Source organism: Pelophylax lessonae (genome assembly GCF_965119305.1).
Source record: "Pelophylax lessonae genome assembly, chromosome: 3".
NCBI classification, from domain to species: domain Eukaryota; kingdom Metazoa; phylum Chordata; class Amphibia; order Anura; family Ranidae; genus Pelophylax; species Pelophylax lessonae.
The window spans coordinates 449,309,040-449,453,218 of NC_138770.1; positions in this window are offsets into that span (position 1 = coordinate 449,309,040).

Genomic DNA, 144,179 nt, shown 5'->3' on the forward strand with positions numbered 1-144,179 from the left:
CAAAAACACTTAACTTTAAAAGAGCAAATTTTCCAAGGAAAATGGCTGCTCTCCAGGATTTAGACTGGGAGGGAATATTGGCATCGATGAGCACAGAACAGAAATGGGAATCTTTCAAAAAGACTTTATACAAACTCACTGTAAAGTATATTCCCATGGGTAATAAGTTTAAAAGGCTAAAAATAAAACCTATGTAGCTCACGGCAAAAGTTAAAAAGCTATAGATAAAAAGAAAGGAGCTTTTAAAAACTATACAAATGAGGTAACACTATCATTGTTGAATTGTTACAAAGAATATAACAGAATATGTAAAAAGGAAATCAGGGACGCAAAAATCCAAAATGAACGACAGATTGCAAAAGATAGTAGGACAAACCCCAAAAAATTCTTCAAATATATTAACAGTAAAAAGGTTAGGTCTGAGCATGTAGGCCTTTTACAAAATAATCAGGAGTGGGGGACTGGGGACAAAGAGAAGGCAAATTTATTAAATACTTTCTTTAGCTCTGTATATACAAAGGAGCATGGGGGAGCACATGACCATAATGAGGACGTATTGACACAGCCCCAAATGATCCACATTGGCTCAAAAGTGATATGGTCCAGAAATATTTAGACAGAATAAGGGTGGATAAAGTGCCTGGACCAGATGGCATCCACCCACGCATCCTAAAAGAACGAAGCGCTGTAATTTCTAAACCTTTGTTTCTAATTTTTAGGGAAACGTTAAGGACTGGAATAGTTCCACTGGATTGGCGTAGGGCCAATGTGGTGCCTATATTAAAAAAGGGATCAAAGACTTTGCCAAGTAACTATAGACCTGTCAGTTTAACTTCTATAGTCGGGAATATATTGGAGAGTTTAATAAAAGAGCACATAGATGAGTTCTTGCTGGAAAAAAATATTTTAAGCAACAGACAGCATGGATTCATGAGAGACAGAAGTTGTCAAACAAACCTGATTTCTTTTTTTATGAGGAGGTAAGTAAAACCTTGGACAGAGGGGTGGCTGTGGACTTGGTATACTTGGATTTTGCAAAAGCGTTTGACACAGTTCCCCACACATGGCTAATGTGTATGGTAAAGTCTACTGGCTTGGAAAGATCAATTTGTAATTGGATAGAAAATTGGCTAAAAGATAGAATTCAGAGAGTAGTAGTTAATGATTCTTACTCTGAATGGTCTAAAGTTATCAGTGGTGTACCCCAAGGTTCAGTGTTGGGACACTTATTTTTTAATATCTTTATAAATGATATAGGGTCTGGGATTAAAAGTAGCAATTCAGTCTTTGCAGATGACACCAAGCTTTGCAGTGGAATAACTTCTTTACAGGATGTCTCCAATTTACAAGCTGACCTTAATGCACCGTTTCATTGGGCAACTATGTGGCAAATTAGGTTTAATGTTGATAAATGTAAAGTTATGCACTTGGGGGCTAAGAATATGCATGCATCATACATACTAGGTGGAGTCGAACTGGGGTAATCCATAGCAGAGAAAGATCTGGGTGTTCTGATAGATCATAAGCTTAATAATAGCCAAGCTGCTGTTTCCAAAGCAAGCAAAGTCCTTTCTTGTATTAACAGAGGCATGGACTCCAGAGAGAGAGATATCATTTTGCCCCTGTACAAATCATTAGTAAGACCTCATCTGGAATATGCAGTTCAGTTTTGGGCACCAGTTCTTAAAAGGATATGGGGGAACTGGAGAAAGTGCAGAGAAGGGCAACCAAACTGATAAGAGGCATAGAGGACCTCAGCTATGAGAAAAGATGAGAGGAACTGAATTTATTCTCTCTTGAGAAGAGGAGATTAAGGGGGGATATGATCAACATGTATAAATACATAAGGGGTCCATATAGTGAACTTGGTGTTGAGTTGTTCACTTTAAGGTCAACACAGAGGACAAGGAGGCACTCTTTGCGTCTAGAGGAACACAGATTTCGTCTCCAAATATGGAAAGGTTTCTTCACCGTAAGAGCTGTGAAAATGTGGAATAGACTCCCTGCAGAGGTGGTTCTGGCTAGCTCACTAGATTGCTTTAAAAAAAAGTCTGGATTCTTTCCTAGGTGTACATAATATAAATGGGTATTACATCAGGAATCAGGAAGGAATTTTTTTCCCCTGCTGTAGCAAATTGGATCATGCTTTGCTGGGGTTTATTTTCGCCTTCCTCTGGATCAACAACAGGTATAGGATTTTGTATATGGGATTGTATGGTTGGGTTTTCATACTGTTTTTTGTTTTCTTTGGTTGAACCAGATGGACTTGTGTCTTTTTTCAACCTGACTAACTATGTAACAAGGATTTTAACACACTTTGTTTCAGATTCCTACCTTTTGTTATTCTGAAGAAATCACTGTTTATTCATCTGTGCCTCTGTTCTGAGTGAGTATATTGGGAGTGGCTTCATAATTATCAATCAGCTGCTGCAGCTGTAGGGCTCTAATGGGGAAAGTTGCAGGATCTTCATCCCTTTAGACATTATTTCGTATTGGGAGTTTCTTAGCAAAAATGACATTTGTGTTGCAGGGGATGCCAAAAATCATGTAAATGCACTTTTATTATCTGTTCACAGGTATTTTGTATTTTTGTTTTTTTGTGTGTGTGTGTTTTCATTGCACTCCTTGCACACAATTCAACATGCATTTTTGCTGCAGAATTAGCCTTTTTTCTTTTCACGTTTGTTTGTACTTTTAGGTCACATTTAGGTCACATTCTGTTGTCTGTTGTGCACTGCTTTTTCATCATGACATATGATTTTTTTCAGCCACTTCACCATATTCACTTCACCCCAGTTCTCTGGGGCATGGCAATCGTGGTTACACCTGCAATCTTCCTAATATATTCTTTCTTTATTGGCCATTTATCACTAGACTTTATAGTTGTTGCACAATGGCACTTTTCCTTTTTCTCATTTACTATTTTTATTGCCACTTGGCCTTTTTCCCCTTCCTTTTTTTTTTTTTTTTTTCCTTCTACTTCCTTTTTTTTATATGGTGGAGGCCTATTTGGCTGTGCCTTAGTTTCAGGATCCTATTTTGACAGCCCTATTGGTTTGTGGTTATTTCTGGGGGCACCGGGAGCCTGCTTTTAGCTTGATTTTCCTCCCCTCCCCAACTCCCGGGGAGAAGATTTGTGGACCACTCAGGAAGACATTATGAGTCATCTGGACAGTTGATCATATGTATTAGGCTATCCATGGGTTATTTATGAAGATTTAGACTACCATATTAATTGTAAGCTTGGGTATGTAGGGGGATTTCTGTATCAGGTGTTTTTTTTTGTTTTTTCATTTCATTTTCCTAATTGTTGGCTTTTGTTCTTAGATTTATTTCTGTGCTTCTCCTGAGGAAGCAAGCCGTGTACCTTGCAAAACGCTTTGAGATATACAGTGCCTTGCGAAAGTATTCGGCCCCCTTGAATTTTGCGACCTTTTGCCACATTTCAGGCTTCAAACATAAAGATATAATTTTTTATGAAGAATCAACAACAAGTGGGACACAATCATGAAGTGGATCGAAATTTCTTGGATATTTCAAACTCTGTTAACAAATAAAATACAGAAAAATTGGGCGTGCAAAATTATTCAGCCCCTTTACTTTCAGTGAAGCAAACTCTCTCCAGAAGTTCAGTGAGGATCTCTGAATGATCCAATGTTGACCTAAATGACTAATGATGATACATAGAATCCACCTGTGTGTAATCAAGTTTCCGTATAAATGCACCTGCACTGTGATAGTCTCAGAGGTCCGTTTAAAGCGCAGAGAGCATCATCAAGAACAAGGAACACACCAGGCAGGTCCGAGATACTGTTGTGGAGAAGTTTAAAGCCGGATTTCCCAAGCTTTAAACATCCCAAGGAGCACTGTGCAAGCGATAATATTGAAATGGAAGGAGTATCAGACCACTGCAAATCTACGAAGACCTGGCCGTCCCTGTAAACTTTCAGCTCATACAAGGAGAAGACTGATCAGAGATGCAGCCAAGAGGCCCATGATCACTCTGGATGAACTGCAGAGATCTACAGCTGAGGTGGGAGACTCTGTCCATAGGACAACAATCAGTCGTATACTGCACAAATCTGGCCTTTATGGAAGAGTGGCAAGAAGAAAGCCATTTCTTAAAGATATCCATAAAAAGTGTTGTTTAAAGTTTGCCACAAGCCACCTGGGAGACACACCAAACATGTGGAAGAAGGTGCTCTGGTAAGATGAAATCAAAATCGAACTTTTTGGCAACAATACAAAACTTTATATTTGGCGTAAAAGCAACACAGCTCATCACCCTGAACACACCATCCCCACTGTCAAACATGGTGATGGCAGCATCATGGTTTGGCTCTGCTTTTCTTCAGCAGGGATAGGGAAGATGGTTAAAATTGATGAGAAGATGGATGGAGCCAAATGCAGGACGATTCTGGAGAAAACCTGATGGAGTCTGCAAAAGACCTGAGACTGGGACGGAGATTTGTCTTCCAACAAGACAATGATCCAAAACATAAAGCGAAATCTACAATGGAATGGTTCACAAATAAACATATCCAGGTGTTAGAATGGCCAAGTCAAAATCCAGACCTGAATACAATCGAGAATCTGTGGAAAGAACTGAAAACTGCTGTTCACAAACGCTCTCCATCCAACCTCACTGAGCTCGAGCTGTTTTGCAAGGAGGAATGGGCAAACATTTCAGTCTCCCGATGTGCAAAACTGATAGAGACATACCCCAAGCGACTTACAGCTGTAATCGCAGCAAAAGGTGGCACTACAAAGTATTAACTTAAGGGGGCTGAATAATTTTGCATGCCCAATTTTTCAGTTTTTTATTTGTTAAAAAAGTTTGAAATATCCAATAAATTTCGTTCCACTTCATGATTGTGTCCCACTTGTTGTTGATTCTTCACAAAAAATTACAGTTTTATATCTTTATGTTTGAAGCCTGAAATGTGGCAAAAGGTCGAAAAGTTCAAGGGGGCCGAATACTTTTGCAAGGCACTGTATATACAGTACAGACTGTCCAAAATTAATGAAGATATATATACAATGATATGTATCTTATTTATGTATTTTTCTATTGATGAACTTACCTGGCAATCATTTATCACGATTTGATTTTAAATGTATGTGATTTCATTCAATAAATGTATGTATTTTTAATTCATGGATTATGTCTCTTTAAAAGTCCAGTGGGCCACTGTTTTTGTTTTTGTTTGATACCAAAAAGCTGACTTGTATCTTAATGCAGACTTCTGGGAAAATCAGTGAGCCAATCACACAAGCAGGAAATTGTGTACTGACCACACCCCAGAAACACCTTCTGTGTACAGAACACATCCAGGTAGCCATATTGCATTGCATTTGACAGAAAATTACAACAGCTGCAGATTGAAAAGGAAAGGTCATTTTTAATAACATTTAATTACAATATGATTTTTGTTGCAATTGTATATGCTATATATTTTTTTTTGCAATTTTGTTTTCCCCTGAAAGTGGATTTACCCTCTAACTAAAATTCTTTCGATGAGATTCATGCCGATATACTTTTGCTTTTTGATTTTCCCTCGAAATGAACAGAGAATACAGAATGCTCTACCAAATTCTACAGTGGCAGCCTCCTCTGGTGTTTATATTCCTTGGCCTGAAACCTTCTCCGATGCTGGCCCGTTGCGCAATGACTTCCTATAGATTTCAGTGGGACCATACTCATAGAGTCTAGTGATAAATAGTGATAGACCTTTGCTCTCAGGCACGGTTAGTGCAGATTTGGGATTAAGAAGGAGCTCAAAGGTGTATGGTTAAATAAAACCCTTGCCTGATCACTTTATAAACAGCACATATGCATAGCTCCCAACTGTCCCTGATTTTGAGGGACTGTCCCTCATTCTGAACAAAGTCCCTCTGTCCCTTTTCCCTCCTCATTTGTCCCTCATTTTGGTCTGATCTATATAGTTGTATATAAAATTCTTTACTTATCTATCAAAAAGTGTCTCCCAGTGCTAAATCTTTCATCCAATTTCTACATTACTGCATTCGTAAATTCCAAAAACCAATATAAAGGAATAATAGTGGTACAAAAGTACTTGTAGATTTAACCATTCATTTTTTTTGTACAATACTCCTTTAAGAGGGCGTGGCAGGGGGGGGGGGGTGCCAGGAACATAATAGCCATAGTTCTACAGTGTCCCAGAGGCGCACCGGGGTGCGCAGATGCGGACTCGCTTGTGGCCGTTCAGCCGCGAACAAACGTTCGCCAGTGAGCATGCGTATGCGCGAAGGCGCGCACACACAACCATGCACAGATGTGCGCACACGCACGCTATAACTATTATGTTTGCCACCTAGTGGCCTATATAAGGGTAGCAGGCGCACTTGTTCTTTGCTGTTTTGTCTGCAGCTGCTCCTGTATTCCTGTACCTGAACCTGTTGTATCCTGACTGTTGACCTGGCCTGTCTCCTACCTCGCTTGATGGCTGCCTGCCCTGACCTCGGCTCGATCTTTTGACTATGCTTCTGCCTTATCCCTATCTGTTCATCTGCTACCGGATCTGGATTTGCTCACCTCACCTATATATTTATCAGTTATTGCAGCATATATATCAGATAGTTCAGTATATATATTTATCAGTTATTGCAGGATATATATCAGATCAGATAGTGCAGTAAATATATTTATTAGTTATTGCAGCATATATATCAGATAGTTCAGTATATATATATATATATATATCAGTTATTGCAGGATATATATCAAACAGTTCAGTGTCGTTTTTTTTTGCAGCATCAGGTTCTATTCTCCCCCTTCTTTGTCGCAGGTGCTTATCCTTCTGCGTCAGCAGCGATTTTTAATTTTTTTATTTTTTCCGCACCAGTACTAATAATAGGGTTAGGGGATAATTGCTGTACCCCCTCGTGAATCTCAGGCGCTATTCCTTCTGCTCCAGACTTGGGTGTTTTTTTTTTTTTGGCACACCAGCACTAATAATATTAAGGGCACAATTGCTGTACCCCCTTGTGCATCTCAGGTGCTATACCTTCTGCTCCAGACGTGGGTGTTTTTTTTGTTGGCGCACCAGCTCTAATAATATTAAGGGCATAATTGCTGCCCCCCTGTGCATCTCAGGCGCCATTCCTTATTCTCCAGAAGTGGGTATTTTTGTTGTTTGTGCACCAGCACTAATAGTATTAAGGTCACAATTGCTGTACCCCCTTGTGCATCTCAGGCGCTATTCCTTCTTCTCCAGCTGTGGGTGTTTTTGTTGTTGGCGCACCAGCACTAATAGTATTAAGGTCACAATTGCTGTAGCCAGTGGTGTATTTTGGTTTTGTGCTGCCCTAGGCAAGACTAAAATTGGGCGCCCCCCTTTTGACTCCTATGTAAATGTGCCCCACTCCTTCCTTTTTAACGGATGTGACTCCCTCCAAAATTGAAGGACTTCAAGTCCCAGCATGAACCCCTGAGATCTCATGAGGGGGGGGGGGGGTAAGAGGGGGTGGGAGAGAGAGAGGGGGGTGGGTGAGGGAGGGAGAGAGAGAGAGGGGGTTGGGTGAGGGGGGAGTTGAGAGAGAGAGAGAGAGAGAGGGGGGGGGTGGAAGAGAGAGGGGGGTTGAGAGAGAGAGCGAGGGGGTGGGTGAGGGGGGGAAAGAGAGAGGGGGGGGAGAGAGAGAGGGGGTGGGTGAGGGGGGAGGGAGAGAGAGAGGGGGGTGGGAGAGAGTTGCGGGAGAGAGAGAAAGGGTATGAGAGAGAGGGGGTGGGTGAGGGAGGGAGAGAGAGAGAGGGGGTGGGTGAGGGGGAGAGAGAGAGAGAGGGGGGTGAGGGGGGGGAGGGAGAGAGAGAAAGGGGATGAGAGAGAGGGGGGTGAGAGTGGGGGGGTGAGAGAGGAGGGGTTGAGAGAGACGAGGGTGAGAGAGAAAGAGAGAGGGGGTGTGTGAGAGAGAGAGTGAGGTGAGAGAGAAAGGAGGGGTGAGAGAGAGAGGGGGGAGAGAGAGAGAGAGAGGAGGGGGGCCTGAGAGAGAGAGAGAGGTGAGAGAGGCGACTCTAGCAACCAGTGGCCAAAAGAGTCTCCGGTGGAGGGAGGTGTCTTTTTTGCTGCCCCCCTGCAAAATGCCGCCCTAGGCCTGGGCCTTGTTGGCCTAGGCCAAAATACAGCACTGGCTGTAGCCCCTTGTACATCTCAGACGCTATTCCTTCTGCCTCAGCAAGGGTTTTCTTTTTTGGCTTAATTTTTTCTTTATTATAAAAAAATATATAAAACGGTTTATAGTGCACCAAGCAACAAAAGTATTGTACTCAAGCACCATATTCCCTTTCCACACTCTATACTAAAAAGTTATAAAATTCCCCCCCAAAAAATAAAACATAATGATAAAACATAGCTCGGTCCAATCAACCACACAAACAGCGCTAACAGATGAATGGATAAATATTAGGATCTATATTCTCAACAGGCAAAGGTGTAATGCAACACAAATGTCCATAAAGCAGTCCAAATTGGTTACGGGAAGGGTGTGAAGGAACTTGGATACACCACAATTCGACCAAACACCGGTGCTCCCCCCCTCCTCCTCTGGAACTCACCAGATGATTGGTAAAACAGGGCCTCCTCATATGTGAATTCCAATCACCATCAGGACCTCTTCACCTTCCACTAGCTTGGATCTCCTCTCATATCTTATTAGCCTTCATATGTCACTCCATTCATGATGGCATGTAAATGAAGAATGGGGGACATATAGTGTAATACCGCAAGGTTTATTGATTTAAACACACCAAAATGGCCCCACTCCCCTCCAGATGTCTACTTACAATATCAGATCTGAATGAAGGCATTCAAAAATTGGCATATATAGACGCATAATGACCATTTCTTAATTTAGCCAGGCGTCCATCTGTTCACAAGGCGACCGCGCACACATGCCCTGACGTTTCGTCACCAAGACTTCTTCCGAGAGCATGTGTGCGCGGCGCGGTCCGCCTGTGTTTGTATCCACTACGGCACATGCGCACTCGGCAGAAGAGCCGACCCCGGAAGTGAACGTACACCGTCCTCCTCCGATGCGCAACGTCACTTCCTGTGGATGAACCTCCACCCTAGAAGGACGTAACTTCCCGCTGCCCGACTTCCGCCTGGCGCAGAGAAAAGCCGACACTCGTAAATACCGCAGTGTCCGCAACGGATGTCCTCACAAACATGAGGACCGGAGCCGATGGATATCCAAAATATACGAATCCTCATGTTAATATCTAATTAATACAAACCGCATCCTTATATACTATTGAATGCCCTTCATTTTACATAAAAATGCATTCGGTCATTAATCTCGTTATTCAGCCAGTAGTCGATGTATTAAAAATATTAAACATAGCAAAAACAGTGGTAAAATCATGGTAAACAACAGGAATCAAAACATATATTAAGACAATGAACAAAGAGTGTTTCGACAGAAAGATATACTACTGTAATTGGCAATAATCTGGCATACACAAAAGTGCATACCCATGGTCACATTCTTAAAGTGCCAATAGTCTAAAATTATAAATAAATATATTTTGTTAAAATATCAATAAAAATTATCTATAAAAATTATAAATATTATAGCAGATAAAACCAAATTTATACATCAAGAAAAAACTGTATAAAAGCAATGATAATGGGATAGATGTACATATTTCGAATAAGAAATAAAATACAATAAAATAAAATAAAACCAAACCACCACATGTTAAGAATTGCTAATAAAACAATTGATATCCAAATCAATGTTTAAACCCTTGGGGTGTAAGGAATCAGTTAAATAGATCCAGTATGTTTCGCGTTTGGACACTTCGCGAACTCTGTTAGATCCTCGCCAAACTGGATCTACCTTTTCAACACCCCAAAATTTAAGGTGTGTGGGATCACTATTGTGATGATCACGAAAATGCAGAGATACATTGTGATCTTTAAAACCATTCTTTATATTAGTAATGTGTTCAGACACTCTAATGGCGATGGTACGCTTAGTTCTCCCAATATACAGCAGATTGCAAGGGCATTGTAAACAATACACCACATGTGTACTATTACACGTAATGAGGTCTTTAATCTGAAAGCATTGTCCATTAGAAGGCGACGTAAATGTAGTGAAATTTCTCAGGTGTGTATTCACCTGTCTACAAGTTTTGCATTTCCTACAGGCAAAGAAACCCACAGTGTTGTCCCAGAACATTTTTGGTTTCACCGGGGGATCCAACACTTTTTTAACCACTTGGTCTCCAAAGGTTGGTCCCCGCCTGTATATAAATGAAGGGTTCTCAGGAAGAGCACCACTCAAAACTTTGTCCATACGTAGAACAGGCCAATGCTTTTTAAAAATCTGCTCCACCTCCCGAAACTGCGCGTTATACTGGGTTAAGAAACTCCATTCGTGCTCACGTGTGGGCTGTCTCACTGTATCTCTAAGGCATTCATTTTGTGAAAGGTTCCCTATCTCCGCTATGGTGGTGTCTAGTCTATTGGCTTCATATCCCTTTTCCACAAACCTTTGTTTCAAGACTTGAGCCTGGGTTACAAAGTCCTCATCCGTGGTACAATTTCTTCTCACACGGAGAAACTGTCCCCTCGGAATGTTGGACAACCATTTGTGGTGATGACCACTATGGATGGGGAGATATCCGTTCCGGTCAGTGGGCTTAAAGTAGACCTTGGTTTCTCCGTGTGAGAAGAAATTGTAACGCGCAGTTTCGGGAGGTGGAGCAGATTTTTAAAAAGCATTGGCCTGTTCTACGTATGGACAAAGTTTTGAGTGGTGCTCTTCCTGAGAACCCTTCATTTATATACAGGCGGGGACCAACCTTTGGAGACCAAGTGGTTAAAAAAGTGTTGGATCCCCCGGTGAAACCAAAAATGTTCTGGGACAACACTGTGGGTTTCTTTGCCTGTAGGAAATGCAAAACTTGTAGACAGGTGAATACACACCTGAGAAATTTCACTACATTTACGTCGCCTTCTAATGGACAATGCTTTCAGATTAAAGACCTCATTACGTGTAATAGTACACATGTGGTGTATTGTTTACAATGCCCTTGCAATCTGCTGTATATTGGGAGAACTAAGCGTACCATCGCCATTAGAGTGTCTGAACACATTACTAATATAAAGAATGGTTTTAAAGATCACAATGTATCTCTGCATTTTCGTGATCATCACAATAGTGATCCCACACACCTTAAATTTTGGGGTGTTGAAAAGGTAGATCCAGTTTGGCGAGGATCTAACAGAGTTCGCGAAGTGTCCAAACGCGAAACATACTGGATCTATTTAACTGATTCCTTACACCCCAAGGGTTTAAACATTGATTTGGATATCAATTGTTTTATTAGCAATTCTTAACATGTGGTGGTTTGGTTTTATTTTATTTTATTGTATTTTATTTCTTATTCGAAATATGTACATCTATCCCATTATCATTGCTTTTATACAGTTTTTTCTTGATGTATAAATTTGGTTTTATCTGCTATAATATTTATAATTTTTATAGATAATTTTTATTGATATTTTAACAAAATATATTTATTTATAATTTTAGACTATTGGCACTTTAAGAATGTGACCATGGGTATGCACTTTTGTGTATGCCAGATTATTGCCAATTACAGTAGTATATCTTTCTGTCGAAACACTCTTTGTTCATTGTCTTAATATATGTTTTGATTCCTGTTGTTTACCATGATTTTACCACTGTTTTTGCTATGTTTAATATTTTTAATACATCGACTACTGGCTGAATAACGAGATTAATGACCGAATGCATTTTTATGTAAAATGAAGGGCATTCAATAGTATATAAGGATGCGGTTTGTATTAATTAGATATTAACATGAGGATTCGTATATTTTGGATATCCATCGGCTCCGGTCCTCATGTTTGTGAGGACATCCGTTGCGGACACTGCGGTATTTACGAGTGTCGGCTTTTCTCTGCGCCAGGCGGAAGTCGGGCAGCGGGAAGTTACGTCCTTCTGGGGTGGAGGTTCATCCACAGGAAGTGACGTTGCGCATCGGAGGAGGACGGTGTACGTTCACTTCCGGGGTCGGCTCTTCTGCCGAGTGCGCATGTGCCGTAGTGGATACAAACACAGGCGGACCGCGCCGCGCACACATGCTCTCGGAAGAAGTCTTGGTGACGAAACGTCAGGGCATGTGTGCGCGGTCGCCTTGTGAACAGATGGACGCCTGGCTAAATTAAGAAATGGTCATTATGCGTCTATATATGCCAATTTTTGAATGCCTTCATTCAGATCTGATATTGTAAGTAGACATCTGGAGGGGAGTGGGGCCATTTTGGTGTGTTTAAATCAATAAACCTTGCGGTATTACACTATATGTCCCCCATTCTTCATTTACATGCCATCATGAATGGAGTGACATATGAAGGCTAATAAGATATGAGAGGAGATCCAAGCTAGTGGAAGGTGAAGAGGTCCTGATGGTGATTGGAATTCACATATGAGGAGGCCCTGTTTTACCAATCATCTGGTGAGTTCCAGAGGAGGAGGGGGGGAGCACCGGTGTTTGGTCGAATTGTGGTGTATCCAAGTTCCTTCACACCCTTCCCGTAACCAATTTGGACTGCTTTATGGACATTTGTGTTGCATTACACCTTTGCCTGTTGAGAATATAGATCCTAATATTTATCCATTCATCTGTTAGCGCTGTTTGTGTGGTTGATTGGACCGAGCTATTTGGTTATTTGATTACACCTTTTTATACATTATTTCTATTAAGACAGCTGCTGAGACCTTTGGGGTCACATTTATACATCTCCCAGACTATCTTGAGTTTTGAGTCTAGCGCGGGGTGAGTGTGTGTTTGCAACCAAGTTGGTATTGCAATTATTTTACACTCCTTGTTATTATAATGATAAAACAGTTTAAAGTGCACCAAGCACAAAATTATTGCACCCAAGCATCATATTTCCATCCCACATTCTGTAATAAACAGTTATAACCCCCCCCCCCCCCCCAAAATCCACATCATGTCCAAAAGGACAACAAGGAGAGGCAGATGCTCAAAGGCCACTAAAAGAGGGCAAGCAGCCTCTGTGTCCACAGTGAAAAATGGTGGCCACGGACATGGTGCATCCTCTGCAGGCGGGGCACGCTTGTCCATTTTTTCCGGTGCTGGCCGTGTTATTAAGCCACAACATGCAGAAAAGTTGGTGGAGTGGATAACTAAGCCGTCCTCATCCTCCTCGTCCTCTGTTACACAGGCTCAGTGCTGGGACAAGGCCATCCAGCGCCCAGGGCGAAGACACCAAACTGCACCACCCCCCTCCCTCCAAGCGCAAATTCTCCCCTCTCCAAATGTCCCCTCCTAGCATAAGTCCTCCTCCCCTCCTAGCAAAAATACCCATCAAATATCCCTACTAGCACAAATCCTCTCCCCCAAACCCCCCCCCCCTAAAAGAAATTTCCCTTCTTGCACAAATCCCCCCTCCTAGGACAAATCCTCTTCCCCCCATCCCCCCAGCACAACCCCCCGAATATCCCGTCTAGTACATCCCACCATATTCCCCCTCCTAGCACAAATCCTCCCCCCAATTCTCCCCTCTAGCACAAATACCCCCAATCATCCCTACTAGCATAAATTCCCCCCATCCCCATTTCTAACAGCGCCAACATTCCCCATCCTAGCACAAATCCCCCCCCCCATCACCTCTTCTAGCACAACCCCCCCCAAATCTCCCTTCTAGCACAAATCCTCTCTCCCCCCTGTCCATCCAGCACAAATCCTCTTCCCCTTATTCCCACAGCACAAATCCCCCCTCCTAGACAGAACCCCCCCCCCCACAATCTCCACAGCACAAATCCCCCCTCCTGGTACAAACCCTCTTCCCTCCATCCCCACAGCAAAAATCCCCCCTCCTGGCACAAATTCTCCCCCCACCCCCACAGCACAAATCCCTCCTCCTGGCAAAAATCTTCTCCCCCCCCCTCCCCCCAGCACAAATCACCCCTCCTAGCACTCCCCCTCCCGAATTCCCCTGCTAGAAAAAATCTTATCCTGTCACCTCTCAAACTTCCCATCCCAGCACAAATACCCCCCCCCCCCATATTGATCCAACCTAGAAGTAATAATTTTCTCCCCACCCCTCCTAGTACAAATACTCTCATTCCCCCCTCTCACCCCCCCCCGCCCCGTGTCCCCAGTGCAGTTCTCACTTCCCTCGGCTTGGCTGCAGCTTTCCTGAAGCAGGCAGATCTCAGATACAGCGGCACATCGATCTGTGATTCTCCTCTTCTGAGGCTCCTTCCTTCCTTCTCATCTTCATATGTCAGAGCGGAGGAGGAGCCTAGGAGAAGCAGATTCCTAAAGCCTTGCACGGACAGCTAGTGGGAGAGATGCCGCTTCTGAAGAGGAAGAAGATTGCGGCTCAGGAATGCCACTGGATGTCAGATCGGGACTATACAGTGTTTGTTACTCCCTCTCCTTAAAGCAAACAATGTGTGTAGGGGGCACGTAATCAGACTCTGTATAGTCCCAATCAGACAACCAGTGGCATCCCTGAGCTGCGATCTTCTTCCCCTTCAGCAGCGGCATCTCTCCCTCCAGCTGTCCGTGCCAAAGGTTTATGAATCAGCATCTCCTAGGCTCCTCCTCCGCTCTGACATATCAAGATGAGGAGGAGCCGAAAGAGGAGAAATCCCGATCTGACAGTCCCGATCTGATGAGCGCTACAGTAACAGGAGTGTGAAGCTGGGGAGGAAAGAGAGAAAGAGAGAGAGAGAGCACAACCTGCTCTCTCCTGTCATCTAATAGTTGCAGAACACTCCTGGCAGCGCCCCCTCCACCTCCCAAGCTACAGACGCCCAGGGCAGCCATCCCTCCCGCCCACCCCTTGTACCAGCCCTGCACAGGCTCATACTAAATATGGTGCAAGTATCTGTGGCACTCATTGCTATAACATCATCCCTCTCAGTGCAGGTTTTTGAGAAGACATGAGGTATAGTAGGGGTAGAGATCCGAGATGAGGAGCAAGGTGAAGTAAGCTTTTTTATGATGTTGGTCTTTCAGGTGCTGTTGCCAATGGACTGTATGGCAGGTTATCATATGTCTTGTCAAGCATGTGGTGCCCAAGTGCTGCTTCAGACAGAGATTGCAAACAGCAACGCTGCGGTCTACTGCACATGTGTTGAAGAAAAGCCCACACCAATGGACTTTTGGGAGTCAGCGGGGAGTTAGCAGCGCCCTGCACCTGTGGAGCTCTGTGGTGTGATGCAATAGGGTGGCTGCACTTAGAGCACATCCTGCACATCCTGCCTCGTTGGAGTTGTGTCACCTCCTCCTCTCTTTCCTCCTCTATTCTCCCAGGCACCCGAGTACAGTCAGTGACTTCATTATCCTCTCCCTCCTTGTCACTAGAGCAAACTTGGCAGTATGCTGCAGCTGTGGCAACATGACTGCTAGTTTCTCATCTGTCATTGTCACCCCCTCTCTCTAGGCTCCTGTTATTCCCTTCTTCTAACCTGGGAACCAACATCTGGGCATTCAAATTGCTGCACATCTTCCAGCATCATGTAACCGACACTATGATCAAAAAATTCAGATGACTCCCTGTGCATGATGGTGAGGCTATGGAAGGAGTAGCTGTAGACAAGGAGAGTGTGGAACAGGCCAGAAAAGTCTGTGGCCATTTCTGGTGCTCATACAATGCCAGTGCTCGGCACATTCAACGGGACTTCAGCCTGCCCACCAACTGCCAAGCTCCCCTGAGCCTGTCCTTGTGCCATACTCACACATGTACTCATTGATGGCCCTCTGCAGCATTGCCAGTGTTGAGTTCCATCTGGTGGGCATGTCACAAATGAGGCAGTAGGTGGGCAGGTTGAATTCCCATTGAATGTCAGATAGCCAAGCACTGGCATTGTATGACTGCTGAAAATGGCCACAAACTTTTCTTGTCTGCTTCAGAAGATCTTGTAAGCCGGGTACCTGTTCATGAAATGCTGCACTACCAGATTCAGGACATGTGCTAAGCATGGAACATGTGTCAAGTGTCCATGTCAGAGGGCGGTGAGAAGGCTGGTGCCATTGTCGCATACAACCATTCAAGCTGCCGTGGCGTTAACCACCTCTTAGCCTGCCCCTGCAGAGCTGACAGAATTTCTGCCCCGGTGTGGTTCCTGTCTGGTTCAGAGGGCAATTCAGCAGAAGAGGACATAGAGAAGGAAGAAGAGGAGGGGGTGGAGTAGACAGATGAGGCAGAATTAGCAAACAGGAGCGCCCGCGGATGCCTCCTACCAGATTGGCGCTGTATGACAAGTACATGAGATTTGAATTTTGTATCGCATTTTTAACAGCAGGGCCCATTCCTGTGCCCAGCAAGAGTAACCATGAGGGGTTGCGGTGTTCAGGCACCACCAACACCCAAGGCCCAATTTTTCTGCACCTGTATGACAAGTACATGCGATTTAAATTCTGTATCGATTTTTTAACAGCAGGGCCCCTTTCTGCGCCCAGCAAGAGTAACTGCGAGGGGTTGTGGTGTTCAGGCACCACCAACACCCAAGGCCCAATTTTTCTGCACCTGTATGACAAGTACATGCGATTTTAATTTTGTATCGCATTTTTTAACGGCAGGGCCCCTTCCTGCGCCCAGCAAGAGTAACCGCCAGGGGTTGGGGTGTTCAGGCACCACCAACAACCAAGTCCCAATTTTTCTGCACCTGTATGACAAGTACATGCAATTTAAATTTTGTATGGAATTTTTAACAGCAGGGCCCCTTCCTGCGCCCAGCAAGAGTCATTGCGAGGGGTTGCGGTGTTCAGGCACCACCAATGCCCAAGGCCAATTTTCTGCACCTGTATGACAAGTACATGCCATTTGAATTTTGTATGGAATTTTTACCAGCCGGGCTCGTTCCTGCGCCTTATATGAATATGCCAGTTTGACTTGCTGGTATTGATCCAGATGCAACACTGTTGAGCTTGCACTGTTTGGATATAGCTAAGCAAACAGGTTTCCTTCATCTGGATATTAATATAATAATCAGTGGCGGCTGGTGCTCAAAATTTTGGGGGGGGGCGCAAACAGAAAAATGTAATAGGCATTGCTTTGCAGCAAAAAACACTGTGAAAAATTGTGTGACTTTGAGGTCACAAAAGTGTGAAAGGGGCCTTCAGTAATTAAGGTATAGTGTGCCCCCTTTCAATGCAGAGAGACCAGCGTGCCCCCTTTCAATGCAGAGAGACCAGCGTGCCCCCTTTCAATGCACAGTGACCAGCGTGCCCCCTTTCTATGCACAGTGACCAGCGTGCCCCCTTTCAATGCACATTGACCAGCGTGCCCCCTTTCAATGCACAGTGACCAGCGTGCCACCTTTCAATGCACAGTGACCAGCGTGCCCCTTTCAATGCACAGTGACAAGCGCCCCTTTCAATGCACAGTGACCAGTGTGCCCCCTTTCAATGCACAGTGACCAGCGTGCCCCTTTCAATGCAGAGAGACCAGCGTGCCCCCTTTCAATGCACAGTGATCAGCGTGCCCCCTTTCAATGCACAGTGACCAGCGTGCCCCTTTCAATGCACAGTGACCAGCGTGCCCCCTGTCAATGCACAGTGACCAGCGTGCCCCCTTCAAAACAGTGACCAGCGTGCCCCTTCAATGCAGAGACCAGCGTACATGCCCCCTTCAATGCAGTGACCAGCGTACATGCCCCCTTCAATGCAGAGACCAGCGTAAATGCCCCCTTTCAATGCAGAGACCAGCGTACATGCCCCCTTCAATGCAGTGACCAGCGTACATGCCCCCTTTCAATGCAGAGACCAGCGTACATGCCCCCTTCAATGCAGTGACCAGCATACATGCCCCCTTCAATGCAGTGACCAGCGTACATGCCCCCTTCAATGCAGAGACCAGCGTAAATTCCCCCTTTCAATGCAGAGACCAGCGTACATGCCCCCTTCAATGCAGTGACCAGCGTACATGCCCCCTTTCAATGCAGAGACCAGCGTACATGCCCCCTTCAATGCAGTGACCAGCATACATGCCCCCTTCAATGCAGAGACCAGCGTACATGCCCCCTTCAATGCAGTGACCAGCATGCATGCCCTCTTCAATGCAGAGACCAGCGTACATGCCCCCTTCAATGAAGTGACCTGCGTGCGTGCCCCCTTCAATGCATTGAACAGTGTACATACCCCCTTTCAATGCAGAGGTCAGCGTGCCTGCCCCTTAAATGCAGTGAACAGCATGCCGTGCCCCCTTCAATGCAGAGATCAGCATGCGTGCATGTCCCCTTCAAAGCAGTGTGTGGGCTGGGCCCCCCCTGAGGCATCACTTCACTTACCTCACTCAAACTGGTGCCGTCACTGCGTGCTGCTGCTGCTGACGGGAGTTGGCCCGGGACTACTGTGAGACGCAGACGAGAACACGAGACGAGTCCCTTTTCTGTCTTCTTCCTCACGCGCCGGCTCTCCTCTCTGGTCTGACAGCGCCGGCGGGCGGAAAGGTGATGACGTGACGCCGGGACGGTGAGTGACTGACGCATGCACCGCCCCCAATGCGTCACGTCACCCGGGATGTCCTCCTGTGTGATTGGTCCAGGCTGGAGTCTGAACCAATCACAACCAGGACATCACTAAAGTGGGGAGTGTCAGGGCGCATTTCTCTGCGCCCCGATGACCACCAGAAGGCCGTCAATCGGCGCCTCTGCCTGCCGCACGTGGGGTGCAAAACCCCACCCCCCCCCCATAGCCACCAGTAGGTCCGGCGCCCCTAGTGGGCTGAAAATGGTAATTTTTATTTACTTATTTATTTATTTTTCTTTGGCCACAGATTGGGGGGTAGGCGCCCCTGCGCCCCCTATAGACCGGCCGCCACTGATAATAATGTTTTTTTGTTTTACATTTTGTTTTACACTCACACAACTGTCCATATATTATAGGCCGCGGGAGGAGACAATTTGGACCATCAGGTGGGCTGGATGCTTTTCCCCCTTCTTATTTTCCATACAATAGCTTTTATTCAGAATGTGGGTATTGAGCCATGCTGATTTTATAAAACTTTGAATGTATTTTTCTATAAAGGTAAAATATTTGACATCACCCTCTTTTCTCTGCCTACAACATATAAACATACAGTATACAGCTTTGATCTTTTTAGTGAATGACTGCGCATCCTTGTATGTAGACCACATATCATACATAGTCCCCTTTATAATCAGGTGGGTAGAAGTACTTACCTCTTATCCTCTGATTGAACTGACTTTAAATGTTGGCTAAGATATACCCAACTTACTTTATTATGAGTTTTCACGTCCATTTTAGGTAAACAGCTTTTTTACCCCCTTCAGTTACGTCTTGAGATGAATGTGCCTCTGCACTCACCCTCTTGGGGGATCCATAGTGTAGTATGAATCTATATGGGATTTCAAGCACAAGTATAGTGTTTAGTTTTAATCTGTTGAGTAAAATGTGCTGTTCTAAGATTATGGAAAAGCTTGTACTGTATTACCTATGAATACCTTTTTTTTTTTTTTTTTTTGCCTGTTTGCAGATTTATTGTTCTCCCCTATCCTCCTGAGGATTATATCCTGTGAAATGTGTCGAGGAGATAATATCCCTTGGACATTTTCAACAAGATAAATCCTGTTTTTTTTCTCCGACAAGGATTGTTCAAATCTAAAAATATACTGTATGTGCATTTAAAATGTTTGTAAAATGGTATGCCCAGGTATTCCCTGAATAGGAGGAAGTTAAAAAAACTTTTAGATGTCGTTGAAAATATTTTAAAGTTATTAATAAATTTGAAGTTATTTTTTGACAATATGTGTGTAGTCTTTGGGCACCTTAAACATACATTTTCAAGTAGTACGTTGTTTTTTTCTTCAATTATTTCTCTAGTCTAAGATAGGAGGACAGATTTACCATACTGAATTGCCTTGATTTTATGATTCCCAAGATGCTCTAAAATATAAATAAAAGTATCTTATTACTGGGTGCAATTATTTTACAACCAGTTTCTTAACCTTAAGGCCCACCCCAGCTAAGCACAGGCCTGCACATGCCAGTTTGAAAGCTGAGGTCCCAGTTTGTTTTGTAGAACTGCAATAGACTTTTGTTTCAGCTCTGGCAAAAAAACATGCTTATGCTCATAATTTCCTAAATATAAGCTAGAAATGATTGTAGTGTATTTTTGTTAATGAACATGCATTTCTTTTAAGAAAACCCGAAATTATTTTTTAAATATAAATATTTTTCTTATTACCTACATGTTGACCCTAATTAGTCCTAATAAATGTATTTTAATTCCCTTCTATCTTTGTGTTTTTTATTGAATTCATGTGTTCATTTTTTTTTGTGGTGTAACTGTTAAACATGTAAAGTTTAAAAAAAAAATTAAGGTGTTAAACGTTAAAATAATTTCATTGCTCTTAGTACCAGGCACATCATTCTGATGATGACATGACAACTAGGGCAAATAAAAAAAGTGGAATTAGCACTTTATATCTATTCACCACTCCATCTGGCATACTATAATATAGGTACTTCATTTAGGCGGTGTTCCAGCCTTTTCTGTGTTTATTAAAAATCAGCAGCTACAAAAAGTGTAGCTGCTGACTTTTATTAAACACACACTCACCTGTCTCATGATCCAGTGATGCAGCCTCTCAAAGCCTCAATCCTCTCCCTCTGGTCTCGGCAGTGCTGGCATCACTAGTGTGGGCACCCGGCTGTGACAGCTTGCGGCTTCTCAGCCGGGTGCGCACTGCACATAGACGAATCGTGCTGCACATCTTGATTGGCCGGCAATCTTCTGAAACCTCTGATGTGTCCCAGAAGATTGCAGGGATGGAGGGGGAGATGAAAACTTCCGCTCAGGGCGCCACGACGCTCGAGCGGAAGTGGGTACCTTTCAAAACTAGGTACCCGCTCCCCACCATAAAAAAGAACATGCCAAATGTGGCATGTCAGGCGGTTAGGACTACTTAAAGCAGAAGTTCCACTTTTGGGTGGAATTCCGCTTTAAATCAGAACATCACCCTAAAGTGGAAGTCACACTTTACACCCCCCCCCCCCCCATCTAATTTTGGCACTTTTTATTTTGGGGGGGGCTACAGGACCAATCACAAAGCAGAGCGCGGCCTGCGCCCATGGACTGGGCAGCTGACTATTAAGCGGCAAGGAGTCACAGCCTGCTTCCCACAGTAAACACGCTGGTGCCGGGGACCCAAAGACCAGTTTAGAAGCAGTTCAGGTGATTACGATATTAAAGTGGAGTTCCACCCTAAATTTATACTTACCTCCATCTTCTCGCTCCGGGTCACCTGAAAAACAAATGGATAATCGCATTTTTTTTTTACTAACCTCGTATAGAAGAAAATATACTTACCTTACTTCCTTCTTCCTCACCTCGGCGGCCACGGCCCGTCGTCACTTCCTGGCTTTGCAATGATTCCTGGGAGCTGAACGTCATCGCTCCCAGGAATCATTGCGCCTGCATCGGCCCCGACGTCAGTTCCGGGGCGCGAGTCATTCCCTTCTAAACAGCTTCTGGGCATGCCCAGAAGCTGTGGAGGGATGACGCGCACGCACCGGAAGTGACGGCGGAGCTGGTGCAGTGCATCGTGGGACCGAAGAAGACGGAAGAGGACGCAGAAGAGGATCGCGCTGGCTTCAAGCTGCCCACACCTGAGATGGCAGCGCTCTACAATACGTTTTCAAGGTAAGTATTTCTCCTAAAAGGTAAGTGCAACCCGGGACAGATCAGAGGCTAGCCATTGTGGAATGTACTAGCCCTGACTGTCCCGGGGGTATTTTTATTAAAAAAAGTATTCCCCGGGTGGAACTCCGCTTTAAAGGTCAGCAGCTACAGTATTGCTGCTGACTTTAAATGTTTTTATGAAAAGGCTGAAGCGCTTTAAAGCATCTGCAATGCGTTTCAGACAACAATCCCTTTTCTTATGCAGTTGCATATTGTTGTCTGAAATGTGTACCAGTTATAAAAAAAATACCAGTATTTTAGTGTTTTAGTATTATATTACACCAGTTGGAGTGCTGATCAATTTATTCTGCACATACAGATGAGAATTTGTCAAAGGACAGCAATTTGGGTATGCGGGGTTGGGAGTGGAGCTGAAGCATTGTGGGTGAGCTGTTTACTGTTTGTACATTATATTTATAATAACTCCTCTTTTAATATCATCACTTGTTAGGCCCCTTTTACATGGGCGGTTGGATTTCAGCTTTTAGCTTCGGATAGAGGAACTTATTTACCGCAGCTAAATGCATCCTATGGCCCCATTCACACATTGCATTTAGCATTGTTTTAACAACATACAGTTTTGTGCCTTTAGAAAAAATAAAATTGACAATGTCCAGGAGCGATGTACTGCAGATATCTGTACATAAAACGCAGTTAATCGCAGTACAAAGAAAAAATAAGCAATAAATCGCTATAGAAAAGGCAAGAATTTACTACCGCAGCTAAACGCAGACGCGTGTAAACACAAGTAATCGCAGATAAGCGCAATGTACAAACGTGACGGATCTCTGTGCCAGAATTGTTGGAATTTCAAAATAACAAAACACGCTTTTACCAGTGGCAGAACAGCTGCCCGTGTGAAAACTATTAACTTATTTTCTATTATATAGAGTTGAAATGCATACATTGCTTTGAAGCCTAGGTGTATAAGAATAATGTGATCTTTACTGACTCCTACTACTCTGTAGTGTATGATATTACATTTATAAACACATTCATGATAAAACCACCTATATAGTATTAATATTAAAATATATGATAAGTTAGGTTACCATTAGCAACAACATGACAGATTGACATTTTCCTAAGTGTGTCAGAGAAACCTTCAGCTGCAGACTGGCCGTCACATGACACGCGCCACATGACTTCCACATGACTTCCTGGCTGCCTATAAAAGCTGAGCAAGTGCTCAGAGGAATTGCTGGTTTGTCTTTCAGCTTCCTGTTTAATCATTTACCTGCTGTGACCCGGATTGACTCTGGCCTACTCTGCTCTTCTCCTGGACCCGACCTTGGCTTGCTTTACGGACTTTGCTCTTGCTTACCTGTGTTTGACCCTCTGCCTGTGACCCGGATTTGCCTTCAGTCTCCTGTGCCTTGACCTTCTGCTTGTGACCCAGTCTTGCCTCCTGTCTCCAGTGCCTTGACCCTCAGCCTGTGACCTGGATTGTCTGCTTACCTGTGTTTGACCCTCAGCCTGCTCTGGACTTTCTACCTACTTCTTCTGCTGGATCCTGATCAGTCTCTGCTCCAGTTCTACAGGATCTCCACGCAAGCTGTACCCTGCCTGCTGGTAGATTGTGCCTCTTCGTGCCATCCACCCTCTGTCTCCAGAGGGGCGGAATGTGCTTAGTCGCAACAGCGAACCGCTCTAGGCATCTCGGCCTCGGTGAGTATCTCTATTCTGATAAGTGTGTTAGCTCAGTCAGGAAACAGTCCAGTTGCTTTGGTTTGTGTATTTTTATTTGGAACTTGGATAGGAGAAGGGAATGAGTGGGATACTCCAACTTTACACAACTATGCACAATTTGCTGGGACGACTTGAAAATGCTGAGTAACGCTGAGTAACACTAGTCACGGCTAGGCCGCTGCTTCACTTTGTCACAAGCAGTGACGTAGTATTGAGTAAACTTCTTGAGGTAATCTGTACTGTATTACTGAACAACTTCAGGGCCCTTCCTGGCACCCTCTTTGTTCTCAATCTTTAGGGTCAACTACACAGCACTCCCTTTACTAATAAACTTCCCGTGTGAGCTAGCTCCTTGATCCCCTGACTTCCCTGGAGTGGTCCCCTCTCTTAGGCAGAAATTCTGGTACTCACTATACTGTTTTTCCCAACAGTCTATGCCAGCAGCTCCATTTGTCAGTGCTCTGGATCCTCTGCAGCTCAGTTCCACACACTTGGTTCACTAGGCCGACTGCCTGAACCATCTTTGTCACACCTGCAGGAGGATAGACAGCCGTACACCTCCTCCTGGGACTCTGCTTCCCTGTCAAATGCTACCTCCGTATTTATTGCCAATCCCAGGATGCATTGCAGCAATGCCCACCCACTGGGACAGCCATAAACCCTGGTGTGCTACTGGTTAGGTTTCCTCCACTGTCCAACAAGCTCCCTTATTGGATACCAGTGAGGACACTCCCTTAGACCCAGTAAATCACACCTGGAAACATGTGACAGGCAAAACTAACAGATCAAGCTCCCCTGATAAGCAGCAGGAGCAAAAAGATGCTTTTACCTAGCACCTGTCTAGGAGGGTGCTATATTTTATTTATTTATATATATATATATATATATATATATATATATATATATATATATATTTACACAGTTTGTGAGGTTGAAAAAAGACATCAGTCTATCCAGTTCAACCTATGATGTGAGTGTGTGTTTGCTGTTAACCGTACATTGAATACTCCTGTATGTTGTGGTCTTTAAGGTGCCCATCTTGAAACTATCGATGCTCCCTGGCACTTGTGAGTTTCTTAAAAACATGTTTTTACTGAGATGTGTGACAGGGGAATACCACTAAGAGATTATTGCCCCATACCAGTGTCTTGAAGTTATGATAAGAAAACCCTATAAAAGGGTGATCTAGAAGCTGTCTTTTAGAGCATACAGGGTGGCTTTATATAGGTGTGTTCTCACGTAGCTACATAATACCTTTCAATTTACCACTCTCTGTCTGGAAGTTGATTTCATTTCAGGTATCCCTATTCAAGGTATCCCAGTAAAATGTAACTCACATTTGGTGGGCAAGTCCTACCTTCAAACACAGGCCTCTGTAATCAAGTACAATGCACATGCAAGTTATTTCTTCTACTACTCTGTAAAGACTGAGTTAGCTGGTCTGTGACCCAGGCGAGTGCAAGTTAGAACATGTCAGAAAGCGCTTGAGTGCGAATGGCTGTGAGACTCACCACCATGGTGCTATACCGTGGGCATTCCGGGAATTAAATTGTCACATTTTATTCTTAAAAGCAAAAGTCTCTGCTTTTGTTGGGGGAAAAAAAAAAAAAAAAAACATTTCCCTCTGGGTTATATATGCACATTGCAAGGATTTTAACAAACTTTGCTGCAGATTCCTACCTTTTGGTATTCTGAAGAAATCATTGTTTGTTTAATGGAAGTGCTTTCATAATTTATCACTCAGCTGAAGCAGCTGCAGGGCACTAATGAGGAAAGTTGCAGGGCCTGCATCCCTTTAGATGTGATTTCCCATTAGGAGTATCCAGGGCCGGCGCTACCTATAGGCAAGGTAGTCGCCGGCCTAAAGCGCACATCAGTCAGGGGTGCCCACCCCACGTGAGTGAAGCGGTGACAGTATGGCGGGCTCTTTTCCCTTGCTCGATCCACCAGAGATCTCAGGCAGTGGTGCTGTGACACAGGGGAGAGGCGAGCTGCAGGCTGTCAGTGTTTCCCTTGCTCGCCCCTCCCCCCCTTCTCCTATCGGCAGTGCGGGAGAAGAGAGAGCGGCTCACACAAGCTTTCTGTGCACTCCTATTCCCTCCCAATTGGCCACAGCGGAGGATCAATCAGAAGAGCCACATGCAGCATTTTGGACAGGGCTCCACCCCTCTTCACTCGGCTCCTCCCCTCCCCCTGCAAGCCCGTAGTGAGTCCGGTGTCTGGAGCTGTCCCCCGTCGTGTCCCCCTCTCTGGAGCCCGACACCAAGTAACGCAGGAGGCGACATGCAGAGCTATACACAAGGCTCCACCCTTCTTCACTCGGCTCCTCCCTCAGGAGCCTGTAGTGTGCCTGATGTCTGCAGCTGTCCCCTGCCTTGTCCCCTCTCTGGAGCCCAACACAAGTAAGTGTCCCCAGACAGGGAAGGTACTGAAATGTAAAGCAAGACTGTAGTGTGTGATCAGGATGGAGAGGTATCTGGGGGTGTGATCAGAGTAGGGGGGTAATTGGTGGGTGTGATAAGTGTGTGGGGGTATTTGGGGGTGTGATCAGAGTGGGTAATTGGGGGGTGTGATAAGTGTGTGTGGGGGGGGGGGGGTAATTGGTGGGTGTGATCAGAGTTGGGGGGTATCTGGGGGGTGATATCAGAGTGGGGGCGGGTATCTAGGGGGTGTGATCAGCATGGAGAATATCTAGGGGGGTGTGATCAGAGTGGAGATGGGTATCTGGTGGGGGAATGGGGAGAATCTAGGGGTTGTGATCAGAGGGGGGAGGGAATCTGAGCGTTTGATCAGGTTGGGGGGGGGGCATCTGAGGGTGTGTCCTCAGGATAGAGGGGTATCTGGGGGAGGGTATCAGGGCGTGTGATCAGGGTTGGGAGAATCTGAGGGTGAGTGATCAGGATGGAGTGGTATCTTGGGGATGTGATCAGTGTGTGTGTGGGGGGGGGGGGGGGGTATCTGGGCGTAAGATCAGGGTGGGGGGATATCTGGGGGTGTGATCAGGATGGAGGGGTTGGGGAGGATGGATTGGGGGTGAAGAAATGGGTGGAGAGGTGCCTCAAAAATCTTCACCCTGCCACCCCTAGGCTCCTACATATGCTGCATACGCATCATGCCCTGGGCTTGTGGCTGACTCCACCCCCAAAATGGTAGCAGTTGTTTAAAAAGATGGGGTATTCATGGGCAGGGCAAAGGGGGTGGAGTCAGGGGCGGAGCCAAGGGGGCGGAAAAAGGAGGTTTCGCCTAGGGTGTCAAAAACCCTTGCACCGGCCCAGGGAGTATCTCACCAAAAATGAAATTTTTTGTTCCAGGTGATGCCTGAAATCTGACTTGTATCTTAGTGCAGAGCTCTGGGAAAATTAATGAGCCAATCACAAAAGCAGGAAATTATGTTTCTGGGGTGTAGTCAGTACACATTCTGTGTATAGAACACCTCCAGGTAGCCATATTGCATTACATTTTCCGAAACTTACGATTGAAAACGAAAGATAATTTTTAATATCATTCAATTACAATATGACTTGTTTTACAATTGCATACACTATATTGTTTTTTTCTTTATTTTTTCCCCACGAAAGTGGGAGTTACCCTTTCAGGGTCATTCAAAGCTCTGTGATTAGATGTGCGCAGTGTATATTTTTGTACGCCTCTAAATGCAGCACTATAGGAATCCACAAAGCCAAACACACAGCTGCCTCTACAAACAAAGATGTGTGCTGCGTTTAGCAGCATACAAAAAAAAGTGGGACCCTCCTGCATCCAGGGTCACACATATCTGCAGATTTTATGTGCATCTGCTTGTAAATGCATGTAAATGTGAATACACATGTGTAAACGTGTGCAGTGTACATGCATTGAGCTAACAGAAGAATTGTACATGTCTAAATTCTATGGGCATCTAAACACGATTACTGTAGATGCTAATGTAGCACCACCCTGCAGGAGCTGCTGATTAGATTATTGGGTCTACGTCCTGCCTAACAACCCACAGAATTGGCTCGAACCTTCCCTAGGCACAACTGACCCAGAATAAGACTGGAATACCAAATGGCTACAGGAGAACACAGATTGGAATATAACACTTCAATAAATACTAATGACCTGTTACCTCTCTCCAGCTGCAGTCCTTCTGGATAACACAATGTGACCACACACAAGCTTGCTTTTAACCACTTTACCACTAGAGCATTTTGCTGTCTTACGTCTGGGCCACTTTTTGGATTCGGCGCTGTGCGACTTTAACTGACAATTGCGCGGTCATGCGAAGCTGTACCCAAACGATATTTACGTCCTTTTTTTCCCACAAACAGAGCTTTCTTTTGGTGGTATTTGATCACCTGTGCGATTTTTACTTTTTGCGCTATAAACAAAAAAAGAGCATTTATTTTGAAAAAATAACAATATTTTTAACATTTTTTTTATATGAAATTCCCCCCAAAAAAGATGTAAAAAACATTTTTTTTTTTAAATTTTTGGCCAATTTGTTTTCTGCTACCCATGTTTGGTAAAAAAAATCGCAATTAGCGTATTTTGATTGGTTTGCGCAAAAGTTATTGCGTTTACTAACTAAGGGAAAGATTTCTGTAATTTTTGGTGTTTTTTTTTTTTTTTAACGCATAATGGCGGCGATCTGCGATTTTTTTTTTTTTTTTTTTTTTTTTTTTTTTTTTTTTTTTTTTTTTTTTGCGGGACTGCGACATTGCAGCAGACAGATCGGACCCTTGACTGACATTTTTGACTCTTTTGGAGGTACCAGTGACATTACTGCAGTAATCAGTGCTATATATATGCACTGTTACTGTAAAAATGACACTGGCAGGGAAGGGGTTAAATTTATTGGAGAGGGAGGGGTTAATGTATGCCTAGTGCTTACTAACGTGTGGGGGGGGGGGGAGGTGACTGAGTGAGCCAGGGACAGATCGGATGTTCAGCTATGCTGAACACTCCGATCTGTCATTCCCTGTCACTTAGGAGATCCGCCCACTCTGTTTACACAGTCATACAGTCTTCTTATGCACAATGTAAAGGGGAAACCCCCGCTACACTAATTTTCCAGCAAGAACCTGCATTCCCTGCAGAAGCTAAGCATTTGCCGTGTGAATGAGTCTAAAAACAAGGCTGGTATTTAGGCTCCGTTCACACTTGTGTGGGCCATGAATTCTGGTTACGGGTGTGGAAAACGATGCGACCACCCGCAACCACCTGACATTTTTTTATATTGATTATGATACCTCGTGATGAATCTCACTGGAGGGTTTTCAGGGTTTTTTTTATTTTAGTAGGTCTACCTGGGAGAAAAATCTTGTAGGCCTGATCTATCAATGTCTCTGGATACACTTTTTTTCCACAAATTTATTTTTAAGAAGATTGCTTTGAGAGATGTAATCACAATCCCTGCAACAATTCTCTTTAAGGCAGCAGAATTGACCTTTGGGTATATTTTTAACCCAATATGGGTGATGACAACTGTCACAATGCAGGCAAAAATTACCTGCAGTAGGTTTTGTATAATTGCGGGCAAAGATTGAATTTCCCTCATGGCTGAATTCAAGGTCTAAGAAGGCTAGATGGTCCTGATTCCAAACAGAGGTAAAGGAGAGGCCTAGATGGTTAGAGTTGCAGTGTTTGACAAAGTTATCGATCAGGGTGGAACTCCTATCCCAAATTACTGTCACGTACCTGGGAGGAGTCTGAGTTGACGAGGTCAACCTCTCTTATATCTCCTGCCCAGATCCCACTGAAGGTGAGACAGAGGGTGTCAAGGGACAGGAGGGACACGAGTGCCTGTGGTTGTTGATGGATCAGGATAGGCTGCTTGTCCAGATCCCGGAAACTGGAACATGCAATGATGTATGGAACAGGTGCAGCAGATAGCCAGGCAAGCACTCAGGTAGCTCTGAGAGCCAAGGTTAGAGACAGAGTCAGAGTAGTAGGAAAGCCAGGGTCATCAACAGGCGGTGCAGCAGGGTACCAAATCGTAAGCAGAGCCAAAGTCGGGGATGGAGCCGGGTCAGGTTTAGCAGAGAGGCAGAAGCAGAATCCAAGTCCAAGTCCAGAACACGCCAGGTCAGCAACAGGGAAGCATACAGGTATCATCAGGTTACAGGGTACAGCTGAAGGAAACAGGATTGAACTCCCTTTAAATAGCCCCTCTGGCGCCAATCGCCGTTGTGCGTGTGCACTCACGGTTGCGCATTTGCATGAACGCCCATTAGCCATTCTTTTGGGAATAGCATGTGCGCGGCCATGCCCCACACATCTCACAGGGATTCCCTGACATTTCCCCCCCCCCCTTAAGGGCAGCCTCCGGATGCCTAACATAGTTTTTCAGGGTGTTGTTGAAGGTAGGCTCGTACCAATCGAGGAGCATGGACATTTGAAGCAGGTTCCCAGGAATTATCCTCAGGGCCATAGCCCTTCCACTTGATAAGAAGCTTTGTCCGACCACCCCTTCTTCTACAGTCCAGAATAGACTCCACCTCAAATTCTTCATTACCTTAGATCAAAAGGGGAGCAGGAACTTCAGATCCACGATCTGGGAAGGGGTTGGGAACTGCTGACTTCAGTAGGGAAACGTAGAACACGGGATGGATCTTCAGATTACCTGGTAAGATTAATTCGAATGCCACAGAATTGATCTTCTTCCTGATAGAAAATTGACCTAGGTATCTTGGGCCAAGCTTTTTTGAGGGACACTTCAATCTCAGGTTTGCTCTAGATAGCCAGACATTAAATTCAAGTTCCCTCTTCTTCTTCTATCAAAAAAATGTTTATTTCCAGCCTGTGCCTTCAAGATGGTTTCCCACAAAAGCTGACTGTTGGCATTAGGAAAATGTAGTCTTTCTTGTACAGCTGGTACAGCAGATTCCATAGGTAACTCAGGTAGGAAGGAGGGGTGATATCCATAATTGGCATAGAAAGGAGACTGCTTGGTGGCGGAATGGACGCAGTTATTATAAGCAAATTCTGCTAAAGGGAGGAGTAACTCCCAGTCATCTTGAAAAAAAAGAGAAGCACCTTTAAATATTGTTCAAGAGTTTGGTTTGTCCTCTCGGTCTGTCCGTTTGTTTGTGGGTGGTAGGCAGAAGACAAACAAAGTTCAATGTTTAATGCTTCACATAAAGCTTTCCAAAACTTGGAAGTGAACTGCACCCCACGATCAGAGACAATGCTGGCTGTTTTGATACTTGATACTGATACTACTTCTTTGATAAACGTGGAAGCAGTTTCGGAGGCAGAGGGAGTTCCTTTCAGAGGTATAAAGTGTGCCATCTTGGAAAGACGATCAACTACTACAAAGATAGTGGTAAACCCTTTAGATGGGGGAAGTTCCACAATAAAGTCCATAGAGATCATACTCCATGGTTTTTCAGGTACGGGGAGGGATTCCAACAGGCCCCAGGTTTTGGCCCAATCAGACTTGTTTCTGAGACACACAGAGCAGTATCTGACATAGTTTTTACAGTCCTTTAACCAATCTGGCCACCAAAAGGAATGGGAGACCAAATCAGAGGTTTTATGGATACCAAAGTGTCCAGCCAGAAGATGATCATGACACTTCTTAAGAATGGTGACCCTCAGTTGCTCCGGAATAAAAATTTGTTCCTTGTGGAAATAAAGTCCATCCCTCTGCTGGAGATGCAAGTTCAGAGGAGGTGGGGAGTTTGCAACTGTCCCCTTGATCTGTGACATCAAGTCTGTTTGTAAGAGTAGGAAATTCTTAGCTGGCAAGATAGTGTCAGATTCAGGAGGTGGAGCTGGTTCAGGAAACATGCGAGAAAGGGCATCAGGTTTGCAATTCTTAGAGCCCGGACGAAAAGTTATATGGAACACAAATCAAGAGAAGAAAAGTGCCCATCTTGCCTGTCGAGGTCTTAATTGTTTTGCAGTTCTTAAATATTCTAAGTTCTTATGGTCCATAAAAATAAGGATATGGTGTGCAGCCCCCTCCAGAAGGTAGCGCCATTCCTCCAGGGCAGCCTTTATGGCTAACAGTTCATGATCTCCTATGTCATAGTTCCTCTCAGAGGAGCTTAGTTTTCTGGAGAAAAAGGCAATAGGGTAGAGTAGGTGTGACGAGACCAATCTCGCCACTGGGCGTTGGAGAAGCCTGGTTGCTCGCCTCCTGCAATGGGACTATGGACCCTCTCATCAGCCCAGGCTAAACGTAAACCCCATGGCAATTTGACTGTGTTTGTGGCATCTGAGCGCTGTTTGGATATGTTGAACGCTCAGATCCAGGCTATCTGGGGATGGGTTGAATGTAGGGGTTCTGTTCAGTAGACTGGGAGTTATGCATTTTTGTGTTTCTTTAAACATGTGGCTAATGGAGCCTTGCCTCTCCTGGAAGCTAAAACGTATTCCTGTAAACTGTAAGGAACAGGAAGCCAACTCCTAATATGGGCATTACAGGAAGTTCTGAGGAGACGGGCGGTCTATTGACACTCAGAGTAATGTGTATTGAGGGCTCGTTAGGGAACCATTGTTCTGTGTCTGACTGTTGTGTACATTGACTGCCCCCTGGGGCTTCTGTCTCCTTGCATTGGTCAAAACTATCTGACCAACCCCTGTTGACTCATTTTCAAGCCCTCATTTGCATATGCTGGAGAGGACCTTAGTGAGAACTGCAAGTACTTTACAATTGACCAATGGGAAAGCGGTTGTTGGGGGAAGGATGTTCCAATTTCTGTATAAAAGTGTGCTCTGTTCTTCCAATAAATGTTGTTCCTGTTTTACCCTCATCTCGGAGCTTTGTCTCGTTATTGGGGGAATCTGCTACAGGGATTGCTATGGTCTTCCATACTCCCTTAGAGAATCACTGAGCTCTTGTAAGAGCTTATTCTGCTGCACTCTCTGGGGAAAGAGAGGTTCACCCACAGGAACCTGGAGCCTTGTCGTTGGTCCAGGGTGGGTAGGAGATGCCAAGACCCTAACCAAGCTGCGGCGGTTCGTGGAGTCTGAAGTGCTTACGGTGTCTGGTGGAGTGCTTGGAGCCCTCGGGAAGCACTAGGAGCGTCTGTCAACGGAGGTACCTGCTCAGGGGTGCCCTGTTCCGTAACAGTAGGGACTTGGCTCCTTGTCGTTGGGATAGTATAGCCCCGACTGCATTTTCAGAGGCATCCACTTCAAGTACATAGGCTAAAGCGGGATCTGGGTGTTTCAAAATGGGAGCGGAAGTAAACAGAGTCTTTAATAGTTCAAAGGCGGCTTGAGCCTCCGGAGTCCATTTGAATGGGGTAAACTGTTTGGTCAGCTGTGTGATGGGAGCTATGATGCCAGAAAAGTTCTTTATAAACTTCCTGTAAAAATTGGCGAAGCCCACAAAGCACTGTACTGCTTTCTTATCCTCGGAGGCAGGCCATTCCAGTATGGCAAATACCTTTTGCGGGTCCATAGCAATGCCATCCGCAGAGATAATGAGTCCCAGAAATTGGATGATCTGTTTTTTGAACTTACATTTCTCCGCCTTTGCGTAAAGATGGTGTTGGCGAAGTCTGTCCAGTGCCTTCTTTACATGGTTTCTGTGTAGGTCGAGAGAACTGGAAAATACAAGGATATCATTCAAGTATACGATGATAAACAAATCAAGATAGTCCCGAAATATATCATTAACAAGATGTTGGAATGTGGCTGGGGCATTACAAAGACCAAATGGCATGACCATATATTCGAAATGCCCAAAGCGCGTTCGAAACGCGGTTTTTCATTCGTCTCCTTCACGAATTCTAACTAGGTTGTAGGCACCCCTCAAATCAAAATTGGAGAACACCTGTGGTATGGTCCTTTTTCTCAACAAAGAATATGCCCGCTCCTGTGGGTGAAGTGGAAGGTCGGATGAATCCTTTTTTTAGGCTTTCGTTAATGTAGTTACGGAGAGTCTCTAATTCGAGCTCAGGGTAGATTCGGCCAAAAGGTATTTCAGCCCCTGGCAACAGTTCAATAGGGCAATCGTATGTACGACGGGGAGGAAGAGAATCGGTGCTCTTTTTATTGAAAACATCAAGGTATTCGTGGTAAATTGTGGGTACCAGTTTCAAAACTTTGGGATCCGGATGGATACCAAGGAGAGAGGTAACAGTAAGAGACTCTTCAGGAACACAGTGCGCCCGGCTGTAGGGAGAAGAGAAGGAAATCTCACCCGTAAGCCAATTGATGCTAGGGTTATGGGCATTCAGCCAGGGTATACCAAGAATGACAGGAAACATGGGTGATGTTATAACGTCCAGGCAAAGAAATTCTTGATGACCAGAGGAGGAAAAGCAGAAAATTGGAGCAGTCTCTTGTGTCACTGGACCAGACTTGATACCAGAGCCATCAGCCAGATGAACAACAAACCCTTGTTTCTTGGTACAGAGAGGTAGATTGTGCTGGGCTGCAAATGTCACATCTACAGGCCCTAGAGTCTATAATGGCAGGAACAGAGATAGTCTGTTCAGGAAGTTTCAGATGGCATAGCAAGGTGAAATGTGTTTGATTAGTCCTGGGTGGATGCATCAAAGAAATCCAGTTAGAGGGGGTTCTGCAAGGCCTCACAGGACAAGTCTGAATGTGGTGACCGGCATCGCCACAGAGGCAGAAGCAGAATCCAAGTCCAGAACACGCCAGGTCAGCAACAGGGAAGCATACAGGTATCATCAGGTCACAGGGTACAGCTGAAGATCAGTCAGCAAAGGAAACAGGATTGAACTCCCTTTAAATAACCCGTCTGGTACCAAGCGCCGTCATGCGTGCGCGCATGTGCACTCGCATTTGCGCGAAAGCCTATTAGCCATTTTTCTGGTAATAGCCTGCGCATGCGCGCGGCCATGCCCCAGACGTCTCACAGGGATTCCCTGACAATGATGTTGTCAATGTACCTGCCAAATAAAACCAGATGTTGTGCAATGGGATTATTATTCCATATGCGTTTTCTCAAAAACCAAGGGTAAGGTTGGCGTATGAGAGCGTACAATGAGCTTGGAGATAAAAATCACCCTTAAAATGGAAATAGTTGTGTGTAAGGCAGTACCTGGTAGCCACTAGAATGAATTTGGCTTGTTTTATTGTTTAGCATAGGATCCTGCAATAAGTGTTGAGTAGCGTGCATGCCTATGTCATGGAAAATAGAATTTTAAAGAGAATTGACATTTAAAAGACAGCCAAAGATAGCTGTCTTCCCACGAGTGAGGGGACAGTAATTCTAATGGATGTAATGAATCATGTATGTATGACTGAAGGGACTGAGATAGTGGTTGTAAAAAGGAATTTATATACAGTAAGGTTAGAAACTACTAGTAACACTATTCATGGAAATTACGATGGGTCTACCTGGAGGATGTAGTAGGTTTTTGTGCACTTTAGGTAGATGGTAGAAGTATGACGTATTATAGAAATCTTTGCGTAAAAAAGACACCCCTTTGGGATCAATCACCTGATCCCGAAGGGCACCTGAAATCAAAGTTTCTGCCTCTATTCTGAAAGATGGTAACTGGTCTTTGGGGAGCTTTATGTATGTCTTAGGGTCTGAGATGAGTCTCAAAGCTTCGGCAACATAATCAATTCTATCTTGGAGTACAATGCCTCCTCCTTTGTCAGTAGGTTTAATAAATAAATCAAGGTTCTGAGTGAGTTGCCTGAGGGCCTTCATTTCACCTGGTTTGAGATTATGAAATTGGTGGGTCTTGGTGTTGGTGGACTGGTGGCATAACTTTTGAAATTCAGAGAATACAACTCTATAAAAAGTGTCGATATAAGGTCCCTTGGAGCGAGTGGGATAGAACACTGATTTGGGTTTTAGATGAGTATGTACAACAGGAGGTGATGTTTAGAGGTGCTGGGTGAAGAGCAGAAGATCTGGTTCCAGATCAAACTCCTCAGAATCAAGACGTGTAGCTTATATATTGATGAGACTATCCAGAATATTTTCTAAGGTAGAATCATTATGGTCGAGGATAATCTGGGTTATGACAAAATCTGCGGAAATATCTTTTTTGGATTTTATAATATAAAATCTTTTGAGAGTAAGTGTACGAATACATTTATTAAGGTCTTTAAATAATAAAAATGAAATGGGTTGTATAGTGGGAGCAAGCGTGAGACCTCTACGTAGTAAAGAGATTTCTTCTGAGGATAATTGGTGAGAGGAGAGATTGAAACGTTTTATAGTTTCTGCAGTTTTACATTTTTTTTTTTGTTTCCTGTGTCCACTCCTAGTTAGGGGAGTAAGACCAGAGGGATGGAAAAAATAGAGGTAGGGTGGATCCAGCCTGAGGGGATACAGGACATTAAAGCAGAGTTCCAGCCTCAGAAACTTTTTTTTGATAAAAATACTGCCCAAATAGTGATCCTTAGCCCTTTAATATATCCGCCAATCCGGTAGTTAATAGTTAATATGTTTTTATTTATCAAAAAATTCTTACTTTTAAAATCCTTTGCTGAGCTTGGCCATCTTTGCTGGGATTATACAAAGCCGCAGTGTATAGATGTCTTCCCTTCTTCCTGGTTGTGTATGCAGAATGCGGTGCGATATCTCGCGCATGCGCAGTACTATGCGATCGGTTTCCATATCATCGCGTCATTTCCTTTTTGCAAATAACGCGATGAGAGAAGCGGCCGGCCGCCTACGTCACTGCTCATTGTCTTCTGGGATTGATGAGTAAGAGCTCCCAGGACGCATTGCGGGACAGGAAGTGACGGCGCGGGCCGTGGCCACACAGGGAGGAAGTGGAAGGAAAGGTGAGTATATTTTCTTCTGAAACAAGGTAAGTAAAAAAAAAAAAAATTCAGGAATATCCCATTCTTTTTCAGGTTACAATAAGGAAGCGGATGCCACAAAATGTAAAGTAATGATTTTGCGGCCGGAACTCCACTTTAAGTGCTAAAAAAAAGAAAAAAGTGGGGGGTGGTGCGGTGTGCAGTTGGAACTATGCTAGGCACACACCAATATGTTCCTATCAATACCAGTATCCACAAGGTTAGTATACAGTAAATGAGGTGTCAGTGTGTTTATAGGGCATATATAGACTTCCAAAGCAGTTGTTTTTATTAGGTTGAGCATTTAAGTTCTTCCCACTAAGAACATTGTTTGGTCTGGTCAGAAGTCTTGCTGTGAGAGTTGCAGTGAGGTCTTCCATGTCTTGGCATTCACTTTGGCAAACCACTGCCACATTGAAGGTCGGTTGGGATGTTTCCAGAACCTAGGGTTAAAAAAAACTGATGTAAACTTCATCCATTTTTTCTTTAAAAAAGGTGACTGAACTGATAAAACGAATGTGTGTGAAAAGGGCACTAGATACGTATATTAGATTACCATGCATGCAGCAAAAATTACCCAGCATTGAATTCTTCTAAGGAGAAACCCTTGCAGGGATAATTAGGGAGCTTGTCATTGTCAAATGCTAATTCTCTGGCTGTCATCCTTAACTATTGGCTTCAGAACTTTACCAGTTCTGGAGTAGGCCCCTTTCACACACGTGGACCGTTTGTCCATTTTTCATCCATCCGTTGACCGATGAAAAACAGACATCAATGCATCTCTATGAAAAAACAGATGTAAAGGGATGATCATCCATTTATATCTGCTTCCGTCAACATCCAATTTTTGAAGCGGCTCAAAGATGATTTTTTCTTCTGTTTAAAAAAGGGATTGGACGAAAAACAAATGTAAATGGACAAACAGTCCATTTTTGCATGAAAAAATGCCTCTGGGACTTGCATTGTCAAAGCCTTGTACACATGAACAGATTATCCGACTAATTTTCGTTTGTTTTTTGTTGCATGCTAGTCTCATATCGAAAGTGTAGAGGTTACTTTCATAGGAAAAATCTTGCACGACAGAATTCAACTTCAGAAGTGATGTCATGTTTTGAATTGTTTTGTTTGTGTTCTTTCGTTTCCAAGCATGTGCAGTCTCGCTCATACATACAATTTTTTTTTTTTTTTTTTTAGGATGAAAACTGTACTAATTAAATGAAAATCAGACGTTGTGTTCTTGCAGGATAAACATTTTTTAGCCTACAATTTCAGTTTTTGTCATCCGAAAATTCGTAATCAGCTGTCCAAAGCAACGATCCGAAAATCAGCGGACGAAATTTTACTTCCGATTTTCTTATCGTGTGTATGGGCCTAAGGCCCCTTTCTACACGGGCTTTCCGATCAGGTCTGCCTGTCAGTTTTTTTAGGCGGACCTGATCGGATGCTCCATTCACCTCTATGGGGCAGTGGATGTCAGCGGTGACATGTCCACTGACACCCGCTGACGGGTTGAATGGGATAGGATGAAAACGGACAGGCAGTCTGTTTTCATCCAATTTCCTCATAGAGGAGAGCGGGCATCTGACAGGTCTGTCTCAGCACAGTGAACAGAGAAGGACCTGTCATCCACCTGCTCAGCAGGGATCAGCGGATCGATCCCCTGCTGAGCAAAACAGAGTTAAAAAAAACGGACATTGACGGAAGCAGATGAAAATGAATGTTAACTGATGGTCATCCGTTGTCCTCCGTTTTTACATAGAGATACATTTATGTCTGTTTTTCATCCGTCAACGGATGGATGAAAAACTGACAATCGGACAGCATGTGTGAAAGGGGCCTTAAGGACTCTAGCTGGCAGATGTATAAACTAATGAAAAACTGATCGAAAACTGATGGGAAACTAATGTAAAACTGATATAAAAACTAATGAAAAACTTATGGCAAACTAATGCTGGCCATACACTATATGAAAAATCATTCAAACTAATTTTTGGAAAACGAACACTCGGCCGTGAGAGCCATCATGTAATGACCGATAAATCGTTCAATGGACCTAAATTAATCAGTTTTTTGTTAGTTTTTTCACATATACCTAGTGCAAACAGTTTGGATGAGAAACCCATTAACCTTTTAATTTATCGTTAGTTCGGCAGAAATTTTCCAAACTTGTCCTTCGTTTTTTTTTTTTAGGTTCAAAAATGTCACTACCGATACGTGCCCATTAACTGGCCGAAAAAATAAAAAACTGTTCAAATGACTAAATTTTGGCCAATTTATTGTATAGTGTATGGCCAGCATAAGTCCCCTTCACACAGGCTTTCCGATCTGGTCCATCTGTAAGTTTTTCAGGCGAACCTCCTGATCGGACGCTCAATGCACCTCTATCGGGCAGCGGATGTCAGCAGGGTCATATCCGCTGATACCCACTGCTTTACGATCCGATCCTGTCCGTGAAATCCAGATGGATGGTTACCCTATTTTCCATCTGTCTGGATGATCGGATCCAATAGGATCAGATGAAAATGGATAGGCCGTCCATTTTCGTCCGATCTCCCTATAGAGGAAAGCAGGAATCTAACAGGTCCATCTCAGCACAGTGAGCGGAGACAGACCTGTCATCCTCCTGCTAAGAAGGGATCGGCGGATTGATCCCTCGCTGAGCAAACCGGAGTCTGCTGGGAGGAAAGCCCGTGTGAAAGGACCCAAAGGCCCCTTTCACATGGGCTTTCTGATCAAGTCTGCCTGTCAGTTTTTCAGGTGAACCTGATCGGATGCTCTATGCACCCCTATGGAGCAGTGGATGTCAGCGCTGACATGTCCGCTGCTATCCGATCCTGCCTGTGAAATTCAGATGGACGGAAACCCTAATTTCCATCTGTCTGGAGGATCGGATAGGATCAGATAAAAATGAACAGGTGGTCAGTTTTCATCTGATCTCCCATAGAGGAGAGTGGGGATCTGACAGGTCTGTCTCTGCAAACCAAGCGGAGACATACCTGTCATCCGCCTGCTCAGTGGGGATCAGCGGATCGATCCCTGCTGAGAAAAACGGAGTCCGCCGGGCAGAAAGCCTGCGTGAAAGGACCCAAATAAAAAACTGGTGTAAAAACTGATGGGAAACTAATGAAAAACTGATAACAAACTAATGAAAAAGTGATGTAAAACTGATGGGAAACTAAAGAGAAACTGATGTAAAAACTAATGGCAAATTAATGGAAAAACTTACCATATATACTCAAGTATAAGCCGATCCGAATATAAGCTGAGGCACCTAATTTTACCACAAAAAACTGGGAAAACTTATTGACCAAAAAGGGGCTGCGGGCATGGTGCAGGAGCTGCGGACATGGTACAGGAGCTGCGGACATGGTACAGGAGATGCAGGGCTGTGGGCATGGTTCAGGCATGGCACAGGAGATGGTTCAGGCATGGCACAGGAGATGGTTCAAGCATGACACAGGAGATGGTTCAAGCATGACACAGGAGATGGTTCAAGCATGACACAGGAGATGGTACAGGCATGGCACAGATATGGCACAGATGGTACAGGCATGGCACAGATATGGTACAGGCATGGAACAGATATGGCACGGATGGTACAGGCATGGCACAGATGGTACAGGCATGGCACCTATATGACACTGATGGTACAAGAGATGCAGTGCTGCGGGCATGGTGCAGGAGTCTCACTTACCTTTACCTGCAGTGCTGGGGAGTCTCACTTACCTTTTCGCCTTACATTTAAAAATGGCGCCGCCTGGCGCCAACACATCACTGCGCGTGCGCCGTCTGCCCAGGAATAGCCAAACGTGTACGGGCTTTCCCGAGTGGTGGCGGCGCATGCACACTGACTGGGGAAAAGGTAAGTGAGAACGTGACTCGAGTATAAGCCTAAGGGGGCTTTTTCAGCATGAAAAAACATGCTGAAAAACTCGGCTTATACTCGAGTATATATGGTATGTAAAAACTGATAACAAACTAATGAAAAACGGATGAAAACTGATGGCGAAACCAATAAAAAATGATGGGAAATTATTGAAAAAACTGATAACAAACTAATAAAAAACTGATGTTTCTTTGAACGGTCCGCATGTGTGAAACTAATTTCACTCCAACCCATCTAGCTGGATGCCTGTTCCACGTATTGGTTCATAAACCCAGGCAAGTAGCATTTTCAAAAGGTAGACCTCAACAGCTTCATTGCAGAACTCCCTTAAAACAAAATATTGTTTTTTTTTCTCTTCTAGCAAACCGCATATCACTTCATTGCAAGTTAGCTATTCTCTAGCTTGGGGCAAATCTACTGCTAATTAATCACTGGAGCATCTAAAATAAAAGAAAAGCCACCCTGTGCTTCATTGTTTTCCTGGATAAAATGCAGCCTGACTGTATTCAAATAACATCCGTTTAGGTTCCTGCAAACCAGTTGAGTCATTTCTGGATTGTGGAGCTGTGGATGAGTTAAATCCCCAGGGCTGACTGTGTTACTAAATATTGCTGTGACACATTGTAGTAATCTGCACGTCTGGTAATCAATACACAGTACAAGCTGTTGGTTTTGCTGGGTCTTTAGTGGATGATGTCAGAGTGACAGGCAGCCAATCAGGGCCCAGGTTATATATAGCTCATATATAAGAGTGCTGTGTCTGTATTGTGTGTCAGTGCAGGTAGAGCTGTGCTGGGCTGCGTACGCTCCTACCTACACTGGCAGGGCAAGGCTTCAACTCTCTTTCAGGACAGGGGAAGAATGTTCTCAAACACTCAGTCACTGGTGACGTCCTCTCTTTATAGGCACTTCATAAAAAACAATAAACACAAAACAAATAATGCAACTCAGTGGATGGCGGAACAATTTGATCCCTGAGAGCTTTTACCTAATGACACACTGATATTTTTCTAATTCTTCCTTCTGTCACCATAACATTGATCAGAGCTAGGACTGGAAACAAATTCCTTTAGGTGAGTCACCTAAAGGCCAGGGGGCACGCAGGAGAATTTTACTTGGGTAACACTGCTACTGAAATTGCTAATGATTTATCACCGGTAGAAGGGATCGATTCCTGCGCGTATGGAACAAATGACTCCCCATGGAGTGTGAAACACAAACTGCACGTATTCGCACTCGAACTGGGCAGATTTGCGCATTTCTGGCCCGTTTTTCTTCCCATAGAAATGAATGAAAACTCGCCATTTACGTGGTTTTGTGCGCATTTGCACATTTTGTCATGCGTTTTTGTGTGATTTTCTGCTCAAATGAAAAAATGTAAAAAAAAAAAAATTGTAATAGTATACGAATAAATAAATGTAAAATAAATACACAAATATATCTAAAAAACATCCTAAATAAATGATAAAGTAAATTCATAATATGTAAGGCCTCTTTCACATGGCCGTTCGGTTTTTTTTTTCTCCGCTCCGGTGCTTTTTTTTTTTCACAGAGCGGAAGTGTCCGCATATCATCCCATCCATTTGCGCATGATATACGAACATAATATATGACTATGGGCATTGCGGATGTCAGCGGATGACACCGCTGACATCCGATTTTGCATCCGTTCCGTTTTTTGAACGGAACAAAAATAGGGTTCTGTTCCGTTCCAAAAAACGGAACAGAACTGAAAGGATGAAAATCGGATGTCAGTGGATGGTCATCCGCTGACATCCGCAATGCCATTGACATATCATCCGCAAAAAAATAGGATGATTTGCGGACATGTGGAACGCCCGTGTGAAAGGGCCCTAATAATACATAAATTTTAATTGACCCCTAACTCTAAAAAATATTTTAAATAAATGATTATTATTAATTATTAATATTAATTATATAATAATAAAAAACAACTAACCCTGAACAAAAAATATATTTTAATGTTATTAATAATAATAATAACACTAATATTAACAGTTTATTAATTTTTTTTTTTTGTGCGTTTAGTTAGTCAGGTCCATAAATTTCGGGACATTGACACAAATCTAATCTTTTTGGCTCTATACACCACCACAATGGATTTGAAATTATACAAACAAGATGTGCTTTAACTGCAGACTTTCAGCTTTTAATTTGAGGGTATTTACATCCAAAACAGGTGAACGGTGTAGGAATTACAACAGTTTGTATGTGTGCCTCCCACTTTTTAAGGGACCAAAAGTAATGGGACAGATTAACAATTATAAATCAAACTTTCACTATTTAATACTTGGTTGCAAATCCTTTGCAGTCAATTACAACCTGAAGTCTGGAACGCATAGACATCACCAGATGCTGGGTTTCATCCCTGGTGATGCTCTGCCAGGCCTCTTCTGCAACTGTCTTCAGTTCCTGCTTGTTCTTGAGTTGGGACATTTTCCCTTCAGTTTTGTCTTCAGCAAGTGAAATGCATACTCAATCGGATTCAGGTCAGGTGATTGACTTGGCCATTGCATAACATTCCACTTCTTTCCCTTAAACTGTTTGGTTGCTTTCGTAGTATGCTTCGGGTCATTGTCCATCTGCACTGTGAAGCGCCGTCCAATGAGTATTGAAGCATTTGTCTGAATATGAGCAGATAATATTGCCCGAAACACTTCAGAATTCATCCTGCTGCTTTTGTCAGCAGTCACAGCATCAATAAATACAAGAGAACCAGTGGCAGCCATACGTGCCCACGCGATGAAACTACCACCACCATGTTTCACTGATGAGGTGGTATGCTTTGGATCATGAACCATTCCTTTCCTTCTCCATACTCTTCTCTTCCCATCACTATGGTACAAGTTGATCTTGGTCCCATCTGTCCATAGGATGTTGTTCCAGAACTGTGAAGGCTTTTTTAGATGTTGTTTGGCAAACTCTAATCTGGCCTTTCTGTTTTTGAGACTAACCAATGGTTTACATCTTGAGGTGAAGTCTTCTCTTGATTGTTGACTTTGGCACACATACACCTACCTCCTGGACAGTGTTCTTGATCTGGCCAACTGTTGTGAAGGTTGTTTTCTTAACCAGGGTAAGAATTATTTGGTTATCCACCACAGTTGTTTTCTGTGGTCTTCCGGGTCTTTTGGTGTTGCTGAGCTCACCGGTGGTGGTGCGTTCTTTCTTTTTAAGGATGTTCCAAACTGTTGATTTGGCCGCACCTAATGTTTTTGCTATCTCTCTGATGGGTTTGTTTTGTTTTTTCAGCCTAATGATGGCTTGCTTTATTGATAGTGACAGCTCTTTGGATCTCATATTGAGAGTTGACAGCAACAAATTCCACATGTAAATAGCACACTTGAAATGAACTCTGGACCTTTTATCTGCTCCTTGTAAATGGGATAATGAGGGAATAACACACACCTGACCATGAAACAGCTGAGCAGCCAATTGTCCCATTACTTTTGGTCCCTTTAAAAAGTGGGAGGCACATTTACAAACTGTTGAAATTCCTACACCTTTCACCTGATTTGGATGTAAATACCCTCAAATTAAAGCTGAAAGTCTGCAGTTAAAGCACATCTTGTTTGTTTCATTTCAAATCCATTGTGGTGGTGTATAGAGCCAAAAAGATTAGAATTGTCGCTGTCCCAATATTTATGGACCTGACGGTATATATTATTCTATTATTATTATTATTATTATTATTGTTGTTTTTTTTTTTTTTTTTTTTTTTTTTTAGGGGTTCATTATATATTCTTTTCACATACTATTTATTTATGATTACTGATTACTTTTTATTTATTTGTGTATTTATTTTACATTTATTTATTATTCTTAGTCTTAGTAGTAATAGTAATAGTATTAACATCCTAACCCTAGCAAAAAAAAAATAATAATAATAAATAATCCTAACCTAGCCTTAATTCTAACCCCTTTGATTAACAAAAAAAAAAATATAGAATGAATAAAAAAATAAAAGCCAATGAAAAAGGTGAAAAACCTAGCAACAAATGATGCAACAGGTGATAGTTTTCTCTATTGGGTAACAAAAAAAAATGCCAAAGCTCAAAAACGCTGTATAAAAATGTGTATATCGTGCGTAAAAACGCATAAAAAAATGCTACGCTCAGGTGTGAATGCAGCTTTTGATTTTATGATCATGATCGGTTTTTTGTTGCTACACACTATGTAGCGCTACCACCACAGGAGCCGCTGGTAAATTGGGGTCCTTTGCTCTTGTCCAGCCCTATGTGAGGTCTCAACCTCACGGACACCACCAGTATACCTTTCTGTAAATCTCAACAGGCACACGAAAATTAGACTCACAATTCTATAAAAGAATAATTGACTGTATTGGCAGGTTAGGGTCATAAAATATCACAAACTATATTGGCACGCTAAAGGGGGTTATATGTGCTTCAGATTGCAGCATATGTTATGAGACCCTTCCTGCTCTCATGTATTACTGGGTATTGTAGTTGGTGTCCCTGTGATCACCATGGTTCAGATGCTCCTCCAGACTACATCTCTCAGATTGCCACAGCTAGAAAGCCAGTCACAAGCTAAAATAAACACACTTGCTTCTGGCCTCTTGTGGAAGAAAAAGTTTTGCAGCCAGTAACATTACTTCTGCTATACTACTTGGGTTCCTCACTCCATATAGAGCAATGTATTCCATATGCATAACTAATGGAAATCTCTCCAATGGGGAGAGCGGGTCTTGTTCTGGTGTGGCGCTCCCGGGACCTTCAGCTCGCCTCTCTCCAATGGGGACACAGACAGTAAGAGTAAGTCTTTTAGTACAGTGGGAAAGAGTTGTAACTTCTGCCAAGCTTATTCCTGTCCCCTCAAATTCTGTGCAGTCGCTAGAACAGGAATTGAGAGAAATCTCTTCATAGAGGACACATTCAGAAAGGGTTAGAACCTCATTTGGGTTTTTGGTTGTCTTTGTTGGGGACTTATTCTCGTCTTTTGTGCAGAGACTGGGACAGGAAGTGAGGGAAATCTCCCCAATAGGAACATATAGTAAGTAATGCAATCCCTTTTTAGTAGACCTTCCCACTGTATCTCTATTGGGAAGATTCTGGTCAATATAGCTATATACCTATACTCATATGGCATTACAGTGGTTTTAATACTGCATATACCTTTGCTATCCAAAACGAAATGTCTATACAGTGGGTACAGAAAGTATTCAGACCCCCTTAAATTTTTCACTCTTTGTTATATTGCAGCCATTTGCTAAAATCATTTAAATAAGTTCATTCTTCTTCCTCATGAATGTACACATAGCACCCCATACTGACAGAAAAACACAGAATTGTTGACATTGTTGCAGATTTATTTAAAAAGAAAAACTGAAATATCACATGGTCCTAAGTATTCAGACCCTTTGCTCAGTATTTAGTAGAAGCCCCCTTTTGATCTAATACAGCCAGGAGTCTTTTTGGGAAAGATGCAACAAGTCTTTCACACCTGGATTTGGGGATCCTCTGCCATTTCTCCTTGCAGATCCTCTCCAGTTCTGTCAGGTTGGATGGTAAACGTTGGTGGACAGCCATTTTTAGGTCTCTCCAGAGATGCTCAATTGGGTTTAAGTCAGGGCTCTGACTGAGCCATTCAAGAACAGTCACGCAGTTGTTGTGAAGCCACTCCTTCGTTATTTTAGCTGTGTGCTTAGGGTCATTGTCTTGTTGGAAGGTAAACCTTCGGCCCAGTCTGAGGTCCAGAGCACTCTGGAGAAGGTTTTTGTCCAGGATATCCCTTTACTTGGCCGCATTCATCTTTCCCTCGATTGCAACCAGTCGTCCTGTCCCTGCAGCTGAAAAACACCCCCACAGCATGATGCTGCCACCACCATGCTTCACTGTTGGGACTGTATTGGACAGGTGATGAGCAGTGCCTGGTTTTCTCCACACATACCGCTTAGAATTAAGGCCAAAAAGTTAATCAGACCAGAGAATCTTATTTCTCACCATCTTGGAGTCCTTCAGGTGTTTTTTAGCAAACTCCATGCGGGCTTTCATGTGTCTTACACTGAGGAGAGGTTTCCATCGGGCCACTCTGCCATAAAGCCCCGACTGGTGGAGGGCTGCAGTGATGGTTGACTTTCTACAACTTTCTCCCATCTCCTGACTGCATCTCTGGAGCTCAGCCACAGTGATCTTTGGGTTCTTCTTTACCTCTCTCACCAAGGCTCTTCTCACCCGATAGCTCAGTTTGGCCGGACGGCCAGCTCTAGGAAGGGTTCTGGTCTTCCCAAACGTCTTCCATTTGAGGATTATGGAGGCCACTGTGCTCTTAGGAACCTTAAGTGCAGCAGAAATCTTTTTGTAACCTTGGCCAGATCTGTGCCTTGCCACAATTCTGTCTCTGAGCTCTTCAGGCAGTTCCTTTGACCTCATGATTCTCATTTGCTCTGACATGCATTGTGATCTGGAAGGTCTTATATAGACAGGTGTGTGGCTTTCCTAATCAAGTCCAATCAGTATAATCAAACACAGCTGGACTCAAATGAATGTGTAGAACCATCTCAAGGATGATCAGAAGAAATGGAAAGCACCAGAGTTAAATATACGAGTGTCACAGCAAAGGGTCTGAATACTTAGGACCATGTGATATTTCAGTTTTTCTTTTTTAATAAATCTGCAACAATGTCAACAATTCTGTGTTTTTCTGTGAGTATGGGGTGCTATGTGTACATTCATGAGGAAGAAGAATGAACTTAAATGATTTTAGCAAATGGCTGCAATATAACAAAGAGTGAAAAATTTAAGGGGGTCTGAATACTTTCCGTACCCACTGTATGTGGCTTAGACCTTTAGCCATTAAATTGGGTTTATGTAAATATCTGAATTGCAATCCTGACTGTGGTGATATCGTTGGAATGTTTCAGATTTGCTCTGGCAGGTAAAAAGAGTTTTCCAAAAACTATGTAGTGTGTAGGTCTACCTAAATAAATATAGTTTTAATGAATTGTTTAGGCAGATACTCAATTAAATGCTACCTTGCATGCAGAGACGTAGTTTGAAGCCTGTAGGCCCCAGATGCAAAAGTAGACCCTGAAGTCTCACTTTTGAGATAGAGAAGGGGAACAAGGAAATATATTCCCCAGTTCCTATCCGGAGCCTCAGCTGCACAGAATAAATGAACAGATAGAGCTTTCCTGCTCATTCATAAACTGAAGCTTCAGTTATGAATGAACACGGTGAATCATTGGTACCAATGACTCACTGTGTTCATTCAGAAAAAGAAGGGGCCAGCACATGACATTTACTGGCCCTTTATCCCTGGCTTCCATCCTGAAACATCCCTCTGTGTGCCTGCAGCTGCTTGTGGGAAAGGAGAGGAGGGAAGCCAGCAGCGCTGCAAGGGGAGGGCAATCAGTGCGACAGTTAAAGGAACTGATCCCCTGTAGCAAGGAGGAGGGGGGGGGGGGGGTGTTGGGGCTAGTGGAAGAGAAGCTGGCTTTCAGCTGCTGCAAACTGAGTGGTATAGGGGATCAGCTCCTATTATTGCCAATCCCCCCCCCCCCCCCTGGAAAACCTTAACTGACAGGAAGGTTGCATGGAGTATAGGTGGGGTTTCCATCTCTGCCAGTGCTTGTTGTTGAATTTCTTACTGTAAAAAGTTAAAAGTAATTATACCTCATGGGAATGTTTTTTTTTTTTTCAACATATTTGAACAGACAAACATTAGATCCTCGTTCAAACAAGGCCAACAGGTAAAGGTAATATACTTGAACAAAATATACCTACAACTGATATGGTGTATTCATTCTCATGATCATAAATTAACAAAAATGCAGATTTGTCACATGGAAAAGGGAAGAACACCCCTAAATCTACCACCAATTCAAATCTATGAAATTACAGTAGAATCATGTGTTCCAGATTAGGTGCAAATTATAAGAACATCTTTAGGGGTATGCAAATAAAATCCGCCTCGTTTAAACTTCAGATATTTATGGTCTGGTGTTCTCTTCTTATGTGTGTGGTGACATTGGGGTTGATTTACTAAAGGCAAAAAGACTGTGCACTTTCCAAAGTGCAGTTGCACTCTGCAAGTGAGGTTGCTCCAGAACTTAGTAGATAAGCAGAAGCTCTGCTGACTTCCATCATCCAATCAATCCAGTTTATTTTCCTTGCATGTGATTGGGTACTCTTTGCAAAGAGAAGCTTTACCTCATTTACTAAGCTCTGGAGAAAGTGCACTTGAAGAGTGCAGTTGCACTTTGCAAAGTGTACAGTTTTTTGCCTTTAGTAAATCAACCCCATCATGTCAGGATCAAAAGAGCTGTCTAAGACCCTCAGAGAGCAGGTTGTGGATAATTATCAATCTGGCAAAAGGTTTAAAAAGCCAAATATTTCAAATCAGTAATTCCATTGTAAAACTTCATGCACACGGCCATAAAAATTGTATTGTTATTACATGTGTGTTTTCCTGCGCGATGATCTGTAAAATACTTGCGTATAGATGTATTTAAATGCGTAAAGATGCGTATGTGTACATAACTTGTTTTTATGATAATTTATTTTTCCCTTATTGTTTAGACCTTTTTACGCACATACAAACACATATATATGCCTTTATACACATAAGCAAGTAAAGCGCATGTTCTTAGACACAGATTTTTGGGTTTCTGTGTTACAGATATGAAAGCAGCTTATGTTTATGCACCTGTGCGCATGGCTCCATTGAAAACAATGCAGCTGTGTTCAGACCTGTAATTAAACGTACACATATACGTAATACAACGTATATGCATTTTTTCTTTATGGTTGTGTAAATGAAGCCTAAGGGAAAAAAAAATCTACAAAACGACAAGTCATTTCAAATGACTACTAATTTGTCTTAATAGCCCTGAAAATTTAGTCTAAGGCCCGATTCACACCTATGCAGGTTGCAGTTTGCATATCCCAGGTGCATTTTGCTTTTCAATACACGTTTTTGATCCATTGTGCTCTATGGAACCAAAAACCCAAATTCCCTGGCCCTTTCCATAAAATGCATAGATGTGAACGCGACCCATAGGACACCATGTTAAATGAACTGTAGTGTGTTTCTGCAAAACTAAAAAAGCCCTAAAAAATGCATAGGTGTGAACCAGGCCTAAGGACTTTAACGATACTAAAAAAAGTCTCTAGGAGCCCCAAAGTTTAATCATGGGATTTGCAGGTAATTCATGCAACAGTTGGTATCAAAGTGCATGCATCTATATCAGGAAAAGGTTGCATGCATGGGAGATGTTCCAGGTAAGTGACTGTCCAAAAAGAACATTAGAGCAGGACTATAGTTTGACATTGAACATATAGACAAACGTACAGGCATTCTAGAACGATGTGCTAAGGGAAGACGAATAAATATAGCATTGTTTGACCACAGTAACATTTGACATGTTTGGCAAAAACCAATGAAAGCATGTGAGGAAAAACCTTTATGCCAACTGTGAAGCTCAGTGGTGGAAACATTGTTTTTCTGCTTCAGGGCCTCTGCAGCTTGCAGTCATTGAGTCAACTGTACATCATTTCAATTCGTTCTTGATAAGAATTTAAGGCCATCTGTTGAAAAGTTGAAGTTGAACTGGACATGGATCTTTTACTATTATAATGACCTGACACACACTAGCAAATCCACCAATAATGGAAATGGTGAGCAGTTACGCAAAACTCCTAATAGAAGTGCCTGCTAAAGGGGGCAGTACCAGTATCTGAAGACAAAAGTGTACTTACAGTTTCTGCAACATTTTTTTATTCCCATTAGTTTTATTGGTAACGTACAGGTAATGCATATCAAACAAATACAAATGTCTAATGGAGAGTAAGATTTTCCATCAAGATCAACCAATGATAAAATTCAAAACAGGAAGAGGTCTGAAAGTAGGCCTTTACACCTACTTCCCCTAAAATAGAAGAAATCCCGGGCTCTGGATAACCAGTCTGGGGGTGTAAGTGAGGAAGAAGAAAAAAGAAAAGAAAAAGGGGTAAGTAAAGGGTAAGTGAAGTGTTTGGTGCAATGATTATACTACAATCTTGGACTCTAGAAGCGCCTTCAGACTCTACAAGAGCGCTATCAGGTCATTAATGCAAGGCTCCCAAATCTTTTTGAACCATTTGTATCATTGTCTGCACCATTTTTTAAATTTTCCACACCAATTTACTACACTGTTACATCTATTGACATTTTTGTCAAATAATTGTTTATTACAGTATATCTTTATCTTTAAAATAATAATCTCATTTTTGCCACTATAAAGCCCAACTGCACTTTCTGTTTAAAAATAGCTTTATACAGTTTAAATTACAGGTGCATAAAAAAGCTGTGAAGTCTTACAGCACCTTTTTTTTCTTTCATAAAGGGTTTATTGAAAAATACCAGAGAAAAGTATACAGGACTAAAATGTTTGTAGATCATATTGGTTGACATTGATAAAATAAAGACGTCATAGGTCATCGAGTACCATGGACAGAAGTAGATTGGCAGTATATCTAAATTGGCCTAACTAACACATTATCATGGGAAACCAAAAAGAGTGTACGCAAGGTGTACGCCTTCAATTATAGTATTTAGTGTAGTGGAAATATACACTTTATTACCAAAAGTATTGGGACGCTTGCCTTTGCAAACACATGAACTTTAACAGCTTAAAATTTTCTAGAAAGGATGACTACAAGGTTTAGGAGTGTGTCTATGGGAGTGTTTGACCATTCTTTTAGAAGCGCATTTGTGAGGTCAGGCACGATGTGGACGAGAAGCCAGTGGTGTATTTTGGTTTTGTGCTGCCCTAGGCAAGACTAAAATTGGGCGCCCCCCTCCCCCTCCTATTTAAATTTGCCCACCCCTTCCTGTTTAACGGATGCAACGCCCTCCAAAGTTGAATGACTACAAGTCCCAGCAAAAAACACTGAGATCTCATGAGAGGGGGGGGGGTGAGAGGGGGTGGGATAGAGAAAGGGGGGTTGGAGACCCCCTAGTCCTGCCTGTAGTCCCTCCTGTTCATGGGTAGGTGTGTGTGATGCACCTACCTCCCGCCCGTTCTTGTCTTTTGGGCCTTCGGTCAGCCTGTTGATGTCCCAGCTGGGAACGGAGAGGAGTTTTGAGAAGGAGTGTAGGCTCTTGGAGGCGCCAGGGATGCTGCACCTGCTTCTGCTTAGGACAGGGTGGCACCGTGGCAGTGAAGGTCTTCTCCCTTGCAGGCTCTCAGTTCTAGCCAGCTTCCAGGGCTGGCCAGCTGCCCGCTCGCTGTGTGAAGACACCGCAGCTCAGCCGCAGCAGCGGCTGTCGTGGTGGATTTGTGGATTTTGCTTTGTTGCTCTGCACCCCACTGTCACCGGACCGGCAGGACTCTTTGGGCCCCATGAGCACTAAGTGCGGTGGAGGAGGAGGAAGTTAAATCCTCCTCCACTTTGAATCATGGCCAGGGAGCCACGGCCGTGACTTCACTGGTTGCTAGATGCCAGCCGGCTCTAGCAAACAGTGGCCAATAGACTCTCAGGTGGAGGTGGGGGCAGCTATTTTGCTGCCCCCCTGCAAGTGCTGCCCTAGGCCAGGACCTTGATGGCCTAGGCCAAAATACAGCACTGCGAGAAGCCCTGGCTTGCATTCCTTGATCTAATTCATCACAAAGGTGTTCTAACTGGTTGAGGTTAGGGCTCTGTGCAGGCCATTCAAGTTCCTCCACCCCAAACTTGCTCTTTCATGTATTTATGAACCTTGCTTTGTGCACTGGTCCAAGTCATTTGGTGGAGGGAGGGTTATGGCGTGGGGTTGTTTTTCAGGGGTTGGACTTGGCCCCTTAGTTCCAAGGAAGGGAACTCTTAAGGCATCAGCATACCAAGACATTTTGGACAATTTCATGTTTCCAACTTTGTGGGAACATTTTGTCGATTGCCCCTTCCTGTTCTAACATGACTGCGCACCAGTGCACAAACTAGGTCCATAAAGACATTGGTGCCCCTAATGCCAATGAAGTTGACCCAATGGCAATTATTTCTAACACATGTGAGGCTTCGAATTCTGGAAGTGCACTTGCTTCTGGCTCTGCACAAACTCACACACAGGGCCAGCAGGAATATGGAGGCACTCCCAACAACTCGAAAAAAGGACACCCTAGTTTCCAAACCCCTAGTAACCACCAACGAGGTAGGGATCCCCTTGGATATTATCCCCCAGGAAATAACCGAGGAAGAGGTTCATATAAAAACGGAGGGAGAGGTTCTCCGACATATGGGAGAAATAAGCATTATAACCATCATTACTCTGGTAATTATTATCCAGACAGGTCTCCCATACACCCATATAACCCTTTCTCCCCCCCTTAGAGAGGATTCACCACGTAGAAACATGCATTCCTATCCAGAGAAGGATGCGGATAATTGACAGGTCACCATATAATTACAACCAAAACAATCCGAACCAATATAAACATTGGGGTTTTCCCATGGAAATGTAAGGACATAACTGGGGCCCCGAGCCATGAGAGGCTCCCGAGGGGAGGTGCGAATCAAGAGGAAAAAGAAAAAGAACTTCGAGGCATTTTCAATCTCAGTCACACTGAACTTACAGATGCTGAGAAATCAATCCTTGACAAAGGATTTAAGTTTGTTCCTCCTAAAAAACGTAATAAATTTGACACATTCATTGATATACATAAATATATTCGTAAATTAAATGTACAGAGGTATATTATGGCTAATCCCATAACATCCACATCGAGGATTGTGACTGGAGGCACTGTTCGTTTAGGTCTATCTAACCCATCACTATTCAATCACCTTGGCCCTATGGCCCCCTCTATTAACCATTTCCATACAGAGCAGTTACACCCCCTTCCTGCCCAGACAAATTTTCAGCTTTCAGCGTTCTCACACTTTGAATGATAATTACTCAGTCATACAATGTTGTACCATTTTTTTTTTTTCACACAAATAGAGCTTTCTTTTGGTAGTATTTAATCACCACTGGGTTTTTTATTTTTTGCGATATAAGTGAAAAAAATCGAAATTTTGAAAAAACACATTTTGTTTTAGTTTCTATTATAAAATTTTGCAAATAAGTTATTTTTTTCATAAATTTGGGCCAAAATTTATACTTCTACAAATCTTTGGTAAAAATAACCCAAATTAGTGGTTATTTAGTCTGTGTGAAAGTTATAGAGTCTACAAGTTATGGTGCCAATCATTGAAAATTGATCACACCTGATGTACCGATGGCCTATGATCCGACTATAATTATTTATTTTAAACCCTCTATACCAAAAGGAAAATTGTTGCCATAAATCCTCATTTCTTGAGGCCCTGAAATGTCAGGATAGTACAAATACCCGCCAAATGACCCCTTCTTGGAAAGCAGACATCCAGGGTATTTAGTAAGAGGCATGGGGAGTTTTTTGAAGTTGTTTTCCCACAATGCTTGGGAAAATTAAGAAATCTTTTTTTTTTTTTTTTTTTTTTACACAAAATTGTCATAACAAGTTATTTATCACACACAGTATATGCATACTTGCAATTACACCCCAAAATACGTTCTGCTACTCCTCCTGAGTATGGCGATACCACATATGTGAGACTTTTACACAGCCTGGCCACATACAGAGGCCCAACATTCAAGGAGCACCGTCAGGTGTTCTAGGAGCATAAATTACACATATAATTTTCTAACGACCTCTATCACACTTTTGAAGGCTCTGGAGCACCAGGACAAGGGAATTACCCACAAAATGACCCCATTTTGGAAAGCAAACACCCCAACATTGGGGTATATATTCTATGAGGCATAATGAGTCTTTTGAACATGTCATTTTTTTTTTCCACAAGTTTTTGGAAAATGTGGAAAGAAAATGAAAATGCATTTTCTTTTTTTTTTTTACACAAAGTTGTCAATTTATTAGATATTTCTAACACCTAGCATGTACATATCAAAAATGGCACTCCATTATGGCACTCCAAAATATTCTGCTACTCCTCCTGAGTATGGTGATACCACATATGTGGGAGTTTGTCACAACATAACCACATACATAGGCCTAACATGCAAGGAGCACCGTCAGGTGTTCTAGGAGCATAAATTACACATATCATTTCATTACAACCAATCACACTTTTGAAGGCCCTGGAACACTAGACAATGCAAACCCCCACAAAATGACCCCATTTTGGAAAGCAAACACCCCAACACATAATCTAGGAGGCATGGGCTACAGATAGGTACTCTGATGGGCTGCAGACAGGTACTCAGGTACACTGATCGGCTTCAGAAAGGGACTCGGGTACTCGGGTACTCTGATGAGCTTCAGAGAGGTACTTGGGTATTCTGATGGGCTAGAGACAGGTACTCGGGTAATCTGATGGGGTGCAGATAGGTACTCAGACACTCTGGGCTGGAGACAGGTACTCAGGTACTCTGACAGGTACTCGGGTACTCTGATGGCAGGTACTCGGGTACTCTGATGGCAGGTACTCTGATGGCGGGTACTCTGATGGCAGGTACCTGAGTACCTCTCAGCAGAGTACCCGAGTTCCTGTCATCAGAGTACCTTAATACCTGTCACCAGCCCATCAGAGTACCCGAGTACCTGTCAACAGAGTACCTGATGGGCTGGTGACAGGTACTCGGGTACTCTGATGGGCTAGTGACAGGTACCTTGATGGGCTAGTGACAGGTCCTCTTTATTGGGGGGGGAATCTGTGTGACCGGCTGTGATTGACAGCCAGTCACGTGGTAAAAAGCCAATTTCATTTTCCTCGTCCCCGGTCGCCGGGCTGCACGCCCCCTGGGGGTGCGCAGTAGCGGCGAGAGCGGGCGGACATCATATGACATCCGGCCAGATCGACGAGCCCTTCCTGCCGGCGTGATTTTACAATGGCCCGGTATGGAAGTGGTTAATGTTTTTAAAGATTTCATTTTAAAAGATCTAGAAAAAAGTTACCCACTATATATGCAAACACCCAGAAAGAACTGAGATTAACCACTTGCCGACCGCTCTCATGGAGCGTACTGCGGCGCAGTGGTTCGTTATCGTCCAGCGATGTAGGTCTACGTTGCCGGAGGCTCGCTCCCGCTGTATTCAGACACATCGGGAGTCGGGCCAGGGGAGGAGCGGCGGTGATCACCGCCGCTCTTCCCCGATCGTTGGGGATCGAGTGAGGAGATCCGCCCGCTTGTGTAAACAAAGCGGGCGGATCTCCTAAGTGACAGGCAGGGAAAGATTACAGGATTCAGCATAGCTGAACCTGCGATCTGTGCCTGTGTCACACCGTCCCCTCCCCAACACACGTCGGTAAGCACCAGGCATACATTAACCCCTTGATCACCAATAAAAGTTAACCCCTTCCCTGCCAGTGTAATTTTTACACCAACAGTGCATATTTATAGCACTAATTACTGTAATGTCACTGGTATCCCCAAAAGTGTCAAAAATGTAATTTAGGGGTCCAATCTGTCCGCCGCAGTCCCGCAAAAAAAAAAAAAAATTGCAGATCGCCGCCATTACAAGTTAAAAAAAAAACAATAAAAATGACATTTTCCCGTAGTTGGTAGCTGCGATAACTTTTGTGCAAACCAATCAAGATACGCTTATTGCGATTTTTTTTTTTTTTTTTCCCCAAAAATATGTAGCAGAAAACAAAAAAAAATGTAAAAATCAAAATTTTTAACATTTTAGGCAAATTTTTGGGGGGAATTGTATAAAAAGAATGTGAAAAATATTGTTCTGTTTTCAAAATTGTCGCTCTTTTTTTGTTTATAATGCAAAAAGTAAAAATCGCACAGGTGATCAACTACCACTAAAAGAAAGCTCTATTTGTGGGGAAAAAAAGGACATAAATTTTATTAATTTTTAATTTGGGTACAGCATTGCACGACTACGCAATCGTCCGTTAAAGTAACGCAGTGGCGAATCACAAAATATGGCCTGGTCAGGAATGGGGTAAAATCTTCCGGTCTTAAAATGGTTAAAAATATGCTCATTGAGAATTTTTTTGTCAAAGACATGTAGCTAAATACATTTTGGCCTAAATGTATAACAAAAATTGAATATATTGGATATTTTTTAACTGTCAAAGTAGAAAAATATTGTTGTTTTTCAAAATTGCCGCTTTTTTTATTAATATCACAAAAAATGAAAAGCGCAGAGGTGATCAAATACCACCAAAAGAAACAATGAAGGGGGGAGGGGTATCGCGCTTCAGGGGAGTGGTGTAAATCAATATTAAATAAATAAATTAAAAACTCTATAAATCAATATTCAATATTTTTGTGATGGTGCTTAAATTAAATAAAATCACCTAGTGTTCAGTGTATCCATGAAATATTCAATAAATCACAATAAATATGTAATACACGCTGCTTATGCATAAACCTGTAAAGTGCTTTGGAAATAAAATAAGTGTGTGTGTATATATACGATTATAAATATAGTAAGCACTAATTAATTCATGTGACAATAAAGTGCTCAGTGCTCCATCTGTACATAAGTGGGTGATGCTTTCTCAGCCTCCAGTGCTTTCAGTTCTTTTAAAGTGCTTAACGTGTCCCAAATAACACAGTAGAGAAACAAACAAAAAAGATCTTCTTAATCCAAGTGTTGAACCTCCACCCCACACCGTGTGGACAAACGGGGTACTTCTCTGCGCCTATAAAGTATTGCGCCTCTCTGTTATAAACATATATGGTAATCCTCTCCTCTCTTTCCTTGTTGTATGCTCTGGGGATGGTGGTCAGCCTTAACTGGATAAATCGGGGTATGCATCCTCCAGAGATCCCACGAATCTCAAAGGAAAGTACTCACATAGTGCAGTATTGCCATAAAATGTGTATTTTTATTAAAATAAAATCTAAACCCTTACAAACGTGGTATCTGCGCATTCAATTGCATACAGCCAATTGCGGACCTTCCGCATACAGAACGTCACTTCCGGTGCTGGCCCTATGCGTTACATCACGTTCGCCCACGTGACTTCTTCAAGACCTGAAGTCACGTGGGCGGACATGACGTAACGCGTAGGGCCAGCACCGGAAGTGACGTTCTGTATGCGGAAGTAAGGTCCGCGATTCCCTGTATGTAATTGAATGCGCAGATACCACGTTTGTTTGTAAGTGTTTCGATTTTATTTTAATAAAAATACAAATTTTATGGCAATACTGCACTATGTGAGTACTTTCCTTTGAGATTTGTGGGATCTCTGGAGGACGCATACCCCGATCTATCCAGTTAAGGCTGACCACCACCCCCTGAGCATACAACAAGGAAAAAGAGGAGAGGATTACCATATGTTTATAACAGAGAGGCGCAATACTTTATAATCTGAGGTGAGCGGTTAGCACACCCTGAGGGGTGATAGGCGCAGAGAAGCACCCCGTTTGTCCACACGGTGTAAGGTGGAGGTTCAACACTTGGATTAAGAAGATCTTTTTTGTTTGTTTTCTCTACTGTGTTGTTTGGGACACGTTAAGCACTTTAAAAGAACTGAAAGCACTGGAGGCTGAGAAAGCATCACCCACTTATGTACAGATGGAGCACTTTATTGTCACATGAATTAATTAGTGTTTACTATATTTATAATAGTGTGTATGTATATGTATATATTGTGAGGGATTAGCTCGGTAGCGGGTGTGGAGGACCCCTTTGGGGTTTCGTTACACACGGAGATAGCCGAGAAGTGGTTGCAAAAACAGTGTATGAGTTTTTTATTCTTTATATAGTATAAAAAGAAAATAATCAGCGCAAACCAAATAAATAAATATGCAATAAAGTGTACCAGGCAGCAAGCAATCAGTGCCAAACACAAAACACCTGTGAAATAAATGTATATATATATTGCTGCGCCAAGTAAGCATACAAAGTGAGGATAAAAATAAAATAAACTCAATCAGTGATTGTATACATATAAATGAACATGTAAATCCAGTGCAAACAAAGATTCAGTGTAAAAAGTCCAAATCCAGTGTTATATCAATAGCAAATAAAGTCCCAAAATCATACAGTGCTCAACCGTGATAAATCTCTTCATCCAGTAATACAAGTGATAAAGGGTGCTTGCATGCTCCACTCAAAAACATGCTCCCTGTGACTTGTGACACACTAGCAGCTCACCTCAAGGCTAGGCTCTATTACAGAGCCACAACACGCATGTATGTGATATAATCCAGTAGCCTGGTCCTCTTACAGCGATCTCCTATTCATTGCTCCAGTTACATCAGCCACGATATAAGGAATAGAAAAGAGGAGATCTAGTGCTCTCTGCTTGAAAGGGTTTATTTATATAATAAATAGGAGGTACACTCACATTTCTCGGCACTCTCAGCAGTGCAGACTAGCATTACATCAAACAGTGGTCTTTGCCTGTGTCCTTCCGGGTTCCGGCGTGATGACGCATAGGCTCCTCCCCCCGTACGCGTTACGTAATTAACTTCGTCAGCGGGGTCGAGTTTTATTCTTGCAATTTTTCTTCACACAAGTGCAAGCATCAAAACAGCATACTTCAAAATAAACATAAAATAAAATAAATCCTTGCCACTGTGGGCGGCTACCTTCTCACACACAGGAACCTACCTAAGAGTCTGTCCCCAACCTACTGTTGGGCAGACTTTGCTGATCCTACAGCAGACCATCAATAGTCCAATTATAATCTCTTCACACAGCACAATGTCCATTGAACATGTCCCTTTTCCTCTTCATATGGAACATGTCCCTTTGTTTTCTCTCCACATAGAGAACTTTCCTTTGTTTTCTTTTCACATAGAAAAACAATACATGTCCTCACCTTGAGAAGTCTTCAGTCTTAATTAATTTCCCCTTCACACGGGAAATGTCCATTGGTTTCTTTTAACATCCCGCTTGTTACCCTCCTTAGCGCACATCGCTTCAGGAGGTCTTCCCCATGCTCACACAGCTTTCAGGGGGCACAGCTCTGACTGTCCTCTTCTACCCACACGGCGTCAGGAGGCAGCAGTCCTTCTTCCATGCCCACACGGCGTCGGGAGGCACACGTCTGACTGTCCTCCTCTTCCCAGCTCACACAGCGTCAGGAGGCAGCAATCCTTAGACTTCCTTTGGACAAATTATAGAGGCCTTCATTTCCTCATTCTGAACAGCTGAATGGTTTTCAACTTCCTGCTGGCTATCTCTGCAGCCGACACCCTATAGTAATTGGTGAATTTTCTACACCAGGTGGAAATGTATCTCCTGTCTGTGACTACATCCACAGATTTACCTGACTTCCTGTCACAATAAATATATATATATATATATATATATATATATATTCTCTTATTTTATTTCCACAGCACTTGAGCACTTTATAGTTTTATGCATAAGCAGCGTGTCTTACATATTTATTGTGATTTATTGAATATTTCATGGATACACTGAACACTAGGTGATTTTATTTAATTTAAGCACCATCACAAAAATATTGAATATTGATTTATAGTGTTTTTAATTTATTTATTTAATATTGATTTACACCACTACCCTGAAGCGCGATACCCCTCCCCCCTTCATTGTATATTTGATGCTGTATGGTTTACAGAATTGGTATACGCAGCACTAAGGGGTTCCACATGCACACACCCTCCAGACAGCGCAAGACTCACACCAATACACACATTTATGCCACCAAAAGAAACTCTGTTTGTGGGAAAAAAAGGACATAAATTTAGTTTCGGTACGGCGTTGCATGACCGCGCAATTGTCAGTTAAATTCGCACAGTGCCGAATCGCAAAAAGTGGCCTTGACGTAAAGCAGGAAAATCCTCCGATCCTAAAGTGGTTATGTTTAAAACAGCTTTGTGACAGAAAAAGCCTAGTCATTGCATGGCCCACAAAGGCGGAGGAATTGTAGTATTAGATAAAATTGACTATTTAAAGAAAATATCTAGAATATTGAGTGATGGTGAGACTTACAATCAGCTGTCGTACAATCCCACCACACGTTTTATGAGGGAATTAATCAAACTGATAAGCCAAGGTTTTGACAGAGGGATAATTGTTAAAGATCCTACCTGGTACCTGTGGCCCCTAGAATCCCAGTTATGTACTACCTCCTGAAGGTGCATAAGGATCCCATTTGCCTCCCAGGACGTCCCATATTTAGTGGGATCGATTCTGTCACATCTCATATCTGACTTTATATAAATTTCTATTTACAACCCTTAGTTAAAAAGACACCCTCATATATACTGCTCTTACATCACAGTCCCCAGCATTTCCCTATAGGTCATGATTCCCTGAGTCCCTCCTTACATCAGAGTTCAGTGTCCCCCCCCTTACATAAGAGTTCTCCTTTAAAACAGATTCCCCCCCCCAGCATTCCCTCCTTACATCAGAGTCCACAGAATTCCTCTTTGCATTTAGAGTCCCCCTCTTAAATCAGATTTCACAGAGCCCCCTTTACATCAGTCTCCAGAGTTTCCCTCTTACACTGTAAGAGGGAACTCTGAAGACTCTGATGTGAGAGGAGTTCTGGGAACCCTGATTTTAGGAGGAATGTTGGGGACTCTGAAGTAAGGGGAGTTCTGGGAACCCCAATTTAAGGGGGAATGCTGGAGACTCTGATGTAAAGAGTTCTGGGAACCCTGATTTGAGGGGGAAAGCTGGGGACTCTGGTGCAAAAGGGAACTCTGTGGTCACCAAAGCTCCCCCTTGCATCAGAATTTCCAGAGACCCCCTTACACTTCCCTTCCTCAGTCCGCCACAGTCTAGGACACGACAAGTCCCACTACAGAAGGCTGCCATACCTGAGTCCCCACAGAGGGCACTGTAAATTCCAGTATAGTGCACTGCCATTCCTCCCTGAGGAATGGAAGCCTACTATGCTTGGACTTGTACTGCTCTCTGTAGGGGACTGAGGAACTACTGCCTGCTATGCTAAGACTTGTAGTACCCTCTGTGGGGACTAAGGCATGGCAGCCTGCTATTCTGGAACTTGTAGTGCCCTCTGTGAGGGACTGAGGATTCCCCAGTCCTCCACATTCTAGGGCACTATAAGTCCAAGCATAGTGGGCTGTCATTCCTCAGTCCCTCACAGCTGGGGGGGGGGGGGGGGGAAACAGCTAAAGGACAACTCCAACCAAAACTACCAATAATGTACAGAGTCCATATGCTATATTATGTCACAGCCCCGCTACCCCTCACCTTCCACCTCGGGTGCTGTCATTGTGTAGGGAGAAGGGCTGCAGCTCCACCATGTTTGGCTTTGATGTCAGATATGTAGGACTGGCTCAGCTCCACTCTCTTCCCTGGCAACTGACTCTGGCGTCACGGGGGGCCCCCTCCTTCTTCCCCAGCCACCCAGGGGCTCCCTCCTTCTTCCCCAGCCACCCAGGGGCCCCTCTCCTTTTCCTCCAGCCACCCAGGGTCCCCTCTCCTACTCCTCCAGCCACTCAGGGGCCCTCTCCCTCTTCTCCTCCAGCCACCCAGGGGCCCTATCCTTCTCTAGCCACCCAGAGTCCCTCTCCTTCTCCTCCTCCAGCCACCCAGGGTCCCTCACCAGAGTCCCTCTCCTTCTCCTCCTCCAGCCACCCAGGGTCCCTCTCCTTCTCCTCCTCCAGCCACCCAGGGTCCCTCTCCTTTTTCCCCTAGCCACCCAGGGACCCTCTCCTTTTCCACAAAAACAATAGTGTAGCGCTAAAATGGAGAAAAAAGTCCATAGCAAGTAAGGCTATAAGAAGTCCATGCAAGCAGCCCTCTGGTGCAGACAGGAATAGCACAAAGTCCTGATGTGGAGATAAAGGCTATACCAGGTGTAGAAAAAGACAGGTGCTCTTCAGTGTAAAACACACAGCCCACCATCTTGTAGAAGGGCCTCTCACCTTAGCCTGATTGAAATCAGGCAGTAAATCACCAATCTCCTCAAAGGGGACACAAAGGGGACTCATAGAAGCCTCATGAAGCCTCCGGACTCTCTCCACCATAGAACATGTATAAAACAAAATACAGGCAGCCCATATCGTGAACCTGATAAACTTCTTTATTAAGCACAAGATTAAGGTAAAAGCCTCTTACTCTGACTTGATGGATAAACATCGTTGATTGTATGTGGCTCCGGCGGGAGCAGCGAGACCAGCTCGGTCCTCGACGGAATCCGTAGTGACAGCGGGTGATGTCAGACGCTCCTCCAAGACCCCCTGCATGCGTATCGCCTCCCGTGGGTGGAGGCTTCCTCAGCGGTAATGGGGATTTCAGAACCCCATTGAAATCAATGGGACCCGAACTTCGGTAATCAAACACTAAATATGGGGGTGTGTGGCACGCTTTCAGAAGTAAAAATGAATAAATAAATAATTAAATAATTACTGTGATTAAAATGTATATGGTGAATAAATATTGTGCTGTTGTTAACCAATTCCTTATCCTCGTGATTTATAAAAATTATAATCAAATCGACATATTACATAATTCACTAAAATCTTCAAGGTATTTAAACCGAATGTTCCAAACTATAAAGTGCTTCAATCAAATCAACATATTACATAATTCAATAAGAACTTTAAACCAAATATTCCAAACTATAAAGTGCTGGGTGCTTTCAATTTTCAATGAAAGCAAAAACGTGTCAATAAATGTCTGTAAAATCAATAAAGTGCAATCTTCAGTAAGTGTTCGTTTTTTCGTTCCACCATAAATAATTATAATAATAAATCCAACTGTGTATCTTCAACTTGTATCGTAAAGTGCTTCTGTGCAATATAGGTGCTGTGCCTTATTCCTCCACCAGGTGTCACCTCTAGGTGTACAAAACTCTCACCTTATTACAGTGATTAAATCGCCTGAATATGTATGTAGAACCCCCAATTGGGTATTGGTTAGCCTGGATTTACTGTCTGTAGCTTCCTAGTCGTGGACACGGGATCCTTCTCAGGGTTCGACTCGGGGTGCTATGGTCCTCAGGGGTCCTAGTCTCCTAGCGCGACCTCAAGGCTCATTTAAACATAAAGGGCCATCATGGTGCAGTACGTTTTTTAAAACCACTTTATTATTTAAAAAATCATTGCACTTACAATTGTTCAGCTTGATATAGACGTAGTATTACTCTGGGTAGCGTTGGGAGAACTTGGCTCTGGTCCGTAACGTCACTTCCGGTTATTTGGCAGGCTCCTCCTACGCGTTACGTCACATCACGTGACTTCCTCAGGGAGTGGCCTAATAGCGGATGTGACGTTTATTTATATTCGTCGGGCCGGAAGTGTCACCTCGGCCATTTTTAAGGAGTTTATATTATAGTTCCGGCGGATGTAAACAATCCGCCATATTGCTTAATATTCCCGAACTTAATTATGCTAATTCTTTTTCCTTTTTGTTTATCCTGGAAGTGAGGTTATGGGCTATGTTTACTAAAAATAATCTCTGAACATTGCATAAAACACAACCTGAATATATAAATTGATTTAATCTTGTTGATTGTTAAATTAATTCTTAAGGCGTATACAGGAGAGATTACTTGAAATAGAAAAACCTATATATTTATTCATACTCTGAATACTGCAGCCTCTTCTTATTTCAAATATAAAAAAACTTTGCAGTGATGCTATTGGATCATTTAGAGATTTAAAATCATAGGAGAGGGGATTATAATACTCTTTTTTTATATCATTAAAATTCAGATTAAAAGACTAAGATTATTCCTTTAAAATTATTTAAAATACTTTAAAATATTTTTTTCGTGTGCTGCTTGTATTTCTTTAGGGTTTGTAGTGTGTATGTAGAACCTTCTGTTTAAAAATCACTAATAAAACAGTTCAAATCGAAGTCCACATTAAGACCATTAGGCTTGAAGGAGTCCATTTTAAAAATCCATTCCGATTCTAATCTGCTCAAGGTACGGACTTTGTGGCTCCCCCTCCAATGTCTCTTATAGGGTGTGATGCCCCAGAAGATCATTTGTGAGGGGTCTTTTTGATGATATTTAGTAAAGTGTCTCGATACAGTGTGTTTGTCGCTTCCTTTTATTATGTTTTGCACATGTTCTTTTATACGGATTCTTAACAGACGTTTGGTTCTCCCTATGTATTGTAGTCCACAACTACATTGTAGGGCGTAGACTGCTCCTTCTGTATTGCAGCATATAAAATCTCTGATTTTGTATTTTGCTCCATTGCTAGTGGATGTAAACTCTAGTATTTTTTGTTTTGGATACTTTGTTTTTGTGCACGCAAAACATCTTTTACAGGGGTAAAAACCCTTTCCAGTGAAGAACGACAAAGGTTTTTTTTTTTTTTGGGGGGTCTATGATGGTTTTGACTATTTTGTTTTTGAGAGTTGGCGCCTTTTTATATATAAATCTTGGCTTTTCTGGAATGTTGTTCTTACCAATGTTTCCTTATTATTTTCTCCACTGTTTTGTATTGCATGTTGTAATTCAAAATGATTGGCGCGTTATCAATATAGATGTTTTTCTTTTGTTTGTTCTCCAATAATCAGTGTTGCCAACCTCCCGGAGGGAAATTTACTGGCAGAACGTCCAAAATTTACGGACGGCACAAATTTTTTACTAGCATTGCAAAAATGTACATAAACAGGCTGTTTTCAGTGCTAAACCGTGCAAATATCAATACTTAAACTATAAACATGTAGATAGTGCTATTAGCAGCAATGTGTTTAGGTTAAACAAAAGTCAAAAACCATATTTCTCCATTTACATGAAGATCAGATTAATATAACCCAGCCAGGACAGAGTTCCCCCATATATCAGAGTGTGCAGGCTTTCCCTTACAGTGTAACTCTGACGTAAAGAGGAATGCTGCAGATCTTGATTTAAGGGGGGTCTCTGATTTAAGTGGGTGCTCTGGTGACCAGAACCTGCCTTATATCAGAGTCCACTGCATTCCCCTTTACATCAGAGTTCCCTTTTACATCAGGGTCCGCAGAGTTCCCCCTTTGCACTGTAAGGTGTGAATCCTGCAGACTCTGATGTAGAGAGGAATATCAGGAACTCTGATGGGGGGGGGGGGGACTCTGGTGACCAGAGACCACCTTCCACAGATTAATTACACTAAGTTAAGGGGGGGATTCCCTGCTATAAGGGGGAAACCTTTTATATCAGTTCCCCCTTACATTATTGTATTCACCCAGCCCTAGCATCAGTGACCCCCCCTTAGCCTGGCCTGGCAGCGCTGTCACTTACCTGAGGGTGGTCAGAGGCTGCGGAAATGATACAGGAGGTGGTTAGAGGCTGCGAACATGATACTGCAGGAGGTCAGACTGCGGACGTTCTACAGGAGATGGTCAGAGGCTCCGCGGACATGGTACAGTAGGTATTTAGAGGCTGCAGACACCCCCCATTCCCCCCCAACAGTAGTGTCCTAATCTGCCCCACTTCACCCTCCACATCAGTGTCCACCTCTGCCACCTTTTACATCACCCTCCCACAGCAGAGTCCTCCTCTGCCCACCTTCATATACCCTCTACAGCACTGTCCTTCTGTTCCCCCTTCAGCCCTTATAGTACTGTCCTTCTGTGCCCCCTTCAGCCCCCATAGTACTGTCCTTCTGTGCCCCCTTCAGCCCCCATAGTACTGTCCTTCTGTGCCCCCTTCAGCCCCCATAGTACTGTCCTTCTGTGCCCCCTTCAGACCCCATAGTACTGTCCTTCTGTGCCCCCTTCAGACCTCATAGTACTGTCCTTCTGTGCCCCCTTCAGACCACATAGTACTGTCCTTCTGTGTCCCCTTCAGAATCAGCCCCCACAGCACTGTCATTCCCTGTCCCCTTTAGTCCCCACAGGCACTGTCATTCCCTGTCCCCTTTAGTCCCCACAGGCACTGTCATTCCCTGTCCCCTTTAGTCCCCACAGGCACTGTCATTCCCTGTCCCCTTTAGTCCCCACAGGCACTGTCATTCCCAATTTCCCTGTCCCCTTTAGTCCCCACAGGCACTGTCATTCCCTGTCCCCTTTAGTCCCCACAGGCACTGTCCTTCCCAATTTCCCTGTCCCCTTTAGTCCCCACAGGCACTGTCATTCCCTGTCCCATTTAGTCCCCACAGGCACTGTCATTCCCTGTCCCCTTTAGTCCCCGCAGGCACTGTCATTCCCAATTTCCCTGTCCCCTTTAGTCCCTACAACAGGCACTGTCATTCCCTGTCCCCTTTAGTCCCCACAGTCACTGTCATTCCCTGTCCCCTTTAGTCCCCACAGGCACTGTCATTCCCTGTCCCCTTTAGTCCCCACAGGCACTGTCATTCCCTGTCCCCTTTAGTCCCCACAGGCACTGTCATTCCCTGTCCCCTTTAGTCCCCACAGGCACTTTCATTCCCTGTCCCCTTTAGTCCCCACAGGCACTGTCATTCCCAATTTCCCTGTCCCCTTTAGTCCACAGACACTGTCATTCCCTGTCCCATTTAGTCCCCACAGGCACTGTCATTCCCTGTCCCCTTTAGTCCCCACATGCACTGTCATTCCCAATTTCCCTGTCCCCTTTAGTCCCCATAGGCACTTTCATTCCATGTCCCCTTTAGTCCCCACAGGCACTGTCCTTCTCTGGCTCTGCCGTGTCTGCCCCCTTCTAACAAGTTCCACAGGCACTGTCATTCCCAATATCCTGCCTGTCCCCTTTAATCCCCACAGGCACTGTCCTTCTCTGGCTCTGCCGGGTCTGCCCCCTTCTCAATCTCACAAGTTCCATGAGTGTCCTCCTCTCTAGCCACAGCTACTCTCACCGTGGATAGGCTCAGGCTGGCCGCGGCGGGAACATTCTGGGCGGGCCATGGGCAGGGCACAGGCGGAGGCGGTCAGGCGGGGAGGAGGAGATGATGACGAGACTCAGAGACTGACTGATGAGAGTGTCCGGCGACGAGACCAAGGCGCACGCCGCGCATGCGCAGTCAGATTGTATCGCCGCAGCCATAGTTTTAACGGGCACTTTTTTCCTGCTACGGGCATTTACAGGCAGGAGAAAAGTGCCCCGATTTTACGGGCCGTCCGTGAATATACGGACGGTGTTGCCAATAATGCCTTTCTCTGTGTATTTTGTGCTTCTATTATCTTATTTTTCATGAAATCTTGTTCATACCCCTTATCCATAAATCTTTGGGCTAAAATATTTGCCTGTTCTTCGAAATCTCTGTCCTTTGTGCAGTTACGCTTGAGCCTTAATAGCTGTCCCTTCGGGATATTCCACAGCCAGTTTTTGTGGTGACAGCTGGTGATGGGAAGGTAGCTGTTACGGTCTACCTCCTTGAAGTGAGTTTTTGTGTATATTTTCCCATTTTCTTGTGAGATGTTAAGGTCCAAGTAGGTAATTTCTTCTTCGCTGAAGTTCCAAGTAAGCAATATTTTTATCATTCTTATTTAGTTCTTCTAGGAATTCTTCAAGTGTATTTTTTGGTCCCTTCCAGAAGATTAATCCATCATCTATAAACCGATTATATAAGATGAGTTCTGGTGGTCTGTTTTGGTAAATAGCTTCCTTTTCCCATTGGGCCATGAATATATTGGCTATACTCGGCGCAAATTTCGCGCCCATTGCGACTCCAATCTTTTGGTGATAATATGTATTGTTGTACCAAAAATATTTTTTCTTCAAACAAAAATCTAAACATTTGATCAAGAACTTTCTCTGCTTGCAAATCAATCCGGTATATTTTCTTAAGGCCCATTTTGTGGCTTCGCATGCTTCATGATGCTTGATTACTGTGTATAGTGAAGCCACATCTATGGTGGCCATTTGTACTTTTTCTTGTTGCTGGGTTTCTTCTAATATTTGCAAGATGTGCTTCGTGTCTTTAGTGAAGGCCTTTGTTTGTGGGATTATAGGCTGCAGAAATGTATCTATATATTGTCCCAGTCGCATGGTGAGTGAATCTATACAATTAACTATTGGTCTCGGAGGGGGATTCATTCCATCTTTATGCATTTTTGGTATTGAGTAAATTATAGGAGTTCTACAGGCTTCTGGTACTAGAAATCTTGCTTCTTTCTTGTTGAGTATCTCTTTTTTTAGACCTAGGTGGATTAATTGTTCCAATTCTTTTTTATGTTTATGGATGGGGTTACTTAATAGTTTAGTGTATGTTTCTCCATCGTTTAACATATTTAGCATGGTCTCTTGGTATTTCTCTTTGTCCTGAATTACTATTCCCCCCCCCCCCCCCCCTTTGTCTGCTGGTCTTAGTACTACATCTTGCCTCTCTGCTAGTTTTTTTTAGGCCTGTTTGGATAGCTTTGGACTCATCATATTTCTTTATTTTAATATTTTTCAAATCATTTAAAACCAACTCTTTAAAAACATTAATACACTTGTCATTAATCTGGGGATTAAAAACAGATTTATTTTTCAAATTACTGTGCTGAATGGCGTTGGGTTCTCCTATTTTACAGGTGGTTTTTATTGGATTGCTTAAAACATATTTTTTTGATATTTAATTTCCTAATATATTTCTGAATTCCTACATATGTCTCAAATTTATCTAAACATTTTTTTGGGGCATATTTTAGTCCCTTATCCAGAACTCCCAACTCTTCTTGTGTGAGGGTCTTCTTGCTAAGGTTAAAAATTCCTTCTCCTATCTTTCTCTTTTCCTTTTGTTTCCCCTCTCCTCCTCGGCATCCTCTCTTCTTTCTATGCTTCTTCTTTGAGGTTTTTGGTCTTCTTTCTTTTTTGGAGAGTGGTTTCTCTTGCCCTTCTCTAAAAAAGATTTCTTATGGTCGTTTTTCTTTTCTTCCTTTTTCAGATTGATGATGTCTATCATCTGTTCTTTCTTCATCTCTCAAGTCTCTTAAGGGAGCGTAATAATTGTGTGTTTCATGTGGGTAATTTCTTCGGTCTCTTTGTCCATTATGATGCGTTTCATATGGCTGTTCTCTTCTTTCTCTTTGCCCATTGTGGTGGTTTGGTCTGTTGTAATTCCAGTCTTGGGGTCTCCTGCTTGAATTTTGTGGGGTTCTATATCCATTTGGTGTTCTGTATTCTGGTCTTCTTGCGGGTTGGTGGTAATAGCCTGTGTTGTATGGAGATCTTTGTCTTACTGGTGTTCTTAGTCTTTGTGGTTTTGGTGGGTACTGATAGTAATTATATTCTCTTTGAGGCTCCCAATTTCTTGATGGGTGGGTATAATTATTCGAATACATTTGTCTGTTGTAATCATAATCACGATTATCTCTATTTCTCTCTTCATATCTGGAGTTTCTTGGCGTGTTGTAGTATGTTCTCTCTTGTTGTTGTGGGTGATGGGTTTCTTCTTTTTGTGGGTCTCGCCTTACTTCTCTGTTTCCCGACCTTGGGGTGTTGTAATAGGCTCCTTCTCTGTTTCTATTCTCAGGTGTGATTGGAGAACAAACATTCCCTTGTCTATTAATTTCAGATTTTTCTAATTCATTCAGGGCCTCTTCCATTCGGACTATTTTTTCAGGTGTTGAGAATGTAGAGATGGGATCATTAATGCCGACTTGGTTTTGCCATTTAAATACCTGATCTGCTTTATAATCATTCATATCTTTTCAAAATCGTATTTCTTTGTCTTTCTTTGTTGTGTTTCTTTATCTTTAATCTTCAGGTCATTATTCACTTGTGCTGTTAATCTAAGAAATTCCTGTGTTTCTTTAAATGGTTCCAAGAGTTTTTTTTGTTCTGCTATCAATGATTCAATTTGTCTTAGTTTCTTTTGCTTTCTTTTTAGCAAAAAATCGATTAATTCTAATCCTTTAACATTAACCGGTTGCCGACTGCGCACAGTATATTTACTGCGGCAGTCGGCCCCGGCCAGGCAGAGTGACGTAGGTCTACGTCGCTCGCCTGTCACTCCTTCTAGAGCCAATAGCGGCTCGACTCGTTCACGGAGGAGTGCGGGAGTGTGACTAGCGGACCCGATGTCCGCCGGTCACACTACGATCGCCGGTACAGCGGGAGAAAGACAGAGCGGCTTATGTAAACAAGCCGCCTGTCAGTTCTCCCTGTGTAAAAGTGAAGATCAGACAGTTCTACTATGTAGAACTGTTGATCTTTGTTTTTACACTAGTAGACCTGTCCCTGCACAGTTAGAATCAGGCCCCTAGGACACACTTAACCCCTCCCTGTCCAATACTGTTAACCCCTTCCCTGCCAGTGTCATTTTTGCAGTAACAGTGCATATATATAGCACTGATTACTGCAGTAATGTCACTGGTACCCCCAAAAGTGTCAAAAATGTCAGTCAAGGGTCCGATCTGTCCGCCGCAATGTCGCAGTACCGCAAAAAAAATCGCAGATCGCCGCCATTACTCGTTAAAAAAAAAACCACCAAAAATGACAAAAATCTTTCCCTTTGTTAGTAAACGCGATAACTTTTGCGCAAACCAATCAAAATATGCTTTTTGCAATTTTTTTTTTTTTTTTTTTTTTTTTACCAAACATAGGTAGCGTAAAACAAATTGGCCGAAAATGTTAAAAAATTTTGATTTTTACATTTTTTTTGGGGGGAATTTCATATAAAAAAAAGTGAAAAATATTGTTGTTTTTGCAAAAGTTACGCTCTTTTTTTGTTTATAGCGCGTGATCAAAAAATCGCACAGGTGATCAAATACCACCAAAAGAAAGCTCTGTTTGTGGGAAAAAAAGGACGTGAAATTCGTTTAGGTACAGCGTCGCACGACCACGCAATTGTCCGTTAAATTCACGCAGTAAAAAATCGCAAAAAACCCCCTGGTCTTTTAGCAGGAAAATCCTCCGGTGGTAAAGAATCTTTATCAATTAGTCCATCATTTATAGGTACTTCCCATCTTAATCTTCTAGGCACAATTTTATCTTTGATATATTTGTCAAAGGTGTTTATGTCCCACCAGAGACTGATCTTTTTCTCTAGATTGTGTCTCAGTTTTCTTATAAGGCTTTCCAGATCCTTTTCTTTACGATGATTATCTATGTTAAATATATCTTCAATATCTATCTCTCTCCTTTCCATAAAATCAAAGATTTTATGTTAGTAAAGTTTTAAAGTTAGTAAATTCTAAATATGGGGGTGTGTGGCGCGCTTTCAGAAGTAAAAATGAATAAATAAATAATTAAATACTCTTGGAACCATTTAAAGAAACACAGGAATTTCTTAGATTAATAGCACAAGTGAATAATGACCTGAAGATTAAAGATAAAGAAACACAACAAAGAAAGACAAAGAAATATGTAAGAGATATGAATGATTATAAAGCAGATCAGGTATTTAAATGGCAAAACCAATTCGGCATTAATGATCCCATCTCTACATTCTCAACACCTGAAAAAATAGTCTGAATGGAAGAGGCCCTGAATGAATTAGAAAAATCTGAAATTAATAGACAAGGGAATGTTTGTTCTCCAATCACACCTGAGAATAGAAACAGAGAAGGAGCCTATTACAACACCCCAAGGTCGGGAAACAGAGAAGTAAGGCGAGACCCACAAAAAGAAGAAACCCATCACCCACAACAACAAGAGAGAACATACTACAACACCCCAAGAAACTCCAGATATGAAGAGAGAAATAGAGATAATCGTGATTATGATTACAACAGACAAATGTATCCGAATAATTATACCCACCCATCAAGAAATTGGGAGCCTCAAAGAGAATATAATTACTATCAGTACCCACCAAAACCACAAAGACTAAGAACACCAGTAAGACAAAGATCTCCATACAACACAGGCTATTACCACCAACCCGCAAGAAGACCAGAATACAGAACACTAAATGGATATAGAACCCCACAAAATTCAAGCAGGAGACCCCAAGACTGGAATTACAACAGACCAAACCACCACAATGGGCAAAGAGAAAGAAGAGAACAGCCATATGAAATGCATCATAATGGACAAAGAGACCGAAGAAATTACCCACATGAAACATACAGGAGAGATAGAAGCCCCATACCTACACACAATTATTACGCTCCCTTAAGAGACTTGAGAGATGAAGAAAGAAGAGATGATAGACATCATCAATCTGAAAAAGGAAGAAAAGAAAACGACCATAAGAAATCTTTTTTAGAGAAGGGCAAGAGAAACCACTCTCCAAAAAAGAAAGAAGACCAAAAACCTCAAAGAAGAAGCATAGAAAGAAGAGAGGATGCCGAGGAGGAGAGGGGGAAAAAAAAGGAAAAGAGAAAGATAGGAGAAGGAATTTTTAACCTTAGCAAGAAGACCCTCACACAAGAAGAGTTGGGAGTTCTGGATAAGGGACTAAAATATGCCCCAAAAAAATGTTTAGATAAATTTGAGACATATGTAGGAATTCAGAAATATATTAGGAAATTAAATATCAAAAAATATGTTTTAAGCAATCCAATAAAAACCACCTGTAAAATAGGAGAACCCAACGCCATTCAGCACAGTAATTTGAAAAATAAATCTGTTTTTAATCCCCAGATTAATGACAACAAGTGTATTAATGTTTTTAAAGAGTTGGTTTTAAAATGATTTGAAAAATATTAAAATAAAGAAATATGAGTCCAAAGCTATCCAAACAGGCCTAAAAAATCTAGCAGAGAGGCAAGATGTAGTACTAAGACCAGCAGACAAAGGGGGGGGAATAGTAATTCAGGACAAATACCAAGAGACCATGCTAAATATGTTAAATGATGGAGAAACATACACTAAACTATTAAGTAACCCCATCCATAAACATAAAAAAGAATTGGAACAATTAATCCACCTAGGTCTAAAAAAAGAGATACTCAACAAGAAAGAAGCAAGATTTCTAGTACAAGAAGCCTGTAGAACTCCTATAATTTACTCAACACCAAAAATGCATAAAGATGGAATGAATCCCCCCTCCGAGACCAATAGTTAATTGTATAGATTCACTCACCATGCGACTGGGACAATATATAGATACATTTCTGCAGCCTATAATCCCACAAACAAAGGCCTTCACTAAAGACACGAAGCACATCTTGCAAATATTAGAAGAAACCCAGCAACAAGAAAAAGTACAAATGGCCACCATAGATGTGGCTTCACTATACACAGTAATCAAGCATCATGAAGCATGCGAAGCCACAAAATGGGCCTTAAGAAAATATACCGGATTGATTTGCAAGCAGAGAAAGTTCTTGATCAAATGTTTAGATTTTTGTTTGAAGAAAAATTATTTTTGGTACAACAATACATATTATCACCAAAAGATTGGAGTCGCAATGGGCGCGAAATTGGCGCCGAGTATAGCCAATATATTCATGGCCCAATGGGAAAAGGAAGCTATTTACCAAAACAGACCACCAGAACTCATCTTATATAATTGGTTTATAGATGATGGATTAATCTTCTGGAAGGGACCAAAAAATACACTTGAAGAATTCCTAGAAGAACTAAATAAGAATGATAAAAATATTGCTTACTTGGAACATCAGCGAAGAAGAAATTACCTACTTGGACCTTAACATCTCACAAGAAAATGGGAAAATATACACAAAAACTCACTTCAAGGAGGTAGACCGTAACAGCTACCTTCCCATCACCAGCTGTCACCACAAAAACTGGCTGTGGAATATCCCGAAGGGACAGCTATTAAGGCTCAAGCGTAACTGCACAAAGGACAGAGATTTCGAAGAACAGGCAAATATTTTAGCCCAAAGATTTATGGATAAGGGGTATGAACAAGATTTCATGAAAAATAAGATAATAGAAGCACAAAATACACAGAGAAAGGCATTATTGGAGAACAAACAAAAGAAAAACATCTATATTGATAACGCGCCAATCATTTTGAATTACAACATGCAATACAAAACAGTGGAGAAAATAATAAGGAAACATTGGTATATCTTAAAAATAGACAAACATCTGAAGAACAACATTCCAGAAAAGCCAAGATTTATATATAAAAAGGCGCCAACTCTCAAAAACGAAATAGTCAAAACCATCATAGACCCCCCCAAAAAAAAACCTTTGTCGTTCTTCACTGGAAAGGGTTTTTAGCCCTGTAAAAGATGTTTTGCGTGCACAAAAACAAAGTATCCAAAACAAAAAATATTAGAGTTTACATCCACTAGCAATGGAACAAAATACAAAATCAGAGATTTTATATGCTGCAATACAGAAGGAGCAGTCTACACCCTACAATGTAGTTGTGGACTACAATACATAGGGAGAACCAAACGTCTGTTAAGAATCCGTATAAAAGAACATGTGCAAAACATAATAAAAGGAAGCGACAAACACACTGTATCGAGACTAGGGTTGAGCGGACACCTAGATGTCCGTGTTCGACGGGTTCGGCCGAACTTTAAAAAAAAGTCCGGGTCCGTGTCCCGGACTTTTACCGAACTTTTCCCGGACACCGAACCCCATTGAAGTCAATGGGGACCCGAACTTTAAGGCACTAAAATGGCTCTAAAACACCAAAGGAAAGGGCTAGAGTGCTGCAAATGGCAGCAAAACGTAATTAAGAGCATGGCAAGTGTTCTTCTTCATCTCTGAAGGACGAGGCCCATATGGAGTAGGAGGGAGGTTGAGGTGGTGGTGGATGTGGCGGTGACATAGGCATGCGCACAGGGTGTGCCGGGTGTGCCTGGGCACACCCTAATCACCTAGGGCACATAGCATTGCCAGTGAGGAGATGGGAAAGATCTCCCTCGGACCTGCTCTGCTCTATTTCTCTTTGCCTACAGGTACATGGCCCAGATACACTACTCTCCCTGCTGGCAAACACATGCATGTGTATTTCAACTTTGGGGTGCACACCTTAATGCAATAGGCTGCGCACACCTATGGGCGGTGTAGGTGGAAGCGGCGGTGGAGGAGGACCAGGGCCGGATTAAGAGCATCATGGGCTTGGTGCTGAGGATTTTGAAGGGCCTTAAGGGCCGTGCCTTGCCATGCACCCAGAGGAGGAAGGGTGCAGCCATGCATGCCTAATTCAACATGGGATGCTGTCTCTGAAGCCCATAAACACATCCATGCATCGGCAACTGTCCCTCCTTGTCCGGCCTTCGCGCTGTGTGGGGAGGTTCTGAGGGTGCTGCCTGGGGAAGCGAGCATAGAAGCCAGACTTCTGTGTTTACAAGTGACAGAAGAGCGGTAACAGTGAATATGGCCAACCCGGGGCCTATATAAAAGGTAGGGGCCTGGAGCTGCAGCTCCAATAGCCCCTACGTTAATCTGGCCCTGAGGAGGAGGACGAGGTAGCCAACACTGCTTCTTTTCACAAATTTTAAATGAGGGTACACCCCAAAAGAGTGAGAAAGAGCAAAAATGGAACAATGGGTGGGTAAGGTCGGTATCCATTGCTATTCTGCATAAGGTACGGAAAAGTCCCGTGGGATCCATGCCTGGTTCATTTTAATGAACGTGAGCTTGTCCACATTGTCTCTGGACAGGCGGTTGCGCTTGTCTGTTATAACGCCCCCAGCCGTGCTAAATACCCGTTCAGATAATACACTGGCTGCAGGGCACGCCAGCACCTCCAAGGCGTAAAGGGCAAGCTCAGGCCATGTGCCCAATTTGGAGACCCAGAAGTTGAAGGGGGCAGACCCCTCATTCACTACATGTAGGCGTGTGCACACATACTGCTCCACCATGTTGGTAAAATGCTGCCTCCTGCTAAGACGTTCCATCTGAGCTGCTGGTGCTGCTGTTGTGGCGTGCTGACAAAGCTTTTCCACATTTCGGCCATGCTAACCCTGCCTTCTGAGGTGCTGGCGGTGCCCTGGTTGCGTTGGCGACCTCCTCCTCCTCCTCCTCTGCCTTGTGCTTCCACTGCGGCCCCGCTGTCAGATGGGAATGCCAGCAGCAAGGCGTCTACCAGCGTGCGCTTGTACTCGCGCATCTTGCGATCGCGCTCCAGTGAGTGAATTAAGGACGGTACGTTGTCCTTGTAACGGGGATCCAGCAGCGTGGCCACCCAGTAATCAGCACAAGTTAGAATGTGGGCAACTCGGCGGTCGTTGTGGAGACACTGCAGCATGTAATCGCTCATGTGTGCCAGGCTGCCCAGAGGCAACGAAAGGCTGTCCTCTGTGGAAGGTGTATCGTCCGTGTCCTCTGTATCCCCCCAGCCACGCACCAGTGATGGCCATGAGCTGGCCTGGGGGCCACCCTGCTGTGAACATGGTTCCATCTCCTCCTCCAGCTCCTCCTCCTCCTCCTCATCCTCCAGAACTGTGCCCCTGCTGGACAATTGTGTCCCTGGCGTTTGTGTGTGCAGGAACCCACCCTCGGAGCCCCTTGCGAATGACTGCCCTGAAAGCCTTGGAAATGTTACCTCTTCATCCTCCTCCTCCTCCTCATCCTGTGCCACATCCTCTTCCATCATCGCCCGAATTGTTTTTTCAAGGAGGCATAGAAGTGGGATAGTTAAGCTGAGAACGGCGTCATTGCCACTGGCCATGTACTCAAAACAGCGCAACAAGGCACACAGGTCTCGCATGGAGGCCCAGTTATTGGTGGTGAAGTGGTGCTGTTCCGCAGAGTGACTCACGCGTGCGTGCTGCAGCTGAAACTCCACTATGGCCTGCTGCTGCTCGCACAGTCTTTCCAGCATGTGCAAGGTGGAGTTCCACCTTGTGGGCACGTCACATATGAGGCGGTGAGCGGGAAGGCCGAAGTTACGCTGCAGCGCTGCCAGGCGAGCAGCAGCAGGGTGAGAACGCCGAAAGTGCGCACAAACGGCCCGCACTTTCTGCAGCAGCTCTGACATATCGGGGTAGTTTTTAAGGAACCTCTGCACCACCAAATTCAGCACATGCGCCAGGCAAGGGATGTGCGTCAAACCGGCTAGGCCCAGAGCTGCTATGAGATTTCGCCCGTTATCGCACACCACCAGCTGAGGCTCGCTGGCAGCAACCACTCATTTGTCTGCTGTTCCATGCTCCTCCACAACTCCTGCGCGGTGTGTGGTTTGTCCCCCAAACAGGCAAGTTGTAAAACTGCCTGCTGTCGTTTACCCCTGGCCGTGCTGAAGTTGGTGGTGAAGGTGTTACGCTGTCCGGATGAAGAGGCGGTAGAGGATGAGGAAGCGGAGTAGGAGGAGTTAGGAACAGGAGGCAAACTGAAGCGTCCTGCAATCCTCGGTGGTAGAAGGACATGCGCCAAATTGCTAGAAGGACATGCGCCAAATTGCTATCCGCCTCAGGCCCATCCGCCACTGCATTTACCCAGTGTGCCGTTAGGGAGATATAACGCCCCTGACCGTGCTTACTGGTCCACGTATCGGTAGTTAGGTGGACCTTGGCACAGAAGGCGTTGCGCAGTGCACACCTGATTTTTTCCCCCACTTGGTTGTGCAGGGAAGGGATGGCTTGCCTGGAAAAGTAGTGGCGGCTGGGCACGACGTACTGTGGGACAGCCACCGACATAAGGTTTTTAAAACTGTGCGTCTCCACCAGACTGAATGACAGCATTTCAAAGGCCAATAATTTTGAAATGCTGGCATTCAGGGCCAGGGATCGCGGGTGGGTAGGGGGGTACTTCCTCTTCCTCTCAAGTGTTTGGGAGATGGAAAGCTGAACGCTTCCATGGGACATTGTGGAGATGGTTGTTGGTGACCCAGGTGGTGGTGTTGCTGACAGATCGTCTGTTTGCGGGGTGGCAGGTGCCGGTATCACTACAGATGTGGCTGGAGCGGCCGAGACTGCAGCAGAAGAGGAAGCAGGATGAGCCAGAGACGTTTCTTGGTTTTGAAGGTGTGTACTCCACTGCAGCTCGTGCTTTGCACTTAGATGCCTGATCATGCAGGTTGTGCTCAGGTTGAGAAGGTTTATGCCTCGCTTCAAGCTCTGATTGCACAGGGTGCAAACCACTCGTGTCCTGTCATCAGCACATTTTCTAAAGAACTTCCACGCTAGAGAACTCCTTTGAGCTGACTTTGGTGCGCTCGTTCCCTTGCTGCGTTGGGCAGTAGCGGGCGTAGTGTCTAGGGCACGGCCGCTCCGCTTCTGCACCCTGCTCCCTCTTCTGCTGTGCTGGTGGCTCTGTGCGACCACCGCCTCTTCCTCCAAACTACTCAGGTCACCTGCATGACGTTCATTCCATGTGGGGTCGAGGACCTCATCGTCCTCCACATCATCTTCCACCCAGTCTTCACCCCTGCCCTCCTTGTCGGTTTCCACAATGCTGAACGCCGCAGCAGTTGGCACCTGCATTTCGTCATCATCGGAGACGTGCTGCGATGATCCTTGCATGTACTCATCTTGAGAAATAAGTGGTTGGGCATCGCTGCACTCAATCTCTTCCACCTCTGGGGCAGGGCTAGGTGGATGGCCCTGGGAAACCCTGCTGACAGAGTCATCAAAACGAAGAAGAGACTGCTGTATGGCTTGGGGCTCAGACTGCTTGCCTGATTTGCAAGGGGGTGAGGTGAAAGACGGTTGGACATCGGCTGCAGGTGCCAACTGTGACCTTTCTGCAGTAGACTGGGTGGGAGACAATGTGAAGGAACTGGAGGCACTGTCAGCAGCAAACCAATCTACTATCGCCTCCACTTGTTCTGGCCTCATCACTTCTAGGGGCGTATGATGCCCTACTAAATACTGATGCAGGTTCTGTCGCCTACTCACACTTGAGGAAGGTGTTTCACTTGTGCGTGTAGCTGGCACAGATCGACCACGTCCTCTCCTTGCAACAGGAGCTCTACCAGCAGCACCACGACCCAGGCCACGGCCCTTATTTGACGGTCTCCTCATATTTCTGTAATTTAAGATCTTGCCCTAGAAAGGTTTTTATTGAATAGCGGAATAGGAAATATGATCCAAAAAAGTGTATGTATCTCGCACGTACAAAACCACACTCGGCCCCAATTACTATTGTTTGTACCCCTAAAAGGATGGTTGAGCAGTAGGAGGAGGAGTATGGAACAGGCAGCACCCTCAAATCTTCAGAAGTATGAGATGAACCCCAAAAACTTGGAAAGGTGGATCTCACACGTACCGACACAGACTATCACGCAATTTAATTGATCCCCAAAGGATTTAATTGAATAGCGGAATAGAAAATATGATCAAAAAGAAAGTGTATGTATCTCACACGTACACCACCACACTAGGCCCCAATTACTATTGTTTGTACCCCTAAAAGGATGGTTGAGCAGTAGGAGCAGGAGTATGGAACAGGCAGCACCCTCAAATCTTCAGAAGTATGACATGAACCCCAAAAACTTGGAAAGGTGGATCTCACACGTACCGACACAGACTATCACGCAATTTAATTGATCCCCAAAGGATTTAATTGAATAGCGGAATAGAAAATATGATCAAAAAGAAAGTGTATGTATCTCACACGTACACCACCACACTAGGCCCCAATTACTATTGTTTGTACCCCTAAAAGGATGGTTGAGCAGTAGGAGGAAGAGTATGGAACAGGCAGCACCCTCAAATCTTCAGAAGTATGAGATGAACCCCAAAAACTTGGAAAGGTGGATCTCACACGTACTGACACAGACTATCACGCAATTTAATTGATCCCCAAAGGATTTAATTGAATAGCGGAATAGAAAATATGATCAAAAAGAAAGTGTATGTATCTCACATGTACACCACCACACTAGGCCCCAATTACTATTGTTTGTACCCCTAAAAGGATGGTTGAGCAGTAGGAGGAGGAGTATGGAACAGGCAGCACCCTCAAATGTTCAGAAGTATGAGATTGTGTTCACTGTACCCCACAAAGATTGTGTTCACTGCACCCCACAAAGATTGTGTTCACTGCACCTCAAAAAGGATTTTGTTCACTGCACCCCACAAAGATTGTGTTCACTGCACCCTAAAAGGATTTTGTTCACTGCACCCCAAAAAGATTGTGTTCCCTGTACCCCCCAAAGATTGTGTTCCCTGTACCCCACAAATATTGTGTTCACTGCACCCCACAAAGGATTTTGTTCACTGCACCCCAAAAAGATTGTGTTCACTGCACCCCAAAAAGGATGTTGTTCACTGCACCCCAAAAAGGATTTTGTTCACTGCACCCCAAAAAGATTGTGTTCACTGCACCCAACAAAGATTGTGTTCACTGCACCCCACAAAGGATTTTGTTCACTGCACCCCAAAAAGATTGTGTTCACTGTACCCCCCAAAGATTGTGTTCACTCCACCCCACAAAGGATTTTGTTCACTGCACCCCACAAAGATTCTGTTCACTGTACCCCACAAAGATTGTGTTCACTGCACCCCACAAAGGATTTTGTTCACTGCACCCCAAAAAGATTGTGTTCACTGCACCCCAAAAAGGATTTTGTTCACTGCACCCCAAAAAGGATGTTGTTCACTGCACCCCAAAACGGATTTTGTTCACTGCACCCCAAAAAGATTGTGTTCACTGCACCCCACAAAGATTTTGTTCACTGCACCCCAAAAAGGATGTTGTTCACTGCACCCCAAAAAGATTGTGTTCACTGCACCCCACAAAGATTGTGTTCACTGCACCCCACAAAGGATGTTGTTCACTGCACCCCAAAAAGATTTTGTTCACTGCACCCCAAAAAGGACGTTGTTCACTGCACCCCAAAAAGATTGTGTTCACTGCAGCCCAAAAAGATTGTGTTCACTGCAGCTCACACACAGAAAAATGGATGTGGATCACTGACACCTGCCTATCTCCTATCCCACACCACACAGCAATATCGATTGTAGTTTGTAGAACAGTTTCCCTAAAATTCAGCAGCAGCAGCCTCTCCCTAACAGGATTGAGAAGAGATCGTAGATCAGGATTGAGTGCAGAGTCACCCCACCCCCCACACAGCAATATCGATTGTACTTTGTAGAAGACACTGACCCTATAATTCAGCAGACTCTATCCCTAAAATGCCTACAACTCGCCCTGCCTAAACACTCCGACCTGTCCCTCAATTCTATCCGGACACAAATGGTTTTTTCCTGCCTGTCTTTCCCTAATCAGCAGCCAGCACGTTGATGTGTGCTCTGTCCCTGATCTAAGCAGCAGAATGAAGACGCTGCGGCTGCCTGGAACTTATAAAGACTTGGTCACATGCTTCAGACGGCCAATCACAGCTACTGAGACATTTGCAGGCATGGCTGGGATGGCTTAAGGCACACCAGTTAAACGATTGTTGATTGGCTGTTGAAAGCCCGCCATGAAAAGAGCGCCAAAGCATGCAAAACCCGGAAATAAAACGACCGAACACGGATTTTTACCCGAACATACAGTAAAGTGTCCGTGTCCGTGTTTGGGTACAAAAAATCCAATTATTCGGTACGAACACGAATAATACAGTCCGTGTTCGCTCAACACTAATCGAGACACTTTACTAAATATCATCAAAAAGACCCCTCACAAATGATCTTCTGGGGCATCACACCCTATAAGAGACATTGGAGGGGGAGCCACAAAGTCCGTACCTTGAGCAGATTAGAATCGGAATGGATTTTTAAAATGGACTCCTTCAAGCCTAATGGTCTTAATGTGGACTTCGATTTGAACTGTTTTATTAGTGATTTTTAAACAGAAGGTTCTACATACACACTATAAACCCTAAAGAAATACAAGCAGCACACAAAAAAATATTTTAAAGTATTTTAAATAATTTTAAAGGAATAATCTTAGTCTTTTTTAATCTGAATTTTAATGATATAAAAGAGTATTATAATCCCCTCTCCTATGATTTTAAATCTCTAAATGATCCAATAGCATCACTGCGAAGTTTTTTTATATTTGAAATAAGAAGAGGCTGCAGTATTCAGAGTATGAATAAATATATAGGTTTTTCTATTTCAAGTAATCTCTCCTGTATACGCCTTAAGAATTAATTTAACAATCAACAAGATTAAATCAATTTATATATTCAGGTTGTGTTTTATGCAATGTTCAGAGATTGTTTTTAGTAAACATAGCCCATAACCTCACTTCCGGAATAAACAAAAAGGAAAAAGAATTAGCATAATTAAGTTCGGAATATTAAGCAATATGGCGGATTGTTTACATCCGCCGGAACTATAATATAAACTCCTTAAAAATGGCCGAGGTGACACTTCCGGCCCGACGAATATAAATAAACGTCACATCCGCTATTAGGCCACTCCCTGAGGAAGTCACGTGATGTGACGTAACGCGTAGGAGTAGCCTGCCAAATAACCGGAAGTGACGTTACGGACCAGAGCCAAGTTCTCCCAACGCTACCCAGAGTAATACTACGTCTATATCAAGCTGAACAATTGTAAGTGCAATGATTTTTTTAATAAAAAAGTGGTTTTAAAAAACGTACTGCAGCATGATGGCCCTTTATGCTTAAATTAGCCTTGAGGTCGCGCTAGGAGACTAGGACCGCTGAGGACCATAGCACCCCGAGTCGAACCCTGAGAAGGATCCCGTGACCACGACTAGGAAGCTACAGACAGTAAATGCAGGCTAACCAATACCCAATTGGGGGTTCTACATACATATTCAGGCGATTTAATCACTGTAATAAGGTGAGAGTTTTGTACACCTAGAGGTGACACCTGGTGGAGGAATAAGGCACAGCACCTATATTGCACAGAAGCACTTTACGATATAAGTTGAAGATACACAGTTGGATTTATTATTATAATTATTTATGGTGGAAAGAAAAAACGAACACTTACTGAAGATTGCACTTTATTGATTTTACAGACATTTATTGACACGTTTTTGCTTTTATTGAAAATTGAAAGCACCCAGCACTTTATAGTTTGGAATATTTGGTTTAAAGTTCTTATTGAATTATGTAATATGTCGATTTGATTGAAGCACTTTATAGTTTGGAACATTCGGTTTAAATACCTTGAAGATTTTAGTGAATTATGTAATATGTTGATTTGATTATAATTTTTATAAATCACGAGGATAAGGAATTGGTTAACAACAGCACAATATTTATTCACCATATACATTTTAATCACAGTAATTATTTAATTATTTATTTATTCATTTTTACTTCTGAAAGCACGCCACACACCCCCATATTTAGAATTTACTAACTGGGTCTGGTACCAGTCTAGTGGTGCAGCAGTCGGAAGGGATCAAAATATCTCCTTTTATAGCGCAGGAACCACCTACACACATACAATCAAAAAACACCATTTTGAAGCCCTAAAACCCAATAAATGCCCCTAAAAAGTGCCTATGGTTCTGGGTCATGCCCCAGGGGCTATTAATCCCACAAAAGAAAGTTCTTAAAAATTGTCGTTTTTGATAGAGAGCCAATTTTCGAAAAAATGATTGAAAAAAAGATTTCTTTGGATTTAGTGTCTGGTGGGGGGGGGGGGGGGTCTAAAAAGTGTACCTGTGAAGTTTCAGCTCTGTAGCATGTCCAGAACCAGAAAAAAAGTTTGTTTGTATTAGAATTAATATAGAACAGGGATATGGCTCCGGTTTTGTAGCAAGCGTTTTTTGGGCATTTTTTGGGGGACTTTGGAGGCAGGCATAACATCAGAACTTCTGTGTAGGGGTATATATACATACACCCGTGTGTGTGTGTGTGTGTGTGTATGTATAATATACACATACAGGTGGGAAAATGGCAGAAACCTATGGTTGCGCTAATGAAATAATTAACACCCATATGGCTTCTCTCCTATCACACCTATATGTGTGTATGTGTATAAATACATATAAGTGTGTGTGTGTATATATACCCCTATACAGAAGTTCAGATGTTTTGCCTGCCTCCAAAGACCCAAAAAAATGCCTACGCCAAAAAAAAAAAATGCCCAGGTGTGGTGTTGCAGGCGTGTTTTTTTTTGGGCATTTTTTTGTGGGTCTTTGGAGGCAGGCAAAACATCCTAACTTCTGTATAGGGATATATATATATATATATATATATATCCCTATACAGAAGTTATATGTATATACATACACATACACATACACATACACATACACACACACACACACACACTTGTATGTATTTATACACATACACACATATAGGTGTTATAGCAGAGAAGCCATATGGGTGTTAATTATTTAATTAGCGCAACCATAGGTTTCTGCTACTTTCACACCTATATATATATATATATATATATAATGTATATGTGTGTGTGTGTAGTATATATATACACATACATGGGTGTATGTATATATAGACCTACACAGAAGTTCAGATGTCATGCCTGACTCCAAACATGTCCTCAAAAAAGCCCTATAAACGCCTGCAGCAAAAAGCAGGGAGACAGGCGAGAAGCCATATCGCTGTTCTGTAAGTGACCTAAGAGAAATTATCTTTTCTCTATAGCGGTCACCCTGATATGGAAGCTTTTTGTCACCCTGCCATAGCAGTCAGTCAGTTAACCCTACACTACACTACGGTCCCCTTACACTTTAACACTTTCCCTACAGAAACTAGATTATTAAATCTAACTATAGTGGAAAATGGCACTCTAACTACACTAGATATCCCTTTCCTCACACTAAAAATTGCTAAATGACACTTTGAAGCAGAAGTCACAGAACTGCTTCCACTCTCTTCCACGTCCCTGTATTACAATGCTAGGAATTTGGCGGGGGCTATCTTATATACTGGGGGGCGTATTCACTAATGATTGGCCTATGGACCCCCTAGTCACTTCAATCACATTCCTAGCATTCTCCTGCCCCCTCAATTGGCTTTTACTGATGGTTCTGGTCCAATCACGGGCTTTTAAAGCCCATTTCCTGTCCCATTGCATTTTGGTCGGTTCTGGTTGCCGTATTCTGAACTTTTTCAGCAAAAAGTTCGGAATTCGGCCGAACCTCGAACAGCCAATGTTCGGGTCGAACCGATGGTCGACCCCAACCGTTCAATCATTCCTAGTAATGGCCGAACATTTTGGCAATCTTCTATTCTGCACACGGGATGCCCCTTTTAGATATATACAGTGCCTTGCGAAAGTATTCGGCCCCCTTGAACTTTTCGACCTTTCGCCACATTTCAGGCTTCAAACATAAAGATATAAAACTGTAATTTTTTTTGAAGAATCAACAAGTGGGACACAATCATGAAGTGGAATGAAATTTATTGGATATTGCAAACTTTTTAACAAATAAACTGAAAATTTGGGCGTGCAAAATTATTCAGCCCCCTTAAGTTAATACTTTGTAGCGCCACCTTTTGCTGCGATTACAGCTGTAAGTTGCTTGGGGTATGTCTCTATCAGTTTTGCACATCAAGAGACTGAAATTTTTGCCCATTCCTCCTTGCAAAACAGCTCGAGCTCAGTGAGGTTGGATGGAGAGCGTTTGTGAACAGCAGTTTTCAGTTCTTTCCACAGATTCTCAATTGGATTCAGGTCTTGACTTTGACTTGGCCATTCTAACACCTGGATATGTTTATTTGAGAACCATTCCATTGTAGATTTTGCTTTATGTTTTGGATCATTGTCTTGTTGGAAGACAAATCTCTGTCCCAGTCTCTGGTCTTTTGCAGACTCCATCATGTTTTCTTCCAGAATGGGTCCTGTATTTGGCTCCATCCATCTTCCAATCAATTTTAATCATCTTCCCTGTCCCTGCTGAAGAAAAGCAGGCCCAAACCATGATGCTGCCACCACCATGTTTGACAGTGGGGATGGTGTGTTCAGGGTGATGAGCTGTGTTGCTTTTACGCCAAACATAACATTTTGCATTGTTGCCAAAAAGTTTGATTTTGGTTTCATCTGACCAAAGCACCTTCTTCCACATGTTTGATGTGTCTCCCAGGTGGCTTGTGGCAAACTTTAAATGACACTTTTTATGGATATCTTTAAGAAATGGCATTCTTCTTGCCACTCTTCCATAAAGGCCAGATTTGTGCAGTATACGACTGATTGTTGTCCTATGGACAGAGTCTCCCACCTCAGCTGTAGATCTCTGCAGTTCATCCAGAGTGATCATGGGCCTCTTGGCTGCATCTCTGATCAGTCTTCTCCTTGTATGAGCTGAAAGTTTAGAGGGACGGCCAGGTCTTCGTAGATTTGCAGTGGTCTGATACTCCTTCCATTTCAATATTATCGCTTGCACAGTGCTCCTTGGGATGTTTAAAGCTTGGGAAATCTTTTTGTATCCAAATCCGGCTTTAAACTTCTCCACAACAGTATCTCGGACCGGCCTGGTGTGTTCCTTGTTCTTCATGATGCTCTCTGGCGCTTTAAACGGACCTCTGAGACTATCACAGTGCATATGCATTTATATGGAGACTTGATTACACACAGGTGGATTCTATTTATCATCATTAGTCATTTAGGTCAACATTGGATCATTCAGAGATCCTCATTGAACTTCTGGAGAGAGTTTGCTGCACTGAAAATAAAGGGGCTGAATAATTTTGCACACCCAATTTTTCAGTTTTTTATTTGTTAAAGTTTGAAATATCCAATAAATTTCATTCCACTTCATGATTGTATCCCACTTGTTGTTGTTTCTTCACAAAAAATTACAGTTTTATATGTTTATGTTTGAAGCCTGAAATGTGGAAAAAGGTCGCAAAGTTCAAGGGGGCCGAATACTTTCGCAAGGCACTGTAGATTCTATCCCTTATTTGAACACATATGATTCATGTTATTGAGGAGTTTTACCCTTTTTTATTTACAATTTTTTTCTCCTTTATATAGAGGTTGCTTGTTTGCACATTTGTCACTTTGCACTTTATTTGGTTTTGCACAGTCACTTACATACTAAACACTGTATGTTTATATGTAGCACTATATGTCAGATTAATTCATACATTCTTTTGCATATGTTTTTAGCGCAGCACTTTTCTCTTTTCCATAAAGACATAGATAAGCGAGTTTGGGGTGGATTGGCCTGTACAGAGTCCTGACCTCAACCCGATACAACACTTTTGGGATGAATTGGAGTGGAGACTGCGAGCCAGGCCTTCTCGTTCACATCAGTGCCTGACCTCACAAATGCGCTTCTGAAAGAAGGGTCAAACATTCCCATAGACACTCCTAAACCTTGTGGACAGCCTTCCAAGAAGAGTTATAGCTGCAAAGGGTGGTCCAACTCAATATTGAACCCTATGGACTAAGACTGGGATGACATTAAATTTTATGTGTGTAAAGGCAGGCGTCTCAATACAAAAAAGCGAAGGAATAGGAAAAAAGATAGCAAGAGAGGAAAGTGAAAGGAGGAAGAGAAAAGGAAAAAAGGAGAGAGAATGAAAAAAGGGGAGTAAGGACATATTGAAAAGAAAATGTAGGCAGTTGGGTGGGGGGTTGTTGTGGGCAGGCAGCACCACAGACATTCAAATGTTTAGTAGCTATCCATAAAAATGTGGTGGTATTCAGGGTAGCCATACTTGAGGAATGTTTCATGAGTGTCAGTCAAAATTGCTATCGTATTTTCATTGTTTATATGTGTAGCAAGGTTTCCAGGCCTGTGGCCTGATGTGGGTCTGCCATTGTTACCAGTTCTCCAGCCCATGTGAGCTGCGACCCTGGGTGTGATAAATGAGACAGGGACAACTCCGGCATTTTTGTTTAGTGGTTTTATTGTAGATAATGGGATGGGAGAAGGGAATGAGTGGGATACTCCTTAGGCTCAACTAAATACACTTGGGGCTTTATCCAGGGAAAATATCTGTTAACGCTGCCTTGACGCCAGCCAACGTTAGCCAACGCTCACTGACTCTCAGAACACACTAACTTGATAGGAAGTGCTGAATCCTCAACTTTAAGTCCAGAAGATCCAGGACTGTGGATTATAGAACTGACACTGCGATACTGCAAAGTCACTGACTACTACCCCTCCCAGCCTTGCACTGGCTTGAGGTAGTTTGCTGTAAGCTCCTGTATGGCTGCAACTCTCAACTGACACGCTCCACAATTTAGGGCCCAACTGCAGATGCCCCCTTTAACCTTGAACTCTTCGGGGTTCACTGACTCTGTATCCCCCTCGGTAACGTCAGGGTCCTTAACCTAGGTACCCCCTTTCCTCAACTAGCTGGCACTGAATCCTAGAACCTCTTCCAGGGTGGTCCCTTTTGACTCTGGGCAGACCCCCCAGGGGCAATCCTCAGTACTCACAACCTGTGTAGGCTTTCCTGGGACTGTACCCCTCTCGCTCTCCGCAGGCTCTCAGCACACTGGATCCCCTGAGCTCAATTCGGCACTCTCTGGACTCCCAGGCGACCCCACCCGAGACATCCACTTCCTCACAGGAAGAGAGACAGCCACTCTGCTCCCGCCAAAGACACTGTCACGCACTTTCCCCCAAACATATATCCACTCCCAGAATCCTTTTGCGGCATAATCTGCTTCCTGGGGTAGTTACAAGCTTGAATGTGCTCTCTGATTGGGCTTCCTCAACTGCCAGGAGCCAGTGGGGAGACTTTACCTTCAGCAAACACATCTCAAACCCGACACCCTAACTAACAGAAATCATGGCCCTGGTGTTAGGCAGACAAGGCCCACTATACAATTACCTAGCACCTACCTGTAGGGTGCTACATAAACAGGTCCCTCTCAAAAAATCAGCATATTGTGATAAAGTTCATTATTTTCTGTTATGTACTGATAAACATTAGTCTTTCATATATTTTAGATTCATTACACACAACTGAAGTAGTGCAAGCCTTTTATTGTTTTAATATTGATGATTTTGGCATACAGCTCATGAAAACCCAAAATTCCTATCTCAAAAAATTAGCATATTTCATCCGACCAATAAAAGAAAAGTGTTTTTAATACAAAAAAAGTCAACCTTCAAAAAATTATGTTCAGTTATGCACTCAATACTTGGTCGGGAATCCTTTTGCAGAAATGACTGCTTCAATGCGGCGTGGCATGGAGGCAATCAGCCTGTGGCACTGCTGAGGGGTTATGGAGGCCCAGGATGCTTCGATAGCGGCCTTGAGCTCATCGAGAGTGTTGGGTCTTGCGTCTCTCAACTTTCTCTTCACAACATCCCACAGATTCTCTATGGGGTTCAGGTCAGGAGAGTTGGCAGGCCAATTGAGCACAGTAATACCATGGTCCGTAAACCATTTACCAGTGGTTTTGGCACTGTGAGCAGGTGCCAGGTCGTGCTGAAAAATGAAATCTTCATCTCCATAAAGCTTTTCAGCAGATGGAAGCATGAAGTGCTCCAAAATCTCCTGATAGCTAGCTGCATTGACCCTGCCCTTGATAAAACACAGTGGACCAACACCAGCAGCTGAACTGGATGGACTATTGTCTTTATTCAACCTCACCTACTATGTAACTATGTAACATGGCACCCCAGACCATTACTGACTGTGGGTACTTGACACTGAACTTCAGGCATTTTGGCATTTCCCTCTCCCCTGTCTTCCTCAGGGTCCGGTCACCTCTTCTCATTGTGCAGCGTTTTCTGCCACACTTTTTCCTTCCCACAGACTTCCCACTGAGGTGCCTTGATACAGCACTCTGGGAACAGCCTATTCATTCAGAAATTTCTTTGTGTCTTACCCTCTTGCTTGAGGGTGTCAATGATGGCCTTCTGGACAGCAGTTAGGTCAGCAGTCTTACCCATGATTGCTGTTTTGAGTAATGAACCAGGCTGGGAGTTTTTAAAAGCCTCCAGGAATCTTTTGCAGGTGTTTAGAGTTAATAAGTTGATTCAGATGATTAGGTTAATAGCTCGTTTAGAGAACCTTTTCATGATATGCTAATTTTTTGAGATAGGAATTTTGGGTTTTCATGAGCTGTATGCCAAAATCATCAATATTAAAACAATAAAAGGCTTGCACTACTTCAGTTGTGTGTAATGAATCTAAAATATATGAAAGTCTAATGTTTATCAGTACATTACAGAAAATAATGAACTTTATCACAATATGCTAATTTTTTGAGAGGGACCCTGTAGTTGATTTTTGACTGCCTCAATGGTTTTCAGACTCTCGCAGTAATCATGATACTGCAGTGAGTGTTTGTTCTATACAGGTGAAAATAGGAACAGGTTTATTGAGCAGTACTTCATAAGGGTTCTGTGAAGGTTTGTAATGTGGAAAAAGAATAGGGGTTTGCAGAGGAGTGTAAGGATATTGTGCCTTAGAAGTACATAATGGTAGTGCTTGCTAAGGTGGATTTCATGTGAATTCCAGAGCTGCTGGAAGGTTTCGATTCCTTTCAAGGGTAAGTAGGGAGTGTACGTCATGGAAACCATATTCTTGCCACCAGTGAAAATATAAGAGCTGTAAAGACTTACAGCTCTATTAAGTAGCCGCAGAAGAAAATAGAAAAAGCTATCTCCTGCCAGCATGCGGTAGATAACAGCCCCTGCTCTGTGTGTGGAAGCAGTGGTCTCTCTAAGGCCTTATTCACAGGGACGGACCTATCCTACACCTGTGCCCAGGGCTGTCTTCGCCCACACAGGATGCACAGGTGTTCCATGCATCTGCTTGCAGGCAGTGTGATTCATGTTTGTTGGGACGCATGGACACAGACGCTAGTCCACATGGCTATCAAATTTGGACCAGCAGCTGTGTTGGTGCAGATGTTGTATCTCAGTAGATTAGAATGGGACAGCTTACACATGGATGCTCAGAACACCTATGCAGACCACACGGGTGAGGATAGCACTTTGCACGGGTGCTCGGATAGGTACGACCCTGTGAAAGAGGCCTAAAAAGGCTCATTCGCACAAATGCATTGCAGTAACACACTTGTTAACATTGAAATACAGCATACACATGTTAATAAGTTGCCATTCATTTTCAGTGGTATTTTAATGAACACCAATATTACAGCAAACTGCAACACACAGTAATGCATTACTGTTTGTTGAGGCGCGTTGCGCTGTTACCAGAAATGGTGGGGCTCTAATTTCTGGTTTGTGGTACCTTGCTAGATTTTTCACATGAATGGACTGCCTTAAACAATGCACATTAGTGCTCAACATATTACTATATTACTTTAATGTGTATTTCTTAAATGCACTGCAATAGATTGCTTTGGTGCAAATTTGCACACCTTTTTGTTATAATTCACCTCAAATAAGTTTAAGTCAAAGTTTTGTAGGCTTTTATTTACAAATCCTATAAATCTGGATGCTTCTTTTTTTCTGATAACTTGAAATAGAACAACAGTTGACTTTGAGACATGTTCAGAAGAAGGTTTGTGTTAAGCTGTGACTAATGTTTAATCATGAACAAGGAGTTACCACCTGGCATGTTAAGATTGCATATTCTGTTTTCTGAATGAGTGTACCTTGAATGACTTACCTTTTAATGAGGTGCTGCCTTATGTAAACAGAACATACTTAAAGTATGTCACTATGTTCTTCTATCAAATGTATATTCAAAACAAAAATGATGTCATCTGGTGTTACCATTCTATAAATTGCACAAGACCTTTCCATGGTAACCTATACAGTATGGCACCACCCTAACATATGTATTGCCCTGCATTATATCATGGAAAGATATGAAAGTAAATAGATTCTTAAAGCAAAGTCCCGGCCTTAAAATCGATCGAACACCATCCACTTGCTGTAATGTAGCTGAAAAAGAATTGGATAATTTCAATTTTTTTTTTTTTTTTGATTTACTTACCTTGTTATTAAAGAAAATATACTTACCTTCCTTCCTCTTCCTCCCTCTGCAGCCGTGGCCCACGCCGTCTCTTCCTGTTTGCATTGACTCCTGGGAGCCGAACGTCATCGCTTCCAGGAGTCAATGCGCCTACCCTGCTCGTCTCACTTCTGATGCAGGCACGTTATTCCATGCTGAACAGCCTCTGGGCATGCCCAGAAGCTGTGCAGGGATGATGCGCCGGCGCTGGAAGTGACGAGCAGGGCCGGTGCAGGGTATTCTGGGACTCCGACGTCACCAAAGAGGACACCGAAGAGGACGCTCTGGCTTCAGCTGCCCACACCTGAGATAGCAGCGCTGGACAAGACATTTTCAAGGGAAGTATTTCTTCTAAAAGGTAAGTGAAACTGGGGACAGTTCAGAGGCTATCATTGCTGAAATGCACTAGCCCTGACTGTCCCAGACGGTATTTTACAACACCAAAATAAATGTGTGAGATAGCTCACCATATAACAAAGTAAAGGTGCATTAGAAGGGCAATGGTGGGGAGCATGGCCTAAATATGGAGGAACAAGGTGCTCCTAAATTGGTCTCTTTTACTTTACAGAATCAACTCATCTGATCTCGTCTTTAGAGGAAACCCCAAGAACCTCAGTCCACCTCCAAAGCAGCATCCAAGTTACTTTTTAAGCCCACAATGCTGAGATGAGGCCTACTACATTTATGGTATGTTTTCACCCCGACTGCAACATTCCGCCCCAAACAAGATATTCTTACAGGCTCTCCCTACCCATCAGACACACTACCGAACACTAGAATGACTGCTACCACACTTCTTTACAGAGAGAGAACAGCATACATCCTTCACAACTGGCAGATAACAGGGCAACCTTTACTGCTGATGCAATGGAACTTTGGACCATACTGCAACTTGGGCTACAGATGAAGATACATGCAGAGCAAATGGTCAAATTGTGGTATCCACTAATAGTTAATCTTGGATGTAAGCAGAAACTTTTCAGTGGATAAACAGTTAATTTAATTTATTTAAGACTTGGAAAGCCACAGCACAATTAAAATCAATGCAAATAAAGAAAAGCAAGCAGTGCCAAATATCACTGTGTCCAGGCTGACACATGCACAACTCACACACGCATTCCAATGGGGGGGGGGGGGGAGCCAAAGGGAGATAAAGGTGTTAGTCTGTGGACCCACTGTGGAAGGATGTTCCGGGTTTTGGATTGGTGTGTCCAGGCTGGGCGCACCGGCACGCCGCGGATGACACAGGGATCAGCCACCGGAAGGAAGCAGAGAGAAGTCACACAAAGCCGGCTTGGACCCCAAGCATGGGTGGTTGCAGTGGTGGTAACACGTTTTGCGTGCATGCGCTTCATCAAGTCATGGGAAAGACATGCACCCAACTTATTTTTACAATGTGGAAGAATAAGGGGTAGGTGGAAAATGGGTGGAACAACTATGGAACCTGGAAATTAAGGTCTCATCATTGCCCTTACATATTTAATTGTAAATATGAATATAAAACGGCTAAGAATTTTTGATCATGATATAGATAAATATCAATCAGACCTATACGAATTAAAGATATAATAACTAATTCAGCTGGATAACAGTTCTAATTCATATAATTGAAAATTCAAATAGTATCTAAAAAAAATTTATATACTGTATGTATATACTGTGTGTATATGTGTGTGTGTGTGTGTGTGTATATGTATATATATATATATATATATATATATATATATATATATATATATATTTATTAAAAATGACTATGAAAAAAACATAATAAAATTTAATAATAATAAATAATATTGATGGTAGGAATGTAGTGGATGAATAATTTACAATATATAATTAAACAGATAATAAAATTAGGTATTCCTAATGGTGACAGTCGAGTCAAATAGACAATAGATCATACAGTAAACCATACAAATAAGGCCTTTCTCTGAAAATTGGATGAAACCGAAAAAAGAAAAGGGAACTACTGATCCCTGTTTTCTAAAAATACAGGACAGAAATCCCTGTCTTCCAATTGTCTCAATGAGAACCTAGAGGTTCATAATATCATCTAATTGGTGCCGCTTATGTTTTTAAAAAATACCTTCATACCTTCACCTTCATCCCCCTTTGGCCCCCCATTGGTATGCGAGTGTAAGTTTTCATCACGGCTTGGACACAGTGACATTTGGCACTGTTTGCTTTAATTCATTTGCATTGATTTTATTGTTCTGTGGCTTTCCAAGTTTGAAATAAATGAGCTGTTTATCCACTGCAAAGTTTGTATACATCCAAGTTTAACCATTGATGGATACCACAATCTGACCATTTGCACTGCAAGCCCTGAGTGCTATCCTGACCTTTTTAAACTGTTCCCATCACTACTCCCAGTGTACCTGTGACAGCAGCCTTGGACTACTCTTTAATGATTTTATTTATATGTACTTATGGGACTCTGGCTATAGCGTTCGGAATACATGTGTGTTTTAGATGAAGAAACAGAGCAGCACCCATGGGAAGCAGAAGAATGTTGCATACTACTACTGGAGTTTAAGAGCCTGGCATACACCCCGAAGAAACCAGTTGCTGGAGAATGCCTCAGATGGACTCTGTATTTTACATGGGACTGTACCTTTGCAGGTATGCCGGGGGAAGCACACAGCCTAAATAAGGCTTGGGGATATAGGAAATAATAATGTCTCTGTATATTAGACTTTGTAATGTCTTTTGCACTTTTCAAGTAAAGTTTAAAACCTTGTTCCTATCTGGTCTGACGTTACTAAAGGGGTCTAATGCAAGTAACCGGCACCATTTTACAGTTCAGGTCACATAGGTACTTTGGGGTATGAAGACATTAGTACAAGAATTAATACAGTATGAAAATACCAGGGTTACCTAGGGTAACAGAAATTACAAGCAGCCTGTCGATAAGCATGTGCCTGTGATAGGTGGGATACCCTCTTGCAGGAGGGAGTTGTCGGCTTTCTCTCCATGAGTGGTCTGTCTCTCAAAGCAATGGGAGCAGACTGTAACGCTCCTGCGTTTTTGTTATAGGCTGGATTTACAGCTGCAAAATCTCCACTCAGTAGTCATGTAGAGATGTGTTGAATACCAGATCCAACTCTCCAGGACTCATCACCGTGGGCCTGTCAGCTTCAACATACAGATATATACACACTCAATGAGATGTTCCTGGAGTGATAGGATGTATATGATAGTATGAAGGTGATGTGCTGAAGGGACAGGTGTGAACAGTGACAAGGATGGTAAGCACTTGATAGGTTTGTACAGGAGAGTTCAAGATGGTATTTAGGAATGCAGATAGGTTAGTATCGAGTATGCTAACAGGTGGTGAGGACAGCAGATGACAAATACAGGATAGACTAACCCAGTGCAAGGATAGATAGTAGTAGACAGGAGAGCTAGCAATCTATGCAGCAGTGCAGATGATAGATGGTAGTAGACAGGAGAGCTAGCAATCTATGCAGCAGTGCAGATGATAGATGGTAGTAGTCTCAAGAGCTAGCAATCTATGTAACAGTGCAGATGATAGGATAGTATGAATAGGTAGTAACAGTCCTTAATGCAATAGTAGTAGTGTAAGTTATGGAGGTTTCCCCTGCGGGGTACTTATCACTATAATATAGTAGTAGAAGGGTCCAGTGATGGGGAAGTGATCCAGTAGCGAGATACAGGGATCAGTAGCGAGGTTCGGGTCTGAGGAAGTGATCCTGGTAGCGAGATACAGGGATCTGTAGCGAGGTTCCACAGCGAGACACGCTTGTAAGCATAGATGCAAGGCAGGAGGAAGAGTGAAGGGTGAAGGCAGCATGCCGGGAGTGATCGGGTGGCGAGACACAGGATCAGATATGGAACAAGTTCAGGTAGCGAGATACAGGAGCGAGTAACATCTGGTATGCTGACTTCAGACAGGGTCGATCCAACCATGACGGTTGAATGAACATGTGAGTGAGAACGCCGGCGGTTGAAATAGCCGCTCCGCGGCGCTCAGTGATGACAGCATCGGTCTTAAAGGTGTATGCGCACCTACCAGAAGAGAATGGTGGGACGCATACACGGAATGGAAAGTGGAGTAAGGGTACCAGAGGTACCAGAACATTACAGTACCCCCCCTTAAGGCCGGCTCCGGAAGGCGTCTAGAACTGGTTTTTCCGGGTATTTCAATTGAAAATTGCGAATCAGTCTAGGGGCATGTATATCCGAGGTATCCAGCCAGGTGTCGTCTTGGGGCCCATAGTTCTTCCATCGTACTAGATATTGGAGTCTTCTTCTGTGGATACGAGAATCCAGAATCTCCTTTATCTCATATTCTTCTCCGCCTTCAACTTGTACAGGAGGTGGAGGTGGGATAGTAGGCCTTATTCCTTGGTTAGGAACATGTGGCTTCAATAGCGACACATGGAAGATGGGGTGGATCTTGAGATCTGCCGGTAAGGTGAGCTGTACTGCAGCTTTTCCAATTAGTTTCCTGATTGGGAAGGTCCCAAGAATAAAGGCCCAAGCTTTTTGCTAGGGATCTTTAATCTTAAATTTTTTGTTGATAGCCAAACGAGGTCCCCAATAACATACTGAGGAGAAGGTCTTCTACGAAGGTCGTAGTACCTTTTTTGTTGACTATGAGCGTGTGATATGGTAGTATTGAGTAAACCCAAAGAGTCTTTTATTTGGGTAAGGTAATCCGAGGCTACTGGGTTACTCGATGGCAGGATGCGTGGTGGAAGAAGAGTGGGATGAAACCCATAGTTCAAGTAGAACGGACTTTGCTTCGTAGTACTGTGGGTTGCGTTGTTGTAAGCAAATTCCGCTAGAGGAAGGAGATCCACCCAATCATCCTGCAGGTATGATGTGTAGCAGCGTAGATATTGCTCAATACACTGGTTGACTCTTTCAGTCTGTCCGTTGGTCTGAGGATGGTAGGGAGAAGTGAGCTTTCGCTCAATGCGTAAAATTTGACAAAGTGCTTGCCAAAATTTAGAGATAAATTGTGAACCACGGTCGGACAAAAGAGTCTTTGGAATTCCATGCAACTTGAACACATGTTTCATCAGTAGTTCCGCTGTTTGTTTGGATGAAGGTAGTCTATGGATAGCGATGAAATGTGCCATCTTTGTCAAGTGGTCCACTGACACTAGGATGGTATTAAATCCTTTGGAAGGTGGTAGTTCTACTATGAAATCTAAGGACACAACTTCCCATGGAACCGGGGGTATTGGTAGACTACAAAGTAGTCCAGATGGTTTTGTAGTGTCAATTTTGGACCTTGCACAGATGTCACATGAAGAAACAAATTTTTGTACAGACGTCTTCATATCAGGCCACCAAAACTGCCTGGTGAGCAAATTCAAGGTTTTCGTTATACCCATATGTCCTGCCATGGGCACATCATGCGATAACTCCAAGATCTTGGTGCGCATAGTAGGGGGTATGTAAAGTTTGTCATTGTAATAGAGGAAGCCTTCTGCATCAGTACTTAGTTGTGGTGGAGGTGAATCCATTCCTATACTGTGCAAAATCTCTTCCTTCAAGGATCGGACAACACCAATAATGCGTTCATAGGGTATTATGGGAATGGAAGGGATTTCGGCGCAGTTATCTTCGGTTAGTCGTGATAGCGCATCCGCTTTTTTATTTTTGTCTGCAGGCGTATAGGTCACTAAGAAATTAAATCTTAAAAAGAATAACGACCATCGTACCTGCCGGTGGGAAAGAGTCTTGTTAGTCTGGAGGTATTGAAGGTTTTTATGATCTGTATATATGAGTATTGGTAACTGGGTACCTTCAAGCAGATGTCGCCAATTCTCCAGTGCCAATTTTATGGCAAGCAACTCCTTTTCACCCACTGGGTAATTCACCTCTGGGCTGCTTAGTGATTTTGAAAAGAAAGCAACTGGGTGGAGTGATGAAGTGTTTGTTGGTCGTTGGTAGAGAACTGCTCCTACTGCCATATTTGACGCATCTACCTCTAGAATATATTGGAGGGATGGGTCTGAATGGCGTAGTATGGGAGCAGAAGTGAAGCTTGATTTTAACAAGCAGAAAGCTTGATTTGCTTCTTCTGACCATTTGAATGGTTTTTTTATACTTGTCAGTTGTGTGAGAGGTCTCACAATGGCGAAAAAGTTCTTGATGAACTTCCTATAGAAGTTCGAGAATCCTAGGAATCGCTGTAGGGCCTTACGAGTTGTTGGTATAGGCCAGTCTACAATACAGGATATCTTACTCATATCCATCTTAATTCCAGTTTTGGATATGAAGTATCCTAGAAATAATATTTCTTCTTTATGAAATAGGCATTTTTTTAATTTCACGTATAGACTGTGTGAGAGCAGTCTGGACAACACAAGTCTTACATGTTTTATGTGTTCAGGCATAGATCGAGAATAGATAAGTATATCGTCTAGGTATACTACAACACAGACATCAAGTAAGTCTCTAAAGATGTCGTTTATGAATCTTTGGAAAGCTGCGGGAGCATTACATAGCCCGAATGGCATCACAAGGTATTCGAATAGTCCGTATCTGGGTCTGAATGCTGTTTTCCACTCATCCCCGTCACGGATTCGGATTAGGTTGTATGCCCCTTTCAGGTCTAATTTGGTGAAATAAGTAGCCCCACGCACTTGTTCAATACGTTCAGGGATAAGCGGCAAAGGATAGCGATCCTTTATCGTAATCGTGTTTAATTGCCTATAATCGATAATAGGCCTGAGACTGGAATCCTTATTGCGGACAAAGAAAAGTCCTGCAGCAGTGGAAGAAGTAGAGGGTCTAATGAACCCTTTTGTCAAATTCTCATCCAAGTATTCCTTGAGGTGAGAAAGTTCATCCTGTGAAAGGGGATAAACATGACCGAAAGGCAATTTGCTGTTAGGGAGTAGATCGATAGTGCAATCGTAATCCCTATGGGGAGGCAACACTTGAGCATTTTTCTCAAGGAACACTTCGGACAGATCCTGATAGCATAGTGGTGCAATTTCATCTGACACCACAGACAGAATCTTCCCATAAGATGGGAGGTTACACGTATTCTCACAATAGTGAGAAGGGAAAACCAAAGTCCGTTTTTTCCAATCTATGATTGGTTGGTGTGTGTGTAACCAGGGAAGTCCCAAAATAATAGGAAAATGGGGTGAGGATAGTATATCAAAAGTGATGGTCTCCACATGTGACTCGTTGGTAGTGGCAAGGAGTGCCTGTGTCTGGTTGGTGATTGGACCAGAAGACAGTGGAATACCATTAATGAAACTAACAGAAACAGGCTTAGATTTTGAAATAATACGTATTTTATTTAAGGTAACAAAGCGTGTATAAATATAGTTTCCACAAGATCCAGTGTCGACCATAGCCTTGGTGGTGATCCTAGTTTGGTCCCACTGTAATATTAAATGAACAAAAAGATAGGGGTTAGAAAAGGAAGTCGTTAATCCTCCCAGCAAGACATGTGAACACCCACCCTCTTTTTTGCGAACAAGGAGACAGGTGCTTAAGCATCTCTCCAACATTTCTGGAGTCTCTTATTCATTCCTATTTCTCTCTGTGCTCTATATGAACTAGGATTGATGGAAGTTTACTATTGAGCAGTGCAGTATGAGGAAGAGTTCCAGGATCTTTGACAATTCTTCAGTAAAGAAGTCAGTCAAATAGGAGCAGGGTATGTTCCAGTTTCAGTGAGTCACTGATATTCTCATAAAGGGGATCAGCTAATAAGTAAATCCTATCAGCTTGTAAAAGTATATGGTGTTTTGGAGTATACATCATCCGTCAACATCAAACAGTATCAGATCAGGATCTTTATGATCTGTGTCCTACCAGAAGTAAAGTAGCTTCCCAGCTATTTGTGATCCCTCATCTTTGGTGTCTTGGGAGGTGAAGTAAAAAGATTTTTGGGATCTTTATGCTTCTGTTTTTTTCCGGTTTTCCCAGATGGTGTGCGAGCATGTGTGCGAGCAGGGGAAATGTTGGGTGCCTTTGGTGAGCCTTGTGGCTCAGGGGGAAGCAGGAATTCTGCATACCAATCCGGAAGAACTACTGGTTCCAGCTGAAGCGAAGCGCAAAAGTTAGTGAGCTCCTCTGGAGTTCTGAGTAGAAACTGCCTGCCTCCTTGTGTTGCTTGCAATGCAATTGAAAATTTCCATCTATATGGTATATTTTTGGCTCTCAGTGAATCCAGAAGAGGTCTCAAAGCTCGCCTATTTTTTAAGGTAATAGGGGACAGATCTTGAAATAACTGAATTTCTTGCTCATTAAAAATGACTTGCTCATTCTGTCTGGATTGTTTCAGAATTTCCTCCTTTAATGGGTGGTTGCTCAAGCAGCATATGATATCCCGTGGTGGCGTATTGTTAGGAGCTTTGGGTCTGAGTGCTCTATGAGCTCTGTCAAAGTCAATGGGGGACTCCGAGGGTCTGCCCAGTAATCCATTAAAGATGGAGGTCAAAGCAGGTTTGATCTGATCGCCAGCAATGTCCTCAGATATGCCTCGCACCCTAATATTATTACGCCCACCCCGATTGTCAAGGTCCTCAAGTTGGCGATTCATGTTGATGAGATGTGTGGAATGTGTAACAGTAATCTCCTCAAGCCTGTGTATAGCTCTGTCCTTTGAGGCTCCTGCTTTTTCCCCTATGGCCATCTGCTCCTTGATGCTGATAATGTCCGCCTTAAGGTCGGTTATAGCTGCCGAAAAGGAGCCTTTAATATCGGCCGCTATAAGTGTCATATCATTGAATGTTCGAGTGCGATCACTCCTGGTGCACTCACCTCCCAAGTCCTCTGAAGTGGCTAAGGAATCAATGTCACAGTCCTCATCTTCAGTGTGGATCTGAGCCGGCGCCATCTTGGCTGCTGCCATGCTTCGTCTGCTGTGGGAATGTGTCTTGAATAAATCCGGGATAAGTTTGCCACTAGCTGAACCTCCGGAACGTTGATGTCTCAGGTAAGCGTTCGGCTTTGTGATCCTGCCCATTGCTGGTGTGGATGGCGATGGATTGAGTTGTAGGCAGCCGAGGTGGGGAGATTACCGACGGAGCTCTGTTAATCTGCTGCCATCAATCCCGCGCGCCAAGCCACGCCCCCTATTTATTAAATAATTTATTTATTCATTGCATTATATATATGTTCAATTCACTTTTTTATAGATTAATGATTGCACAGATATAATTAATGTTTTAATTTATTGATTATTCACCTATGCACTATATTATGCACTTTATTATGCATATATCATAAGGTCTTTGTTTTTGCACAAGTGTTATTTAGTTGAGCGCAACTTTTATTTAGCAATATCGAATTTTTTCCCACATTTCACGTATTTACGTTTTTGTTGCGGCTCCTGATAAGGAAAACATTTTCCTACACTTTTTATCATTTATTACACGGAATCACTGTTACTTATTTATATCACTTCCTTTGCGCGGGTTTTTGTTGGTAACTAACACCACAAATTTCTTTTTTGTCATTTTTTTTTCCAACCAACTTTTTTTCTGGTGTTCCCAACTGCCTTTTTTTGGTCATTATTTCCCAACTGTCATTTTTTGGTCATTGTTTTTTCAACTGTAATTTTTGGTAATTTTTTTCCCAACTGACTTTTTTTTCTCATTTTTCCAACTGCCATTGTTTGATCGTTTTTTCCAACTGTCATTTTTTCCCCAACCAACTTTTTTGTCTTGCTTTTCCAACTATCATTTTTTGGTCGTTTTTTCCCAATTGTCATTTTTTGGTAATTTTTTTTTTCAACTGTCATTTTTCTCTCGTTTTTCAATCTGTCATTTTGTGGTTGATTTTTTTTCCAACTGTTGTGGAATTCTCCTCAGGTAAAAAATACCTGATACCTGTCGGTCAGTGAAACCAAATCAGACTATATTTTATATATATATATATATATATATATATATATATATATATATATATATATATATATATATATATATATACAGTGGGTATGGAAAGTATTCAGACCCCCTGAAATTTTTCACTCTTTGTTATTTTGCAGCCATTTGCTAAAATCATTTAAGTTCATTCTTCTTCCTCATGAATGTACACATAGCACCCCATACTGACAGAAAAACACAGAATTGTTGACATTGTTGCAGATTTATTAAAAAAGAAAAACTGAAATATCACATGGTCCTAAGTATTCAGACCCTTTGCTGTGACACTCGTATATTTAACTCTGGTGCTTTCCATTTCTTCTGATCATCCTTGAGATGGTTCTACACATTCATTTGAGTCCAGCTGTGTTTGATTATACTGATTGGACTTGATTAGGAAAGCCACACACCTGTCTATATAAGACCTTCCAGATCACAATGCATGTCAGAGCAAATGAGAATCATGAGGTCAAAGGAACTGCCTGAAGAGCTCAGAGACAGAATTGTGGCAAGGCACAGATCTGGCCAAGGTTACAAAAAGATTTCTGCTGCACTTAAGGTTCCTAAGAGCACAGTGGCCTCCATAATCCTCAAATGGAAGACTTTTGGGACGACCAGAACCCTTCCTAGAGCTGGCTGTCCGGCCAAACTGAGCTATCGGGGGAGAAGAGCCTTGGTGAGAGAGGTAAAGAAGAACCCAAAGATCACTGTGGCTGAGCTCCAGAGATGCAGTCAGGAGATGGGAGAAAGTTGTAGAAAGTCAACCATCACTGCAGCCCTCCACCAGTCGGGGCTTTATGGCAGAGTGGCCCGACGGAAGCCTCTCCTCAGTGTAAGACACATGAAAGCCCGCATGGAGTTTGCTAAAAAACACCTGAAGGACTCCAAGATGGTGAGAAATAAGATTCTCTGGTCTGATGAGACCAAAATAGAACTTTTTGGCCTTAATTCTAAGCGGTATGTGTGGAGAAAACCAGGCACTGCTCATCACCTGTCCAATACAGTCCCAACAGTGAAGCATGGTGGTGGCAGCATCATGCTGTGGGGGTGTTTTTCAGCTGCAGGGACAGGACGACTGGTTGCAATCGAGGGAAAGATGAATGCGGCCAAGTACAGGGATATCCTGGACAAAAACCTTCTCCAGAGTGCTCTGGACCTCAGACTGGGCCGAAGGTTTACCTTCCAACAAGAGAATGACCCTAAGCACACAGCTAAAATAACGAAGGAGTGGCTTCACAACAACTCCGTGACTGTTCTTGAATGGCCCAGCCAGAGCCCTGACTTAAACCCAATTGAGCATCTCTGGAGAGACCTAAAAATGGCTGTCCACCAACGTTTACCATCCAACCTGACAGAACTGGAGAGGATCTGCAAGGAGGAATGGCAGAGGATCCCCAAATCCAGGTGTGAAAGACTTGTTGCATCTTTCCCAAAAAGACTCCTGGCTGTATTAGATCAAAAGGGGGCTTCTACTAAATACTAAGCAAAGGGTCTGAATACTTAGGACCATGTGATATTTCAGTTTTTCTTTTTTAATAAATCTGCAACAATGTCAACAATTCTGTGTTTTTCTGTCAGTATGGGGTGCTATGTGTACATTCATGAGGAAGAAGAATGAACTTAAATGATTTTAGCAAATGGCTGCAATATAACAAAGAGTGAAAAATTTAAGGGAGTCTGAATACTTTCCGTACCCACTGTGTATATATATATATATATATATATATATATATATATATATATATATATATATAATATACCAGACATTAAGCCCGTTAAATTAACGGGCGCTAGAACATATGGCTGAGCGGCTCTCGCTTATCTCTTTTTTTTTTTTTTTTCTAGCAACGCGAGAGCCGCATGACATAGCCAGCTCTGCACATAGCGTCCCTGTTGCCCCAGAGCGTAAAGGATGACATGTCATGCTCGGTTAAAACCAATTTTCACAAGTTGGAGAAACTAATGACTAAGGAGGTGAAAGCCGATTGGGAGAAAACAACTTTAAATGAATACATAGATGTTGCACGAATCCCCAGAGGCCTCCGAATCAAGAAATTCCCAACGTTTGAACTATATAATGACGATTTAAAACAGCAATGGACGGACATCCTTTCTCAATGCTCTTTTGATCTTATGAGACTGATTGTCAGTTCCAAATCTATGGAATTGGACAAGCTGCAAGAGGATATCTCTAAACTACAAACGGACCTTGCACCCTTTAAGGAAACACCATCCTTTGCAGATCTTGACCAATATTTGAACGAAAAGATCAATAAATTGGAAACAGACATCATCAAGGGTAAACAAGAGAAATTGCTCAGAGATGAGATCGACTACGAGACAAAAAATGTTTATACATGGAGAAAAACTAATTTATGGAATCGTCAGCATCCTAAAAAAAAGAGTCAGTTTCTCTGATCCAGAAACCGGTGCCACGGATACATCAATGGCTCCAACATCGGACACTTCAATCGAATACTCACAAACTTCTTGATCCGGTAACATCCCCAGCACTTCGTCTGCACCAAAAAACGGATCTACCAAAAGGGGCAGGAGATACACCAAGAAAAAAAGCAAAAAATCACAAGGAGGGGAGGAAGGAGACACCACCGGTCACACAGATCGTCTCAGACCTCATCGCAAGTAGGATCTGACGGCTTAAACCGGGATCTGGCTACCAATATAACCAATGTTATTAATTTATCCAAGAGATCCTTGACATCCGATGACATTAGTCTCCTTTCAAAAGGCCTTCATTTTTGTCAGCATGCCCATTTTGATCCGTTCGAGACTGTTTTAAACGTTAACAAGTTTATCCGGAATCTGACTTTAAAAAGACATTTTTACAATGCTGCCAGCATACCATCTAGTGAATTGGATTCACATACTTGTCAGAGCTCGGATAATTCTGTATTAACATTTCGTGAGACATGTGCTATTACGGAGTTAGAGGATCTTGCCGCAGAGAATGATTCTCCTGTATCTGAACATAAAGAGAGAGTCAAAAGGATTTCTTTTTCCTCTTTTTCTAGTTTTTATCCCATACAATCCAGATCAACAAACATGGACTTGTTTCAAAAATTAGTGGAACGAGATATTTTCAAACTTGCAAAGGACACACCATCTTCCATCTCTAGATCTTTTGACAATCTTACCATAAATGAGAGAGCTTCACTTAAATCTTTAAAAGAAGATGTATCTATTACTATCAGAAATGCTGATAAAGGTGGTGCAATAGTTGTACTTGATAGTGAAGTTTATAAACAAGAAGCCCTTAGACAACTTAGAGACCATCTAACTTATCAGCCTTTAAGAAGTGATCCCACCAATAAGTTTAAAATAGAACTCCAATCTTTGGTTAATAAAGGCACAGTCTTATGTGCGTTTTCAGCTAAGGAAGCTGAAAAGCTCATTCCAGATTTCCCTATCATACCAATATTCCACCATCTCCCCAAGGTCCACAAGGGCTTGGATCCCGTTTTGGGGAGACCCATTGTCTCAGGCATTGGGTCCCTTTTGTGAGACTTGGGGAATGGTTGGATGGACAATTACAAGATCTAGTTCTACAGCTTCCTAGCTATTTAAGAGATACTAAACATCTTCTCAATATTATGGATACATTTGTCTGGTCAGATGAATTTACCTGGATCACATGTGATGTATCCAGCTTATATTCGTCGATACCCCATGATTTGGCCATACAAGCTATAGAAATTACCTTAAAACAGCGTACCAATTTAAACATCAGCCTCCAGTTATACATTTTGGAAGTGTTGCAATTTCTCCTTACACACAATTATTTTTCCTTTGATGGCAGTTTCTACCTCCAAAGATGTGGGGCAGCGATGGGGGCTAAGTTTTTCCCCTCTCTCGCCAACCTCTACATGGGGTGGTGGTAGAGACCCCACATCTTTGGAGGTAGCAACCCATACAGAGATCAGATCGCTCTATTTTTCCGATATATTGACGATCTGATCTTTGTCTGCCATCGTGAAGTGGATTTGGACGATTTTTTGTCTTATCTTAACCATAATTCACTCAATCTTAAATTTACAGGTCAAAAGAGCTTTAATAAAATTGAATTTTTGGACGTTGTCTTGAGCCATTCTGGCAATAAGGTTACGTCTAATCTTTATAGAAAACCGCTATCAGGCAATAGCCTATTACATGCTAGATCTAGCCATCCAGTCCACACGATAAAAGGTATACAGGTTGGACAGTTTTTAAGGCTGCGCAGAATTTGCAGCAATATGTGTGATTTCAACCAACAAGTAGGGTTGAGCGAACACGGACTGTATTATTCGTGTTCGTACCGAATAATTGTTTTTTTGTTACCCGAACACGGACCCAAAAACTTTACTGTATATTCGGGTACAAATCCGTGTTCGGTCGTTTTATTTCCGGGTTTTGTATGCATTGGCTCGCTTTTCATGGCGGGCTTTCAACAGCCAATCAACAAGCGTTTAACTGGTGTGCCTTAAGCCATCCCAGCCATGCCTACAAATGTATTAGTAGCTGTGATTGGCCATCTGAAGCATGTGACCAAGTCTTTAAGTTCGAGACCGAGTGCCGCTGCGTCATTCTGCTGTGTAGTTCAGGGACAGAGCACACATCATACGTGCTGGCTGTTGATTAGGGACAGACAGGCAAAACTCATTTGTGTCCGCATAGAATTGAGGGACAGGTCGGAGTGTGTTAGGCAGGGTGAGTTGTAGGCATTTTAGGGCGAGGCTGCTGATTTTTAGGGTTAGTTTTCTACGATCGATTTTGCTGTGTGGGGGGGGGGTTTGCAGTGACCGATCTACGATCTTATCAATCCTTTTAGGGCGAGGCTGCTGATTTTTAGGGTCAGACAGTGTGTTCTACAAACAATATTGCTGTGTGGGGTGGGGTTTGCAGTGACCGATCTTATCAATCCTTTTAGGGAGAGAAGCTGCTGATTTTTAGGGTCAGACAGTGTGTTCTACAATCGATATTGCTGTGTGGGGGGGGGGGTTTGCAGTGACCGATCTTATCAATCCTTTTAGGGAGAGAGGCTGCTGATTTTTAGGGTCAGACAGTGTGTTCTACAATCGATATTGCTGTGTGGGGGGGTTTGCAGTGACCGATCTTATCAATCCTTTTAGGGAGAGAGGCTGCTGATTTTTAGGGTCAGACAGTGTGTTCTACAATCGATATTGCTGTGTGGGGGGGGTTTGCAGTGACCAATCTTATCAATCCTTTTAGGGAGAGGCTGGAGATCGGCAGGTGTCAGTGGTCCACATCGATTTTGCTGTGTGTGGGGTGCAGTGAACACAATCTTTTTTGCCCACTGAGGAGGAGGGAGAAACTTATTTTTCTATCAGTCACTGTGTGCAGCGTTTTTCCTTCAGCTGTGCTGTGCTGACTCTGATCATACACTGCTGTGTTCAGTGTTCAGTTCACATGTGCTATTATTGAGTGGTTTCAAAAATCATGCACTTTTTTCTATTCCACTATTCAATATACACAGTGGCGGCTGGTGCTCAAAATTTTTGGGGGGGCGCAAAAAGAAAAATGTAGTAGGTATTGCTTCGCGCCAAAAAAACGCAGTAAAAAATTGCGTGACTTTGAAGTCATGGTACAGGCATGGCACAGGTGATGGTATAGGCATGGCATAGGTGATGGTACAGGAGATGGTATAGGCATGGCACAGATATGGTATAGGCATGGCACAGATATGGTATAGGCATGGCACAGGTCATGGTACAGGAGATGGTATATGCCACCTTTCAATGCAGAGACCAGCGTACATGCCCCCTTTCAATGCAGTGACCAGCGTACATGCCCCCTTTCAATGCAGAGACCGGCGTACATGCCCCCTTTCAATGCAGAGACCGGCGTACATGCCCCCTTTCAATGCAGAGACCAGTGTACATGCCCCCTTTCAATGCAAAGACCAGCGTACATGCCCCCTTTCAATGCAGAGTTCAGCGTGCGTGCCCCCTTCAATGCAATGAACATTGTGCTGTGCCCCCTTCAATGCAATGAACACTGTGCTATGCCCCTTCAATGCAATAAACACTTTGCTGTGCCCCCTTCAATGCAATGAACACTGTGCTATGCCCCCTTCAATGCAATAAACACTGTGCTGTGCCCCCTTCAATGCAATAAACACTGTGCTGTGCCCCCTTCAATGCAATGAACACTGTGCTGTGCCCCCACAATGCAGAGTTCAGCCTGCATGCCCCCTTCAATGCAATAAACACTGTTCTGTGCCCCCTTCAATGCAATAAACACTGTTCTGTGCCCCCTTCAATGCAATAAACACTGTTCTGTGCCCCCTTCAATGCAATGAACACTGTGCTGTGCCCCCACAATGCAGAGTTCAGCGTGCGTGCCCCCTTCAATGCAGCTGTGCCCCCTTCAATGCAATAAACACTGTTGCGTGCCCCCATCAATGCAGAGTTAAGCGTGTGAGTCCCTTTCAATGCAGAGCGCCACAGCATTGTCCCCAATCACTGCAGAGCGCCACAGCATTGTCCCCAATGATTGCAGAGTGCCACAGCATTGTACCCCAATGATTGCAGAGTGCCCACAGCATTGTCCCCCAATGATTGCAGAGTGCCCACAGCATTGTCCCCCAATGATTGCAGAGTGCCACAGCATTGTCCCCCAATGATTGCAGAGTGCCACAGCATTGTCCCCCAATGATTGCAGAGTGCCACAGCATTGTCCCCCAATGATTGCAGAGTGCCACAGCATTGTACCCCAATGATTGCAGCGCGCCACAGCATTGTCCCCAATCACTGCAGAGCGCCACAGCATTGTCCCCAATGATTGCAGAGTGCCCACAGCATTGTCCCCCAATGATTGCAGAGTGCCACAGCATTGTCCCCCAATGATTGCAGAGTGCCACGGCATTGTACCCCAATGATTGCAGAGTGCCACGGCATTGTACCCCAATGATTGCAGAGCGCCACGGCATTGTACCCCAATGATTGCAGAGTGCCACGGCATTGTCCCCCAATGATTGCAGAGTGCCACGGCATTGTACCCCAATTATTGCAGAGTGCCCACAGCATTGTACCCCAATGATTGCAGAGTGCCACAGCATTGTACCCCAATGATTGCAGAGTGCCCACAGCATTGTACCCCAATGATTGCAGAGCGCCACAGCATTGTACCCCAATTATTGCAGAGTGCCCACAGCATTGTACCCCAATGATTGCACAGCGCCACAGCATTGTACCCCAATTATTGCAGAGTGCCAGCATTGTACCCCAATGATTGCAGAGTACCACAGCATTGTACCCCAATTATTGCAGAGTGCCAGCATTGTACCCCAATTATTGCAGAGTGCCCACAGCATTGTCCCCCAATCAATGCAGAGACCAGCGTGCGTGCTCCCTTCAAACTTACCTGGCGGCGGCTCGGCTCCCAGCAGCGGCTTCTTCCCTCCTCGATACTTCGTCCTCTTCTGCGGTGGGTCCTTCTCCCTCGTCTCGGCCTCTCCTCTGCAGTGGGAACCGGCGGGCGGCCTCTCCTCTTCTCTGAGCGGCGGTGACGGTGAGTGACTGACGCACGCACCGGCACCGCCCCCATTGCGACGTCAGCGATGTCCTGGATGATGATTGGTCCAGGCTGGAGACTGGACCAATCACAGCCAGGATATCACGAAGGTGGGGGTGGCCAAGCGCTCTTTCCTGCACCCAGGTTACGCCCCCAGAAGGCAGCCAATCGGCGCCTCTTCTGGGTCGTAACCCCACCCCCCTTTAGCCACCACATAGGCCGGCGAACCGATTTTTTTATTCGAACTTTATTGTTCTTTTTGTCTTTTTTTCTTTTTTCTTTTTTTTAGGGGGGGCGGCGCCCTGGCGCCCCCTATGCACGGGCCGCCAATGAATATACAGCCTTGGGTTAAAAAAATTTAAATCGTGGCCTACAGCAGAGCTGAATGATATAAGACACTGCTGTTCACATGCGCTATTGATAAATCACACCAATTTTATATCATATTTTCTATTCCGCTATTCAATAAAAACCTTTGGGTATAAACAATTAAATTGCGGGATAGTCTGTGTTGGTACGTGTGAGATACACCTTTCCAATTTTTGGGGTTCATCTCATACTTCTGAAGATTTGAGGGTGCTGCCTGTTCCAAACTCCTCCTACTCCTCATCCTGCCTTTTAGGGGTACAAAAAATAGTAATTGGGGCCTAGTGTGGTTCTGTATGTGTGAGATACATACACTTTTTTTGATCATATTTTCTATTCCGCTATTCAATAAAAACCTTTGGGTATAAACAATTAAATTGCGGGATAGTCTGTGTTGGTACGTGTGAGATACACCTTTCCAAGTTTTTGGGGTTCATCTCATACTTCTGAAGATTTGAGGGTGCTGCCTGTTCCAAACTCCTCCTACTCCTCATCCTGCCTTTAGGGGTACAAAAAATAGTAATTGGGGCCTAGTGTGGTTCTGTACGTGTGAGATACATACACTTTTTTTGATCATATTTTCTATTCCGTTATTCAATATAAACCTTTGGGTATAAACAATTAAATTGCGGGATAGTCTGTGTTGGTACGTGTGAGATACACCTTTCCAATTTTTGGGGCGCATCTCATACTGCCGAGGATTTGAGGGTGCTTCAGTCTGCCTCCTGCCTGTTCCGAACTCCTCCTACTCCTCATCCTGCCTTTAGGGTACAAAAAATTGTAATCGGGGCCTAGTTTGTGTTTGTACGTGTGAGATACACGGTTTTGTAAAATTTGTCCTATTCCGCTATTCAATATACACCCTGTTTGAGTGTAAAAAATTAAATTGCGGGATAGTCTGTATCGGTACATGTGAGATACACCTTTTTAAATTTGTTTGGCGCATCTCCTTCCACCGCCAAGAATTGCTGGGCGCTTCAGTTTGCCTCCTGTTCTCAACTCCTCCTACTCCTCTTCCTCATCCTCCCTTTAGGGTACAAAAAATTTGAATTGGGGCCTAGTCTGTGTTTGTACGTGTGACATACACCATTTTTTATCCTATTCCGCTATTCAATATACACCCTTTTGGGGTAAAAAACATTAAATTGCGGCATAGTTTGCATATTTGACTGTGAGATACACCCGTGCGATACTGTTGTTTTGTTCCGCTATTCAATAAACGCCTTTCTAGGGCAAGATCTTAAATTACAGAAATATGAGGAGACCGTCAATAGGGGCTGTGGCCTGGGTCGTGGTGCTGCTGGTAGAGCTCCTGTTGCAAGGAGAGGACGTGGTCGATCTGTGCCAGCTACACGCACAAGTGAAACACCTTCCTCAAGTGTTAGTAGGCGACAGAACCTGCATCAGTATTTGGTAGGGCATCATACGCCTCTAGAAGTGATGAGGCCAGAACACGTAGAGGCGATAGTAGATTGGTTTGCTGCTGACACTGCCTCCAGTTCCTTCACATTGTCTCCCACCCAGTCTACTGCAGAAAGGTCAGAGTTGGCACCTGCAGCCGATGTCCAACCGTCTTTCACCTTACCCCCTTGCAAATCAGGCAAGCAGTCTGAGCCCCAAGCCATACAGCAGTCTCTTGTTCTTTTTGAGGACTCTGTCAGCAGGGTTTCCCAGGGCCATCCACCTAGCCCTGCCCCAGAAGTGGAAGAGATTGAGTGCAGCGATGCCCAACCACTTATTTCTCAAGATGAGTACATGCAAGGACCATCGCAGCACATCTCCGATGATGACGAAACGCAGGTACCAACTGCTGCGGCGTTCAGAATTGTGGAGACCGACAAGGAGGGCAGGGGTGAAGACTGGGTGGAAGATGATGTGGAGGACGATGAGGTCCTCGACCCCACATGGAATGAAGGTCATGCAGGTGACCTGAGTAGTTTGGAGGAAGAGGCGGTGGTCACACAGAGCCAACAGCACAGCAGAAGAGGGAGCAGGGTGCAGAAGTGGAGCGGCCGTGCCCTAGACACTACGCCTGCTACTGCCCAATGCAGCAAGGGAACGAGCGCAGCACAGCCAGCTCAAAGGAGTTCTCTAGCATGGAAGTTCTTTAGAAAATGTGCTGATGACAGGACACGAGTGGTTTGCACCCTGTGCAATCAGAGCCTGAAGCGAGGCATAAACCTTCTCAACCTGAGCACAACCTGCATGATCAGGCATCTAAGTGCAAAGCACGAGCTGCAGTAGAGTAGAAACCTTCAAAACCAAGAAACGTCTCTGGCTCATCCTGCTTCCTCTTCTGCTGCAGTCTCGGCCGCTCCAGCCACATCTGTAGTGATACCGGCACCTGCCACCCCGCAAACAGATGATCTGTCAACAACACCACCACCTGGGTCACCAACCATCTCCACAATGTCCCGTGGAAGCGTTCAGCTTTCCATCTCCCAAACACTTGAGAGGAAGAGGAAGTACCCCCCTACCCACCCGCGATCCCTGGCCCTGAATGCCAGCATTTCAAAATTTTTGGCCTTTGAAATGCTGTCATTCCGTCTGGTGGAGACGCACAGTTTTAAAAACCTTATGTCGGTGGCTGTCCCACAGTACGTCGTGCCCAGCCGCCACTACTTTTCCAGGCAAGCCATCCCTTCCCTGCACAACCAAGTGGGGGAAAAAATCAGGTGTGCACTGCGCAACGCCATCTCTGCCAAGGTCCACCTAACTACCGATACGTGGACCAGTAAGCACGGTCAGGGGCGTTATATCTCCCTAACGGCACACTGGGTAAATGCAGTGGCGGTTGGCCTGAGGCGGATAGCAATTTGGCGCATGTCCTTCCACCACCGAGGATTGCAGGGCGCTTCAGTTTGCCTCCTGTTCCTAACTCCTCCTACTCCGCTTCCTCATCCTCTACCGCCTCCTCATCCGGACAGCGTAACACCTTCACCACCAACTTCAGCACGGCCAGGGGTAAATGACAGCAGGCAGTTTTAAAACTTGCCTGTTTGGGGGAAAAACCACACACCGCGCAGGAGTTGTGGAGGAGCATGGAACAGTAGACAAATGAGTGGTTGCTGCCAGCGAGCCTCAAGCCCGGCCTGGTGGTGTGCGATAACGGGCAAAATCTCATAGCAGCTCTGAGCCTAGCCGGTTTGACGCACATCCCTTGCCTGGCGCATGTGCTGAATTTGGTGGTGCAGAGGTTCCTTAACCACTTAAGCCCCGGAAGATTTTACCCCCATTCCGACCAGGGGGTATTTTGCGATTCGGCACTGCGTGACTTTAACAGACAATTGCGCGGTCGTGCGACGCTGTACCTAAACGAATTTGGCGTCCTTTTTTTCCCACAAACAGAGCTTTCTTTTGGTGGTATTTGATCACCTGTGCGATTTTTTGATCACGCGCTATAAACAAAAAAAGAGCGTCAATTTTGCAAAAATAGCAATATTTTTCACATTTTTTTATATGAAATTCCCCAAAAAAAAATTTAAAAATCAAAATTTTTTTACTTTTTCGGCCAATTTGTTTTATGCTACCTATGTTTGGTAAAAAAAATCGCAAAAAGCGTATTTTGATTGGTTTGCGCAAAAGTTATCGCGTTTACTAACAAAGGGAAAGATTTCTGTCATTTTTGTTGTTTTTTTTTTTAACGTGTAATGGCGGCGATCTGCGATTTTTTTTTTTTGCGGTACTGCGACATTGGGGCGGACAGATCGGACCCTTGACTGACATTTTTGACACTTTTGGGGTTACCAGTGACATTTCTACAGTAATCAGTGCTATATATATGCACTGTTACTGTAAAAATACACTGGTAGTGAAGGGGGTTAACTTTATTTGGGAGGGAGGGGCTGTGTCTATCCCTAGGGGCGTGCTTTCTACTGTGATTGGCTGGGGCTTGAGCTGTATGGACACTGATCAACGGATCTACATACTAGATCCGAGTGATCAGTATCCTAACAGCAAGGAGAATGACAGGCAGCTTGTTTACACAGGCTGCCTGACATTCTCCCTCTCCCCCGCCGATGGCCGAGTGACCGGCGGACATCGGGTCCGCCGGTCACACGCGCGGGGGGGTCCGTGACCACGCGGGAGCGGGAGCGCGCCTCCGGGGGCGCGCGCTCGCTCCCTAGACCCTCACAAGCTAGTGACGTAGCCCTACGTCACTTTGCCTGTGAGGGGCTGACTGCCGACGTAGATCGGCGTTAGGCAGTCGGCAAGTGGTTAAAAACTACCCCGATATGTCAGAACTGCTGCAGAAAGTGCGGGCCGTCTGTGCACACTTTCGGCGTTCTCACCCTGCTGCTGCTCGCCTGTCAGCGCTGCAGCGTAACTTCGGCCTTCCCGCTCACCGCCTCATATGTGACGTGCCCACAAGGTGGAACTCCACCTTGCACATGCTGGAAAGACTTGTGAGCAGCAGCAGGCCATAGTGGAGTTTCAGCTGCAGCACGCACGCGTGAGTCGCTCTGCGGAACAGCACCACTTCACCAATAATAACTGGGCCTCCATGCGAGACCTGTGTGCCTTGTTGCGCTGTTTTGAGTACTCCACCAACATGGCCAGTGCCGATGACGCCGTTATCCCACTTCTATGCCTCCTTCAAAAAACAATTCGGGCGATGATGGAAGAGGATGTGGCACAGGATGAGGAGGAGGAGGATGAAGAGGTAACATTTCCAAGGCTTTCAGGGCAGTCATTCACAAGGGGCTCCCAGGGTGGGTTCCTGCACACACAAACGCCAGGGACACAATTGTCCAGCAGGGGCACAGTTCTGGAAGAGGATGTGGAGGAGGAGCTGGAGGAGGAGATGGAACCATGTTCACAGCAGGGTGGCACCCAGGCCAGCTCATGGCCATCACTGGTGCGTGGCTGGGGGGATACAGAGGACACGGACGATACACCTCCCACAGAGGACAGCCTTTCGTTGCCTCTGGGCAGCCTGGCACACATGAGCGATTACATGCTGCAGTGTCTCCAAAACGACCGCCGAGTTGCCCACATTCTAACTTGTGCTGATTACTGGGTGGCCACGCTGCTGGATCCCCATTACAAGGACAACGTACCGTCCTTAATTCACTCACTGGAGCGCAATCGCAAGATGCGCGAGTACAAGTGCACGCTGGTAGACGCGATGCTGCTGGCATTCCCACCTGACAGCGGGGCCACAGTGGAAGCACAAGGCAGAGGAGGAGGAGGAGGAAGAGGTCGCCAACACAACCAGGGCACCACCAGCACCTCAGAAGGCAGGGTTAGCATGGCCGAAATGTGGAAAAGCTTTGTCAGCACGCCACAACAAACAGCAGCACCAGCAGCTCATATGGAACGTCTTAGCAGGAGGCAGCATTTTACCAACATGGTGGAGTAGTATGTGTGCACACGCCTACATGTAGTGAATGACGGGTCTGCCCCCTTCAACTTCTGGGTCTCCAAATTGGGCACATGGCCTGAGCTTGCCCTTTACGCCTTGGAGGTGCTGGCGTGCCCTGCAGCCAGTGTATTATCTGAACGGGTATTTAGCACGGCTGGGGGCGTTATCACAGACAAGCGCAGCCGCCTGTCCAGAGACAATGTGGACAAGCTCACGTTCATTAAAATGAACCAGGCATGGATCCCACGGGACTTTTCCTTACCTTGTGCAGAATAGCGATGGATACCGACCTTACCCAGCCATTGTTCTATTTTTGCTCTTTCTCACTCTTTTGGGGTGTACCCTCATTTAAAATTTCTGAAAAGAAGCAGTGTTGGCTACCTCATCCTCCTCAGGGCCAGATTAACGTAGGGGCTATTGGAGCTGCAGCTCCAGGCCCCTACCTTTATATAGGCCCCGGGTTGGCCATATTCACTGTTACCGCTCTTCTGTCACTTGTAAACACAGAAGTCTGGCTTCTATGCTCGCTTCCCCAGGCAGCTCCCTCAGAACCTCCCCACACAGCACGAAGGCCGGACAAGGAGGGACAGTTGCCGATGCATGGATGTGTTTATGGGCTTCAGAGACAGCATCCCATGTTGAATTAGGCATGCATGGCTGCACCCTTCCTCCTCTGGGTGCATGCCAAGGCACGGCCCTTAAGGCCCTTCAAAATCCTCAGCACCAAGCCCATGATGCTCTTAATCCGGCCCTGGTCCTCCTCCACCGCCGCTTCCACCTACACCGCCCATAGGTGTGCGCAGCCTATTGCATTAGGGTGTGCACCCAAAAGTTTAAATACACATGCATGTGTTTGCCTACATGTACATGGCCCCGATACATTACTCTCCCTGCTGGCAAAGTGAAATAGAGCAGAGCAGGTCCGAGGGAGATCTTTCCCATCTCCTCACTGGCAAACAGAGCGATAATGCTATGTGCCCTAGGTGATTAGGGTGTGCCCAGGTACATCCGGCACACCCTGTGCGCACGCCTATGACACCGCCACATCCACCACCATCTCAACCTCCCTCCTACTCCATATGGGCCTCATCCTTCAGAGATGAAGAACATTGTTTTATTTTTCTGGGTTTTTTTTGTTGTTTTAAGTTATTTCCCTATCCACATTTGTTTGCAGAGCACTTGCCATGCTCTTAACTACGTTTTGCTGCCATTTTCAGCACTCTAGCCCTTTCCATTGGTGTTTTAGAGCCATTTTAGTGCCTGAAAGTTCGGGTCCCCATTGACTTTAATGGGGTTCGGTGTCCGGGAAAAGTTCGGCAAAAGTCCGGGACACGGACCCAGACTTTTTTTTCAAGTTCGTCCGAACCCGCCGAACACGGACATCCAGGTGTCCGCTCAACTCTAATCTTCAGTATTTCGTTATATTTAGTATTTCTTATTTTTTATTATAATTATTTAGCATACTTAGAACAGAAGGAGCCTTTTTTTAATGCATTCATTATGCACCGCGTCCCGCCCCCTCTAAGTCAGCTCTACAGTTCCATACCGCTTCCCTGTAAGAACTCGATGACGCGGCGGCAACTCTGTCCCAACTCAGCCCCGCCTCCTCTCAGTCAGCTGTTCGCTAAGTCTTATCATTTCATCGGACCTGGAAAATGTCTTGTGCGCATGCACCCAACCCAGCTGGGTTCTGACGTAGCATCACCGGAAGTGACGAGGGTCCGCAATTTTCATGGGTCCGATGAAATTTTAGAACACCGATACAAGGGGTGGGCAGGAGGGTCTCTTGCCCTGGGCGGTGTCTTAATCTGAGGTGAGGGGGGGCGCACTGGGAGCTTCGGTTGCTGCTCCTGCCTCACTGACATGCAGTGAATGTAAGCCACAGTGTCCTATCTACTGATTCCCTGACTCCTCCGTTCATCCAAAATCTGCCTTATCTGTTTACTGCAGCTACTAAACAAACTCCCCTCCCACACTCCCGCCCTCACCTTGCTCTCCTTCCCAGGACACCTCACTAAGGCCCCTTTCACTCTAGTTCAGGTCTGCCTGCCCGTTTTTTTTTGGCGGATCTGAACGGATGCCCCATGCATCTCTATAAGCAATCGGATGTCAGCGGAGACATGTCCGCTGACATCCAATCCGTCAGATCTGGACGGATGGAAACCCTATTTTCCATCTGTCCAGCAGATCGGATCAGATGGGCTCAGATGAGAACAGACAGACAGTCCGTTCCCATCCAATTCCCCCATAGAGAACAGCGGGGACCTGACAGCTGTGTCCACACACAGCGCGGAGACACAGCTGCCATCTGCCTGCTCAGCAGGGGATCGGCGGATCGATCCCCGCTGAGAGACATGGAGTCCGTCGATGGACTCCCATGTGTGAAAGGGGCCTTACACTCAGTTGTCCGCTCCGCCCCCCTACACCTCTCTCTACCTTTCCTGCATGATCACACAGTAAGTCAGCACCGATCCTCCCAGTGGCAGCTGGTGCTTAAAAATTTGGGGGGGCTCAAACAGAAAAATGTAATAGGCATTGCTTTGCGGCAAAAAACGCTGTAAAAAATTGCGTGACTTTGAGGTCACAAAAGTGTGAAAGGGGCCTTCAGTAATTAAGGTATAGTATGCCCCCTTTCAATATACAGAGACCAGCGTGCCCCCTTTCAATGCACAGAGACCAGCGTGCCCCCTTTCACTGCAGTGACCAGCGTGCCCCCTTTCAATGCAGAGATGCCAGCGTGCCCCCTTTCAATGCAGAGATGCCAGCATGCCCCCTTTCAATGCAGAGATGCCATCATGCCCCCTTTCAATGCAGAGATGCCATCTTGCCCCCTTTCAATGCAGAGATGCCAGCAAGCCCCCTTTTAATGCAGAGATTCCATCATGCCCCCTTTCAATGCAGAGATGCCACCATGCCCCCTTTCAATGCAGAGATGCCACCAAAAAAGACCCATTGAACTCCATGCGTCCGGCGCCCCGCATGTAGATTAGGGGGCCGGATGCATGGATAGGGGGGGCCGCCACTGGATCCTTCTTACTTCTCTGCCCTGTTAATTTTTTCCCCTTCTCCTTCTCTTATCTGTTCTGTCTATAAATATCTACAACACTTGTCCTGCAGCCTCTGCTCTTGGCACACCATTCCACACACTGATTTTGCACCCTTTCCATCCCAGTTTGCTTTTAGCTCTTCTGTCCTGTCCCCACACAACCTAGAACATTCAAATTTCCTCTACACCCCATTACTTTGCTCTTCTCAGGCACACATACCTCCCGACTTTCAGGGATGAGAATGAGGGACACCTATTATCAAAAATATGTAGGCATAGGACACACCCCTGCCACGCCCCCTTAAAAGAGAATTGTACAAAAAAAATCATTGGGTAAACCCACAAGTGCTTTTTTACCACTACTATTCCTTTATACTGGCTTTTGGAGTTTAGAAATTGGATGAAAGGTTTAGCACTGGGAAACACTTTTTGAAAGATAAATGGTGCATTTTATATACAACTATATAGATCAGATCAAAATGAGGGACAAATGTGGAGGAAAGAGGGACAGAGGGACTTTGTTCCAAATCAGGGACAGTCCCTCAAAATCAGGGACCGTTGGGAGCTATGAGCACATACCACCCCAACCTCCTCATTAATTCACTATTTTCTGATCCCTAATAGTGGGTTCACATAGGGGAGCAACAGGATGGCCGCAGGATGATTGTATGTGCAGTTTACCCACAATTGTAGGTGCGCTTCTATTAACCACTTACCGTCTGCTCACATTGAGCCTACTGCGGCAAATTGGCTCTCCTGGGTCCAGCGACGTAGACCTACATCGATGGATCCCGCCCCTTCTCAGCGGGAGCGCGCACCGCCGGAGGCTCGCTCCCGCTGTATTCAGACACAGCGGGAGTTGGGCCAGGGGAGGAGAGGCGGTGATCACCGCCGCTCTTCCCCGATTGTCGGGGATCGAGTGAGGATCTCCTATGTGACAGACAGGGACATATTACAGGATTCAGCATAGCTGAACCTGCGATCTGTGTCTCTGTCACACAACCCCCTCCCCCCACACATGTCAGTAAGCATGAGGCATACATTTAACCCCTTGATCACCAACAGTGTTCAGCCCTTCCCTGCCAGTGTCATTATTACAGTAACAGTGCATATTTATAGCACTGATTACTGTAGTAATGTCACTGGTCCCCCTAAAAGTGTCAAAATGTCAGTCAGGGGTCCGATCTGTCCGCCGCAATGTCGCAGTCCCGCAAAAAGAATCGCAGATTGCCGCCATTACTAGTAAAAAAATAAATAAACAATAAAAATGACAAATCTTTCCCGTAGTTAGTAAACACGATAACTTTTGCGCAAACCAATCAAAATACGCTTATTGTGATTTTTTTTTTACCAAAAATATGTAGCAGAAAACAAATTGGCCTAAAATGTTAAAAAAATTTGATTTGTAAATTTTTTGGGGGGAATGTTATTTATATATATATATATATATATATATATATATATATATATATATATATATATATATATATATATATATATATATATATATATATATATATATATATATATATATATATATATATATCAAAATGTAAACAATATTGTTTTTTTTTTTTTTCAAAATTGTCGCTCTTTTTCTTAAAAATTTAAAATTGCACAGGTGATCAAACACCACCAAAAGAAAGCTCTATTAGTGGGGAAAAAAAAGACAAATTTAATTTTGGTACAGCGTCGCACGACCGTGCAATTGTCCGTTAAAGTAACGCCGTGCCGAATCGCAAAATATAGCCTGGTCAGGAATGGGGAAAAATCTTAAAGTGGTTAAAAATACGCTCATTTAGAATTTTTTTGTCAAAGACATGTAGCTAAATACATTTTGGCCTAAATATATGACAAAAATTGAATATATTGGATATTTTTTAACTGTCAAATTAGAAAATGTCAATTTTTTTTGCAAAATTTTCACTCTTTTTTTATTAATATGGCAAAAAATGAAAAGTGCAGAGGTGATCAAATACCACCAAAAGAAAGCTCTGTTTGTGGGAAAAAAGGACGTAAATTTCGTTTGGGTACGGAGTTGCATGACCGCGCAATTGTCAGTTAAATTCGCGCGGTGCCAAGTTGCAAAAAGTGGCCTGAACGTTAAGCAGGAAAATCTTCCGGTCCTAAAGTGGTTAAATTCTCTCAAACCGCGTGTTTTCATGAAAACAAATCACAGTCTTGCATGCTGCATCTTTGATCCAGCATGTCCAGTCCATGAGAAATCAATGGGATCGCACCTAAATCTGCAGGTAAATTGCACATACAATCGCACTGCGGCTAAACCCAAAGCACCGCACATGTCAGGATTGTGCACTAAAATGTGGCTTTCCTGACAAACACAGAAGTGTCCTGTCCTTTAGAAAGTGTTCAGCAGTGCCATTGATGGGTTAAGGGCACCCCCGCACATCTGCTAATGCACACATTTTTACACATACCAAACCACATGGTGCCGCAGCACTGTGTGATGTGACACATTTTTACACACACCAAACCACATGGTGCTGCAGCACTGTGTGATGTGACACATTTTTACACATACCAAACCACATGGTGCCGCAGCACTGTGTGATGTGACACATTTTCACACACACCAAACCACATGGTGCCGCAGCACTGTGTGATGTGACATATTTTTACACACACCAAACCACATGGTGCCACAGCACTGTGTGATGTGACACATTTTTACACACACCAAATCACATGGTGCTGCAGCACTGTGTGATGTGACATTTTTAGAAAAGGGTCATGGATTATTTTCCAAATTTCTCACCTGTAGGGCAGTCTATCAATCAAAACATTTTGGGATGCATAACATCACAGCTGCATCATGGGCTTACCCCATGCGGCTGCCTTTGAAGCTAAAAGGGGTGTCGACTGTAAAACTGCAACTCAACCCCCTTATTTTATGACCCCCCCCTCACCAGCACAAGTGAAAGCAAGGCCATAGGGCTTATTTACACAGGTTATAGGGAGGTAAAAATAGGCAGTTGAGCTGCATTTTTAGTGCCACAAACCACCCACCTGAACAAGGAGATGGTGCCAGACAGGGCTCTGCACATGGCAAAAGTGAAATGGCATGTACTGCACACTATAGAAGCCCAGTAGGTCAGCATTTTTAGGGATAAAACAGATGGTAGCAACTTATGACAAAACAAACACAAGGGCGCACTGGCTTAGTGCGTTATCCTCTAAAAATAGTTTATTTAAAATAAAGGTATAAAAATACTCACAAACAAGTTCTTGTTAAAATCACATTAAAATGTGATACACAGTCTTCAGCATCGAGATCCAAGGGCATACCATCCCTTGAAGCTGTACAGGCTTATGCATTTCGAGGCTTAGCCTCCTACTCAGAGCCTCTGAGGAAGAGGCTAAGCCTTGAAACGCGTAAGCTTTTAACAAGAACTCATTTGTGAGTATTTTTATACCTTTATTTTAAATAAACCATTTTTAGAGGATAATGCACTATGCCGGCGCACCCTTGTGTTTGTTTTGTCATTCTTAGTGGTCTCAGACTACCCTGGTCTCGTAAGGGGCTGAAGCTATCCGGTGTTGCCGAGTCACAAGTTCTCAACAGCTGCAAGATTGTAGCTGAGGTGGACAGAGGATTGCACCACTCAGAGCGCAGGAGATTGGTGCTGTGCACCGACGGTTTGTTGGTAGCAACTTATTGCCCCCTCACCACCTGTCAAACACCAGCAATGATAGCAGCATGTTTGAATGAGCCCTTAGAGACCTTTCACCCCCCTTCCTCCTTCAGAGCCCCCCTAGAGCCCTTTAGGTCTATGCACCCTTCAAAGTCCACCTACCCTCCCTCATCCCACTGACATAGAGGCCAATCAGTCCTCCTCAGGTTGACACAAACAACATACTGTAGCAGTATCATTTCCTCCCAGTCATACCGTCACCACAGGGACATTTTTTCCTTCTGGTGACACCACAGACCACTCCCCTATATGTGTGCACCAATTGTAAACTCTCCGGGTCGCTGCAGTGTAACACTAAGTACTATTTCAGTGCATGTCACAAACATTACAGACCTTCCACCACTATTAGTCCGATCCCGGGGGAGGGGCACAGTTTACTGTTAAATGACTTTAATATCAGGGATAATGTGATTTATAGGGACAGTATAGCCTTCAACATCAGTTTCCCATGGCTGCAGGACTACAAGTCCCAGCATGTTCTCTTGTGTAACTGGTGGTTTGTTTTTTTTTTCTGGATATCAATGAGCCACATCTACATTATCCACTATTCTCTCTCTCTCTCGTGGGTGATTGTGTAGGCGGGGCCCCAGTGCACTGCATTGCCCGGGGGCCTATAAGGCTCTTAAGATGGCACTGGTGGGGGAGGGGTATGAAAGAGAGAATTTCCCCTCTACATATAGGAATCGGTTCACAGCAGAGGGAGCGGGGGAGGGGTGTGCCAACATTTCTACATACAGAGGATTTGGCTCAGTGCAAAGGGGGAGGTGTAAGGGGAGGATTCATGTCAGCATTTCTCTACAGTTTTTACATTGAGGACACAGATTACAGCAGAGAAGATGGGGAGGGGCCATGGTAACACTTCTCCTATAAACAATGAAGTCAGCTTGAAGCAATGGGAGTGGGGGAGGGGTCTTCCTACATAGGAGTCAGCTCACAGCAGACGGGGTGGGGCAGGGGGAGGGGCATGTCAGCTGTTTTCCACATGGAGGACTAAACTTACAGCAGAGTGAATGGGGGAGGGGACATGTCAATCTTTCTTTCTAAACTGGGGAGGGAAGTGGAAGCGATGGAGTGGGGGAGGGGAAAAAAGCATTTTCCCTCTACATATAGGGATCAGGTGACAGGAGAGGGAGTGGGGGAGGGGTTTGAAGAAGAGGGAGTGGGGGAGGGGTGTGAAGAAAAGGGAGTGGGGGAGGGGTGTGAAGAAAAGGGAGTGGGGGAGGGGTGTGAAGAAGAGGGAGTGGGGGAGGGGTGTGAAGAATGATTTGATACTATAAAGAACAGACGTCTGTCCTCTATACTGCATTTCCCATTTCTCCATATTATACTTCCCCTCTACATATAGGGATCAGGTGACAGGAGAGGAGTGGGGGAGGGGTGTGAAGAAGAGGGAGTGGGGGAGGGGTTTGAAGAATGATTTTATACTATAAAGAACAGACGTCTGTCCTCTATACTGCATTTCCCATTTCTCCATATTATACTTCCCCACTACATATAGGGATCAGGTGACAGGAGAGGAGTGGGGGAGGGTTGTGAAGAGGGAGTGGGGGAGGGGTATGGAGAATGATTTGATTTTATAAAGAACAGACGTCTGTCCTCTATACTGCATTTCCCATTTCTCCATATTACTCTTCAGGCTGTGACATTGAAGTGCTCAGCAAAGTGAGGATTAGAAATAGTGTGATGTCAGCTCGGGGTCTCCCCGCCTCCAGTGTTTATTGGGGAAGCTGATTGGCTCAGGAGGTTCTCACACTAAAATACTGACATCGCTATGTACAGCAAAGGCTCAACAAGAGATAGAAAATATCTTTTATAAAGAGAATGATTTGTAATGAATAATACAGTCAGTCAGGTCATTATTTAGTATAGTTAGATAATTAGTGAATTAGATAGAAGTGTGATTGGATATTCCCAATTATAGGTGATTATGTCTATGCATTTACTGGATGTGTTTTCTGCACATGGTTCTATTCCCTGACTCAGGGCGTATCATGAAATCAGAGGGCTGTGTGCAAGATTAAGACTGGGCCCTAGACGTTGATTAAAATAAAAATGCAAAAAGTGGCCTTGGTGTAAAGTGTGCTAAATATTTGGCGTGGCTTAAAGGGGGCATGGTTAAAGGGGGCGTGGTTAAATAGAGTTGGAGATGACTTGCATAGTGCAGAATGTGGTAATGGTAAATAGAAGATGTACAGTGCGGAGTGAATGGCGGGGAGTAGAATGTGCGATGGTAAGACAGTAGAAGTTGTCAGCAGTTCTTCTAATTCTTACAACTTATTTTTTATTATTTTTTTTTAAATTTTTAAACAAAAAGGTTTTTTTTTGGGGGGGGGGGCGCAATGGACAGTTTCAGTAGAGCAGTGTACAGTGTCAGAATTGTATTATTTTATTTTTTTATTATTTAACAATTCTATAATTTATACTTTATATATGCTTTAAATTTTTTTTTTTTCGGGGGGGGGGGGGGGGGGCATTGGACATTATCAGTAGAGCAGTGGATGGTATCAGTAGTTTTTTATTTTTATTATAATATTTTTATATTTATTGACACTTTTACATTTTTATAATTTTATTACAATTTGTTTTTAATATTACTTTCACAATGCTATGGGGGGGGGAACATTGTCCATAGGGCAGTGGACGGTGTCAGTAAATATATTTTTTATTTTATCTTCTAATATGTTTTACAGTTTTATTTTTTTAATATATTTTCAAAAAAATGTCATTTCGTTTTTTAAAGTGCCCCTGGGAGGGGGGCAGTGAATGGTCTCAGTAGGCACTGAACAGTGGTGTCAGTAGTTTTTATTCATTCATTATTTTTACAATTAGTAGGGCAGTGAACAGCGTCAGTAGAGGAGTGAATGGTGTCAGTAGTTTTTTATTATCTTTTTTTTTTTTTTTTTTTTTTTACACATGTATTTTTTTTTTTACATCCCAATTCATTTTATTTTTTTTTTTGTCATAGCTATGGATCATGTCATTAGGGCAGTGGACATTAAAAGTAGTTCTTTATTTTATTATTTTTTTTTATTTTCTTAAATTTAATTGTTTCAACATTTTTTAAAGTTTCATTTTTTTTTTTTTTTTTTTTAGAATTTAATTATTTTTTTATTCTTTTCATTCTTAAAAAATGCTTTTGGGGAGGCCAGTGGATAATACCAGTAGGGTAATAGGCAGTTTTAGTAGATCAAAGGACAGTGTCAAAATGGTATTATTTTATTTTTAATAATTTTTTTACAATTTTCTTATTTTTTACTATTATGTTTTTCACAGAAAATATGCACCCCCCTACTAATCGATCAGGGAAACGTGCTGTATCTCCACATGAAATTACTCCAAAAATCAAAACAGTCTAATATCTTTAGAGGCGTAAACATTGGTCATGGCCAACATGGGGAGCCTCCCCGAACACCTATGTTCAGGGCAGCTGCTGGCCCTTTGCACCCTAGTAAAGGTGATGTAACCAAAGCCCATAGGGATATGTCAACACTAGAGACTGATAGCAATCCCCCTTTGGTATGTACCCCAGTGCTGGCTGCGTCAGCAACGCAGCCGGTGCTGGGAGACAAGAGAATGGGGACGTTAGACTCCCATGTGGTCAAACTCAATTAGAACCAGACACACTTGATGTAGTTAACCTCTCCTCCTATCCGCTATCCCCAGTAGAAAAAGAGGTACTAGCACTAGGATTAAGTTTTTGCCCTTTGGACAAATTAGATAAGTTTGAGGTTGTGAAAGACTTGCATTTATTTGCAAGGAATCTGACTTTCAGATTTATATATGATAAAGAACGAGGCACCACGGAAGCAGGGTCAGATGAAACTTACAAGGACTTCAAGGTCCAGGACTTCAAGATGCTGAAAATCCTCATGCACTTATTAGACGAAAATGAACAATATCAGGGAGGTGATAGTATGGATTCCTCCTCTTCCAGTGAGGAGGAAGAAAAATCCACCCAGAGTCCCCCTAAATTGAAGGCTAAATCTAAGGTGTTTCCCAAGTTGCAGACATGCCCAGCTATCTGGGCTTTTTTGAAACAAACAATTAAAGATATCGAAAACCTGCCAACTACAATGCCATATGCCCCAAATATAAGTAGTGAGCAGAAAAGGGCTCTTGACTGCTTGATCCGTAACAACCACATTGTCATCAAGCCCTCTGACAAGGGCAGCAATGTGGCCATTATGGATCGCAGCCAATACGAGGATATGTGCCTCACCATCTTATCCAATCAGGACTGGTACTTACGTGTCTCATCTGACTTAGTTCAGGAGAAAACTGCCGCATTTGGGGATCTCCTACGAGAGGCACTAGCAAAGGGAACTATTGATCAAGACCTCTATGAGTTCCTGTTCGTCAAATGGCCCATTTTACCCATGTTTTACTTCCTCCCGAAGGTCCACCAGGACCTGAAACGACCTCAAGGATGACCTATTGTGTCGGGAGTGGGGTGTGCAACAGAGATGGCAAGCAAGTATGTGGATAGCCAATTAAGGCCCCATGTTGCGAGATTACCATCTTATCTCAAGGATACCCTCAAATTACTTAAGATTTTAGACGGAATAACGGTACCGGAAAACTCTGTTAGTTGCCATAGACATTGAGGCCCTCTACTCAAGCATCCCAAATCTCTTGGGACTAGAGGTGGTGGGTACCTACCTCCGCGAACAGGGACGCTCTCATTGGGCACAGGCCGAGTTTGTTCTCGGCCTTTTGCATCATATTTTACATTCCAACTTATTCACCTTCAATGGTGAAACATTCCTCCAGGTACAGGGGGTTGCGATGGGGACCTTTCGTACCCCATCGTATGAAAACCTGTACCTGGGAGGATTGGAGCGTTCACTGTTCGCGGAGGATATGGCATTGTCGCTACTCCGCCACATTGCCCTTTGGCGTCGCTATATCGACGATGTCCTACTAATTTGGACTGGATCTATAGATGAGTTACACCAATTTATGGCCTTTCTAACTACCAACAAATATAATCCTAAATTTACAATGCAGTGGAGTCATACGGTTATACCGTTCCTGGGTACTCAAATACAGTAAACCCCCCTCCATTGCGGGGGTTACGTTCCGGACCCAGCCGCGAAAAGTGAAAATCCGCAAAATAGAAAAACCCTATTAAAATGCATTGTAGGCATGTTTTTTTTACTGTCACTGTACGTGTAAAAGCATTTTAAGGTCTTTAAACACACTTTTAAAACAATAGAAACTAATTTAAACACATAAAAGATACTGAGAGACATAGCAAGAGCTATGGAAAACACAAAAATATTTAATTTTTAATGATTTATATAGTAAAATAACATTACAAAAAAAACACAATATACCGGGACCGCAAAAACGGAACCGCGATGGAGCGGGGGTTTACTGTATTCCTCAATGAGGATGGCTCGATTCATACCTCGCTGTACCGTAAGAGCACGGCAGGAAATACAATTTTATATTTTGATATCCGCGCCCTCTAGTGCAGAGTATAGCATATAGCCAATATATTAGGCTACGCCGTAACCGCACTAGAGAGGCAGACTTTAAAAGAGAGGCAAATGCCCTACGTATTCGCCTACGTGCTCGAGGATACAGCAACAAGGTGTTTAAAAGAGCCTTTTCAAGGGCAAAAGTGATGGAAAGGGACCAACTGATTTTTGGACCAAAAAAAAACGTCCACATGAGGGTACCACGAGAGTCATTACGAGGTACAATGCCCACCATCAAGTCATTAGAAAGGTTCTTTCTGATAATTGCCATTTTTTAAGGGATGACCGAGTGATCTCTAAATATGTAAAAACGCAACCTCAAATTACATTTAGAAAATCGAGATCAATCAAGGACTCCCTGGTCCATAGCCATTATCATCCTTCTCGTGAACAGATTGAGGGCTTTGATAATTTAAAGGGTACCTTTAGGTGCGGCAGTTGTGATTTCTGTCCATGGGTTAAAGAGGGCAATATACTTGCCCTACCCCGTGGAGGAATTCTAAAATGCCGCTCCTTTGCAAATTGTACTACTGAAGGAGTAGTCTATATTGCTAATTGCCTCTGTGGGGCATTTTATGTGAGGAAGACGAAAAGGAGATTTGCCAAACGAATACAGGACCATTTATACTATCTAGAGGTGGGGTTGATTTTTACGCCCATTTGCAAACACGTGGGCGTACATCATGGATTTAATCCAGACTATATCAGTTTTTCTTTGACAACAAAATCCTGCAAAAAGAGGCTAAATGGATTTTTAATTTACAGATATGGCCGGGTCTCAACACGGCAGTATCGTTTAAGCCTTTTTGTAACATTTTCCATCATGTAACCCACATGTATATGCATTTAGCTGATTGGATGCCCTTGACAAAAGTCTCCCTATATATTTTTATTCTAATTCATTATTTTCCTCTTTTCTCTTTTTCTGTTTCTTCTTTTTTTTTTTTCCCCTCTCTTTTTTCTTTCTTTTTTCCTTTTTTAATTTCATTTTCTTTTCTTGTATGTGTTTTGTCTTGTTCATTATGTAATGATGTTCATGTGCAGATTTATATCTCATAAAACCTGTAGCCACTATGATGCAATGATATAGCAATGCACTTCTGACTGTATGATATTTATATTTTTGATGTAACTAACTATTGTCTGTTTTGTATCCAGTGGATGGCTGCCGGGATGGGACGGATACAGGGTCGACTGTGCAGCCTCGGGCGCAAAGCTGAGGAACGCTCCCTCTAGTGGCGGGCTGTGCCTCCTCCAATCGTTGGTCGGAATCACTGACGGCCGCGAGAGAAGGGGCGGGATCTCCCCTCTTGCGGCGGCCGGATGCGACGTAATGCGCCCGCACCGGAATTGACGCGGGCGGTCTAGGCGTCACTTCCAGTGGGACTAGCTTAAAGATGGAGCGCACGCGGAGGATGCCGTTAGCGGCTCCTCCTCACTCTCCATCTTGTATTGCGGCAATCCTTCATTTTTGGTAAGCTCCTTTTGGAACATGGTAGAAAATGGCCTCTGCGCCTGGGGATTTTTTACTTGCCCATCGTTGTATACTGACAGAAAATTGGGGATTAGTCTTGGACTCCTCTTTTACTCTTATAATACAGGGAAATGGAAACTAATTGTTTGCTGGGGCTCTCTTTCCCTCCCTTTTTCTGGTTCCCCATTTTTTTCTGCCCCTATTGTCTTGCCTCTTTCATAAGAGGCTAGGACTATATGGAAGCAGTTTTCTTTGAAACCTTTGAAGTTGTAATTGGTTTATGATATATGAATGCCATATCTTTTCCCATTTTCATATACAGTATACTGTGTGTGATATATTGGAGATGATTAATGATAACATGATGGGGCACTAAATGGGTGACATCTTGGGGCTGATCCCTTGATTGATTTTATATACATTTGAATTCTTAGAGTTGATCGAGTACCAACTCCCCTACCTGCTGTGGGACAAGTCTGCATCACGCAAAGTGGTCCAGTCTGCACTATATGGCTGATTCTTGGGGAGATAGATGCTGTCCCCCATGATATACGGCTAAGACTACGATCCACTTATACCGGCGATCCATTTTACTGGAGTTCGTTTAAATTGTTAAAATATGTGTGAAGTATGGTAAGTAGGGATGATCGAACTTTTCAAAAGTTCGGTTCGGCCAGAACATCCGAACTTCCTGAAAGTTCGGCCCGGATTTCAGAACCCTATTGAAATCAATGGGACCTGAACTTCGGTAATCAAATCAGCTCTGTAGCATGTCCAGAACCATAAAAAAAAAATTGTTTGTATTAGGTCACTTATAGAACAGGTTAGTGGCTTCTCGATTTTCACACCTTGCCGGTTTAGTAGCAAGCGTTTTTTTGGGCATTTTTTGGGTTCTTTGGAGGCAGGAAAAACATCTGAACTTGTGTATAGTGGTATATATACCACTATACACAAGTTCAGATGTTTTGCCTGCCTCCAAAAACGCTAGCGTCAAAAAAAAAAAAAAAGCCCAGGTGCGTTGTTGCAGGCATTTTTTTGGGGTTTTTGGAGGCAGGCAAAACATCTGAACTTGTGTATAGTGGTATATACACACACATACTTATATGTATTTTACACTTAGACATATATAGGTGTTATAGGAGCGTAACCATATTAGTGTAAATGATTTCATTAGCGCAAGCATATATTTCTGCTACTATCACACCTATATATGTCTAGGTGTATATATACATATAAGTATGTGTGTATATATACCTGTATACACAAGCTCAGATGTTTTGCCTGCCTCCAAAGAACTCAAAAAAATGCCCAAAAAAACGCTAGCGCCCAAAAAAAAAACGCCCAGGTGTGTTGTTGCAGGCATTTTTTTGGGGGTTTTTGGAAGCAGGCAAAACATCTGAACTTGTGTATAGTGGTATATATACACACATACTTATATGTATATACACACCTAGACATATATAGGTGTGATAGTAGCAGAAATATATGCTTGCACTAATGAAATCATTTACATTAATATGTTTACGCTCCTATAACACCTATATATGTCTAAGTGTAAAATACATATAAGTATGTGTGTGTATATACCACTATACACAAGTTCAGATGTTTTGCCTGCCTCCAAAAAACCCCCCAAAAAATGCCTGCAACAACACACCTGGGCGTTTTTTTTTTTTTGACGCTAGCGTTTTTTTGGGCATTTTTTTGGGTTCTTTGGAGGCAGGTAAAACATCTGAACTTGTGTATACGGGTATATACACACACATACTTATATGTATATATACACCTAGACACATATAGGTGTGATAGTAGCAGAAATATATGCTTGCGCTTATGAAATCATTTACAGTAATATGGTTACGCTCCTATAACACCTATATATGTCTAAGTGTAAAATACATATAAGTATGTGTGTGTATATACCACTATACACAAGTTCAGATGTTTTGCCTGCCTCCAAAAACCCCCAAAAAATGCCTGCAACAACACACCTGGGCGGTTTTTTTTTTTTTGGGTTCTTTGGTGGCAGGCAAAACATCTGAACTTGTGTATACACTGTAGTGGTATATATACGCACATACTTATATGTATTTTACACTTAGACATATATAGGTGTGATAGGAGCGTAACTATATTGGTGTTAATTATTTCATTAGCGCAAGTAGTTTTTTCTGCTCCTTTCACACCTATATATGTGCAGGTGTATATATACATACATGGGTGTGTATATATACCCCTATACACATGTTCAGATGTCATGTCTGACTCCAAACATGTGCTCAAAAGATCCCTATAGACGCCTGCAGCCAAAAAGAATGCTGACGGGGGGCGAAGCCATATTACTGCAGCGAAAGTGACTTCAGAGAAACTAGCTTTTCTCTATAGCGGTCACCCTGATATGGAAGGGTTTTGTCACCCTGCCATAGCAGTCACTGTTAGTTAACCCTACACTACACTACGGTCCCCTTACACTTAACACTTTCCCTACAGAAACGGAATAAATTAAAGCTAACTAAAGTGTAAAAGAGCACCCTAACTACACTAGATATCCCTTTCCTCACACTAATAAATGCTAAATGACACTTTGTAGCAGAAGTCCACAAACTGCTTCCACTCTCTTCCATGTCCCTGTATAACAATGCTAGGAATTTGGCGGGGGCTATCTTATATACTGGGGGGCGTATTCACTAATGATTGGTCTATGGACCCCCTAGTCACTCCAATCACGTTCCTAGCATTCTCCTGCCCCCTCAATTGGCTTTTGCTAATGGTTCTGGTCCAATCATGGGCTTTTAAAGCCCACTTCCTGTCCCATTGCATTTTGGTCGGTTCTGGTTGCCGAATTCCGAACTTTTTGGCCAAAAAGTTCTAAATTCGGCCGAACCTCGAACAGCCAATGTTCGGGTCGAACCGATGGTCGACCCGAACCGTTCGATCATCCCTAATGGTAAGCTGTTATAATATTTGAAGAAAAAGAATTGGAATTGTATAAGGCATGTGAGTGCCATTATTTGGTCATTATGTACTGCCTCATAACTTATTGTTGTGTTTCTTTATATTATTAAAGTATCGGAAGATGAATATATTGCCCTCATTCCTGATGAAGCAAGTACTGTGCAATCAGTCTGAGAAACGCGGTGAATGAACGGGCGTCTGTTTGTTATTTATCCAATTTGATATGTACTGTATTTGTTATCACGCATGTCCTTATCATGTTGAATTTTAATATGTATTTTTTGTAATAAATTTTTGGATTTTATCGCTCTTGCTTACCTCAATTACTTATATGCATCCATTCCTACAAAGTCCCATACTCCAATATGACAATGACTGGGTGCTGGGACCAGTCGGTCTGTCTTTGAAGTTTTTCACAAACATTTTGGGGGAGTAGTGCATATGGAGTAGTAGAAAAAAATATATTTGTCAATAGTTTTAGATTTTTTATAATTATTAACTATTTTAATTTTTATTATTACCTTTTATTTTTATTATTTATTTTCACATTGCTATTGGAGGTTTAGAAAGCGACTGGTGTCAGTAGGGCAGTAGACAGTGTCAGTAGAATTGCTGATTCTTTTTCTACAATTTCTAGAATTGCTGAAGTTTTTCTACAAATGTATTTTTTCTTTTAAATTTCAATTTTATTATTCATTTTTTTTTAAATGCCTTTTTATAGTGCTTCTTAAAGGGCAGTGGATCGTGTTAGTAGGGCAGTGGACAGTGTAAGTAATGTTTTAATTGTTGTTTAATTGTTTTATTTATAATACAAATGTATTTTTTTTACATTTCATTTTTTTTGTTAGGGATGTGGATCATGTCATTAGGGCAGTGGACATTGTTAGTTGTTCTTTCATTTTATGTTATTTTTTCTATAATTTTTTTTTTCTTACAATCTAATTTATTTTATAGTTACATTTTGTATTTGTTGCATTTTTAACCACTTTACCAACGGAGGATTTTGCTGTCTTACGTCCAGGCCACTTTTTGTGATTCAGCACTGTGTGACTTTAACTGACAATTGCGCGGTCATGCAACGCCATACCCAAACGAAATTTAGGTCCTTTTTTTCCCACAAACAGAGCTTTCTTTTGGTGGTATTTGATCACCTGTGCGATTTTTTTGATCATGCGCTATAAACAAAAAAAGAGCGTAAATTTTGCAAAAATAGCAATATTTTTCACATTTTTAGTGATTTATTCATTTGGACACTAATTTATCAATTTCACGATTATCATTTTTTCTTTAGCGCTACACTTTTACGTTATATTGCATTTTGAGTCACTGTTGGGCTGATTTTGTGTTGGCTGCTGATATTTATCATTCCTTTTTACTCATTATACTAGCGCGGAAATTTTTTATTTTTTTCTTATATTTTGGTATTTACTAACACCATTTCTGCTGCTTATCATTCATTATCTCCTTTATAATGGCTGTTGATTCAGACATTTTTGATTATAGGAGTAAGTATGTTTTAGATGTGGGTGACGTATTTGATGGCAGCGGGGTCATTTCAGACGACCTTGCCGGGTGTTTTTTACGTCTAAAAAATCTGATGACTGCAGAAACCCACACCAATTGGGATATCGCATTTCTAGAGAAGTACGTGGTGGACAAGATGGTCCCCCGTAGCCTCAAATGGGAGGTCAACCCCCAAAGTGATGAGCCAGACATAGACGGCTGGTTCCAATACTTTAATGAGGCAGGAGTCAGATTTATTCAGTTCCTCATCAGTAGAAAGAAATGCAAATTAGTTAAGATCAACGAGGAAATAGAGACCTTAAAAACGTCCCTTGCTGATCTTAAAACAGATGAGGAATATAAGAAGAGATCTGAAACTCTCAAAAAACATCTAGAAAAAGAAACGATTGAACAAAAAAACAGAAAGAAAAGAAAATATAATAGGGACTTACAGGATTATAAAAATAATACTGTTTTTAAGTGGCAAACACTAAGAAACCCTGAGGGTTCTGGGAACACTAATCCCCCAAAGGAAGAAATGGAGACACAAACACAGTCCTCCATTTCCTTAGCACCCCCTCCCCTTCCCCCCAGACCACAACAAGGGGGTAGAGGACGGAAGCCTCCTCCGATAAAACAAGGACCCCAAAAACAAAGAGGGAATAATTTAAATAATTTCCAACAACCCTATAGAAATCCACCCTATAACAGGGGAGGCAATAATAACAACTATAGAGGGTCCAATGGGAACTTCGCAACTCCTAGAAATCCACCCTATAACAGGGAGGGTAATAGTAATAACAACTACTATAGAGGATCCAATGCAGACTACATAACACCCAGAAGGTCTGAAATTCCCCTTCATAATCGGTTCACCCCGTTAGAAAATGGAGGTTGGGATTCTCCTGCTAACACCGGAGAGAGGATCATTACCCGCCACCCCAGTGAGACCCCCAATAATGGGTGGTCAGATAGAAGACCTTCCAATGGGTATTACCCACTGAGAAACACCCCCCGCTCTAATTATCCGTCCTTTGATTTTCCACGGGAAGATAATTACCAACAAGGGGATTTTCACAGGGGAGGTGGAAACAAGAGACACATAGACCAAAGAGAGGGACCAGAGGGGGGAGGCGGACAAAGAAGAAAAAGGAGAGTATAAAAGATCCAGGCATATTCAATCTGTCTAAGGTTCAGTTCTCTGACAATGAAAAAGCCGTTCTCCATCGCGGACTAAAATTTGCACCTCCTAAGGCGCTAAATAAATTTGGCGTCTTTATGGACGTGCAAAAATGTCAGGAAACTGAACATTCAGAGATATATTATCTCCAATCCTACTCGTACTATAAACACACTGACCATAGGTATGTTCATACATCCCTGGCCAATGCTTCCTTGTTCAACCCCCCTGGCAAAATTGCCCCCTCAGTCCAGGTCTTCAAAGACCTAGTCTCCAGAGATATAGAAAAAATCAAAGTAAAAAGACCTCCTAATAGGGATGAATTCCATATAGGACTTCAAAACCTCTGTAATAATAAAGATATTGTCATCCGCCCCGCTGACAAGGGGGGCGGTATAGTCGTCTTGGATAAAGAGGACTATATATCTGAGATGAATAAGATCTTAGATGATAGAGACACATATAAGGTCCTTGCCTCTAACCCCAGCGTGAGATACAAAAAAGAATTACAATCTTTGGTGAATAAAGCTCATGAGAATGGAATTCTAAATAAAAAGGAGAAATTATTTTATCGTTTGCCCATTATTTATTTTTTACCCAAGTTACACAAAAATCCCGCTAAGCCCCCAGGACGCCCGATAATTAGCGGGATCGATTCCTTGTGCTCCCGGATTGGTAAATACGCGGATGAGTTCTTGCAGCCCTTAGTTAAACAAATCCCATCTTATCTTAAGGACACTACCCATGTCCTCAATATTTTGCAAGATATCTCCTGGAAAGAAGGGTATATTATGGCTACAGCCGACGTAGCGTCGCTGTACACTGTAATAGACCATGAACAGGGATTAGAAGCTGTAAGATATTATTTAGATCTTTGGAGCCCCTTACTTCAGGAACAAAAGAGTTTTGTTTTAGACATCATTAAATTTGCTATGTCACACAATCTCTTTTGGTTCAACAACACCTTTTATCTACAGAATAGGGGAGTCGCGATGGGGGCCAAATTTGCCCCCAGCTTGGCCAACTTGTTTATGGCCAAGTGTAAGGAGGATGTCGTCCTTGCCAACCGCCCTCCGCAGTTAATCCTGTGGCGAAGGTATATCGACGACATCCTCCTCCTATGGGATGGCAGTGCCCCTTCGCTCGACTCCTTTATTTCTGGTTTAAATGTCAACAATAGAGGCATCAAACTGGATCATACCAGTAGCTCTACTGATATCACTTTTCTTGATCTGAATTTTGTGGTACAAGGTGATAAAATCATAACCACCACTCATTTCAAGAGAACAGACCGGAACAGCTTCATTCCACGCGACAGCTGCCATCATCAATCATGGCTAAATGCCGTTCCAAAAGGTCAGTTTCTGTGGTTACGCAGAAACTGTACCCAACAGGAGGATTTCCTACTACAGGCTAACACCCTTAAGGCTAAATTTATCGAAAAAGGGTATGATGCTAATCAATTGGATGTTACCATCAAAGACATAGTAGCCGTAGATAGGTCGTCTCTATTACGTCCAAAGTTGAAGGGAAGTGACAACGAAGGGTTCAAAAACTCGTTTGTCACTTCCTATTCGACTCAACATTTTCTGATTAAGAAAATCATTAAAAAACATTGGCCGGTCTTAAAAAATGATCGGATTCTGGGCCCTATGCTATCTGAACATCCCAAGATCATATTTAGGGGTGTGCCTTCCTTGAGACATAAAATAGCCCAAAATGTTATCGTTTTTATCCATGCCATAGATGCAAAATTTGCGCTCTCAATTCCTTCAAGGGAAGGAAAATTGAGAAATTTATGTCCTCTGCAACTGGACGAGAATACAAGATTGATTCACTTATCACTTGCTCGTCCACCAACGTTGTATATATGCTTCAATGCAAGTGCGGACAACAATACGTGGGCCGCACGACGAGGAAATTGCAGGTTAGGTTGGGAGAACATGCTGGCAATATTAGGAAGGGCTTCCCAGGCCACAGTGTGTCAAAACACTATGACCAGTGTCATCACAATAACCCTAAGAATACATTGTTTATAGGGATAGATAAGTTTTCACCACATTGGAGGGGATCCAACGCTAGACGAGAAATATCAAAAATGGAGACTCGCTGGATCTATATCCTCAAAACTTATACTCCCTATGGGTTAAATGTGGAATGGGATGTAAATGCTTTTATTAATAATAGTTGATTTTAAATATTTTTAATATATTTTATCTTTTTTATAAATGATGATTTTTGGGTATGAAATTTGTATTGTGAGATTTCTAAGGTTGTGCGTCTATGTATTACTTTCATTGTTATATACATCCTGCTGTATATAATTCTATTAATTAGCACTTTACACATTTAGAGATGGCCGTCATTGGTCAATTTTTTTGCTTAATTTAATCAATTTTTTGTTTTAACACCATATACGTTTTTAGTGTGATCGTCACTGATCTTTTTTGTATACACAATATTTTACTCTTAGCATATGAGGTTACTTTATATATATATATGAATTTTTCACATTTTTATTCTATTTTGTTACACGTTTTTTGTGTGGTTCACATATATATTATAGGTGTTCAAATGTTACACCTTTTTGGCCACTAGATGGCGTCATTACTTTTTTATATATTATCCAGCAGGATGAAATAAACGCACAATCCTGAAATCTTATTACATTGAGATTGTCTAAATTTATTGTTAGTTTTTTATGTATGTTGCAATGCTGTATAATATTCCAGCTGTCCCGTTTTTTAAATTAATGAGCGGACCTTTATTCTATGCATTGCTATGAAAATAGAAAATAACATCTGAGCCTTTTGTTCATCGGAAGATGCATATGAAGTCTTTCATCTGCAAATTATTTTCACAAATTATGCGGGAATACTGGGTTTTTATGATGAGATGTCCATATAGGATATTGCATTCTGATTTTCATTTTCCTGTTGTTTTTAATGTGAGGAGCGATTAGCCTCATCTCTCCGCCTCTGGTCAGGTGACTTCCGCCGACGTGCGCACTAGACGATGGGTCGATGTGCGTCACTTCCGCCGGCATTCGATTGGTGGACGGTCGTCACTTCCGCTGATCGCGGATTGGTGGACGATCGCCGCACTCGTCACTTCCGCTAACACTTGATTGGGTGACGGTCGTCACTTCCGCTGATTGCGGATTGGTTGACGATCGTGATACACACAAATTACCGGTATGCAGCGGCGGGAGTCCACGACCAGTCAGCGAAGATGCGGGGGTACATATGCGTGTGAGTTGCGTCTGGGGTCACGCCCAGACGAAGTCTATTGAGACGAAACGTTGGCGACTCCAGACGCAATGTCCACACGCCCCCTGAAATTAGCCGGCCTTCATCATCTATTATCTGGGACCACTTGCGGGACGCCGCATCTCTATCCCTGACATAGCCATTGATATGCCTGTTATTTTATGAAACACTTGGAGTATAACTTTTAATAAACAAGATTACAAGTTTTAAATGGGATTACGCTATGGGCTTTGCCTCTCTCTTCTTTTCACATATTCATTTATGATTGATGATATATATTGATGAGTGCCAATCCTATACTGATCCTTCTGCATCTCAAGTGGTGATTCCTTGGAGCTGATAAAGTACCTATGTAATTTCTGACCTTCAGTGGTTTGGATTAACAGCTGGGAGAGGCTGACTCACTAATCTGAGCAGCCATGGAAATCTGGTAAGCTGCTTATCATATTCCATCACAGAGGTGTTCCCCTCCTTCACATACCCTTGGTGTCCCGGGAAGAATGCCTCCCCCCCCTTGGATTATTGCACTTGCGGATTTATGTTTTTTCTCCACATCAGTCTTTTTCTCGTTGGAGACTCATTCAATTGGACATTTTTTACACACTATTGTGATTTTTAGTGATTTATTCATTTGGACACTAATTTATCAATTTCACGATTATCATTTTTTCTTTAGCGCTACACTTTTACGTTATATGGTATTTGATCACCTGTGCGATTTTTACTTTTTGCGCTATAAACAAAAAAGAGCGAAAATTTTGAAAAAATAACAATATTTTTTTACATTTTTTTTTTATATGAAATTCCCCCCCAAAAAATGTAAAAATCAAAATTTTTTATCATTTTTGGCCAATTTGTTTTCTGCTACCTATGTTTGGTAAAAAAAATCACAATAAGAGGATTTTGATTGGTTTGCGCAAAATTTATTGCGTTTACTAACTAAGGGAAAGATTTCTGTTATTTTTGGTGTTTTTTTTTTTTAACGAGTAATGGCGGCGATCTGCGATTTTTTTTTTTTTTTTTTGCGGGACTGTGACATTGCGGCGGACAGATTGGACCCTTGACTGACATTTTTGACACTGGGGGTACCAGTAACATTACTACAGTAATCAGTGCTATAAATATGCACTGTTACTGTAAAAATGACACTGGCAGGGAAGGGGTTAATTTTATTGGAGAGGGAGGGGTTAATGTATGCCTGGTGCTTACTAACGTGTGTGGGGGGAGGTGACTGAGTGACACAGGCACAGATCGCAGGTTCAGCTATGCTGAACCCTGCAATCTGACCCTGCCTGTCACTTAGGAGATCCGCCCACTTTGTTTACACAAGTGGGCGGATCTCCACACTCGATTCCCCGATGATCGGGGAAGAGCGGCGGTGATCACCGCCGCTCCTCCCCTGGCCCGACTCCCGCTGTGACTGAACACAAGGGGAGGAGTCCAGCGACGTAGGTCTACGTCGCTGGACGATAACGAGCCACATTGCTGCAGCAATGTGAGCGTACGTAAAGTGGTTAAAAAATGCTTTTAGGGGCATTGGATGGTGCCAGTAAGGTAATCATCAGAGTCAGTAGAGTAATGGACAGTGTCAATTTTTTTTTTTTTTTTAAATAATTGGTCAGTTGAACAATGCTTTTCTCAAAAGTTTTATATTTTTATTTTCTTTTTTAATTTTTTTACAATCTTATTTTACATTTTTTTTTACAATGTCAGGAAGGGGTTGGTGTCAATTGGGCAGTGGACAGTGTCAGTAGAAATGTATTATTATTTTTTTTTATATTTTATAAAAAATATGTTTGTTTTTAGGATTTTTTTTCCCGCAGTGCCTCTGAGAGGGGCACAGTGGATGGTCTCAGTGGAGCAGTGATAGTAAACCAGTTAATTGTGTCAGTGTTTTTTTTTTTGTTGCTGTTTTTTGTTTTTTTCATTTTTCTCTATAAATGTATTTTTTTTTGTTTTAAAATTTTATATTTTTAATTATTTTAAAATGTATTTTTTAATTTTTTTTCACAGTCCTTTTTTTCATAATATCTTTTACAAGTCTATTTTGGGAGATTGGACAGTGTCAGTAGTTTTATTTTTTTAATTTTATTATTTTTTACATTTTTATTATTATTTTTTACATTGATTTTTTTGTATGAACAATGTCAGTATTTTTTTTTCTAGGATTTTTGACAGTTTATTTTTTCAGTGCTTCTGGAAGGAAGTAGTGGACTGTGTCAGTAAGGCAGGTGACAGTTTCAGTAGAGCAATGGACAGTGTCAGCATATTTTACAGTTTTGTGTATTTTTTTAATTGTTTTCTTTTTTGGAATTTGTTTATTTTTTTTTTCACAATGCTTTTTGGGGGAGGGGTTAGGGCGGTGTATCAGTTCATTGGGGTAATGGACAGTGCTGGTATTTGTGTGTGTGTGTGTGTGTATATATATATATATATATATATATATATATATGTATGTATATATATATATGTATATATATATATATATATATATATATATATATATATATATATATATATATATATATATATATATATATATATATATATATATATAATTTTTTTTTTTTTCAATAAATTTTTTTCTTATTTTTTTCTTAATTATTTGTATTGAGGGTAAAGTGGACAGTGTCCATATTTTTTATTTTACTTTATTATTTTTACAATTTTATTTTATTTTTTATATTTATTTCATTTTTGTAAACCAGCCCTGTTGTGGCCTTGGTGGGATTTTGTTTTCTTAGGCCAAATTACTTCAACAGCTCTTCTCTTTACTCTCTGTAAAGTCCAGAGATAATGGGGGAGGGGTCAGCTCAGCACTTATCCACATAACAGTGGAGTCAGCTTGAAGCAATGGGAGTGGGGGAGGGGATGAAAGAAAACATTCCCCTCTACATATAGGAATCACAGGAGAGGAGTGGGGGAGGGGAGTGCCAACATTTCTCCATACAGAAGATTCAGCTCAAAAGCAGAGGGGGCAGTGCAGGGGGAGGGGGTGGTGCAGTAGGTGGGGGCATGTCATCACTTCTCTACACAGAGGATGTATTCAGGTGAAAACATTGGGGGGAGGGGTGAAAGTGAAGGGGGAGTGTCAGCAGTTTTTACATTGAGGACTCAGCTTACAGCAGAGAAGATGGGGGAGGGGCCATGGTAACACTTCTCCTATAAACAATGGAGTCAGCTTGAAGCAATGGGAGTGGGGGAGGGGTCTTCCTACAGAGGAGTCAGCTCACAGCAGAGGGGGTGGGGTAGGGGGAGGGGCATGTCAGCTGTTTTCTACATGGAGAAGGGAAGTTACAGCAGAGTGAATGGGGGAGGGCACTTCTCCTTTGCTGAGATAATCCCTCCCCCTCACAGGTGTGACATATGAAGATGCTGATTGGACAGCATGATTATTGCACAGCTGTGCCTTAGGCTGCCCACAATAAAAGGCCACTCTAAAATGTGCAGTTTTATCACACAGCACAATGGCACAGATGGAATGTCCACCACAGCTCTTACCCGGGAATTGAATGGGTGGAGTCAGTAGTTGATTTTTTTTTTCTCTTTTTTTTAACAATTCTTTTCAGGGAGGAGGGGTTAGGACAATGGATTGTGTCAGCAAGGCACTGGGCAGTGTCAGTAGCTTTTTTTATTTTTGTTTTATTTTTACATTTTAATTTATATTATTTATTATAGATATTTATTTATTTCACAATGCATGGGGGATGGGCAGTGGATGGTGTCAGAAAATGAAATAAGGAAAATAAATAACTAATAATGCTGTCCACTTCCCTTCTATTATGTTTCACAATTTTATATTTTAATTATTTTTATTTTCTTTTTTAAATCATTTTTTTAACAGTGTCTCTGGGAGGGTGGCAATGGATGGTGTCAGTAGTCTTTTATCTGTATTTAATTTTTTTTTTTACAAATGCATTTTTTTTATTCAATGCAATTATATCTTTTTTATTTTTTTTTATTTTTTCAAAAAGGTTTTTTGGGGACCAGAGGATGGTGTCAATAGGGCAGTAGACAGTAATTAAAAAAATAAAAATTTTTTATTTTTATATTTATTCATCATTGTTTTTATAATTATTTTGGGGGGAAGTGGGCGGTGTCAATAGAGCACTGGATGGTGTCAGTAAGACAGTTGAAGGTGTCAATAGTTTTATTATTTTATTTATTTTTTATAATTTTATTGTTTAGTTTTTTTTAACCACTTGCCGACCGCCGCACGACTATTTACTGCGGCGGTCAGCCCCATACAGGCAAAGTGACATAGGACTACGTCGCTAGCCTGTGAGCCTCTAGGGGGTGAGCGCGCGCCGCCGGAGGCGCACTACCGCCCCCACTCGTTCCCTAACAAGTCCGGACCCCTAGGGACACATTTAACCCCTGCATCTCCAATAAAGTTAACCCCTACCTGTCAGTGTCATTTTTACAGTAACAGTGCATATGTATAGCACTGATTACTGTAGTAATGTCACTGGTACCCCCAAAAGTATCAAAAATGTCAGTCAAGGATCCGATCTGTCCGCCACAATGTCGCAGTCCCGCAAAAAAAAAATCGCAGATCGCCGCCATTACTCGTTAAAAAAAAAACACCAAAAATGACAGAAATCTTTCCCTTAGTTAGTAAACGCAATAACTTTTGCACAAACCAATCAAAATACGCTTATTGAGATTTTTTTTTTACCAAACATATGTAGCAGAAAACAAATTGGCCAAAATGTTAAAAAATTTTGAATTTTACATTTTTTTGGGGGAATATGTGAAAAATATTGTTGTTTTTTCAAAATTGACGCTCTTTTTTTGTTTATAACGCAAAAAGTAAAAATCGCACAGGTGATCAAATACCACCAAAAAAAAAGCTCTGTTTGTGGGGAAAAAAGGACGTCCATTTCATTTTGGTACAGCGTCACACGACCATGCAATTGTCCGTTAAAGACACGCAGTGCAGAATCGCAAAGTAGAACCTGGTCAGGAAGGGGGTAAAATCTTCCGGGGCTTAAGTGGTTAATTGATCGTTTAATACATTTTTTGCACAATGCTTTTTTTTTTTGGTGGTGGGGGGGGGGGGAGTGGACAATGTCAGTCGTTTTTTGTTTTTACTATTTTATTTTCTATATTTTTTTACAATATTATTTGCCACTATAATTTTTAATTTTATTTTTAAATATTGTTTTCACAGTGCTTTTGGGGTGGGGGCAGAATAAGGGGTTTTTAAATTTTTAAATGTAAAATATTTGTTATAATTTATTTTAATAATTTTTTCACAATCTTTTGGGGGAAGATTTGGATGGTGTCAGTAGAGCAGTGAATGGTGCCAGTAGACTTTTTATTTTTGTTTAACCACTTGCCGACCGCCGCACGACTATCTACGTCGGCGGTCAGCCCCTCACAGGCAAAGCGACATAGGTCTACGTCGCTAGCCTGTGAGGGTCTAGGGAGCGAGCGCACGCCGCCAGAGGCGTGCTCCCGCGTGGTCACGGACCCCCCCGCGCGTGTGACCAGCGGACCCGATGTCCGCCGGCCACTCTGCGATCGGCGGGGGAGAGGGAGAAAGTCAGGCGGCTTGTGTAAGCAAGCTGCCTGTCATTCTCCCCTGTGTATGAAGGATGATCATACGGTTCTACTATGTAGAACCGTTGATCACTGTTCATACATCTGAAGCCACAGCCAATCACAGTAGAAAGCACGCCCCTAGGGACACACATAGCCCCTCCCTTTCAAAAAAAAGTTAACCCCTTCACTGTCAGTGTATTTTTACACTAACAGTGCATATGTATAGCACTGATTACTGTAGAAATGTCACTGGTAACCCCAAAAGTGTCAAAAATGTCAGACAAGGGTCCGATCTGTCCGCCGCAATGTCGCAGTACCGCAAAAAAAATTGCAGATCGCCGCCATTACGCGTTAAAAAAAAAAACAACAAATGACAAAAATCTTTCCCTTTGTTAGTAAACGCGATAACTTTTACGCAAACCAATCAAAATACGCTTTTTGCGATTTTTTTTTTTTTTTTTTTTTTACCAAACATAGGTAGCATAAAACAAATTGGCCAAAAATGTTAAAAAATTTAGATTTTTACATTTTTTTTGGGGGGGGGGGGGGGAGAATTTCATATAAAAAAATGTGAAAAATATTGCTATTTTTGCAAAAAATGGATTTTTGTAAGATCTTACCGTAAAATCCTTTTCTCTTAGCTCATTGACAGACGTAGTCCTCTTTGATTAACATCAAATTGGGTTATGCTGCCCTCTACAGGAGTAGGACTAGGCAGAAAGAAAACGTTCTGGCTCCACCTTAGGGGCAGTCCCAGAGGGTATATCCTCTTCCTGTCTGCTACAGGAAATCAGTTCTGTCACAAAGCAGTGTCAGAGAATTTAGCCCAACCCAACTCAATGATAGAGGGGCGGGTACTACGTCTGTCAATGAGCTAAGAGAAAAGGATTTTACGGTAAGATCTTACAAAAATCCATTTTTCTCTGTCGCTCATTGACAGACGTAGTCCTCTTTGATTAACATCAAATTGGGACGTCCCAAAGCAGTGCCAAAAATGAGGGGTGGGAACAGAAATCAAAATCCAGAAGGCCCAACCGGAGCCAACCAGAAGTATCAAGGGACTCATTGCGCAAACAGATGAGACCTACCCAACAAACCCTCGAGGTAGACCAACAGTCTCCTCAAACAGCGGCCTGCAGGAACCTTGCGGCCAAAAAAGAGGCATCTGACGATGCCATCACATAAACCTTATACAATATTGTAAAGGTATGAACCGACGACCAAGTAGTCGCCTTGCAAACCTGAACCACTGACGCCTGATGGCGGAAGGCCCAGGAAACACTAAGCGCCCGAGTAGAGTGCACCTAAACAGGGAACGGGGGATCCCGACCCTTAAATAGAATAAGCCTATACCACCGTCTGTCTGATCCATCTAGAAATGGTCGCGGCAGAAACAGGCAACCCCTTCTTAGGGCCATCCGTGATCACAAACAGTGAATCCGTCTTATGAAATGAATCCGTAGTATTCAAGTATC